The sequence below is a fragment of the Hypanus sabinus genome, unplaced genomic scaffold (genome assembly GCF_030144855.1).
Source record: "Hypanus sabinus isolate sHypSab1 unplaced genomic scaffold, sHypSab1.hap1 scaffold_647, whole genome shotgun sequence".
Taxonomy (NCBI): Eukaryota; Metazoa; Chordata; class Chondrichthyes; order Myliobatiformes; family Dasyatidae; genus Hypanus; species Hypanus sabinus.
The window spans coordinates 138,385-282,563 of record NW_026781503.1 but is presented as its reverse complement, the minus strand read 5'-3'; the positions used below and the strand labels follow the sequence as shown (position 1 = coordinate 282,563).

General features: G+C 43.5%; 5 protein-coding genes across 8 annotated transcripts in view; 3 read left to right on the top strand and 2 right to left on the bottom strand.

Annotated features, from left to right (window-relative positions):
- Positions 1-8,381: 8,381 nt before the first annotated feature.
- LOC132389750 (NACHT, LRR and PYD domains-containing protein 12-like) lies at positions 8,382-16,724 on the top strand. Its single transcript, XM_059962333.1, has 6 exons — positions 8,382-8,535; positions 8,643-8,708; positions 12,556-14,293; positions 15,292-15,378; positions 15,677-15,844; positions 16,009-16,724. The coding sequence occupies exons 1-6, from the start codon at positions 8,430-8,432 to the stop codon at positions 16,094-16,096; spliced, it is 2,253 nt and encodes a 750-aa protein (XP_059818316.1). The 5' UTR covers positions 8,382-8,429; the 3' UTR covers positions 16,097-16,724.
- A 20,162-nt stretch (positions 16,725-36,886) lies between these two features.
- LOC132389751 (oocyte zinc finger protein XlCOF20-like) lies at positions 36,887-57,947 on the bottom strand. 4 transcript variants are annotated; one of them, XM_059962335.1, is made up of 3 exons: positions 57,801-57,947; positions 55,848-55,997; positions 36,887-38,885 (listed from the first exon to the last, which is right to left on the bottom strand). In XM_059962335.1, the coding sequence occupies exon 3, from the start codon at positions 38,351-38,353 to the stop codon at positions 37,889-37,891; it is 465 nt and encodes a 154-aa protein (XP_059818318.1). In that variant the 5' UTR covers positions 38,354-38,885; positions 55,848-55,997; positions 57,801-57,947; the 3' UTR covers positions 36,887-37,888. The 4 variants fall into 4 exon arrangements, with proteins under 4 accessions (XP_059818318.1, XP_059818319.1, XP_059818320.1 ...); XM_059962336.1 differs by having other exon boundaries at positions 55,848-55,993; XM_059962337.1 differs by lacking the exon at positions 57,801-57,947 and adding an exon at positions 57,247-57,491.
- Positions 57,948-68,717: 10,770 nt separating this feature from the next.
- LOC132389747 (gastrula zinc finger protein XlCGF26.1-like) lies at positions 68,718-80,790 on the top strand. Its single transcript, XM_059962330.1, has 2 exons — positions 68,718-68,763; positions 77,662-80,790. Exon 2 carries the CDS (start codon positions 78,069-78,071, stop codon positions 79,707-79,709), a length of 1,641 nt encoding a protein of 546 aa, XP_059818313.1. The 5' UTR covers positions 68,718-68,763; positions 77,662-78,068; the 3' UTR covers positions 79,710-80,790.
- Positions 80,791-95,452: 14,662 nt separating this feature from the next.
- LOC132389752 (zinc finger protein 229-like) lies at positions 95,453-101,847 on the bottom strand. The gene is made up of 2 exons (XM_059962339.1): positions 101,789-101,847; positions 95,453-99,191 (listed from the first exon to the last, which is right to left on the bottom strand). Exon 2 carries the CDS (start codon positions 98,782-98,784, stop codon positions 97,537-97,539), a length of 1,248 nt encoding a protein of 415 aa, XP_059818322.1. The 5' UTR covers positions 98,785-99,191; positions 101,789-101,847; the 3' UTR covers positions 95,453-97,536.
- Positions 101,848-127,860: 26,013 nt separating this feature from the next.
- LOC132389749 (NACHT, LRR and PYD domains-containing protein 12-like) overlaps positions 127,861-144,179 on the top strand; it is a 22,123-nt gene continuing 5,804 nt past the window's right edge. The window contains exons 1-3 of the mRNA XM_059962332.1: positions 127,861-127,962; positions 139,511-139,602; positions 141,221-141,387. Of these exons, the coding sequence (XP_059818315.1) occupies positions 139,593-139,602; positions 141,221-141,387 (177 nt within the window). The 5' untranslated portion in view covers positions 127,861-127,962; positions 139,511-139,592. The remainder of the gene's footprint in view (positions 127,963-139,510; positions 139,603-141,220; positions 141,388-144,179) is intronic.

The following is a 144,179-nucleotide window of genomic DNA, read 5'->3' as shown; positions in this document are numbered from 1 at the left end:
TCAAAATGAACGCTAACATTGTTTTTACCTTTCCTAACACTGACAAACTGCAAGGAATCCTGCACCAGGTCTCCGGAGACTCTTTACAACTCTCAAAAATAGTCTGAGTCTTCATTATTTCTGCCAAAGTGTATAGCCATGTACCTCCCTATACTATATTCCAATTGCCACTGATATGTCCATTTTTTCTTCAGTGGAAATCCCTGCTTCCTCAACGCTTCCTCTCCCTCCCTCTTCATAACATGTGCAATCTGGGCCATAAAGCCATCAAATCATTGACATGATGGAAAAAGAAACTGTCACAAAACCAACTACTGGTCACCAACATCCAACAAGAAAAAGCCCTATTTGATCCCATTCTGTGCTTCCTGACAGTCAGACAAAATCTGTCTGGAGAAAAACATGGATCCTCTAACTATGCTAGTGTCTTTCTTGTCCTACTGTCGGCCCTTGTCTTGTTAAGCAGTGTCACGTGGGGCACCTAGTCAAAGGTCCTTGGGAAATCCAAGTAAACAATTTGCACTGAATCTCCGTTGTCGACCCAGCATGGTATTCTCACAAAAAATTCCGACTGTTCTATCAGGCATCATACCTTCCATGGATTTTGGCCTTTTTTTATCATGTGCGTCCAAATACCCCGAAACCTTATCCTCAATAATCGACTGCCGACATCTTCCCAAACACTGATCAGACTAACGGTCCTATAATTTAAAATGGTCGGTCCTCCGGACCATTCCAAAATCTACTGATTCTTGAGCGATCATCACTAATGTCTCCACAATCTCTTCAGCCTCCTCTTTCAGAAGCAGTCGGGTGCAGTTGATCTGGATTCCTCCATCTTCAGAACTTTCGGCTTGCCAAGTGCCTTCTCCTTAATAAATGCAAATACACTCACTTCTGTCACCTGACATTCTCAAATATCTGGTATGATTTAGTGTTTTTACAGTGAGGACTGACGTAAAATTCTTACTAATACCTTCCGCCATTTCCTTGTCTCCTGACAGTATCTGTCCACTGTCATTTTCCAGCGGCCCAATATCTACTTTCCTCTCTTTCTCTCTTCATATATCAGGTGGACCTTTTGGTAAGCTATTTTATGTTATTCACTAGTCGACCTTCATATTTCATATTTTCTCTACTTACTTTTTAATTTTCTTCAATTGTTTTGTAAAAACATCTCAGTCCTCCAGCTTTCAACTATAATTTGTAATATTCTGTGCCCTCCCCTTTGCTTTTGTGCTGCTTTGATAACCTTGTCAGCAACGGTACATCATCTTCCCTTTAGAATAATTCTGCATCTCTGTGATCATTTGTCCTGACCCTTCTGAATTGCTCCGAGAAACTTCCGCCATTCCTGCACTGCCATTGTCCCTGTTCATGTCACTTTCGAATTATTTTTGCCCAGCTCCTCTTCTATATCTCTGTAATTCTTTTATTCCACTGTAATGCTGATATATCAAACTTTACCTTCGCCCGCTCAAACTGCAGCGTGAGTTCTGCTATTTTCTGATGATTGCCTCTTAAGGGTTTATTTACCTTAAGCTCCCCAATCAAATCTAGTGCAATACACAACATCGAATCCAGATCCGCCTTTCCTAGAGTGGGCTCAACCATAGGCCTCTCTCAACAGGCACCTCATTGGCATTCTATGAATTCCCTCACTTGGGATTCAACACCGACCTGATTTTCCAAAGCTATCTGCATATTGAAATTCCCTAAAACTATTTTCATATTCACCTTTTTACATGCCTCTTCTCTTTGGTATTGAAATTTGTAGCCCCCATCCTGGTTACTGTTAACAGGCCAGTATATAATTTCCATCAGGGTCATTTTACCTATGCAGTCTCTTAACATCTCCATCATCCAATCGGATATCACCTCGTTCTCAGGATGTTTCATTTTTAATGACAACAGAGTCAACCCAACCCTTTCGCCCACTTGCGTATCCTTTCAATTCAGTATTTATCCTTGGATGTAAGTACCCAAATATGATCTTCTTTCATCCACGATTCAGTGATGCTGACCATCCTTTCTTTCTAAATCTTTTAATTAGTATTAGTAATATGGACAGAATACAAATGATATATTGATAAAGAAATTACCAACATACACATTCCAGTACATATGAAAAAAAAACATACATAGTAGTTACAATATATATGGGTTTACCAAGACCTAAGCCATAAGATATATGTGTGGACATAGTAAATCTAAATATTTCATAATGTATAATATAAAGAAAAAAGAAAAAGGAAAGAAAAAAAAAACAAAAATTTATTTTTATAATGCAAAACTAGCTAATCTAATAACTATAACTAATAAGTAATAAAAAAAGAAACAAAAAAAAGAGAAGGAAAAAAAATGGGGGGCTGTTTATAATATCTCACAAAAATATTCATCAATGCCGTCACTTCCGGTCCTCTCAAAATACATAAGCTAAAAGCTGGGAAATCAAATGAACTTGGCACAGGGTCATATTACATCATATGAAAATGTTGAATAAATGGTCTCCATAACTTTTCAAATTTAATAGAAGTCTCAAAAGTACCACTTCTAATTTTTTCTAAATTTAAACATAACATAGTTTGAGAGAACCAATTAAATACAGTGGGAGGATCAATTTCTTTCCAATTCAACAATATAGATTTTCTAGCCATCGAAGTTAGAAATGCAATCATTCGACGGGCTGAAGAAGATAAATGCAGTGAGTCTAACATTGGTAAACCAAAAATTGCGGTAATAGGATGAGGTTATAAATCGATATTCAAAACCGCAGAAATATTATCAAAAATATCCTTCCAATATTTCTCCAAAAATGAACAGGACCAAAACATATGAGTTAAAGACACAATTTCAGAATGACATCTATCACAAATAGGACTTATATGAGAGTAAAAAAGAGCTAATTTATCCTTGGACATATGGGCCCTATGTACGACCTTAAATTGTATTAGTGAATGTTTGGCACATAACGATGATGTATTAACTAATTGAAGAATTCTATCCCAATTCTCACTAGAAATTCTAAAACTAAGATCTTTTTCCCAATCCTTTTTAGTCTTATAAAGTGGCTCTGAATGTATCTTCATAATTATATTATAAAGTTTTGAAATAAGCCCTTTTTGAAAAGGGTCTAATTCAAATAAACTCTCCAAAGTATCTGAAGGCACAAAATTTGGAAACGTATAGAGTACAGAACTTAAAAAATGTCTAGTCTGTAAATATCTAAAAAAATGAAATCTCAGCAAGTTATATTTGTTGGATAATTGCTCAAAAGACATGAAACAATTATCTAAAAATAAATCAGAAAATCTTAGTAATCCCTTAGTTTTCCAAGCCGAATAAGCCTGATCTATAATGGAAGGGTGAAAAAAACAATTAGATACAGTAGGACTATTTAAAACGAATTGAGTCAGCCCAAAAAATCTCCAAGATTGAAACCATATACGCAAAGTATGTTTAACTATCAGGTTGTCAATTTGTTTCGGCAATTTAGAAAGAGCAAAAGGGAGAGAAGTCCCTAAAATAGAACGCAGAGCATAAGCTGATACCGATTTAGTTTCCAAACTCACCCAACAAGGGCCAAAAGATCCACCCCCATCTTTCAACCAACATAACAAATATCTAATATTAACTGCCCAATAGTAAAATCTGAAATTAGGTAATGCTAACCCGCCTTCCTTTTTTGTCTTCTGTAAATATGTTTTACCTAACCTGGGATTTTTATTCTGCCATATATATGAAGAAATTTTAGAGTCAACATTAGTAAAAAAAAGATTTCGGGATAAAAATTGGTATCGCTTGAAAAATATATAAAAACTTAGGTAAAATAACCATCTTAATCCTACCTATTAGGGATAAAGACAGAGGTGACCACCTGGTAAACAAACCTTTAATCTGATCAATTAAGGGTAAAAAATTAAATCTAAATAAATCCTTATGGTTTTTTGTGATTTTGATCCCTAAATAAGTAAAAAAGTCATTAACTAATTTAAAAGGTAAATTTCCATAAATTGGGACCCGTTTATTCAATGGAAACAATTCACTTTTATTAAGATTTAACTTATACCCAGAAAACTCACTAAATTGAGCCAATAATGATAAAACTGCTGGAATGGATTTCTCTGCGTTAGAAATGAATAGTAATAAATCATCTGCATACAAAGATAATTTATGAATATCTGTCCTACGATTAATACCCAAAATATCCAGTGATTGTCTGATGGCAATTGCCAAAGGTTCTAAGGCAATGTTAAATAGTAATGGACTAAGAGGACATCCCTGTCTAGTGCCCCGAAATAGGCGAAAAAAGGGAGATCTTTGATTATTGGTAAACACTGAGGCCACTGGAGTATGATAAATCAATTTAATCCATGATATAAATATCGGATTAAAATTAAGCTTCTCCAACACATTAAATAAGTAAGGCCATTCAACTCTATCAAATGCTTTCTCCGCATCTAATTAAATCACGCATTCTGAAGTATCATGTGAGGGAGTATAAACAATATTCAACAATCTCCTAACGTTAAAAAAAGAATAACGATTTTTAATAAAGCCAGTTGGATCATCTGAAATAATTTTGGGTAATACCTTCTCCAATCTAGATGCCAGTAACTTGGAAAAAATCTTGGAGTCTACGTTCAATAAAGATATAGGTCTATAAGAAGCACAGTTAGTAGGGTCTTTATCTTTCTTCAATATTAAAGAAATGGAAGCTCTATAAAAAGTTTGTGGCAAATTCCCTAATCTACTGGCTTCCTCAAAAACCTTACCTAACCAAGGGGAAAGAGTAGCGGAAAAAAAATTAAAAAATTCAACTGTATAACCATCTGGACCCGGTGCTTTCCCAGAATTCATTGAGGAAATAGCCCCTTTAATTTCTACATCCGTAATAGGAGTATCCAATATCAAAAGATCATCAGATGATAACCTTGGAAAATTTAATTTTCCAAGAAAATCAGACATGGTATTATAATCTTGAGGAAATTCAGATCGATAAAGGGAGTTATAGAAATCTTGAAATGCCTTATTTATCTCATCATGATTAACTGTCAAATTCCCATTCTGCTGACCAATTTTAGTAATTTGACGTTTAACCAAAGCATTCCTCAATTGACTAGCTAACAGTTTACCAGATTTATCACTATCTATATAAAAATCAGATTTAGTTTTCATTAATTGATTTTCAATCGAGGATGTAAGTAATAAACTATGTTCCATTTGAAGTTCAACCCTTTGTTTGTAAAGCTCCTTACTAGGAGCAATCGAATATCTCTTATCAATCTCTTTAATTTTATCAACCAATAAAAGAGTTTCCATCTTGATAGGTTTCCTCAAACCAACAGAATAAGAAATAATCTGTCCACGTATATAAGCTTTAAAAGTGTCCCAAAATGTTCCGCAGGAAATATCATCTGTAGAATTAGTGGAGAAGAAGAAGTCAATCTGCTCCTCCATAAATTTTCTAAACTCAGAGTCTTGCAACAAGGTAGAGTCGAATCGCCATTGTCTAGCATTAGAAGCTGTATCCGTAAATTTCATAGAAAGTAATAACGGAGCATGATCAGAGATAGCTATAATATCATAGTTACAACCAATTACCAATGGAATAAAACAAGAGTCTACAAAAAAATAATCAATTCTTGAATAAGAGTGATAAACATGTGAGAAAAAAGAAAACTCTTTGTCATTAGGATACCGGAATCTCCAAATATCAAAAACTCCATTGTCAGTCAAAAAAGAGTTAATACAAGTGGCTGACTTATTAGGTAAAGTCTGAATAGATAAAGATTTATCCATCAGAGGATTTAAACAACAATTAAAGTCACCACCCATTATTAACTTATATTCGTTTAGATTGGGTAAAGAAGTAAATAAAGACTTAAAAAAGTCAGGACAATCCACATTTGGAGCATAAACATTAACCAAAGCAACCTTTTTATTACAAAGTAAACCCGTAATTAACAAAAAATCTGCCATTCGGATCCGAAAAAATATCATGTTGAACAAATGAAATAGAGGAGTCAATAAAAATTGGAACTCCTTTTACTTTAGCATTCGAATTTGCGTGATACTGTTGACCCCGCCAAAATCTAAAAAAATGAAATTTGTCCTCCCTCCTCACATGAGTTTCTTGTACAAAAATGATATGAGCATTAAGTCTTTGGAATACTTTGAAAATCTTCTTTCGTTTAATTGGATGATTTAAACCATTAGTATTCCAAGACACAAAATTAATGGTCTGAGCCATAATTCTATAATCAACCCTTTGGTATAAAAAGGGTTAACCAACTTATAAACTCATGCACCCGGAAGAGGAACAAAAGTAGTGAGAAGACCCGGAAGTGACGACAACACAGACATATTTGAAGTTCAAAAACAGCCCAAATAAAAAAACTAACACAAACTGGTACAAAAAAAATAGAATTAGAAAACAGACCATCCCCCACCCCCCCCCACGAGAAAAAGAGAAAAATCCAAAATATGACTTAAAAAGAGAAAAAGTAAGACTAATCCTACCCCCATGTCAGCTGAAGAACACTCCATATAAAAAGGATATATATAAAAGAATCACCCCAGCTTTAAAAATTAAAATCGCTATAATAAAAACCATATTTCTAAGTATAGTTAGTTGTAAAAAGAATAAGAATATAATCACTAAAAAAAAACTTATAAATCGTGCTCTGGCCCAGACAAAACAAAAAATATTTAAGCTAAGATAAGCGATGCATTGTACGGAAGAAACGCGAAAAATATAAACATAACGCCATCTTAAGCAAAACCAAAAATCTTTTCCAAAAAACCACCATCTTAGTCAAGGAAAAATTCACCTTCAAAGAATTAAAAATATACCTTCGAAGGAACAAAGTTAATAGACAAATATGTAGTTAAATGATTAAAGTGTATAAGGCAAAACAATTAATATGACGCAAACACACTTTAACTTAAGTATAAGGTGTAGGATGAACCTACACCAATAACCCGATTATAATTCTGGTTTAAGAGATCGAGAACCATCTTATACGATCAGAATCATTCATTTATTAAAGACTGGTGTCTGTAGCAGTAGGGAAGTTCTCCTCCAGATATTTTGTCACTTCTGAAGTTGAAATGAAAACCTGTCGTGGAGCATTCGACGGAGAAATTCGAAGCTTCGCAGGGTATAGAAGCGCAGGTTTCAGATTTTTCTCATAACATTCAGCCATCAACGGTTTAAAAAGAAGCCTTCTTTTTAAAAGGTCAGGACTAAAGTCTTCGACCAGGCGGAAGCAAAATTCTTTGAATTTAATCATTCCTGCTTGACGAGAAGCTCTTATAAGTTGTTCTTTGTCATGTACATAATGGAACCGGACAATTACCACCGAAGGTTTGTCTGTAACACTCAGTGATCGACGCCAAATTCTATGTGCCCGATCCAATAAAGGGGGTTATTCGGGAAAATCATCAGAAACGCTTCTTTTAAAAGTTGAGCAAAATATTTCGAAGGGTCATCTTTTTCTATGCTGTCTGGAAGACCAAGTATACGTAAGTTCTGTCTTCTGGACCGATTCTCAAAATCGTCACTCTTGGCTTTAAGGGGTTCCATCAGCTTAATGGTCGAAATTAAATCCTGTTGCAGTTTTCCAATAGTCAAATCTCGCTTCCGAGCATCTTCTTGCAGAGACGCAATAAGAGCTTGTTGCTGTTTAATTACTAAATCCGTCTTAACCATGTACTCTTGAAAAGCCTTTATATCTTCTTTAAAAAATTGTTGTAGTTCAGCAAATTTTTTATCCAAAACCTCCATAAACAATTCAAAAGTTAATTGAGTTTGTTGTGGCGGAGCCTGCTTTTTTCCGTTACCGTTCGGATTACGTCCGGGATCCCGTCCCTTAGACCTGAGAGACATTTCTGTTTGCATATCTTCAAAAGTTCATAACAAACTCTTGGCAGTAAATCCAAAAAAAAAATGAATAAAGAAATTTTCGGTATAGGTAAAAATAAGCTGAATAAGGGTGATCAAAGGTTAAAAATAGAAAAGGTTATGGAGCGAATCCAAAAGAGTACTCACTCCATGAGCGTCTCCAGCTGAACTCGATTCCCACCATCCATTCTTTTTGCTCTCTCGCTCTCCCCTCTCTTACCATCTTGTTGTCATATCTTGTTGACGTAATGCTGCACATTGACAGATCGAGGAAATTAATGACATTACACCTACTGCAGGTTATCAGTAAATCCTTATTCTCACACAAAATTGATTTAGAAGTTCCTTCAGTTACTGTTTCTCTGTTGATGTCTGAGCCCATGTACAGATGTTTTCCTGCACATTCCACATGTCTGTCTGTTTGTTCCACAATAAATATACTGTTTTCCTTTTATAGAAAGTCACTGAACTGACAGAGAAGGGAAACCGGACGGAGAGTTCCAGACTTTTCCTCAGTTTGGTGATGGGCAAAGGCTCCCGGGCCCGGAGGGCGATGTGGGAATCCTTTCTGATGTGGAGGACAGATTTACCAAAGCTGGACAAAATACTGAGGGAAATACAGGAACACGGTATGATAAAAACACGCACTGAACACAAAGGCACATCGAAATAAATATTTTTGTTATATTAATTATTTTAGCTCTGTTTCCATGGATTATTAAATATATTTAAACAGGCCCTGATCAACAGGAATACATGAACATTGCCCAAGGGTTATCTGAGTTACCCATTCAACTGATAGGTGAGTGATGATATGCACAGTTCAAACTGCATCTAAAATGTTAGTCTGGGACTTGGTAAAACTCGGGAATGAAAACTTGCCATTAGTCACTCTCTGATCTCTGTATTCAAGTAACAATTTAAAGTAACAATCTCTCTTTGCAGCCTGAATATTCTACATTGTATTTTTCTATTAATCCAGCTGTTGGTTCTGGTGAAGCCCTGACTCCAGGTCCTCACGCTCTGGGAATGCCCTCACACCCCAGGCACACTGCTGCTATACTGTATGACCCAGTCCAGGTGACTTTTCCATCTTCAGATCTTTCAGATTCCGAAGCCCCCTTTCCTTCGTAATAGCAGTTACACTCAATTCTTTACCTTTTGTGATTCGGTAGTCTGGGAAAGAGAAAACATAAACTTTGGTATCCTTTCTTATATTTCTGACCATATCCTTGCATTTCCTGCACATTCATGCATATCTAGGAGCATCTATAATATAGTTGCCTCTGACATGACCCAGACAGTAAATTCCAGGCACCCACAGCTCTGTGAAAAAACTACCCACAATTGCTGTAAATTTACCCCTTCTCACCTTAACAAAATGCCCTCTGATATCAGACACCAGTCTAATAAAAAATAACAAACAAAATACAGGCTGTCGACTCAAACTGTCATCTTTCAAACTTGTACACCTCAGTCAGATTCTTATTGTACCACCAGACTAAACAAACGAAGTTTATCAAACCTCTACTTGTAGCACATGTCACTGAATCTAGGCATCATCCTGATGAACCTGTTCTGCACCATCTCTAATCCTTCCAAGAGCTGGACCATCAGAAATGAATACAAATCTCCTGATGCTCCCTAAAACCATAAGACTTAGGAGCCATTTGGCTCAGTGAATTTCCTCCACAATTCCTCTGAACCCCATTATCCTGCCTTGTGTAAATGTTGACGCTCTTCCGAATCAGGAACATATCGACCTGTATTTTAAATATATCCAATGACGTCTTCCTCAGCTGTCTATGCCAATAATTTCACAGATTCACCACCCGCCAGCCAAGAAATTTCTCCCAGTGTGGGTCCCCACCAGCCAGCACAATTCACACAGTTCCCAGGCATGTTAATTTTCTGTATGAGCCTCCCATGTGGGACCTGGTCAAAGACTCTACCAATATTCAAGTAGACAACATCCATGTGTAACTTCATCCATCATCTTTCTCACCTCCTGGAGGAACTCAATCAAGTTGGCAAGACACAAACCCGGCCCAAAGCCTTGCTACTGAACCCCAAACCAGCTCAAACATTCTCTCTTTAATACTCCCATGTGGCAGAAAATATAAAAAGCTGAAGGTATGTACCACCAGCATCAAGGACAACTTTAATTCTGCATTTATAAGACTACTGAATGGTCACCTACTATGTTATTATTGGCTCTTAATAATAAGACAATTTTATTTTTATATAAAATTGTAGCATCATGCATCTCGTAACAAATAACAACTCACTTAGATAACCACAATATACTCACAGGAGAGCAGAAAGAATACCGTTTGGGTGTGAACAACAGATAACAGATTAGGTAATTATATTTCAAAACCTGTGGAGAGCAGAAATCTTTCAGTGATATATTGTTTATCAAACCATTTGATTCTGTCCCTCGCGTGTTAAAGAGAAGTTCCAAATATATATAAAGTCATACAATAATTGTGAAATTTCGGCAACATCTAATGAAGCATTGGCGTAAAATGATCGTCCTATTAACATACACAAAGGAACAACCAGCATTATCAAAATAAATTGAGGGATTTTCCAGAGAGACTCAGTTAGCCTAATATGGTTCTGTCTGGCTTTAAGTCTGCCCATAATTTACTGAAATTGACAAAAATCAGATACAAATCAGAAAAAAATACAAATTATACCTTGACACAGCTATACATTGACAAATGGAAGTTATTTGCTCTTGCATCAGTAAAGCTAAAGCAAATAATTCAAAAAATGGAACCAATTTCCAAAGATATAAGCAGCAACTTTATAATAGAAAAGTACAAAACATGAATCATAAAGAAAGGTGCAATAGAGCCAGTAGAATATCAAACAGAGCATCAGGATACAATGCAACCGATGGATGAAACATATATTTAGGGTATGAAAAAGCAAAGAAAATAGATAATCATGTATTAAAGGAAAACCTTCCAACAATCTTCTCCATGGCTGAAGAAAATCTGAATTTACATCAATAATCCTGCAGTAATTTCACTGAATCTCATGACCTGCACAAGCACAATCAAGTGGTGGACAACATTCACAAAAATCTTGCTTAAACTACAACTGATGAATAACACAATAAATTACTATAAGTACAAGGCTGCTCCACTTTTAGAGTTTTTGAGGCCTGTGTTTGCCTCATTGATTTGCGCCTTGGAAGGTATGGAAGTACCGGCAGTTGCCCATGCTGCAAGTCTCCCCTCTCCACACCACCGGTGTCATCGCAGAGCAATGTGTGTTTAAGTGCCTTGCTCAAGGACACTACAGTGCCTCATTTGAGGCTCAAACTGGTGACCATCAGATCACTAGACCTACGCTTTAACCAGCTGGCCACACATCAACTAGTTAAGAATTAGAGTCCTTCATATCATACTGTGACCGATCATTGTCTCAGATAGGATAATCAATGGTAACCGTTTGGATATAATTTTCCAGAATAAACAAGCAAACACAACTTTTTAAATATATATTGCCATTCCAAACACACATACAGAAATTAGTTAGGAAAAACACCAGAAATATGCTGAATTAAAAGGGAAAAATGAAAGATCTATGGAACATGAACAGGTTATTCATTATCCCAATCGTAATATCGATAACCGGTATCATCCCAAAGGCGTTTACACAAATGTGTTAAACAGTTAGGCTCACACAGCAATACTTGTGTAAAACTTCGAAAACCCACAATACTATACACCACGAGAATAGTCTGACATTTCCTGTCAATTCAGACATAAGTGTGCTTGGCCATGCCAGTACCTCAAGATTTAGGCTAAGAAAATTATAATAATAACAACAACAACAACAACTTTTTTATAAAGTACCTTTCATCCAGACGATGCCGTTCAAAACGCATCACAACGGGATAAAGTGCAAACTAGAAAATAAAAGACAAAATGTTGTCAGTCGTAATATACACCTCAGACTTCTGCACAGTACTGTAGTTTTAGGTGTTGAATTCTACACTTTGTGAGCATAATTTCAAAAACAAAACCCTGACCTCCCAATGATCCTTTTGCCTTCCTCCTTATTGTCTGCCTGAACTGCATTTTCTCGGCAACTGAAACACTGTTTCTCTTAAGTATTCTGTTCCATTTTTCCTTGTACGACCTCATTGCACTGATGTGATGTAATGATCTATTTGGATCACATGCATTTTACTGTGGTGCATGTGACATTAATAAACCAAATTACTGATTTACTGTTGTCAGTACTACATTGCCCCTTGGTTGCTTAAGATTGGGGTGGTAGTGGGGATGAGCTGCCATGACCTATTAAATGATCCCAGTGGTGTGCGACTAAAATAGTCTCTGACAACAAAGTCCCACTCCTGGCCTTCACGTGTGGTTTAGTCACTAAGCCGGATGGAAGTGTTTCTTCCGACAGGAGAAGGGGCAAAGGCTGGTTACGTGGGACATTCATTGCTGTTAATTCGGGTGTCTGGACAGATATGTACAGAATTTTACTTCCTGTCCTAATATCTATGGAAGCATTGAATTAATTCATGTAATCTCAAACACTGAATATTGGAATGCATTTAGAAATTTCTTTGTCCGTTGAACCACATAACATTTTGACTATGTTCTCTGTTCCCATGGAAGATGTTCAACAGAAACACAAGGAGACTCTGCGGGCACAAACTGAAACACTGAGAGTGAACACGATCCTGATGAGGGAGAAGGTGAAGGTTTTCCAGCTGGTTGATCGATACGCTGAGCTCACGATTATTACTACTGTTCGAGATCGGAGACTGGCGGAACATGAGCTGCTGGCAAGAGGCAGAGATCACGAGGAGTGGAGACAGAAACATCTCTGTGGAGAGCTGGAAAAAATCCAGACTGGTCAGTTGTTCCAGAGCAGCTTTTCCCGGAGAAAATACAAATCTGGGAGTTCAGCAGCAGTGGCTGGACTGCCGGGGATCGGGAAAACAACAATGGTACAAAAGATTGTTTATGACTGGGCCACGGGGAAAATATATCATAAATTCCAGTTTGTCTTCAGTTTCAAATTCCGTGCTTTAAACTCCATTAACTGCAGAATAAACCTGAAGGAACTGATTCTGGATCAGTATCCTTACTTTGGGAATATCCTCAGAGAGGTCTGGAAGAACCCAGAGGGACTGCTGTTTATATTCGATGGTCTGGATGAGTTCAATGACACAATTGATTTTGCTGAAAGTTGGAGAGACACAGAACCTCAGTCCACATGCACAGATCCTGAATTCAAATGCAAGGTGTCTGACATTGTGTACAGTTTAATCCAGCACAAGCTGCTCCCAGGGTGTTCAGTGCTGGTGACAACCCGCCCCACTATGTTACATTTATTGGAAAAGGCTAAGATCGGTGTTTGGGCTGAACTCCTGGGATTTGTCGGTGAGGAACGGAAGGAATATTTCTTCAGGCATTTTGAAGATCAGACGGTGGCAGAAGCTGTTTTCAAACACGTGAAGGAGAACGAGATCCTGTACACCATGAGCTACAACCCCTCCTACTGCTGGATCCTCGCTCTGGCACTGGGCCCCTTCTTCACACAAAGAGTCAGGGACCCACAGCGAGTTCCCAAGACCATCACACAACTGTACTCCTACTATATTTACAACATCCTGAAAAACCACGGCCGTGAGAATGAGAACCCCCGTGATGTGTTACTCAGGGTTGGTCAGATGACCTTCAGAGGAGTGTCCGAGAAGAAGATTGTGTTTACAGATGGAGATTTGATCAAGTACAATCTGCAGCCTTCCCAGTTCCTGTCCGGGTTCCTGATGGAGCTTTTGGAGAGAGAGGATTCTGCCCAAAGCGTGGTGTACACATTCCCACACCTCACCATCCAAGAGTTTGTAGCTGCAGTGACACAATTCCTGATCCCAGATGGCAGAGATATTAAGAAACTCCTCACTGAAACCCACAACATGACAGATGGGCGATTTGAGGTATTTCTCCGTTTTGTTGCTGGTCTCTCCTCCCCAATGACAGCTCGGGGCCTGGAGGAGTTTCTGGGTCCATTTCCTCATCAAACAACCTGCCGGGTGATTGACTGGGTGAAGGAGGAGGTTCAACGCCAGAGTGGAAACACAGAGAGTGAAGCTGGTAAAAGGAGCCTCCTGAACACATTGCACTACCTATTTGAGTCTCAGAATGATAGACTGGCTCAGAATGCACTGGGATCTGTGGAAACACTTTCACTCAGTGGAATGACACTGACCCCGATTGACTGCGCGGTCCTGTCTCATGTCATCGGACTCTGTGATACAATAAAACACCTCAAACTGGAGAACTGCCACATTCAGTGTGAAGGAATCCAGCGGCTGGGACCCGGGCTGCACAAGTGCCAGAAGTTGAGGTAACTTGATTTGTCTCTCACTCTGAACTGTGAAACTGTTCCATTGTGTTGTTTCAATGTAAAAGAGTTCGGGTAAAACTGGAGTAAATCAGATTGTGAAGAATTGTGTAAATGCCCAGGGGATTGGTCAGCAATTCCCCAAGGACGGGAGGGTTCTGTGCTTCCTTGTGAAGGGATGTTGGAGACTTCATCAGATCAGTGAACAATGGCCACTAATGGTAGTAAATCACGGGAATGGCCGTGTTCCTCGCTGCCTGTGACAAGTCCATTGACAATGTTCCTTCTCACTGTTACTGACACCCAGACCGACACTGACTGCAGCAGGTGGGTCAGAGATTCACATCACCTTCCCGGTGAGGGACAAGAGACCATCAGCAGACTGTCCCAGTGAGAAGGAATGAAATGCCACTGTGAGTTTGTCCTCCCCTGCCCTTCCCCGTGTGTGACTATCACCTTCAGTCCACATGTGTGACTGTGTTCTCTACCAGATACCCGGACCCCATGGGTGCATCTCCTCTCCCCATTCTACTTCATCCTGTTGGAACTCTCTTCCCAATTCCCATCTTCCTGTGGGATGACTGTTCCCCATCACCTTTCCTCTTGTGGGTTCTCTCTTCTCCATCCTCCTTCCATTCCATTCTTTTCCCCAGGTGTTGTCATTTCCAATCGACATTTCCCCATTCACAAATCCTCCTCAATGTGAAACATTCTCCCCTTCAACACTGCCCCTCCTGAAACTCCCACATCAGGAACATTTCTCTCACCATCGGGGATTGATACAGAATATTTGCAGTTTACAGGGTCACACCGACAGACTAAATTACTGACATTTGGTGAATCCCCTGGAGCTGGTCAGTGAGGTACCTTGACAGCGTTGGGAACTCCGATCAGTGATTTACTGAATGGTTTAATATTTCCTGAAATATCCGAGTGAGAAAAATTCCCTCAGACCCACGGTTTGACTCACTTTGGTCATCAATCTCTCTGTTTGCGTTTAGCCTTGGGTGGAACGAACTGGGAGATTCAGGAGTGAAACTGGTGTCTGCGGCTCTGAGGAACCCGGAGTGTAAAATACAGAAACTGGAGTAAGTATCAGACTGTGGGAGATTGTGTTTCTAGTCACTGGTGTCTGACACTGAACATTAATGTGATCTCTAATTGTGTTACTGATAAACACTGGGGATTTGTACTGTCTCCTGCCTCTCTGTGTCCTTCACCCTCACTCTCTCTCATCTCCAGGCTGTGGGAGATTGTGTTTACAGTCACTGGGTGTCTGACACTGAACATTAATGTGATCTCTAATTGTGTTACTGATAAACACTGGGGATTTGTACTGTCTCCTGTCTCTCTGTGTCCTTCACCCTCACTCTCTCTCGTCTCTAGACTCAGGAAGGTTGGTCTCACAGATTCTGGTGCCGAGGATCTCGTCTCCGCTCTCAGGACAAACCCATCACTGTCGGATCTGAACCTGGCAGTAAACTCGCTGACAGACCAATCTGTCCCCGCTCTCCGCCGTCTCATACTGACCCTCCCGAGTCTGGAGCGGATCCGGTGAGTGTTTGTGTTAATGTTCAATGTGATAAAATATCAGCGCATCCGCGGATTTTCTGGTGATATTTTTCAGTGAGTGTTGTTGAAATATTAACCCCAGTCCCCTGTTACTGACACTGTTGTGTAATCTGTTTATTTCATCTTTATTTTCCCATCTGTTTTAGGCTGGGGGAGAATCAGTTCAGTGAGACCAGGAAGGAGGAACTGAGATCTCTGCAGGAACGCAGACCCGGACTGACAGTGTGGATCTGAACATCTGAGTGTGGGAACATCCCTGCCCGCAGGATGGTGACATTTTGGTCAATTCCCCTGCCCCTTTCGCCTTTAACTCCCACCCGTACCTTTAAACCGGGTGCCAGGGGTAATTCCCAATGGTTTTAACGGAACTTGTTCCAGTCTCGCGCTCTGTGACATCGGAAGCAGTCCTGCAGTGATGTATTTCCAGCTGTTGTCCAGCTGATCAGCTTCCGCCAGGTGTACGTGTCCGAGACACCCACCCCCACGTGAGATCCCGGGGAATTACACAGATAGGAAGAGAACGGGACGAGATCCTTTTGCTCCCTTTGCTGTGGACGGTTCATTCTCCAGTCTGGCCGATATAATGATGTTAAATGGACAAATCCCTCGGCAGTGACCCTGGATCTGCAGCGATCCTGGACACGTCCCTGAAGTGTGATATTATAATCATCGGTTCCCCGATGCAGAGTGACAGTGAGAAACGGGACTGATTATTCAACCGGTCACTCGTTGTCACCGGTCAGTTAATTGTGTGTGACTGTGAGAGAGTCGGGAGCAGCTTATTTATTCCCGCACGTCAGCAGTTCACACATTGTTTAATTTACATTTGTCATGATGAAATCAATAATCCTGTAGCTACCTGTCTTGGTGTCAGACTAGAGATTTTATTAAGGTTTCTGCTGCCCCCCCCCACCCCCCGCACCCTGTGCACTGCAACAGTGGGTTGGAGCTCCTCACACTGACACAGTAGCGTCTCAGCTCCAGGCTGAGGGAGGTCGGACTGACAGAGTCTGGATGCCCAGTATCTCATCTCCACCCAACCTCCATCCTGGCTAACTGACCCCCTCATACCCCGCAGACATTTAAAATCGACGTGTCCACTGAAGTCCTCAGTGCGAGAGTAATGGGGATGGAAAACCGGCGTTAGCATGCAGAAAAGCTGCCTACACCGTCCCATCACACATTCCCGGGGTCAGACACAGAGTGAATCTCCCTCCACACCGTCCCATCACACATTCCCGGGATCAGACACAGAGTGAATCTCTCTCCACACTGTCCCATCACACACTCCCGGGGTCAGCCACAGAGTGAATCTCTCTCCACACTGTCCCATCACACACTCCCGGGGTCAGACACAGAGTGAATCTCCCTCCACACCGAACCATCACACACTCCCGGGGTCAGACACAGAGTGAATCTCTCTCCACACTGTCCCATCACACACTCCCGGGGTCAGACACAGAGTGAATCTCCCTCCACACCGTCCCATCACACACTCCCGGGGTCAGACACAGAGTGAATCTCCCTCCTCACCGTCCCATCACACACTTCCGGGGTCAGACACAGAGTGACTCTCCCTCCGCACTGTCCCATCACACACTCCCGGGGTCAGACACAGTGAATCTCCCTCCACACCGTCCCATCACACACTCCCGGGGTCAGACACAGTGAATCTCCCTCCGCACTGTCCCATCACACACTCCCAGGTTCAGACACAGAGAGAAGCTCCCTCCATACTGTCCCATCACACACTCACGGGGTCAGACACAGTGAATCTCCCTCCATACTGTCCCATCACACACTCCCGGGGTCAGACACAGAGTGAATCTCCCTCCGCACTGTCCCATCACACACTCCTGTGGTCAGACACAGAGTGTATCTCCCTCCATACCTACACATCACCCACTTCTGGTTGAGAATCACATTTGACTTCTACCTTTAAGAAGTAGCCCAGGGTGAAATCGAAGATGAGGATAATTTTGCAAAACCGAGACTGCACCCCTTGCTGTTCTCTCTCACCGTCGGCACTCCTTCCCATCCTTTCACACAGGCCTCGCTCTCAATCAAAGGCCACCTTTTCTCATTCATTCCCACCATCCGCATTCCTAACGGGACATGCCACTACCCATTCACTCCCATCGTCTAAGCACTGTCTGCGCTCCCAATAGACCCCACCCCTTCCCATTCATTGCACCCATCTGCATTCGTAACGGGACACAACCCCATCCATTCGCTTCCTTCTTCCGAACATTCCAACTGGACCCCATGCACTCCATTTCAATCTCATCGCCCGACATCCCAATAGACCTCATCCCTTCCCATACTCCCAATGGGACTCAGCCCTTCCCATTCACTCCCAACGGGCCCCAACACTAATCATTCACTCCCAATGGACTCCAACCATTCCCATTCACTCCCAATGGACTCCAACCATTCCCATTCATTCCCAATGGATCCAGCCCTTCCCATTCACTCCCAATGGACCCATCCATTCCCATTCACTCCCAATGGACCCATCCATTCCCATTCACTCCCAATGGGACCCATCCATTCCCATTCACTCCCAATGGGATCCATCCATTCCCATTCACTCTCAATGGACCCATCCATTCCCATTCACTCCCAATGCGACCCATCCATTCCCATTCACTCCCAATGGGACCCATCCATTCCCATTCACTCCCAATGGGACCCATCCATTCCCATTCACTCCCAATGGGACCCATCCATTCCCATTCACTCTCAATGGACCCATCCATTCCCATTCACTCCCAATGGGACCTATCCATTCCCATTCACCCCCAATGGACCCATCCATTCCCATTCACTCCCAATGGGACCCATCCATTCCCATTCACTCCCAATGGGACCCATCCATTCCCATTCACTCCCAATGGGACCCATCCATTCCCATTCACTCCCAATGGGACCCCATTCCCATTCACTCCCAATGGATCCATCCATTCGCATTCACGCCCAATGGACCCAACCATTCCCATTCACTCCCAATTGAACCATCCATTCCCATTCACTCCCAATGGACCCATCCATTCCCATTCACTTCCAATGGGACCCATCCATTCCGATTCACTCCAATGGGACCCATCCATTCCCATTCACTCCCAATGGACCCATCCATTCCCATTCACTTCCAATGGGACCCATCCATTCCCATTCACTCCCAATGGGACCCCATTCCCATTCACTCCCAATGGATCCATCCACTCGCATTCACTCCCAATGGACCCAACCATTCCCATTCACTCCCAATTGAACCATCCATTCCCATTCACTCCCAATGGACCAATCCATTCCCATTCACTTCCAATGGGACCCATCCATTCCCATTCACTCCCAATGGACCCATCCATTCCCATTCACTTCCAATGGGACCCATCCATTCCCATTCACTCCCAATGGGACCCATCCATTCCCATTCACTCCCAATGGGACCCATCCATTCCCATTCACCCCCAATGGACCCATCCATTCCCATTCACTCCCAATGGACCCATCCATTCCCATTCTCTCCCAATGGGACCCATCCATTCCCATTCCCTCCAATGGGACCCATCCATTCCCATTCACTCCCAATGGGACCCATCCATTCCCAATCACTCCCAATGGGTCCCATCCATTCCCAATCACTCCCAATGGGACCCATCCTTTCCCATTCACTCCCAATGGGACCCATCCATTCCCATGCACTCCCAATGGGACCCATCCTTTCCCATTCACTCGGAAAGGGACCCAGTCCTTTCTGATCTCTCCCAATGTGATTCACCCCTTCCCATTCACCCCCAATGTTCACTTCCAATAGGAATCAACCGTTCCCATTCATTTCCAATCGACCCACCCCTTTCCATTCTCACCCAATGGGCCCCACCCCTTCCCATTCACTACGTCCATCTGCCTCCTAATGGGACGCCTTCATGTTCATTTCCTACCGGTATGTTAACCTGGAAATTGCCGGGGACGCCAGAATTCCGAGCTTGACAAAACACAGTGCTGCGTTTAGGAAATTTGACGAGAACGTCGATGGTTTATTAGTTACAAGAAAAGTGGAGGGTCGTGTGAATGTTGACGAGTTTGTAAAACTGATGAGGTTCTAACTTTTGGCGGAGACTGTGGGTATGATCGGATGGAAGGACCTTCGGCACGCCTTCCTGAAGATGGCGGTGGTGGGAATGCATGTGAGAGAGGTTTATAGTTTCCGTGTCCCCATGCCGGGACATTCATTGAGAGTTATCACTCCGAGTGTCGTAGAGAGAGGAGGATACAGACACCAGGAAACGTGTGCGGTAATATTCCCGGTGTCGACACAGAGACCTGACACCGTGCGCGGTAAATCTCTCGGTGTGGAGACAGAGATCGGGAACCGTGCCGGGCAAAATTCGCAATTTGGGATTTGGAGACCTAGAACCGTGCCCTCGGTCTCCAAATCTCCGGAGATGAGGATGTCAGATCGGTCTCTATTTTTTGCGATATACTTATTATTTGTGATAAACAGTCTGCGCAATCGAGTGGAGGGTGGTCGAGAGAGTGTCATGCGAGGGGCTCCTGATTGAAAATGGTGAATCGGGAGGGAACGACAGAAATGATTTAGAATGGTCACTAGGGAGGGAGTGAAAGGTTGACTGAAAATGGTCTCCAGGGAGACAATGGGCGGAATTAAGATGGCTGTGGTCACCTTGTTTCTCATGGCCGGCAGGGAGGGAGTGATACACTGACAAGAGAGTGGGAGTGACAGGCAGAGTTAAAATGACCGACAGGGTTGTGATTGTGTACTTTCTGAAAATTACCACGGGTGGAGGGGGGAGTTATGTGCTGATTAATTTTGTTGAGAAAAAGGGAGAGATGAATTGACTGAAGGAGACCCCGTTCGGCCGGGTTGAAACGGAACCAAGGAGGGAGCGACGCCTCGATTAAAGTGAGCGGCAGAGAAGGAGTGAAGGACACGTTGACTTCAAGTGGCCGACGCTTCACTTGAAATGGCCGCTGAGGAGGGAGTGACGGCTTTGGTAGAAGTGAGCACAAGAGAGGGAGGGAAGCGCTGATTTAAAATGGACGAATCCTTGGTTAATGTGGCCGCCAGGGATGGAGTGAGACACTGACTTACAATGGCCACTGTCACACACAGAATCTATGGCGAAGGAACATGCGGTGCCCATGGATACAATTGCGGGATCGAGTATGTTATTGACCATTTTACTATGTGTTTTACATAGCCTTGCGTACTATATACAGTTTTAATTTTAATAATGTTGAATAAACTAATGTATATATCTCAGATATTCACACATACATATATACATGAGGGTTTTGGGGAGGAGGGGTGAGGGGTTTGGGAGGAAGAGGAGTGACGGGACGAGGAGTGGACTGATGAGACGGTGAACGTGGCGAAGTCAATCGGGGACGGAAAGAGTAGTGGCGAAAGTCCCTGTCACAAACTGGTGGCCGACGTGGGGAAGACGAAGACGGAGGAGGAGGTGTGAAATGACAGGAAAGGAGCGAGAATAATGGGACGGGGAGGGAGCGGGAATGATGGGACGGGAAGGAGTGGTCTGATTTGACAGGATGGGGAGGTTGGGGGGAGTGACTTTTTCTACAGTGGAGGAAGGATGGGTACTGACAATTCCTTCGCAAATAAAACAAGCTGCAAGAAAGAGGGGTGTGTTCGGGGAAAAGGGGAACAAGGGGTCGGGACGCGGTCAGAGCTGATGGGACGGAGAGTTGAGTGTCACAACGGAGGGAGAGGGGAGCGACTGAGAGTTGAGTGTCACAACGGAGGGAGAGGGGAGCCACTCACTCAACGACGCAGGGAAGGGAAGGGATTGGGTGGGGGAGCGAAATTTCCCATCAGAAAATGCTCACCACGCCACGGTGGATGGCAGTAGAACGGACAAGGAGACAGAGAGGGGATAGCTGTGTCAGGAGTGACGGGGTGAGTAGGGGAGTGATACTGGGAGAGCGGTTGTCAATGGTAAACATCACAAAATGGCCGCCAGCCAGGGTGAGATGGGCGGTTATAGAGGGGAGAGCGAGAGAACAGAGAGCGGAGTGTTTCAGGAATGACAGGATGCCAGGGCTGGGACAAGAAGACTCGTAACAAGGGAGCTGGAACAGTGAGGCGTACCCATGGGGAGGACTGTAGTTCCGGGAGGAGCTCGGCGCCGTTACCACCCATCTCCAAAATACCACCTTCATATTTCTCCCGCCCCTCCTCAGGTCGCTCGGCCCGAATCCGTCAAAGGCAGGAGTGGGCGCGAGCTTGCTGGAGAAGATGAAAGCGATCTGTCGGTGCGGGCTGGTTAGCAGGGGGCGGTGTGAGGGGGAGGGGAGAAAGAAAAGGTGAGGAGACGAGACGCCTCTGCGTCGTCCACTACCCACTCCCTCAGCTCTCTCTCACACCTCTCTTCCCCTTCTGTCCCCTTTGCCCTCTCCATCTCTTTCCCCACCTCTCTCTCCCCCAACCTGTCCTCCAGCCCCTCTCACCACCCTTTATTTCGTTTCTCTCCCTGCCCCCATCTCTCTCTCTCTCTCTCTCTCTCTCTCTACCCCTCACGCGCTCTTGCTCCTTTGCTCTTTTACACTCTCGGCACCCAGTCTCATCTACCCTTCCCCACGTCAGCTCTCCCCGTCTCTATGTCCCCGGTCTCATCCCAAATCTCCCCCTCATCCCGGCTGCTCTCTCATCTACGATTTCTCTCCCTCTCCGCCTGGGCTATTTTCCGGCTTGGTCTCTCCCTCTCTCTCACTGGCCTTTCTCCCCGTCTCACACTCCTGGCTCCCCATTCGCTCTCTCTCCACCCTCCCAGATTCTCTCTCTCCGACAGTCTCTTTCATAGGTAAAAGCAAATTTATTATGAAAGTATATCTCTGTCACCGTATTCAGCTCTGAAATTCAGTTCAGAAACAGAAAACCTAGCGCACTACAGGCCCTTCGGCCCGCAAAGTTGGGCCGAACATGTCATTTTCTTGCAGGCATACACAAGAAACAACATAAAATTATAACCACAATACAATCAATGTAATATAAAAGCTGGTGGTAATAAAGCAGTGTTTTCTTCCTCCAGGGTCCTTCTCCAAACTCTCCTCACCCCTATATGTCTGCCTCAGACTCTCAGTCCCTCTCCAGACTCTCTATCCCAGAGCTCTTTCTCTCCCGTCTCTCTCTCTCTGACATCTTCCTCTCTTCCCTCCATCACCTCAACGGAGACGTTGAGTGTGACAAGTGTGGTGGAAGTAAATGTCTCTCTCTCTCTCTCTCACTCTCTCTTTTCCCCGCCCCCTTTCTCCCTGATGCCACAGTCCCTTTCTCTCAATCCCAAACCACAGATTCTCCCACGGGAGGAAATGCGCGGAGAGTGAGAAGGACTGTTATAGAGAAAGATTTAGAAGCAGTGAGAATTAAAAAAACGAGAAGAACAGTCAGACAGACAGACAAATACAGGAGAGAGACAGAGAAAAAAACAGAAAGCAAACCCAAGTGAGAGAGTAAGTCCGAGAGAGAGAGGGGGGACGGAGAGGGAGAGGGAGAGGGAGAGGGAGAGGGAGAGGGAGAGGGAGAGGGAGAGGGAGAGAGAGAGAGAGAGGGAGAGAGAGGGAGAGAGCGAGGGAGAGAGAGAGAGAGAGAGAATGAATGAGAGTTAAAAAGTGTGATAGTTAAAGAGAGAGCGGGGGAGAGAGACAGCGAATGGAGGGAGAGATAGGAGAGAGAGACAGTGAGTGTCAATCGGAGACGAGATGTGAATGGAATAGCGACGCGTGAAAGGCTCCATTCAGAGCAGCAGAAACTCGCAGCGCAGCTCGGGAACAGGAGGAACTGGCGAACGGAGCGAGAACGTGAAACCTCAGACCCTCCCCTTGTGCTGCCTTGGTTACTGTGTTCGGCTCAGAGAGAATGGAACTTCCCAATTCCCATCTGAGTGTGTGTAGCTCCCTCACCATCTTCTCTCCTCTGTCCTCACGCCTCACCTCCTCCATCTTCCCCTCCTCCTCACCCGTCACCATCCTCACACAGCAGTATGTCAGTAAATCTTCAGAAAAGCTCAATACTGAACACCATTAGGATAGGCGGAAAGTTCTGAACAATTGAGAAATTAGTGTACCCGGACCTCTGGTTTTATCAGCTTGAGCCTAGCAAAGCAAGATAATACATATTGACATGTTTAGCAGATATATCGCATAATATCCGGGTCGGAAACAGATCTGAAAAAAGACTTACAAAGGAAAATATGGACTGAAATGAGGAATTTTTAGAAATCACCATGGACACTGGAACCCAATTGCATTAACTCCACCTGGGAAAGAAGAATGAACAGAATAATTTTAAATACTTTTCACAACAGTCAGATATAACTTCTCTGGATATATTTTCATCAACGGAAACATGATTAACCACTCCAACGAACATATACTATTCTGTTAAGAAGTACACGGAACTGAAATTAAATGAAAGCACAAAGATGAAAAATGAAGGAAGTATCACGATAGTAGAAACTGTTATCCAATGGAAGAGCATAAAACATAGAACATAGAATAGTACAGCACATTACAGGCCATTCGGCCCACAATGTTGTGCCGACCCTCAAACCCTGCCTCCCATATAACCCCACTCCTTAAATTCCTCCATATACCTGTCTAGTGTTCTCTTAAACTTCACTAGTGTAGCTGTCTCCACCACCGACTCATGCAGTGCATTCCACGCACCAACCACTCTCTGAGTGAAAAACCTTCCTCTAATATCCCCCTTGAACTTCCCTCCCCTTACCTTAAACTCGAACTCGAGAAACCATGAACTCGAGACCCGGCAACATCATTGTAAATTTCCTCAAAAATGTATCATACAGCGTGACATCCCATCTCCTTTACTTAACTCTGAGGCATGAAGACCAACGTACCCAAAGCTTTTTTTATAACCCTATCTATCTGTGACGCCCCTTTTAACAAATTATGGACCTGTATTCCCAGCTCCCTTTGTTCTACCGCACTCTTCAGTGCCCTACCTGGTTACTTCTGCCGAAGAGCAACATCTCTTTGTATGTATGAAATTCCATTAGCCATTTTCAGCTCATTTCTCCAGCTGGTGCGGATCCCGATGTAAGTCATTACAGCCTTCCTCGCTGTCCACTACACCTCCAATCAGGTTGTCACCCGCAGATTTCCAGTAAACCACATTATCATTCAGATGGTTGATATAGACGAGAAACAAAAACGTACTAAGCACTGCTCCCTACGGCACTGTCAGAGTCACAGGCCTCCAGTCAGAGATGCGACAATCTCCTTCCACTCTCTGGCTTCCACTACAAAGCCGATGTCTGATCCCATTTACTACCTCATCGTGAATGCCGAGCGACTGAACCTTCCAGACCAACCTCCGGTGCGGGAGCTTCTCATCTGGTTACTGACACGGACACGATCACGTGGCAATCATCATTCACCAAAATGTTGCTTTAAAAGCCAAACTCATAAAAGGTGTCATACATTACTATAAATACAATCCGCGTCCTGCTTTAGATTCAGAGGCCTGCAATAACATGACGAGAGACACGTTATTGCGGGTAGGGTAATCCATAATACCTGGGACCGCACACGAGGACACACAGTCGTGAGCAGGAAGTAGAGGTGAGAGCACAGAGATAGGTAGACGAATAATAATAGTTATGATGATGATTATGATAATAATAACAACAACAGCAACAGCAACAACAACAACAACAACAACAACAACAACAACAATAATAATAATAATAATAATAATAATAATAATAATAATAATAATAATAATAATAATAATAATAATAATAATTACTGATGAATTACTGCAACATATTGCCCAAAACTGTCAAAGTGCCACCGATGAAGATCGGGTCAAATGTGCTTTGTGCCTTCGGCACCGCTTTGAGAAGTGGAATGAAGTTTATACTGAAAGACGGACTGTTGCACTCCATCACTTGTGAGGGAACGAGACGGGTCAAGCGGCTTCTGTTTCAGTGGGGAACTCATTTGGGACGAGTGACCATCATCCTACTCGTTTGCAGGTTGTTAGAGAGAGAACAGACGTTTCAGTCATTAATCTATGAGGGGTGATTGATAGGTTCGTGGCCTAAGGTAAAAGGAGTCAATTTTAGAAAACTTAGCACATTTAATTTTCAACATAGTGCCCTCCTACATTTACACATTTAGTCCACTGGTCGTGGAGCATACGGATCTCTTCTTTGTATAAGTCAGCGTCTTGGACTTCCAGAAACAGTCCACAACATGGGGTGATTGCTAAGTTCGTGGCCTAAGGTAGAAGGAGATGAGCTATTAACTTCAAACTTTCTGCATTTTCACTCAAAGTTAAACTGCACGGGCATGTAACGGGAGCGGTATAACTCATCTCTTTCTACCTTAGGCCACGAATTTATCAATAATACTTGCTGTGTCCCACCTGCAGGTCCAAGACGCTCCGTTACATGCACGGGCAGTTCAACTCTTTGAGTGATAATGCAGAAAGTTTGAAGGGAATGACTCATCTCCTTCTTCATTATGCCACGAACTTATCAATCACCCCTGCTGTGGACCACTACTACAACGAAGAGATCCATATGTTCCACCACCGCTGGACTATGCGTGTACGTGTAGGAGGGAACTATGTTGAAAAATAAATATGCTTGGTTTTCTAAAATTGATTCCTTCTACCTTAGGCAACGAACCTATCAATCTCCAACGTAAATGGTGTGAACCGTACTTTCGGTGGCATAAGGAAGGAATAATGGGGTCATCATGCACGAAACAGCGCCCCCTAACGCATTCACCAGTGGTTTGGGAATTGTCAACCAGGCCAGTCTGAAAAAATCACTAAGCAATTACCATCAACATATCACTTGCAGTACTAGAGGAAACAACACACTGGACCATTGCTACAACACCGCCAAGAATGCCTACTGTCCTATTCCACGCCCTCACTTCGGGAAGTCTGATCACCTGGCTTTACTTCTACCCCCAAGTATAGGCAGAGACCGAAGACTACAACAAGAGGAGTGAGGACCAAGAAGGGTTGGACAAGGGAAGGACAGGAGCGACTACAGAACTGCTTTGAATCTGTAGACTGGACTATATTCAGGGATTCATCTTCGAATCTGGATGAATATGATGCAGTTGTTACGGACTTCATTAAAACTGTGTGGATGAGTGTGTGCCTACAAAGAATTATTGTACGATCCCAAACCAAAGATCGTGGCTGAACCAGCTGGTACGGTGTCTGCTGAAGTCTAGATCTGTGGCATTTACATTTGGCGACCTGGGTCTGTACCAGTAAAACAGATATGATTTGGGGACGGCGAAGTGACAATTTCCAACGAGGTTGGAGGCGACATCGGATGTACAACTCCGTCACGGTCCGCAAGACATTACTTCCTACAAAGCGAAACCCAATGGCATGAATGGCAGTGATGCTTCACGACCAGATATACCAAACACCTTCTCTGCGCGAATGTAACGACAGCTGTGAAGATCCCTGCTGGACGCGGTGACTCGGTGATCTTCGTCTCAGAGGCGGATATCAGGCTGTCTTTAAAGTGAGTGAACCCTCACAAGATGAAAGGTTCGATGGAATTCCTGGTCAGGCTCTGAAAACCTGTCAACCAAATGATGGAGGTATTCAAGGACATTTTCAACCTCTCATTGCTCCGGGCAGACTTTCCCACTGCTTCAAATGCAGCTACAATTATACCAATGCCTAAGAAGATTAATGTGAGCTGCCTTAATGAACATCGCCCGGTAGCACTCACATCCACAGTGATGAAATGCTTTGAGAGGGTGTTCATGACTAGAGTGAACTCCTGTCTCAGCAGGCACCTAGACCCACGGCAATTTGCCTATCGCCACAACATGTCAACGTCAGAAGCAATCGTAATGGCTCTTCATACGGCTTTAGACCACCTGGACAATGCAAACACCTGTGCAGGATGCTGTTTGGTGACAATAGCTCAGCATTCACACCATCTTTCCGCAATTCTGATTAAGAAGTTACAGAACCCGGGCCTCTGTGCCTCCGTCTGCAATTGGATCCTCGACTTCCTAACTGGAAGACGAAAATCTGTGCGGATTGGTTCAAATATCTCCTCCACGCGGACGATCAAATTTGGTGCACCTCAAGGCTGTGTGCTTAGCCCACTGCCCTGCTGTCTGTACACCCATGACTGTGTGGTTAGACATGGCTCATATACCATCTATAAGTTTACTGATGATACAATCATTGTTGGTAGAACATGAGATGGAGACGAGAGGGCGCACGGGAACGGATATACCAACTAGTGGAGTGGTGTCTCAGCAACAACCTGGCACTCAACGTCAGTAAGACGAAAGAGCTGATTGTTGACTTCAGGAACGGCAAGACAACGGATCAGATGCCGATCCTCACAGAGGGATCAGAAGTGGAGAGAGGAGTAGATTCAAGTTCCTGGGTGTCTGTTTATCTGAGGACCTAACCTGGACCCAAAATATCGATGCAGCAATAAAGACGGCAAGACAGCTACTATACTTCATTTTTAGTTTGAAGAGATTTGGTATGTGAACGAAATAAACTCAGAAACTTCAATAGACGGGACAGCATTCTGACAGGCTGTGTCACTGTCTGGTAAGGAGGGTTGTTGGGGGCGGGGTGGTGCGGTGCGACTGCACAGGACCGAAAGAAGCTGCAGAGGGTCGTAAATTTAGGCAGCTCCATCTTGGAAACAAGCCTGTAAAGTTCCCAGGACATCATCCTGGAGCGGTGACAGCGTCCTTTATTCAGTACCCCTATCACCCAGGGCATATCCTTTTCTCATTGCTACCATCAGGAGGGAAGTGCAGGAGCCTGTAGGCACACACTCAGCGATTCAGGAACAGGTTCTCCCGCTCTGCCATCCGATTCCTAAATGGACATTGAACCCGTGCTTACTATGTCATATTTTTATCATATATTATTTCTGCTTTGCACGACTTTTGAAAATTCACTATACACCCAATGTATTTACTTTACTTATTTATCTACTTTTGCTATGTTATATATTGCATTGATCAGTTGCTACTAAGTTAACAAATATCACGGCACATGCCAGTGATAATAAACGTGACTTTGATCATGAGAATATCTGCTTGCGTCCGGTACTGCAACGCTCCGGGGAGAGCGAAGGGCATATCAAGGCACAGATGAACTCATCGTTCTTCATTGGAACCAAAAATAGAGGTCAGTTTGTGCCACTGGGCACGAACCCCTGAGGTCAAAAGAGTGGAACTGTCCCAATGCAAAAGGCTTTGTAATTAAGAAACTCTCCCCCACAAATTTCATGGACAAATATACTGTATTAAGATGATATGAAAATTGTCCATGAAACAATTGAATAGGAACAGAAAGAGAGAGGGCAAGAAATAATAATGCTCTTCTCTCTCTCTCTCTCTCTCTCTCTCTCTCTCTCTCTCTCTCTCTCTCTCTCTCTCTCTCTCTCTCTCTCTGTCTCTGTCTCTCTTTCCTCTCTCTCTGACTCTCTCAGTCTCTCCCCTCTCTCTCCTCTCCCTCTCTCTGTCAGTCTCTCTCTCCTCCCCTTCTCTCTCGCTTCTCTCCCTCTCTCGCTCTCACTCATTCTCTCTTTAAGCTAAATATGCCACCCTGCTTTACAATCGCAATATTCAAAAGTAAGCTTTTGAAACATATATCGCTTTTCTTTAAATGTGCTTAATGATAGAATCTGCACGTTTTATTCTAACATCGAATTTTATTCTCAGTTTTTTTCGCGAAATCTACTGAATATTTTAACAATAAATTATGAACATATAAAACTTAATACGTAGATATTATTTGACAACATCTCCCCACACCTGCTACTCAGCTGCTACGCAAAAAGGGTTTCATTAAATGCCGATACCGTCATTTCCACGGAGGGTTTCAGCGTCACAAGGGAGTTTTCCTCTCCTATTAATAAGCATCTGAATCACTGAGCTCTCACTGAACAGCCGCTCCGGCACTCACAGTGATTCGCCGATCCACACAGCGGGACAGAGAGAGCACGCTGCAGAAGGAAGGTTTGCTGGTTCCGGAATGGATCAGAGTCCGGGAACAGCAGCGTGGAATGCGGCAGAAATTCCGAGGAATATCTTCTGGGCTTCTCAGTTTATCTTTGCTAATTACGAATGGATGAGCTTAGATCTTCGAATTACGTATGCCTTAATAACAATTCAAATGATTTTCTTTCCCGTCCTCGCTATCATTGCCCTTCCCGGTAAGTCTCTCTCCAAAGCTCAACTATGCAAGACTATTAAACTGTTTTCTAATGTTTATCGCCCATTTGAAATCATTGCTGCTGTCTCACACTGCGGATAAGACATTTTGAAAGCTTCAAATTCTGCAGCGATGGTGTTCACTGTGACTCCCGGCACTGCGCAGGTCGGTGATGTAACCGGTAAACTCTGTCCAACCGTTGCACACATCATGTCATGACCGGGGCTTTGATATTTTGCCTCTGAAAACGTTGTTTCTTTTGTGTCCCTTCTTCTCCCTCGAGAACATCAGCTGCCGAATCAAGCTGCTTCCAGACCTTGTGTTTACAATGCAAATTAATTGTCCAAATCCAAATATTTGGAAATATAATCCAAATCCGCAATATTCTCGCAGCCAACTGCCAGCCACAAATCTACACACTAGCCACAAATTGGACAAATTCTTTACAGAGAACACTTCCTGATGTGTATCACTTGACTATTTGTTTGTTCTCCTCCTTGCAGTGAACCTGGTGACGATTTTAATCCTGTCCAGAGGAAAGTGCGGTCTCTCCAGAGTTGTCACACGCTACCTGGTTGCCATGGCAGCGGCGGATCTTATGGTCGTTGTCCTGGACCTGATATTGAGCAAGATTCCGTACACTTACGTGCCAATGAAACTTTTCCACTGGGCTACAGATACACCAGTGTGTAAAATCCACGCCGTCCTGCTTTACGCCGCCACCGATTGTTCTGTCTGGTTCACCGTCATTTTCACCTTTGATCGGTTTGTGGCCATTTGTTGCCAGAAGCTGAAAACAAAATATTGCACCGGGAAAACTGCGGCTGTGATTCTGGGGACAGTGACTGTGATCAGCTGTTTAAAGAACATTTACTGGTATTTTCGGCTCTCAGGACATTATGAAGCGATAATTGCTCCATTTATTTGTCTGAAAACTTGGTATTTTTTGTCTGTATCTGTCACAATGCCAATAGACTTATTTCATTACCTTCTCACCCCTGTAATCCCATTCCTGCTGGTTCTCCTGACGAATGCATTAACCGTCCGGCATGTTTTGGTCACCAGCAGAGGGCGCAGGAGACTCCGGTGTGCTGACAAGGGACAGGGTGCCGGGGACCCGGAGATGGAGAGCCGCAGGAAATCCCTCGTTTTACTGATGATCATCTCTGGCAATTTCGTCCTGCTGTGGGGACCGTTCACTGTGTATTCTTTGTGGAACCGACTGGCTGCTTCCTCTGCGGTGACGCTTCCTCCTGATTCTCTGCGAGAACTGGGCTCGATGCTGCAGCTTCTGAGCTGCTGCACAAACACGGCTCTTTACGCCGTCACCCAGACCAAGTTCAGGGAGCAACTGAAGGACGCGATAAAATATCCCCTGGCTCTCATTGCTGGAAGGATGTCATGAAGTAATGATGTTTCCCTGCCTGGCTCAACTAATTCACCACTCATTGCAGGCAAACTCTGCAGCAAAGGGGTCCCGTGTAAATTCGTGTTCGTCTCATTCGTCACTCGCTTTACTATCGCGCATGATTCCTCACTCCAGCTCAACTGACGACCCTTTGAATCGTTTTATTTTCTGCATTCACCAGTGTATATTCCCCTCTCTTCCCGAGTGGAACGACCTACGTTTGTCAGTGTATATAGCAACGCCCTGGTGACCCACAGTTCTGTCTTGCAGATCCCGCCGTCCACCTCTGTGGATGCACTGCCCCGCTCCAGCGTGCGATTCTGTGTTCCCGAAACCTCTCCTGTTCAGCGGTCCAGTTCCCCCAGTTCGCAGTTCGAGACTGGAGACCGTGTCCCGGGTATCGGTGACCGAGACCAAGGATTCCGGAAACATCTTGCAATCTCAGTGTTAACGGGAGCTTGAAAAGTCGGTGTTAGCTTGGTGGAAATGCGAATGTTAGTCCGCAATGTGGGGTGCAATTGCTGTAGTTTTTTATAAAGCCTCAGTTTGGTCGAGGGGGAAGGCGGGGACAGACGCGTCGCCGGATTCCAATGAGAGAGAAACGCGGGGGAAATACAGCGCACATACTTTGGTGTTTTATCTATAGGGATCGAGAGACTGAAAACTCTGGAACTGCGTGTTCCTTCAGACTTAACGCAGTCCTAATGCTATTGGCGTGTCTTCCAAACTTACCTGACTTCCCCAAATCTATCAAAGTCATTCAGAGTCATTGGACCAGCCGGTAAAATGGGCTGAGAAGTGGTAGATGTAATTTCATTCAGGGAACTGCGAGCTGTTGCGTTAGGAGGATTCACATGTTGAATGTTGGGGCAGCGATGAGTGCGGTGGAACAGGGGGATCTGGGAATGGAGATCCATAATCTCTCGAAAGTGGCATCAAAGTTCGACAGGGCAGTAAAGAGGGTATTTGGTACATTGACCATCATAAGTTAAGGTATTGGGTATCGGTGATGAAATGTTATGTTGAAGTTTCATGACGTTTGTGAGGCCGAATTCAGAGTATTGTATGCAGATCTGGTCACCTTTCTGAAGGGACGATATCAATAAGATTGAATGAGTTCATCGAGATTTTACGAGACTGTTGCGGGGTGTTGAGGACAGAGCTATAAGGATAGCTTGAACAGGTTATCGCTTTATTCCCTGAATCAGAGGAGAAAAACGAGTGATCTGACCCATCACTTTAACATGGAGTAAACAGAACGATCACGACTGCTGGTGGCGCATCACTGACTCTCTGGTATAGTCACTGTATATTCAGACCGGTCACTGAACACACGGACAAGGCTTCTCCCTCAATATCGGCAATCGTGTTAGAAATGTATGTATCAGGTCCATGAATATCCGCACAGATCATCTCATTGGTCATTCCGAACTTCCCTCACAAAACTAAAACTGCCGTTACATTTCCTGTCTCAACTCGGGCACAGCAGTGACTTCCATATTTAAACTCGTCAATAATAATAATACCCCATAAACATCGACCACGGACTGTGCCTGAATATCCGAGCACAATATTACATTTACTTCTAAATACCCAACCCATATTCTCCATATTAAATTGTGAATTTTCCATCAAGAGCCGAAGTGTACAATCACGGGATGAACTATTCAGTTGTGCGTTTGCGCAAAATCAAATTAAGACAAGCTATTAAACGATCTCCAATTAAAACACGAATCCCTATGTTATTCCAATCTCAGGATACGTTAGAAATCACCGGTTCAAAGTGAGTCTATCATCAAAGTCCGTATATGTTGCCATATCCTATCTCAAGATCTTTTTTTCATTTCTGGCTGTTACAGGAGGGGGTGGAAGAGAAGTAAACTATTTTCCCCCAACTGCTACACATAAGCAGATAGCCGCTGCCAAACAACTGAGAAGGTGCGTTTGAAAGATTTGTGAATGTGAGTCTGTAAGCAGCAGGGAATCAAATCGAGGCAGATCGGCAGACGGAGACTGTCGTGAATCAGTTGCTGTTGGATTGGCACAAACTCTCCACTCGGCATACTGACCGCGTGTCTGTGACGTCCTGGAGAGACACCGCCGGGACTGAAGAGGTCAGCAGACCCAAACACAAACTGAATGGTATGCCAACATGTCAGAGCCATCAAAGCCGTAATTTGGACGTTCAAAAAAGACACTTCAGTTCAATAAACAGAACTCTGTGTTTTTATAGACCTTCAGAAAGACACTTCAGTTGAATAAACAGAACTCTCTGTTTCTATAGACACCGCAGCGCTGCTGTGGGGAATAATGGGGACACGATTTTTTTCTTTCATCCCGCCCCTATCCCAACTTATTAGCTTTATGTATCGCCTTCTATCTTTTATCACCTCCATCTTCATATTCCAGCTCGACCCCCGATCTTTCCCAGTGTGATTAGGCAACTAAATACAGGAGCAGGAGTAGTCCACTCGGCCGACCGAGTCTTCTCTCCCATTCTATCATGGCTCATTTGTAACTACTCAACCTCATTCTCCCGCCTTCTCCCCGTGACGTGGCATCTAGACTAACCAGGAACCAACCAATCCACGCTTTAGTATACTCAGTGTTTTGGCGTCTACAGCCGTCGATGGCAATGAATTACACAAGGTCAACACCATCTGGCTGAGCGAATTCCTTCTCGTCTCTGCTCTAAATGGTCGACTTTCTATACTGACGCTGTGTCCCCTGGTCCTGTTTCCACAGTTACTCCATCGAGTCCTTTGAGTATTCGATAGATTTCCATAAATCCACCCTCCATGTTCTGAACTCAGGCGAGTACAGGTTCGGAACCTTCAAACTCTCCTCATCCGCTCAGCCGTGCATTCCCGGAGTCTTTCCCGTGAACCTCCCTGGACGCTTCCCAATACCAGCTCTACCTTTCTTAATGAGGTGTCCCAGACCGATCACAATACTCCGTGTGGTCTGATGAACGCAGTGAAACTCTCCTCATCCGCTCAGCCGTGCATTCCCGGAATCATTCCCGTGAGCCTCCTCTGGACCCTTCCCAATACCAGCACCGCCTTTCTTAATGAGGTGTCCCAGACCGATCACAATACTCCGTGCGGTCTGATGAACGCGGTGAAACACTCGCTGAAACGTTTATCTACATTCGTTAGACCATAGAGCGACCAATTGGTTTCTGCAGTAGAATTAAGTCAAACGCCATGATCTATCCACCTGCCGATATGTGGAATCACGGTTAACAACTGAGCTCTCAGAAATGCGCATGCGTTTAGTGGTGATCTATTTTACTTGCCGTCTATCCTGTAGAGGTGATATATGCCCGTCATCAGATATGTAATATGTAAGGATCAGTTCAGCTGTTCACACGGATGGTCGCTCTGCAGAACATGGGAACTGTCGGTGACGGGTCACTCGTGTCCCGCCCGTTCTTCCTTTTTTTAAATTTTCATTCTCTCCATTCGGTCTCATTCTACTATCTGATTATATTCACGGTGTTTTACACCCGGCTGTTCCAGTCAGAATAGATCAGCTCCCTTTTCTCCATCCTCCTCGCTGTTTCTCTTTCTCCTATTTAGTGATGTTCACGGTGTTTTACTCCGGGCTGGTCCAGTCAGAGTGGATCAGCTCCCTTTTCCCCATCCTCCTCGCTGTTTCTCTTTCTCCTGTTTAGTGATGTTCACGGTGTTTTACTCCGGGCTGTTCCAGTCAGAGTGGATCAGCTCCCATTTCTCCATCCTCCTCGCTGTTTCTCATTTTCCTATTTAGTGATGTTCACGGTGGTTTACTCCGGGCTGTTGCAGTCAGTGTGGATCAGCTCCCTTTTCTCCATCCTCCTCGCTGTTTCTCATTTTCCTATTTAGTGATGTTCACGGTGTTTTACTCCGGACTGGTCCAGTCAGAGTGGATCAGCTCCCATTTCTCCATCCTCCTCGCTGTTTCTCATTTTCCTATTTAGTGATGTTCACGGTGGTTTACTCCGGGCTGTTGCAGTCAGTGTGGATCAGCTCCCTTTTCTCCATCCTCCTCGCTGTTTCCCTTTCTCCTATTTAGTGATGTTCACGGTGTTTTACTCCGGGCTGGTCCAGTCAGAGTGGATCAGCTCCCTTTTCTCCATCCTCCACGCTGTTTCTCATTTTCCTATTTAGTGATGTTCACGGTGTTTTACTCTGGGCTGGTCCAGTCAGAGTGGACCAGCTCCCTTTTCTCCATCCTCCTGGCTGTTTCTCTTTCTCCTATTTAGTGATGTTCACGGTGTTTTACTCCGGGATTGTCCAGTCAGAGTGGATCAGCTCCCTTTTCTCCATCCTCCTCGCTGTTTCTCATTTTCCTATTTAGTGATGTTCACGGTGTTTTACTCCGGGCTGGTCCAGTCAGAGTGGATCAGCTCCTTTTTCTCCATCCTCCTCACTGTTTCTCATTTTCCCATTTAGTGATGTTCACGGTGTTTTTCTCCGGGCTGGTCCAGTCAGAGTGGATCAGCTCCTTTTTCTCCATCCTCCTCACTGTTTCCCATTTTCCCATTTAGTGATGTTCACAGTGTTTTACTCTGGGCTGGTCCGGTCAGAGTGGATCAGCTCCCTTTTCTCCATCCTCCTCACTGTTTCTCATTTTCCCATTTAGTGATGTTCACGGTGTTTTACTCCGGGATTGTCCAGTCAGAGTGGATCAGCTCCCTTTTCTCCATCCTCCTCGCTGTTTCTCATTTTCCTATTTAGTGTGTTCACGGTGTTTTGCTTCCGATTTCACTCCCGATCCCCTCGATTACTCCGGAAACTTCCCCGCTAATGTCTTCAACCTCGCCGGTATACAAATTTAGATTGGTGTGTTGCAGCATGAGGAATCATCATCGGAGCACACAGCAGAGTCGTGTGTTTTGTTTTCTTTCTCAACAATCTCTCCATATCCTGACTGCTCCCTCTTTGTTCTTTCATATCCCAAGGCTCTGTGACAATTTGCTTCTTTGCTTCTCCCTCTGTTCTCTGTTTCTCTCCGACCGCACATCCGGTCCCCTACTGAGCAAACTACATCTCATTGTAGCATTTCGGAACATATATTTACACGGATTATAAATGTACGCTGCACTTTATAGAACTTACAAAGCACACACACACACACACACACACACACACACACACACACACACACACACACTGTTTGGTCCCTTTCTCTCTTGTTAAAGGAACAGTCCAGTCACGCTTCTCTCCTTTTAGGATAAATGTTGATGAAATAACATTTTTTTCTGTTAATTAATGATTATGCAGCTTAAAGCAATACACTTGTAGTTATCAGGTAACATAGCAAAGCATTACAAACTTAAACTTAACATTAAGCTGAACAATCTATAATATTTTCAGTACCATTCACGTGTTTTATTTCCAAGTCAAAATCTTCCAAGATCACAGACTCCAGTTCAGCAACCTTCTATTCTTATCATTCATTTTACCCAGAAACACTGATGGATTATGGTCCGTGTAAACCACAAGTGGCTTCTGCGCAGGACATTTGTAGTCAGCGAAGTATTGCAATGCTGGCAGCTCTTTCTCAACGGTGGCATAATTTTTCTAATGCGCATTAAATTTCTTTGAGAAATAAGCTACTGGATGTTCAATTTCATCATCATGCTTTAACAATATAACATTCAGCGTGAGACTCATTCCACCGAGATGTAACACTGAGTGTTACAGGAAGTCATTCCTGCCTATGGCCATCAAACTTTTCTAATCTTCCCTCGGAGTGTCAGACACACTGAGCCAATAGGCTGCTCCTGGACTTATTTCCACTTGCAAAGATTAAATTATTATTATTTAATTATTGATGGTTTTATATTGCTATATTTCTACACTATTCTTGGTTGGTGTGGCTGTAACAAAACTCGATTTCCCTCAGGATCAGTCTGCCTGTCTGTTCTACAGGTTCCACAGTGTTAAAATGAGAGAACAGTAGCTGTAGATTTTATCCGTCATCTTTACAAATCTACATACGAATTATCACCGAAAGTGACTTGTCATGAGGGGTATCATCTTCAAATGAATAACCACATCACACCCAGGCAAGGGTTAACACATAAGTGGTCTCTGCAGGATACCCCAAATCAGATCCACTCCTATGGGTTAAATGAGGTGACAACCACACATTCGATGTACAGTGAATGGATAATTAACCCACCCTTGTGGGCAAAGGAAAGTTCCAAACAGTGACCCTTGGCCACTAGTTCCCTGGTTTCAATCCTTCCATTTTTCCTCCTTCGCCTCTGTCTGACTCTGAGTGTCTGTGTCCTCAGTTAAAACTAAACAAGCTGCGAGTCAGACTGATTCACCTTCTGAATCTCTCTTAAAATGACAGTCCATATCAAATGAAACCTAGGGATTCATAACAATGGCCACTCCCCACTATGAACTGACTTGTGTTCCAGTATTTGGGATGACTGAGTGAATCCTTTCCCACAGACCGAGCAGGTGAACGGCTTCTCCCCAGTGTGAACTTGCTGATGTCTCTGTAGGTTAGCTAACCGAGTGAATGTCTTCCCACAGACTGAGCAGGTGAACGGCTTCTCCCCAGTGTGAACTCGCTGATGACTATGTAGGTTGGAAGAGTGAGCGAATCTCTTCCCACATTCTGAGCAGGTGAACGGCTTCTTCCCAGTATGAACTCGCTGATGTACCAGTAAGGTGTATGACTCAGTGAATCCTTTCCCACATTCTGAGCAGGTGTACGGCTTCTCCCCAGTGTGAACTCGCTGATGTACCAGTAAGATGGATGACCGAGTGAATCCCTTTCCACACTCAGAGCAGGTTAACAGCCTCTCCCCAGTGTGAACACGCTGGTGTGCCATTAGGTCAGATGACTGAGTGAATCCTTTCCCAGATATTCAGCAGATCACCAGCCTCTGCCCAGTGTGGTGTGAACTGACTGGTGTGTCCACAGGTGGGAAGACTGACTGAATCCCTTCTCACACACAGAACAGGTGAATGGCCTTGCCCAGTGTGAACGTGCTGATGTACATTCAATTGTGATAACTGAGTGAATCCATTCCCACTGTTTGAGCAGGTGAACAGACTTTCTCCTGTGTAAAATGATGGGTTGCCAGTTGGTAAAATGACCGAGCGAATCCCTCCCCACAGTCTGAGCAGGAAGGATGATCGATTGAATCCCCCCCCCACAGTCTGAATGGGAAGGATGATCGAGTGAATCCCTCCCCACAGTCTGAGCAGGAAGGATGATCGAGTGAATCGCTCCCCACAGTCTGAGCAGGAAGGATGATCGAGTGAATCCCTTGCTCCACTTCTTAAATTTCTGGACAGAAACAACCAAACTGGTGTGCCATGTTTGAACTTCCTGAAGACAAATTCCTTCTTGTTTTTAACCTGTAAAAAGATTTACAAAATCCATCAATGGGTGTAGGACAACATTTCAGATGAGATTACTTGAGTTACCAAGGTTTGACCTGGTATCGCACTGTTTCAGTGAGGTTCTACCCAAGTTGGACAGAGAAATCATCTCCTGACTGGGCAGAGTGCTGGTATCTGGAATGACCATCAATTCTTTGATGCTCTTCCTGTTTCTATAAGAATCGGGCATTTCTGGCATCTCCAATTTGTACCTTGGCTGAGTTGGACTCTCTCCATTGGTATTATTCCCTGTTCCTGCTGAGCTGCATGGGTGCCTGACCCCACAGTAACAAAAACTGTATCACACAATTACTCTTTCTTGATGTGCATCTGGGATTTTCTTTTATGTATTATAAACTTAAAGTGCCACCGTTTTAATGCCATATAAAAAATTCCTGTTGAGGTGAATGGTTGGTCCGCACAGCTGATAAAAATACAGAGTGAATTTTTGTAATATTTCACATTCCTGTAGAAAATTACAACACAGAAACATGCCCTTTGGGCCATCTGGTTTGTGCTGAACTATTTAAACTGCCCACTCCCATACCCCTACCATACAGGTACCTACATGAACCTCTGAAATGTTGAAATCGAGCTTGCATGCACCACTTGTGCTGGCTGCTCATTCCACACCCGGATGACTGTCTGTGTGAATAAGTTTCCCCTCAAGTTCCCCTTAACATTTCACCTTTCACCCTTAACTTTCTCTGAACTCATTCAAAGTCCTTACATCTTTCCTGTAGGTTGGTGACCAAAACTGTACTCAGTACTCCAAATTAGGCCTCACCAATGTCTTCTACAAGTTAACATAACATCCATCTATTGTTGTCAGTACTTTTGTTCATGAAGGCTATTGGGCTAAAATCTTCCCTTCCGTCTCTATCTAACTGTGATACCACTTTCAGAGAATTAAGGACTTTCTTCTACAACAGGTCCCTTTCCTGTACAACACTCCTCCGTGCCGGACCAGTCACTGTGAAAGACCTCCATCGGTTGGTCAGACCAAAGTGCAACAACTCACACTGGTCTGCATTAAATTCCTTTTTCCATTTCTCAAACCATTTTGCCAGCTGGTCCAGATCGCACTGCAAGTTTAAATGCTTTTTTGGCATTGACTAGATGGGCCAAAGAGCCTGTTTCTTCACTGAACTTCTCCGTGTTTCTATGGCAGAGAAGCTGGCCAAACTTGTTTGAAAGGGATAGGGAAGGAGTGATAATTGAGCAGCAGTGGCTGGAGTTTCTGGAGCAATTCAGGACCTGAGTGATTCTGCAGAAGTGGAAGCAATAGAAAGACAGGAGGACACAACTGTGGCTAAAATGAGAAGCCAAAGCCAACATAAATGTCAAAGAGAGGGCAAACAAAAGAACAAAAATTATTTGGAAGCTTTGAGAAACCAAAAGAAAACAACAAAGAAATTCAGATGAGCTCAGTGTGTGGAATCATGACTTGTAGTCATTAATGGGTCTCGGTAGCACCCAACAGTCTGAGTCATTTAGAGGAACAAAATATACAAGGCTTCAATTTCTCTTCAAAAGCAAGGTTCCCTGGACCAGTTACCTTTCAACTTTCATTTTGGCGGGCACATACAAACTCTGCATCCTCAAAATTTCACATTTGAAGACCTCCCACTTACAGGTACTCCTTTGCCAGGAGACAACCTGTCCCAAACCACACTTGTCAGATCCTTTCTGATACCATCAAAATTGACCTTTCTCCAATTTAGAATCTCAACCCATGGTCCAGACCTCTCTTTTTCCATATTTACTTTGAATCTCATGGCATTATGATCACTAATTTCTGTCACCAGCCTTGATCATTTCCTAACAGGTTATTGCACACTTCTACATCAGGAATTCTACATATTGATTAAGGGCACATTTGACAAACTCTACCTCATCTACTTCTTTACAGTTTAGGAGTCCCAGTCGATATATGGAAAGTTAAAATCACTTACTGAATCAACCTTTTTGTTTATTGACATGATCTGCAATCTCTCTACAAATTTGTTCCTCTAAATCCCTCAGACTGTTGGCTGCAACCAAGTCCCAATATTGGTTACAATATCATAATTCCCGACCTGAGCTCATCTGGCTTTCCTACGATGCTTCTTGCATGGTGATATACACAGCTCAGCACATTCATTGCACCAGGCTCAACCATCTAACTGCTGAATCTATCTATGATCTGAACATCTGACTGGTGTCAAGGAAACAAACCCTCCATCATTGTCACAAAAACAAAGGAGCTGGTTGTGGACGACAGGAAGAATGGAGACAGGATAACCCCTATTGACATCAATGGATCTGGGTTTAAGAAGGTGAACAGCTTTAAGTTCCTTGGCATAAACATCGCAAAGCACCTTACATTGTCTGTGCATACCGGCTGTGTTGTGAAAAGAGCACAGCAGTACCTCTGTCACCTCAGATAGTTGAAAAAGTTGGAGATGGGGACCAAAATTCTGAGGACTTTCTACAGGGACACAATTGAGAGCATCCTGACTGGCTGCATCTCTGCCTGGTATGGGAACTGTACTTCCCTTAATTGCAGGAAACCTCAGGGAGTGTTGCGGACAGCCCAGCACATCCGTAGTGGTGAACTTTCCACTATTCAGTACATTTACACAGACAGGTGTATAAAAAGGGCCCAAAGGAAATCAGGGACCAAATTCACCACAACCACAAACTGTTCCTGCTGCCACCATCCAGGAAATGGTACCACAGCAAAAGGAGCAACAGGCTCCGGGACATCATCTTCCACCAGGTCATTCAGACTGATTAATTCATGCTGATACAATTGCATTTCGATGTTATATTGACTGTCCTATGTACAAACGATCCATCATAAATTACCATAAATTGCACATTGCACATTTAGATGGAGACATAACATAAAGATTTCTACTCCTCATGTTTATGAAGTATGTATCTAATAAAGTCAATTCAATTCAATTCACCCTCTCCATTATCTGTTTGGTCATTCTGGCTCCCATTCCCCTTACAGCTTATTTTAACCACATCACCCACTTCACCCTCACTAGCACTAGCATGCCTTACCACTTGGATATCAGTCCCCTCTTGTTCTGTTCCCCTAACTAATGAATCCCCTATCACCCCTTTGACTTTTCTCTGTCAGGTAATCCCCTTCACCACCAGTTTCTAAAGTGGTCTACCTTTTGTTGTGTTTGATGGGCACAAGAGTTCTCCGCAATGGCTATTTAACCTCATTCCCCTTCCTGACTCTCTCCCAGTTTCCTGTGTCCTGCACCTTGGGTGTAACTCACCTCTCTTCATGTCATATCTATCACCCCCTCCAACTCCTAGGTGATCCGTAATTCATCCATTTCAGGTTCCATCTGCTTAACGTGCAGGGTGCACATCTTGTAGGTGAGGACATCAGGGACACTGGAGGTCTCACCACCTTCCCACCAATGTCCCCTCTAATTTGTAATGACCAGTGTGCACTCAAATCCTGTACTGTGCACTTTTTTTTTACTCGGTGACATGTGCACAGTAAATTTTATAGAGAGTGGTAATTGTTTTCACAGCTAGCAAATCACTGTTGATAAGTACTTTGATCTCTCCTAGGTTTGATTGAGTTCATCTGCACTCTCACACAACCTATGTGGCAGGCCTTTGATTTTCTCATCAAAGCTTTTGCATATTGTCCATATGTGGTTTGCTTGCTAAATTATGCTTTAAAAAGTCAGATTTGCAAATATTACTCCACTTCTTCCCACTTACAAATTCTCCAGCACCTCTTGCATTGCCACAATACACATAGGTAACACCTGTTTCTATATTGGGCATAAATATTTCCCCTGAACTCTCCTGAGGAATTGAGGCTAAATAAAAAATTCATTTTGAACCTGTGTAACCTCTGGCTAAAAGAATAGTTGGGAGTGAATAGGAATTTTGAACTGAAGTGAAATGAGTCTTCAGCGTTTAGCTAAGACAGACTCATTACCAGTTCTCCGTGGCTTGCAGAGAGACACATTGAGAGCTGATCAGATTATACATTGTATCCTCGTTGTGAGTAAAGGGAGGAGGACTCACTGATAGGGACAGGAATGAACATCTGTTTGTAATTAAGTCAGGGCCTTGCAAAGGGAATAACTGAAAAGGACTGGACATTCCATCCATCTATAATTAAAACCAAACTCTGTTATCTAAGTAATTAAGTTTTGCATCAACACACTTAGGGTGTGTGCCAGTTCAAATAACATCTTGCAATATTAATGTATGGGACGTACTATGTATAAATATATGGCTGTAACCCATGTCATTCGACTTGTCAGAAGGTGGCAGTGCTCCCTTTTGACAACTGGGTCTCAAAACTCCTGCAGGCATTTGAATGCACAATAAACCATGGCGTCGATAAGAAGCTGGTCTCCTGAGTTTTATTCAGATTCAACTTTTAACATTCGGCATCATGAACAGGATCCCAATATAGGGAGTGCCATGCAGACGGGCTGAGTAAGCAGCTGGACCACTCTGGGGACTGCGGAGACCGAACGGGAGCCCAATGGGTACTTGTCTCTCACCGTTAGTTCCTTTGGACGTATGGTGCCTCACCCAAGGCTGATCACATACCTTGACAGGATCAGGAAAGAATTTGTTGGGAGATTTGTATAAGGTAGGCAAAATTTTACTAAGTGGCCAGGAGGCAGACATGCCAGGTAAATTCATCAATTAAGCAGGAGGTGCAGGCCGGGTAAATTTATCTCATTGTTAATTGAGCAGGAAGCTTTGTGCCCAATAAATTACATTGGTCAATTGCAGTCAGTTGATAAAAGTAGGCCAGCAGCAGTCCGATACAATTTGTATGAGAGTTCTTCAGACAAGGAAAAATATTTGTGAATGTTGAGTGCAGCGCTGAATAAGAAATTGGAGAACAAAATGCGGCCATGAATGGGGGAGGGTGCAGGAGCCTGGGTTATTATCTCATGAGAACAAGCAGTAAATTTGATTTTTAAAAAGAACTGAGGAAAGAAGTGGAAATTGTTGAAAAGGGAATGGAAGGAAAAGGCAGATGTAAAGCGGAACTTTGCTGGCTATGCCAATGGTGGCATAGTGGCTTCAGCGTTGGATTTTGAGGCAAGAGGTCCCAAGTTCGAATCCAGCTGATTCCCTTGCACACTTTCATCTGTGCAGGGTTAGAGCTGGTGAACAAAACAACTCACCCAGCAGAAGGCAATGGCAAACTACTGCTGTAACTTGCCTTGTACATGATTTCCCAACACCACACAGTGGCGTAGAAGGAAATCCTTGGCTAACTGGAAAAAATTCCGTATGTGACATACCTTTAAAGTGGAACAGTATATTATCAGCAAGTTGGAGGAATAATGCATGTGATAAAGGGATAGAGCAGTGGTCACCAACCATATTAAGCCCAAGATCCCCTACCTTGGCCTTAGTAAAATGCAAGATCAACCCAGATCAATTAGTTACACACATGCGCACCAGGGCAGAAAAGACCGGAAGTAAAGCCCCACAACCTGGAAGTAGCAATAATGTATAAACAATGGGGCACCCACCCTTTTTTTGCACCACAGAACGGTTTAATATTGACAATATTCTTGCGGACCGGCCGACGGGGGATGGGGTGGGTGGGGGTGTTAAACACGATGGGAATACAGCGATACTCGAAGCTGGTTCCTTATGTCCAGTCTATTCTGTAATTTACTTTTCATGGCTCTCGGCACTTAGCTTCTGTCCCGCGCTGCTCAAGTTTTCTCCGCTGAAAAAGCTCAACACGTTTGCGTTTAAGTGCAGGGTGCTTGGACTTGGGGTACCAAAGCAGTTTTGAGGGCTTCATTGCCTCATTGGACAGCCTCCTGCCGGCCCGCCGCCAGATGCCTTGGCTTGGTTTGGTTGTTCGTGGGTCGGGTGAGAGGACAATGTCAGGACCGGAGGTCCCTGTGCCGGGGCCGCGGCAGTCCGGAGAGAGTGACCGGCCGAGCAAGGAGTGTGACAGGGCACGCGCCCACCCCCCCTTGTAGGACCTATCAGCCGACAAAAGTTTGTTTCATTAGATCACAGCATGGTAGCTGCTCTGATATCTATGAAACGCTGAGCCCGAATTAGGTCGATGGCGAATATTTTAGCACCAGATTCCCCATGAACATTCAGTGTGCTAAACAGGTTTAGAGGCAGCACTCCAGGCCAGTAGTGACGGCACTTCCCACCGGCCGCCCGAGGCCAACTGGTGATCTCTGGCACGAGGGTGTCACTGCGGTTCGGCGACTGATGACCTCGCGTGCACTCAAGTTCAACAGTGGGCTGACAGGGAATGAGGAAAGGTGCAGCTGACTCATGTTGTTTCCTCGCGGCCCAGTGGTTGGGGACCACTGAAGTACACTGTGTAGTGCGGGGGAGTTACACGCATGTAGAAAAAATGGAACTAAAACCCCACAACCCGGGAACAATCTCTCAACAGTTTCTTCCTTTCTTCCCTTTTCCCAGGATCTACTGGGGAAATCTCAAAAGTAGACTAGTCGATCACAATCGACAGGTTGGCGACCACTAGGATAGAGGTAAGTACTGCAGAAGGAACACCAAAGGTTGGGAGAGATTAAAAACAGAGCATGAATGGATGGATGGGCGCCGAAAACAACAGCAGGAAAAACAGCGTAAGCAAACCAAGGCCGGTCTACATAGGAGAGAAGGGCAGGAATGTCAGTCTAAAGTTAGAACTGATAGGGATACACAGGATCTCGAACTCGTGTCTGGCATATCGACCCTGTATGAGCTTTGTGGCCTGCTAAAGCACTTTTGCAGGAGACCAAGCCTTTAATGATGGGAATCTGTCCCCCCAATTTAATGCCCTACTGCTCCAATGCTTACCAACTAAGTTAGCCAACATCATTAACAAATAATATGGATTGGCCTGACAATGACCAAAATCGAATGCAACAAGCTTTGACGTATCATTGGACAGGCCTTTCGAATGCCAATCAACCCTGAAGAGAACTAATATTACAGGTGAATGGAGACTGTCTCTGTCTGTCGATGGAGTAGCACTAATTCTGTGCTGCTCTTAGTTTTCTCTCCCGCTCACAGCTTAAATTTTGATTTTCAAATTTTTAATTGCTGATTCTTGAAGGGGAGTGATATGTCTTTGTCTACGAGAAGTGGGAAGAATCTGCATGAACCTACTGACAAAGGTAATGAAAAAGGAAAGATGCAGAAGGAAAGATCTGATGAAATGCCATCATGGGCTGAAGATATCGTTCGGACACTGAAAACAATTCAAGATCAGAATAAGGCAATTAAAGATCAACTGGAAAAGAATATAATGAAATGAACTTATTTCTGGGAAAACTTAAAGATATGGAAACTCAAGTTACTAATCATGAAGAGGAATTGAAGTTAACTAAGCAAAAACTGTCTGAAACTACCACCTGTTTGGAAAAATATCGTTAATACGATTATTGATTTGCAAACTAAGTCTCGCAGAAACAACATACGAATCATTGGATTGCAGTAAGGAGCTGAAAATGGAGACGTAATGGTTTACTTTGGTAAGCTCTTTCATGACCTATTTCTGACTATTTCATCACAGCTACTTGCTATTGAAAGAGCACACAGGCTGTCCACTTCGAAATTTAAAGACTCAACCAGATCAAGATCTGTTTTGGCTTGTTTTCATCACTTTAAAATAAAAGATCAAATAATGCAACAGGCAAGAAAACAGAGTTTTCAGATTCAATGAGTCTGAGCTCCGTTTTTACGAAGATTATCCAAAAGAAGTAATGGAACAAAGAGCAAGATCTGCTTTGGTAATGAAACAAGCCTATGATAAGAAACGATTTCCCTCTTTGAGTTACCCGACAAGAATGAAAGTTTTTCCTCCTAATTCTTCCCCATGTACTTTCTTTGACCCAAAAGTCGAGCTGGATTTTGTCCAGGCTATACCTGTCACCGCCACTGACGTTACTACCGAATGAACTATCTGAAAAGCTGTTTGTTTATCTGTATATTACTCACACTACAAAAAGAAGATACATGAAGGCTATTTGGATATTTTATTGACAGATTAATAAAAGAAGAAAAGAAAACCTGCTCATCATTACATCCTATTGGATTTTTGTTTGGAAAGAACACTTACCGATCAAGTTTGACTGTTTAAATGGTTAATTACATATTTGACTGAGAAAAGAGGATAATAGGATTTATTCCTTTTATCTAATATTTGGTTTGATTTTTTTTGTTATTTCTTAAATTACTAACTGGTAGTTTTTTTTTCTACCAACAGGGTTTCTTTTTATATATTTATCTGGGAGGGTTAAGTTACTATGATTTTACTAATTAATATTTCCATCAATTTAGATCAGTTAAGTATACTATTAACTTTTTTTAATCTGTTTTATTATAGTGCGCTATAACTGAATTTAAAGTTTTCTTAAGGATTTAAAGCTAAACTTAAGATGGGGCTGGTTTTTCTCTCTAAGAGATTATATTATTTTGGTTCATTTTCTGTTTAACACATGATAGAATGTAAACATTCTCCTTTGTTGAGAATTTACTGTCTTTCTTGCAAGGTCATTTTATTTATTTTATGTACTGGCTGGGGGGAGGCAGAGACGAGAACAACAGAGTGGCCCATGTCATCGCATCTATCTTAGTTCACTTGCCGTTTTTTCAGGCTTTTGGGAGGATGGGTGGGTTTAGAGTTAGGAGTTTTTTCCCATTGGGTGGTTCCAGATCATGCGTGTTTTCTATCTGGCTTTATTCTTCATCACTGCCATCTTTGATAATCCCATATTGGTATGTGTTCTGTGCATGTATAAAGTAAATTACAATAAAATTATAGTATGGCAGTTAAATGGATTAATGTAGTAAGTTGGAATGTACGTGGTTGGAATCATCCTATTAAATGAAACAAAGACTTAACATTATTAATCGATTCCAACCTGATATAATTTTTGTTCAGGAGACACATAGCAAGGCAGGAGATCAAAATAGGTTTTTTTGCTGGTGAAATGGAAAACAACTCCATGCTACTTCTCAGAGCAAAACTAAGGGTGTGTCTCTCTTTATTAAATCTAATATATTTACTCAAGAAGAAATTGAATCAGATTCTAATGGTAGATTTTTAATAGTTAAAGGAGTGTTTGTAATAGACAGGTTGTTTTGGTTAATTTGTATGGTCCTAATTTAGATGATCCTTCTTTTTTAAAAAGAATGTTTGCTTTACTGCCAGATTTAAATGAGTATATGTTGTTAATGGGTGGGGATTTTAACTTTTGATTAAATCCTATGATTGATAAGAGCTCAACTAATCAACGACTTCCAAATCGTTTTGCATCAGTTATTAATTCTTTTTTGACCGATTTTGGGTTGATCGAATTATGGGGACATTTACACCCTGATAACAGAGAATATTCTTTTTCTTTCCATGTTTATAAAATATATTCAAGGACTGATTATATTATAGTTAATCCCCGTCTTTTGCCTAATGTTAAAAACTGTGAATATGACGCTATTGCTATACCTGAACATGCGCCTTTGAGTTTGTCCTTTGAATTTGACGATGACATTTTTGGCCGTCCACCATGGCACATGTCTCAGACTTTATTGCAAAGCTCTGACTTTACCAGTTTTATCGAAAGCCACATAAAATAATTTTTATTTTTGATGATATAGGAGGTATGTCTAAATTAATTATATTGGATACACTTAAAGCATTTTTACGTGGTCAGATTATTTCTTATTCAACTAAACTTAAAAAACAGACTAAAGCAAAATTAAATAAAATTTCAAAACAAATTAAAGATTTAGATAATATCTATGTGACTTCCCCTAATATTGACATTTTAAAAAAGGGTAGAACTTCAATCATAATATAACCTATTATTAACTCATTCAATTGAAGGTTATCTACTTAAGTTAAAGAGCCAATTTTATATGTTTGGAGATAAAAATAATAAACTACTCGCATCTCAATTAAAATCAGCTGGAGCCAAGAGGCAAATTTTGAAAATTCGTAGAAAAGCTGGTACCCTGGCTCAGGATTATGAAGAAATTACTAAGATTTTTCAAGACTTTTATACTGAACTTTATAAATCTCAATGTCCAGTGGACTCTTCTGAAATGAATGTTGTGTTTTTTTACAAATGATTGCTTTCCCTAAAATTTCTGTTGAGGATCAAAAAACTCTGGATGCCTAAATTACTGAATCCAAAATTCATAAAGCTATTTTCTCAATGCAGTCTGGTAAGGCACCGGGACTTGCTGGTTATCCTGTAGAATTTTATAAAAAATTTGGAAAATTGCTTTCTCCAGATATGTTGGAGATGTTTAAAGGATCTTTTGTGAAAAGTGATTTACCCTCTAATTTTTATGAAGCTTCTATTTCTTTAATTCTCAAAAAGGATAAAGATCCTTCTGATTCTGCCGCATACAGACCTATTTCATTGTTGAAAGTTGATGCTAAGATTCACTTAAAGATAATGGTCAATCGGTTGGAGAGTATTTTGAGTAAAATCATTCTTAAAGATCGAACAGGCTTTATTTTACTTTGGAAAAATAAAGGTATTAATTATTTTTTGGATTTTTTACTTTGGAAAAATAAAGGTATTAATTATTTTTTGGATTTATTTAAAGAAGGCAGATTGATGTCTTTTGAACAATTTGTCAATAAGTATTCTCATATTCACATTTTTTACAATATCTTCAAGTTGGACATTTTTTTACAAAAACATTTGTAATTTTCCTTACATATTCGAGGCTGATTTGTTAGATACTATTATGAATATGAACCCCTTGTTGAAAGGTTCTATTGGAAGAATTTATAATTTATTATTACAAAGGGATAAGCGTCCTTTACTTAAGATTAAACAGGATTGGGAGAAGGAACTCAATTTCTCTTTTATATGGAAGGATTGGACATGGATTCTGAAGCTGCTTAACTCTTCTTCGATCTGTACTTGTCATTCACTGATTCAATTTAAAATTGTACATCGTTACCATTTGATGAAGGAGAGACTTCCAAAAATGTTTCCCAATGTTGACAAGTATTGTGATAGATGTAAAAATGAGATAGCCACACTGACACATAAGTTCTGGTCATGTTCAATATTAAATCAGTTTTGGAAGTCAGTCTTTTCGACAATTTCTAAAGCACTCAGTATCAATTTACAACCTAATAAATTGACTATGCTTTTTGGAATAATTCCTCAAAATATCCATTGTATTTCTGTGTCTCACCAACATGTTTGTTACATTGATAGCTAGGAGGGCTATCTTGTTGAAATGGAAGGGTATATCAGATCCTACTTTGTCACAATGGTTCTCTCAGGTGATGCTGTGTCTTGGAGAAAATTAGAAGTCAAACCTTTGTACCTTTAATTGATTTTGAGAAGAGATGGGGCTCATCTGCTCATTATTATCATTTCAGTTAACTCCACGATCTAAATGTAATTTTTTTTTGATATATCTTTTCTTTCTTTTTGGTGGTTTGATTTTTATTTTTGGAAGCTTATTTTATGACGCACGGCTCCGGGGTTGTACCTCCAATGGGTTTCTTTTTAATTCACAAATTTTTCAATCCTTAAGATAATTTTTATGAGGCATTGTAAGTGTTGTTACTTCGATGCACTTGTGCTATTTTTAAATAATAATAGTAAAAAGATATGAAAATAATATTAAAGGTGAATATGTTCAGTGGGAAGAAGGATGTGAGTGGGCTACATCTGCGGATCAGAAATGGGAACAGAAACCGACCAAGGGACAGGTGGGGACAACAACCCGTTTAGAAATTGACAAGCAAGGATGCTTCCTACCATCAGTACCTTCCCTCAGGAAGAGCCCAGTGTAATATTGAGAGTTGCTGCTATTCTAGTTCCGTTCATGATTGATATAGGGGCAACTACAACCACTCTCAATTGGGAAATAGTATCGGAAAAGGCATTGCAGTTATCAGACACAACATTCACTCTGTCTGGGTTCGAAGGCACGGAATGGACGTATTCACATAACCAGCCACTGGAGGTGGAATTCCACGGGAACCAGTGTGAGATTTCATTTACAGTCAGCACCCCGCAGTCGGGGGTGTAATCCAGCAGGGAGAGACTTGCTCTGTCTGTTGGAAGTCGAGATTCTCTGCACAGGCAATAGTGTCACCCTGTGACAGGTAAACAACTGACAGCTTCCCCAATTTCTGACCCCCCCTTGTTGTGGGCACTTAATCTGGACTCCACTGCGTTTGAACCCCTTCTGTCAGTGGTCGACTCTCATGTGATTCTGTGCTATGACCCTACGGGGTGCTCATCTGAGGAAAGCCAATATTATGCACCCCTCGAGGGACAAAAGTTCCCAGTCATGGTGATTGGAGAGGTTAAAGGAAAAGTGGGCAGTGCATTACTGGCCAAATTTCCGGATTTCCTTTGGCGACAGACAGAACTGGTGTTTCCCCATACCACTGTTAGTGTTTGCCCTGGGTTCAAGCCAAAGAGCCCAGGGTTCATTGCCTACACCTTGCTGAAACAAGCCTCCAGCACCGAGAGAGACTGGCAAGACTTGGCTGTGGGCCAACTCCAATACTGGAAGGAGTCTGAGGTGAATGCGGGACATCTGGTGAGACACACTTTTAATATTGACCGATCCCAAGATGCTGTACCCCATCTCTGAGCAAATTCAGGCCATGAAGTCTGTCGCACCAACTGTCCCCCTGTCCAGGTCACCGTGAAGGAAGGACAGACTCTCCCATCCATTCTGCAATATCCTCCTCTAGCCCGAAGCAATTTTATGAGGATGGAAACTCTTTTGTGGATCCAGCAGGGAAACAATATTCTGGCTATGCGATAGTGGCAGACAGTGAAATTGTTCAGCAAGCTTCTTTTGAAGGATCTGACTCCGCCCAGAAGGCTGAGCTGTTTGCTCTGACTCGTGCTCTGTTGCTGGGGCAACAGACGAAAGTGGGAACATTTACACAGATTCCCGTTATGCATTTGGAATTGTACATGACTATGGGGCTCTCTGGGAACATGGGGATTCCAGACTTCCTCTGGCCACCCCATTAGTAATGCCACCTTTGTAAAGAACTTACTCACCGCTCTACAGCTACCTCGAGTTTTGGCTATTATGAAATGTGCGGCCCACACACGCATGTCCGATTGTGTCACTAAACACAATGTTCTAGCAGATCAGACAGTGAAAAGTGCGGGACAATCCTCAGTAGTTGCAGCCTCCTCGGGTTCCCGTCAAGCAACCCTCCATGACTCAAGCAGAACGGGTTTGCCAGACATGCGGGAGGTACATAATTTTCAGGGGGACGCCTCTGGGGAAGAGCGCAAACTGTGGTCACAGATGGGATGCCAGAAAGACCAAGACCTAGCTTTTTGGATTACCCCAGCGGGACAGGTTTGTGTTCCTACACAGTTTCTACCAATATTGGCCGATTATATACATGATTTAACACCCCTGGGAAAGGAGGGAATGGTTGGTAACCTGCACCCTGCACACCGGGTACAACTCCTTTGACAGGTGGACATTTTTCTGTCTACAATTTGGTTTTATTGAATTACCAATGGCCCACACTTTGTGGTGAAAGTATACGAAGGGGTATGTAACGAACTAGCTGTCAAGCAACAATTCACTATGTACACCATCCACGGGCCACTGGCAGAGTGGAAAAAGCCAATGACACTCCGAAGAGTAAACTGGCCAGACTAACGGTGGAGGCTGGACTCACTTGGTTGAAGGTCTACCGTTAGCCCTATTCCACGTGGGTTACCCCATAGGGGAAAGCGGGGTTGTCACCAGTTTAAAACATTTATGGATGGCCCATGAGGATACCCTGGGGACCAAGACCTCGTGCACCATTGCTCCCAGAAAGCCTACCAGCAAAATTAGATATTGGAAGAGATGGGGAAATAAATATGCCAACTAACCAAAATTTTCCAAGCGTTACATTCACAGGTATGACAGGCTTACAAGGAAGAGAACTACCCTGCAGAGAGGAGTGACTATCCCACCATAGAACCTGGGAATTTATCCTGATCAGGAACTGGGATTGAGGGAAAGTTGGACCTCGGTGGAGAGGACCATATGAAGTGTTACTGACAACTCCGACGGCTGTGAAACTGAAGGGGCAATACATTGAACAGACTACAAACGTGTTACTGAAGGAACTGAGTAGAAGGACGCTCTCGGATTAAAGGAAATTGTATTGATTGATAGTGGAGAGTGATGAACCTCTAGGTTTCTTGCCGTGGATTGTCATTTTAAGAGATAGTGCCTGAGTGACGCCAGCCGGCAGCTTTCTGGGGGGGAGAGGGGGAGAGAGGGGGAGGGAGAGGGGGGAGGGAGAGGGGGGAGGGAGAGGGGGGAGGGAGAGGGGGGAGGGGGAGGGGGGAGGGGGAGGGGGGAGGGGGAGGGGGAGGGGGAGGGGGGGAGGGGGAGGGGGAGGGGGAGGGGGAGGGGGGAGGGGGAGGGGGGAGGGGGAGGGAGAGGGGGAGGGAGAGGGGGAGGGGGAGGGGGAGGGAGAGGGAGAGGGAGAGGGAGAGGGAGAGGGAGAGGGAGAGGGAGAGGGAGAGGGAGGAGGGAGAGGGAGAGGGAGAGGGAGAGGGAGAGGGAGAGAGAGAGAGAGAGAGAGAGAGAGAGAGAGAGAGAGAGAGAGAGAGAACACGAACGCGTGCTGGAACTTGACCACACAGCATGTTTACACTTCCCAGTTTGTTTCATTGAAGCAAGGATTATTCATCTATTGTATACCGAATGTGTGAATGTCACTTTGTTTGATCCATAGGAGTGGATCTGTTGGTTTGGGAGTATCCTGTGAGGACCACTTGTGCTAACCCTTGCCTGGATGTGGTAATTCACTTGAAGAGGTACCCTTGTGACCAATCACTGCTGGTGATAATTCGTATAATCCAAATGGCAATTTTGTTGGAGTATCTCGTGGCTACCACTTTTGTTAACCCTTAGCAGGATTCGGGTGTGTTCTGTGGTAAACACTTGTGAGAAGGGATATTCTGTGGAAATCACTGTCAGTAATACTTTGTGTGTTGGATCTGGATTGGGAGTACCTTGTGGAATCTACCTGTGTGTTAACCCTTGCTTGGGTGGTCATTCCCTTTGAAGACTTATCCCTGTGAAAAGCTAATTTTGGTGATATTTTGTATGTGGATTTAGAACAACAATGGATAAGACCTACAGCGACTGTTATCCTGTTTTACCACAGTGGAATTTGTGGAATTCAACGTAATTGCCTTCTCTCGACATTCACCTTGGATTAAAAATATCTCTCTCGTCATTTATTCCATGGCTTAACTGAACTTTTATACTTCACCATCTCAAGACTTTGAGTTTGGTATTCCCTGAGCTCAGTGGTTTGGGAGTTATATTTACACATATGTGTACTCATAACACCTTTAACTTCAGATTATTTTGCTTAAGTTGTTATACAAGTAGATACTAATAAAGACAGTGCTTTTAACATCAAAACTAGACTCCAGGTGTTGTCTATAGCTGCTGGTTCATTTAAACCGTTACGGGTGCGTAACAGTGGTGTTTGTGTTTATGTCTTTGAGAGGGCTCACCCCAGCATCCAGTAAAGATTTTTCTGTCTCTGTCACACTTATGCCAAATGGGTAGAACTAGGGGCCCTGACAGACACAGTGTTTTGACAGATGTATCTCAGGCCCCCACCAAACAGAACTTCCTACACTGGGAAACATGCTTCCTGGCCATAACTGCAGGTGCCCAGCAGCGGAGAGGAATAACTGAGACTGAGCGATCCTTGATGATAGTTTTTCTCTCCTATGGAGTAGCCGGGAATTCGCAAGAGATAATCAATTTGGCTACAGCACTTGAGGAGCTGGCCACAGTACTGCAGGGGCCCTGACAGAAACACAGGCCCAAGTAACAGAAATACCCACTGAAATGATTGCAATCTGGCAATTAGTCGTATAGAATCGTACGGCTTTAGATTTTATCCCAGCTGAGAAGGGGGAGCTTGTGCTATTATTGACACAGAATGCTGCACCTTTATCCCTGATATGTCTAATAACACTACATCCCTCTCCGAGCACACTGCCTAGGAGACTGACAGCATCAAGAGAGTAGGGCAGGATTTACACGGGTTCACGGAAGGGTCGAAAAAGTGATCTTCGAAGGCCTGTTTGTAATATGTTGAGCATGATATTGCATTATGTCCTAATAGTTGTACGTATCATTGTTATAATTACTGATGTATGCTGTTTTTCCCACTGAGAAGTCAAAGCTGTACTTGGTTGCTTTCTCTGTAAAAAATTACTGTTTTGTTGCTCATGTAATGATCAAAAAGGAGGGAATAATGAAGTACAGTTTAACACCGTTAAAAAATAGCAGCCTGTTTTTCTGACAGAAACTGCTGATGATCAACAGATGGACTAAGCCATGCTGAGCCATATTTCTTCTTGAGGGTAGCTAGCCAGGGTTTCAGGACTCTCATCACCTTGTGTGTTCATGCGCAGAGATAGGACAGTTTCAGTCTGTTCTGTGTGTGTAAGCCATTATGACTATTTTGTCATTTGTCTTTAGGGCTCCAGCCTGTCATGTAGTAAATAAATTTGGTTCCAGCCTGTCTAGTTTGGGGAGTATCTGGATGGATATATCTGTGGTGAAGGGGAATTGTTAGTCAGTTAGTGGATTGGGTGGGAACAGTCATTGACTGTTCCTGTTTGAGTGACTAACTGAGTAAGCCCCAGGTACTTGGAATAAAGAGTTTGTACTAATACAGTCTCTGAGAGACTCTCTCCGGATTCAACTTCCACAGAATGGGATTGGTTTCAAAGGGCTGGGCTGCTGGAAGAACAGTACCAGACCTGGACTAATTGCAATTGGGTCTGACAGAGGCATAACTGGTTCTTCAGAGCACATACAGTCTCACTCCTACCTTCCCTTGTACAGGTATGTAATGTCTAAAGGACCAGTGTTTGAGTGAATGAGACTCACCAACTTTCTCCTGACTGAATCCGTGGAATCTCCGAGTCAGATGGGTTCTCTCCAGTCGGTGCTCTCAATCCTCGGGCTGGTTCACTTGTTGCTGTTCCCTCGTCTTCAGTCGTGGTTTTTCTTCCAATAAATCTCTCACTGCAGGTCTAACTTTAACATGAAAGACAATGAAGCACGTTAACAATACAAAGGAGAACCAAACATTTCTGCTTAATGTTACTAAGAACAAAACTCACTGAAATTTAAACGTTGAAGGCAGATATAATGATCTCAGTGAACAATCTTTTATTGTCCCTCACATGACACAAAAGAATATGGGATAAGAAGGAGCCATCATTCGGTCATGGTAAGACATAAGGAACAGAATTAGGTGATTCAATCCATCTGATCTTCTCCACCATTTAAACGTGGCTGGTTTTCATTCCAACACCATATTCCTGCCTTCCTCCTGTAACCCTGAAGCTATTTAGCAATCTTCAATATATTAATCTCTGTCATAAATATACCCAAATCGCAGCCTCAACCAACCACTCTGGCAACAAATTCCACACTTCGGACACCTAATGGCAAAAAAAAAATTGCAACTGAATTTTAACTGGAAGCATCTTTATTCTGAGACTGTGCTGTCAGATCACAGACTCTCCGTCTAATGGAAACATCCTCTCCATGTCCACTGTATCCAGGCTGTTCAGCATTCGGTAGGTTTACTTAACCAAAGCTCGCCTCCACAAACCCCACCGTCCCTCTGAACTCCATCCAGCACAGGTCCAGAACCATCAAATGCTCCTCATACATAAAGCCGATCACTCCTGAGATTATTCATATGAACTTCGTTAGCAACAACTGTACTGAACACATTTCCAGCAATAACAGACAAACTGGTTCCAGGATAATTGACAGGGAAAAGTTGTGCTTTCTTTACTGTTCTACTATCACAGATCGAGTCATTTCCATTTCCAGGTTAAATGTAATAAAAAGAAAGTGGAATTACCAGAAACACTCAGCAGGTAAGGAACAGCTGCGGGGAGGGGAACAAACTTTACAATTCAGGTTAATGACGTTTCGTCAGAATGACTTCAAACATTTCGTTTTTAGTGCAACTTGAGATTCTGCCTGATTTCCACCGAGTGACAGACTGGTGACAGTGAGCGGTCCCCTCACACAGTTTGAACACCAGACTCACGGGTCTATTTCTACTGTTGTAAACACGGAAAAGCCGGTCCGGAGACGTCAGAACACACCACAGCTACTGAATTAATTATACATGTATGAAAGATTCAAAAATGACAAAGTTAGAAGATTCAACTAGAACTGTATGAAAGATACTGTATGAAAGATTCAAAAATGACAAAGTTAGAAGATTCAACTAGAACTTTGTCATATATACTTTGACCCTCACCAAATTTTTATCAACACACCATAGGAAGTTTCCCATCCGGACACTTCACGCTTTGCATGGTAACTGCTCCGCCCGTGACAGAGGAACTGCACAGTCTTTTGGATCCAGATCAGTCCTCGGTAAAGCAGGCAGTGAAATAAAAGATTCCCACAACCTGGGGCGTTCTCCTTTCTCACCCACCCCAGTCCGGGAGAAGACACGACAGCCATAAAGCTCCAGGACAAAAGCGAGGAGCCTCTGGAAGCGAGACGAGTTCGGGAAATTAATGGGACTCAGTGGCCAAAATCACACCACGTGATCTTGTGTCACAACGCGGAGGGCGGGGCGAATCTGCAACACACAGCCTCACGTGACCTGTCGGCCGGACTTCCATTTCAATTCTGCAGAAACAGACAGCCTGGGCTCCTGGTTTGGATCGTTTAATGCAGATTAAGTGGAGTCGACACATTTCTGACGAGCCCAGATAACTGGAAAATAAATGATTAACTGGCCCTCAGTTCGGGGCTCACGGCCAACATCGGATCTCCCCGCTCGGGATCCGGCTCAGTACTTACCGATGGGAAAGTGATATCTTCGGCCCGCAGACAGTGATCCCGACGGAACAGACGAAAATCTTTCCCGATCACACAGCCGACCAACTTCAGCTCTGAGCGGAGAGGATAACACCGTCCACCCGGAGACTGTGAACTTGCGCGGAGAGATTGTTACATCATCGGGAGGCGGGGCCCGGGAACAGACGCGCGGCATCTGCGGTTAAATGGGAGGGGCAAACGAGATCACGTGTCGGGATTGGTGACACCCCCCCGCCAGGCAGAGACTCCAACTACACATTAGTCTGTGGAAAGAAGCAAACTTGCCGCTCACATCTCCTCTCACCTTAAATGTATTAGACATTTCAACCCCCAGGAAAATATATCGTCTGTCCACTCTATCTACTCCTCCCGTAATCTCATAAACGTCCATCCAGTCTCACCCCAGCTTGCGCCGCTCTAGAGAAAACAACAAAAGTTTGTCCAGCCTCTCGTTAGAGCTCATGCCCACTAATCCAGGCAGTGTCCTGGTAAACCTCTTCTGCGCCCTGTCCAAAGCCCCGACATCCTTCCGAGAATGGGGGCGACCAGAACTGTATGAAACACTCCAGATGTGGTCTATCTAGTTTTATAAAACTGTGTTACGAACTGCAACGTTTTAGAAACGAACCAGCAGCAATAGAGTTCACAGCGGAGTCTGGTTTTGATGTTAAAAACATTCTCTTTATTAGTGTATAGTAACTTAACGAAATAAAGGAAAGTTGACAGTGTTCGGTGTATATATGTGTCAATATAAATCCCAAAACTTTCGAGCCTGAGGGAACAAAGCTCAGAGTCTTGAGATGGTAAAGTAGGAAAGTTCAGTAATCTACGGAATAAATGATGGGGGAGAGATATTTGTAATCCAGGGTGAAACGTAAAGAAAAGGCCGTTACTTCAAAATAACCGTCGACGAAGTTCTTATCCGCAGAATCCGTCCACATACGAGTTATCAGCGAAAGTGACCTGTCACAGGAATACCGTCTTCCAGGGGTTACCACACAACATACCCCGGCAAAGGTTAACACAACATATTCCAAACCGCACTCCTATGGATTATACGAAGTGACAGCCACACACATTCGTTGTGTTTCCGTGTACCGATGATCAACCCACTCTTGTGGGCAGAGGAGAGTTCCAAGCCTCAGCTGCGACTAACTGAAGCGATCAGCTTTTCCAGTCTCTCTCTCTCTCTCTCTATAGACTGGCCGACTGCCTGTCTGCAGATCGCTCTCTCTCTCTTATGGTTCAGTCCACAGTCAACGCTGTCAGCCTGACTGACGTCATAGTCCCGCCTCCTCGGAGTCTGATATCCCTCTGATCATCGACACTGTTCAGGGTTTTGCACTTAACGGTGTACTGTCTCATACATTCGACCTACCGAGCTGCCAAGATGATCATCACTAATCAAATCTCACTGAGATTTCTCAGGTCCTGTTGAATTTATTGCCAAGTGCACAATTACGGGAAGGTACAGGTACAGAGAAACACTGACTTGTGGCAGCATCACAGACAAGTACATTCAGATAACACACGGAACACAAGTTATACGATTCTCTGTCAGTAACAATCTGTAAATATGTTTTAAGTTATTAACGATATATAAAATACATTGTGCCATGATCAATAATAAGATGTGCATTTTGTGTCAATAACAGACTGGGAAATGTTGAATTTGCTCCCTGTCTCCATTCCTCCTGTAATCCACAACCAGCTCCTTTGTTTTTGTCACAATGAGGGAGAGGTTGTTTTCTTGACCCCACTCTGTCGGGGTGATGACTTCTTCTCTGTAGGCTGCCTCGTTATTATTTGAGATCAGGCCAGTCAGTGTAGTGTCGTCAGCAAATTTAGTTAGCAGATTGGAGCTGTGGGTGGCGACACAACTCATGGGTGCACAGAGAAAAGGAGGGGGCAAGAAGACAACCCTGTGGGGTATGTGTGCTGAGGGTCAGAGAGAGAGAGAGAGAGAGAGAGAGAGAGAGAGAGAGAGGTGAGCGAGCCCACACTTAACACCTGCCGGCGATCTGACAGGAAGTCCAGGATCCAGCTACACAAGGCAGGGTGAAGGCCGAGGTCTCTGAGCTTCTTGTCGATACTTCACGCCTTCGTCTGGCTACTGCTCAGCCCATGACTGCAAGGAACTGCAGAGTACTTTGGAGAGCAGAGACCATCAGAGAAACAAGCCTCCACTCCATGGACTCTTCCTACACATCCCCTCCCTCGCAAAAGCAGGCCATGTACTCAAAGACCCTCACAACCTGGACATTCTCGCTGCAAACCCGCTCCCTCATCGGGGAAGAGATACAAAAGCCTTAAAGCGCGAACCACCCGGCTCAAGGACGGCTTCCTGTCTGTGGTTCGAAGCCAAATGAATGATGAAATGGACTCGGCCTCACAATGTAACTCGACGTGACCCTGCACCATACCTCTATCTGCACTGCACTATCTCTGCAGCTATAATGCTTTGTTACATTGTTGTTTTGTCATTTTCATTTTTCATTTTTAGAATCTTTTTTACTAGTACATAATCTTCTACAGCTACAGAATGAAACAAGACTTCAATAGATTAATATGTATATAATTAATAAAGTTGAAGGAAAAAACTAATCGTAAAATATAAAAATGGAAAATATATATAGGAAAAGGAAGGAAATAAAGAACCCCATCTAACTAGGGGGGAACCCCCTAACAACAAAAAAGGGAAATACCCATTAGGAATCAACCCCCCGGAGCAAAACGTTTAACCATCATCTAAATATAAATATAGAATCATCAACCGCCATTTCATATTTATACAAAATAAAATTGGAAGGAAACCATATAGCATAATTGAAATTAAATGATAATATTTGGCAAAGAACTCTATCTTCTCTCAAAATCGAATCGGGGATCAAAAGTTCTCCTAATTTTTTTCAAACTAAGACATAAGATTCCTTGAGAAAACCATTCAATTAATGCAAGGGAAGAAGTATCTTTGTATCTTAATAAAATAGCTCTTCTTGTCAATAGTGTAACAAATGCAATTACATGTTGATCTGAAGATGAAATACCCTGAATATGATGTGGAACTATACCAAATAGAACAGTCAACCGATTAGGTTACAAATTCATTTTCAGAGCTTTAGATCTTGATGGAAATAAAGACTTCCAAAACGATTTTAATGATGAACATGCCAGAACATATGTGACAAAGTAGCTACTTCAGTTTTATATATATCACAGCATTTGTCTATACTAGGAAATATTTTAGATAGTCTCTCCTTTGTTAAATAATAACGGTGAACAATTTTAAATTGAATTAAACAATGGTTGGCACATATAGAAGAACAATTTCCGTTTTTCAAAACTCGAAGCCAATCTTCATTAACAAAGATCATATGAAGTTCTCTCTCCCAATCTTGTTTAATCTTTAGTGATATGTTCTCATTTGTAACAAAAATAAGTTATACATTCTGCCAATGGAAACTTTCTCTAAGTGATTCAATTTCAAAATGGTATCTAACAAATCAGATTCTTGGAAATATGGAAACTTAGGTAAGCATTGTTGTAAAAAATGTCGAAACTGAACATATTCCAAAAAATGTGTATGAGCGAGAGAAATTTTGTCAATTAGCCCTTCAAAGGTCATCAATCGACCATCACAAAATAAATCTCTAAAGGAATAGATCCCTTTATTGTTCCATAGGAGAAAAATGGGGTCAGTTGTTGAAGGTTTAAATGAAAAGTTTCGATATAAAACACTAGACAACTAAATTGTTTCAAATTTAAAAAATTACGAAACTGAACCCAAATCCGTAGGAATAGTTTAATAACCGGGTAAAGATTTAAATTTGGAATTTTGGAGAGCTGTAAAGGTAATGGAGCTGCTAATATTGAAGTTAAATGAAATTGTTCAACAGCTTTTAATTCCAAATCAACCCATAATTATTTTTGTTTCTTATCAAGCCAGTATAACCAAAAACATAATTGTCTAATGTTCACAGCCGAATAATACACTTAAATTAGGAAGTGCAAGTCCACCATCTTTTTTAGCTTTGTGTAAATGATACTTATTAATTCTTGGTCTCTTATTGTTCCAAATAAAGGAAGAAATAAGAGAGTCAATTTGATCGAAAGGTTTTTAGTTAAAAAGATAGGTATACCAAACAAGGCAGTAAGGGGATTTGGGTCAAATTGGACCCAAAAAAAGTTGTGAAAAGGTATGGAATACTTCCCGCCAAAACTTTTCAAATGTAGGGCAAAACCAAAACATATGAATTAAAGAGGCATCAGCAGAGTTGCATTTATACAAAGTGGAGAAACAGTCGGGTAAAAACTGGAGAGCTTCTGTTCAGAATCGTAAGCTCTATGAACCACTTTAAATTGTAGAAGAGAATGACGAGCAGAGACAGATGATTTATTAACCCGTTTAAGAATTCTATTCCATCTATCATCAGAAATCTGACAATTTAGGTCATCCACCCAAGCTCTTTTTATTTTATCAAAGAAGTCTTGTCTAGAATCAATCAACAAGTTATAGATACCGGTAATAGAACCACTCACAAAAGTGTCCTGGTAAACCTCTTCTGCGCCCTCTCCAAAGCCCCGACATCCTTCCGAGAATGGGGGCGAGCAGAACTGTATGAAACACTCCAGATGTGGTCTAACTAGTTTTATAAAACTGTGTTGCGAACTGTAACGTTTTAGAAACGAAACAGCAGAAACAGAGTTCACACTGGAGTCTGATTTTGATGTTAAACCCATTCTCTTTATTAGTATCTACTTCTAACATAGTAATTTAAAGAAATAAAGAAAAGTTAGCAGTGTTATGTGTATACATGTGCCAATATAATTCACAGCCTATCGGGCCTGAGGGAACAAAGCCCAGAGTCTTGAGATGGTAAAGTAGGAAAGTTCAGTAATCCACGGAATAAATGATAGGAGAGAGATATTTGTAATCCAGGGTGAAACGTAGAGAAAAGGCCATTACATCAAAATAACCGTCGACGAAGTTCTTATCCGTTGAATCCGTCCACATACGAGTTATCAGCGAAAGTGACCTGTCACAGGAATACCGTGTTCCCGGGGTTACCACACAACATACCCAGGCAAGGATTAACACAAGATATTCCCAAATCCACTGTTATGGATTGTACGAAGCGACAGCCACACACATTCGTTGTGGTTCCGTGTACCGATGATCAACCCACTCTTGTGGGCATAGGAGAGTTCCAATCCTCAGCTGCGACTAACTGAAGCGATCAGCTTTTCCAGTCTCTCTCTCTCTCTTTAGACTGGCCGACTACCTGTCTGCAGATCGCTCTCTCTCTCTCTTACTATTCAGTCCACAATCAGCGCTGTCAGCCTGTGACTGACGTCATAGTCCCGCCTCCTCACGCCGGCGCTCTTAAAGAAACAGTCACAGTACGACCGCAGGCTCGTAACAGCCGCAACACAACTTCCCGACTTTTGAACTCAATGCTTCATCTAATAAAGACAACCATGCCATTTGCCTGCTTAACCACCCGATCAATCTGTGCAGTCTCTTTCAGGGAGCGATGAACTTGGAGTCTAAGATCCCTCTGATCATCAACACTGTTCAGGGTTTTGCATTTAACAGTGTACTGTCTCATATATTCGACCTACCGAGCTGCCAAGATGATCATCACTAATCAAATCTCACTGAGATTTCTTAGGTCCTGTTGAATTTATTGCCAAGTGCACAAGTACGGGAAGGTACAGGTACAGAGAAACACTGACTTGTGGCAGCATCACAGGCAAGTACATTCAGATAACACACGGAACACAAATGATACGATTCTCTGTCAGTAACAATCTGTAAATATCTTTTATGTCATTAACAATGTATAAAATATATTGTGTCATGATCAATATTAAAATCTGCATTTTGTGTCAATAACAGACTTGCAAAGTTTGAATTTGGTCCCTGTCTCCATTCCTCCTCTAATCCACAACCAGCTCCTTTGTTTTTGTCACAATGAGGGAGAGATTGTTTTCTTGACACCACTGTGTCGGGGTGACGAATTCTTCTCTGTACGCTGCCTCGTTATTAATTGGTATTCGGCCGATCAATGGAGTGTCGTCAGCAAATTTAATTAGCAGATTGGAACCCGCCACTGCAGCCCCACCGTGCACTATGTACTGATTGCAAAGCTACGAAATTGCATGTGAATAGACTCCCCTCCACCAACTCAACTCTTTCTGCGTCACCAGCAGACTGGGACATCTCACATCTCGCTGCCTCCGCCAGGACATTAAACTGGGAACAACTGTGGTCAGGGACTGATCTCTGGGGTACTCCAAAAGCTACCTCCTTCCAGCCTGAAACCGACCCACTCATCCAGCCACACACTACCGGCAGTTTATCGATCTCCAACGAAAAAGCCTAATCACCTACTCCCGATGTTCAATACCATTGCTGACTCTGAGTTTACCACCGCCAAATGCCGGGAGGGACATAATAATCAGAAAGTCTCTAGTCACAGCCGTGTAAATAAAATGTGATCTCAGTGGGTGTGTGGCGCATGCTCAGAATGCGAAGGAGACAGACAAACTGAGCCAAGTCACAGACTGATGAAGGGGAGGAATGATCCATTTTGACACAGAGAGGGAAGCGGAGAGTTTGATATTGTGTCTGGTGCCGAAACTGCGGTCAGTTTGAAGATGAGGTATTATTCCTCCAAATTGTTTGGAGCTGTGACAGTGTTTTTATCAGAAGGCACCATGGAGAGTAGATGATCTGAGTTGAAATGCTGTCTGAGAGAAATGATTAAATTAAAGACGGTACTTAAGGAGTCCATTTAGAATGTGCTGACACAGAAAGAACGTGCAAAGCAACTTGCAGGGCAACGTATAAACCAATTTGCAAAATCAGGATGAAACAATAGCTTGCTGATTAAAGAAGCGATACGGGTAACGGGAAGACATGCTTAACGGTTGAACAATAACGGTGTTAATGCGCTGAGGCTGATAAGTGGGCCAAAGGGTTATCACATTTGTAATTTTGTAATGAGATTAAGGAAGAATGTCTGCACCTCACATGGGTGCAACTCAGAAAGTCGTAAACAAGTAGGGTATAAAAAACTGTGCAAAGTGTAATTCGGCACTCAATCTAGCAGGAGCTGGTTGGGTCCGACTCTGCAGACTCGAAAAATAAAGTTTACCGTTCTGCAAATTGCTGAGACTCAGTGTGTTTCTGACACTGTCCTTCCCCTCCTACTGGCATTGCATGGAGTAGACGTGTTTCTCGAACAGCTACGAAATTCGTTTTAAGTTACTGAATCCAATCCGCGTTGATGTCCGTGCTAAAACTACTGGTAAAAAGAAGCGGATCCTTCTGTGACTGGGGAAGCTATTGCGGAGCTAATTCGGAAAGCTCAGAGCGAAACGACTGAACCACATTCGGATGTGTGTTTAAAGGCTACCACAGAGCTTAAACGGATGGAGATTCTGCTGCAGACTATTCAAAACACGTTGCAGGAACCGACTACTCAAATTCAGGAACATGAGGATGCTGTAACGAGAGTCGATACTAAGACGGATGAGTTGGGGAAGTTCGGAGATAAATAATCGAAAATCGTTGAATCTCTAAGACAAAAGATTGTCGCCTTGAGAATAGATCAAGAAGGAACAATATGCGAATTGTGTGTCCAGACTCCGCCTAGAATAGACCGGGCACACCAAGCCCCAGTGTTTAAATCCTCTTCTCAACAGGAACCTCGACCTGTGGTAATTGCGTTTCTTGAAAAGAAAGGTTACTATAATTCGCCATCTCGTCGGTTAGGTATGATTAGCTTTGAAGATTATAAGATAAGGCTGGTCGAATATTATTTGCCCCAGGTATTAAATAAACGTTTTAAGTATTAAAAAGTCGTGGCTGAGTTATATAACAAAGGCTATAAACCTTCACTAAATTACCCCGCTCGCCTCAGGAATATTTTGAAAAATGAAATGTTGTCCTTCATCCACTTACAAGCTTTGTAAACTTATAACAGTGTAGAAAAGTCAAGAGATTTGTGTTTAGGAATCTCAACCACAACAGCTCGTTAGTTCCGCTGTATCTGTCAGTTCACCAGCGCTTGAAAGCCGCCGATCCTTGAATGTGGGGGTGGAGATGCTGGAGAAGACAGCGCCCCACTCGCTCCAAGGAGAGCCCGAATACGTGACCATGTCCGCGATCTGTTTGGATACACCGCCATGACGTTATAGCACCGTGACTTCATTCACTGACTCTCATTTCGGAAGGGGTTCATCCGGCCATCGCAGATACACCAACAGCTTCGCACTGGGAAGCGGCCGTTCACCTGCTCCGTGTGTGAGAAGAGACTCATTCAGTTAACCCACCTTGTGATGCTCCGGTGAGTTCACAATAAATAGAGGCCACATGTCTGTCCGGAGTGAGCAAAGAGTTTTACTCACTCATCCCAGCTGCTGCAACACCAGAAACTTCACATCAGGGAGGAAGTTCAAATCAGCTCCGTGTTAAATGTTTCACCATCACGGTGACTGAAGGCAGCTGCAGGTCCATGAGGGACTGTTACTGTCAGATTCTGCAGTTCTTGCGGCTGCTCATCGTACCCAGGACTGAACCCTGGTCACTGAGCCTTGGAGGAGTCTGTTCTGCTGATGTTAGCCTTAAACTAGACTGGTGTTTAATATTGTGGATCTGTGAAAGTTAAAACAGTTTTGTATAAAATCCCGTGCGTCAGGTACTTACTGTCTCTATCACACTCAAAATGCACACTAGAGAGGCCACTCAACCCATCTGATCCTTACCCATGTTTCTGTTCCATATCAGTTTATGAAAATCTACCCCTGCCGTTTCCCTCTCACTCTCCCTGATATGACAGGTTGCAACTAGTCACCACTCTGTGGGATAGGAGATTTCCCTTGAATTTCATAGAATAATAGAAATCTACAACAAATTACAAATGCTTTGCCCCACAATGTTGTGCCGACCATGTAACTTACTCTAGGAACTGTCTAGAATTACCCTACTGCATAGCCACCCATTTTCCTAAGCTCCATGTACCTATCTAAGAGTCTCTTAAAAGACCCTATTGTATCCGCCTCTACCACCGTCGCTGGCAGTGCATTCCACACACACACCACTCTTTGTTTTAAAAAACTTGGCATTATCATCTCCTCTGTACCTACTTCCAAGCAGCTTAAACCTATTCGCCCTCGTGTTAGCCGTTTCAGCCCTGGGAAAAAGCCTCTGACTATCCACACGACCAATGCCTCTCACATCTTATACACCTGCATGAATTCTCTGCATGATTTTCTCCGGGCTGAACAAGACGATGAGCTCACTGTGGTTCTGACGTTGTTCAGGGCTCCGGACGAAGTTGGTTAAACTCCTTCTTCCCCGCTCTTTTCAATGTTTTGGGTCATTTTCACCAATTTTAAAGGGCTGTGCCTCAGACAGCAGGGTTGTTGCAATAGATCACTAACGGAGTCTAGCTTCGATGTTAAAACCATTATCTTCATTGGCATCTACTCCAAATATAAAAGATTTTAAAAGAAATAAACAGAAGTTAACAGTGTTAAGCGTATATATAGCTCCCAAACTATCAAGCTTGGGAAACAATGCTTAAAGTCTTAAGATGATAAAGTGGAAAAGTTCAGTAATCCACGGAATAAGTGAGTGAGAGGAGAGATTTGTAAATGTAGAGAGAAGGTAATTACGAAGAATTCCACACACATTCCACGCTGGGTAAACGAAATACCAGTCGCCGAAGATCTTATCCGTGGATTAGTTCCGAAATCCACTTCGAAATATAACCAGGTGACAGTCACAGGAATATCGTCTTCAAGTGGTTACCACAGAACACCCGGATTCCAGGTAAGGGCCGACAAAAGTGATACCACAGGATACTCCAACAAATCCACACATATGGATTATACGAAGTGACAGCCAGACATCCGTCGTGCATTGCGTGCCGATGATCAACCCAATCATTTGGGCATAGAAGTGACAAGCTGAATTCTCTCTCACTCTCACTCTCTCTCCTCTCCCTCTCCCTCTCTCCCTCACTCTCTCTCTCCCCTCCCTCTCCTCCCTCTCTCCCCTGCACTCTTGTCTCTGCTGCAGCGCGTGTGTGACGTCACAGCTTCGCCTCACAGGCACTTAAAGCGACACTCACAGTAAACGAACCTGCGGTCTCGCAACACAATACACCTCTGAAGTCTGACAGCAGACCAGCGAGTGAATCTTCGATGGAGCAGAGTCAGAAACCAAGTTGCCAGTCAGGGATTTGGGGCTCCAGAAAGAGATGGGGCCTGGAGTTTACAAGGAGGAGGAAGAAGAGGAATCGAACCTGCAGGATGTGGCTACAAATGAATGATCAGGCACATTTGGAAACTGCTTGATTGAGGTAAAAAAGGTGGTTAATTTCTGCAAAATACTGGAGGAAATCAATAGATCAGGCAGCAAATGTAGAGAGGAATAAATAGACAACGTTTAGGCCGAGCCCCTTTAGCATGCCTAGACTGTGTACTCCTCTGCTTAGTTGCTACCTGAACTGCACAGTTCCTCCAGCATTGTGTGTGTGTGTGTGTGTGTGTGTGTGTGTGTGTGTGTGTGTGTGTCTTTATTTCTGGCAACTGTAGAATCTCTTGTGTTTTATATCTGTCTTTGTAAGAGGGTTGTCCGAGAGGCATTAGATAAATGGAATGCCTGTTGATATTGAGTACATTCTTTTTGGGAGCTGCTTGCTACGTTAAATCAGCTACTGAGTTTTCTACATAGAAAGAAACCCGGCGGTGTGGACATGAAACTGGTGCTAGCAGGAATGTTTAATGGCACCTGGATTACCCATGAACCCCTGGGTTTAAAATTTCACTGCTTCTGAAGCAACGATCATATGCGCAGGCATCAAGGTCGATGACGTCACAGAATAGCACGCATGCGCGCCGTACACAAAGGCGCTCCGGAGGATCGGTAAAGGTAGGAATGATTTTCCGGGCTGCTATTTTAAACACCGACTGCGGGACATTTGCTGGGAACTCCGGATATCGTAGCCGCAATCCTGGGACAGTCCTGCCCTCTTCCCTCTCTCTCAGCCCCTCGATCCGTACACGGGTCCCGGGGAGCTTCCGGCTGATGAGGGAATGGGAACCGATGGATCTCTCAGACAGAGCTGAGCTCCAGCTATCTAAATGCAAGGATTAGGAACTCGGAGAAAGGGAACAAAATCTTTTACATCAGCAGTTGAGAAAATCACCTTGGTTCTATCTCCGATCACAAACAAGAGAAAATCTGCAGATGCTGGAAATCCAAGCAACACACACAAAATGCCGGAGGAACTCAGCATTAGTACTCTTTTCCATAGATGCTGCCTGGCCTGCTGAGCTCCTCCAGCATTTTGTGTGTGTTGCTTGAGCTACCTCCTCTCGTTCTGCCCTTTTCTACCGGTGAGAACATGTTTTGTCCCATTCTCTCTGGGTACGTAATGATATCAAACAACTTTGTCCTGGGCAAAAAGCAGCTTTCACATCACAAATGTGCCAGACTCCAATGAGACAGACTACTGCCCTTCCCTTCATATTCATTGGCATTGCCATCACTGAGTTCAACACCATCAGTCACTTGGGGGAGGGTTCAGGGGAAATATTTATGTAAAATACGGAAACTGGTGTTACAGTATTGTGGTGATGCAAAATTTGCTGGAGAATTTGCAAGTGGGGAGTGATATTTGGAAATCTGACCTTTGAAAGTATCATTTAGCAAGCAAATCACATATGGACGGTTTGCAAAAGTTCTAGTAAGAAAATCCTTCATAACCCACAACAGGCCTGTTACATAGTTTGTGTGAGAGTGCAGATGAACTCGATCAAACCCAGAGGAGATCAAAGGTTCTTATCGACAATGAGTTGCTACCTGTTAAAAGAAGTACCTCCCTATTTAAAATTCAGTGTGCACGTCTTGTTGTCAGTGGGTAAAAATTGCACAGCACAAGGTGTTTCGGCACACCGGTCATTACAAATTAGACGGGACATTGGTGGGAAGGTGGGGAGACCTCCAGTGCCCCTGATACCCTCACCTACAAGATGTGCATCCAGCTGCAGCTTGTAACCCTGCACTTTAAGGAGCTGAAGCTGGAAATGGATGAATTCTGGATCATCTGGGAGTTGGAGGGGGTGATAGTTATAACATCAAGAGAGGTGAGTTACACCCAAGGTGCAGGACACAGTAAACTGGGTGAGAGTCAGAAAGGGGAATGAGGTTAAATAGCCGTCACAGAGTACTCTTGGGGTAATCTCATACAACAACAGGTAGACCACTTTGTAAACTGTTGGGGGGATTACCTGGCAGAGGAAAGTCAAATGTTCATATGTTCTCAACCCCAGATCCATTGATATCAATAGGGGTTAGCCTGTCTCCATTCCTTTTGTAGTCCACAACCAGTTCCCTTGTTTTTGTGACATTGAGGGAGAAGTTGCTTTCTTGACACCCAGACAAATGTTGTTCAAAACTCAGATAAAGTCAGCAGACAAAAGGTTGAGCATGGTGCGATGACTGTGATGAGCTGTGTATATCACAATGCAAGAAGCATTGTAGGAACGCCCGATCAGCTCAGGACAGGGAATTGTGATATTGTAGCCATTATTGGGACTTGGTTGCACCCAACACTCTGAGAGATTTAGAAGAGCAAACTTTGCAGAGATTGCAGGCTATGCTAAGAAACAAAGGTTGATATAGTAAGAGATTTTAACTTTTTATATATATAAGGACCAAATGGAATGTTGGCCTTTGTTACAAGGGGAATTGAATACAAGAACAAGGATGTCCTTTTGCATTTGTACAGGGCCCTGGTGAGACCACACCTAGAATATTGTGTACAGTTTTGGTCTCCAGGTTTAAGGAAGGACATTCTGGCAGTTGAGGAAGTGCAGCGTAGATTCACTAGGTTGATTCCTGGGATGGCAGGGCTGTCTTACGCAGAGAGATTGGAGAGATTGGGCTTGTACACGCTGGAATTGAGGAGATTGAGAGGGGATCTGATTGAACCGTTTAAGATAATTAAAGGATTTGATAGGATTGAGGCAGGAAATATGTTCCAGATGTTGGGAGAGTCCAGTACCAGAGGGCATGGATTGAGAATAAGAGGTCAGTTATTTAAAACAGAGTTGAGGAAGAGCTTCTTCTCCCAGAGAGTTGTGCAGGTGTGGAATGCACTACCTCGGGAGACGGTGGAGGCCAATTCTCTGGATGCTTTCAAGAAGGAGCTAGATAGATATCTGATGGATAGGGGAATCTAGGGATATGGGGACAAGGCAGGGACTTGGTATTGATAGTGAATGATCAGCCATGGTCTCAGAATGGCGGTGCAGACTCAAGGGGCCGAATGGTCTACACCTATTGTCTATTGTCTATAAATGGGGTAGAGTTTGTCAAATGTGCCCTTAATCAGGATGTAGAATTCCCGATGTAGAAGTGTGCAATAAGCTGTTAGGAAAAGATCCATTGTTAGTGACTGAAATTAGTGTATGGAAACACTTCATATCTAGCAATCGTAACAACATAAGAGTCCAAGTAAATATGGAAAATAAAGCGGGCTGGATGATGAGTTGAGATTCTAAATTGGAGAAAGGTCAATTCTGATGGTATCAGAAAGATCTAACAAGTGTGGATTGGGACAGGCTGTTTTTCTCGAAAAGCAGTACTTGCAAGTGGGAGTTCTTCAGAAGTGAGGGTATAGAGTTTGTATATGCCTGCCAAAATAAAAGTTGTCAGGTAACTGGTGCAGGGAACCGTGGTTTTCGAGAGATATTGAGGCCCTGGGTATTTTGTTCTTCTAAATGTCTCAGACTGCTGGGTGCTACCAAGACTCATTAATGGCTACAGTATCATAATGCCACGCCCTGAGCTCATCTGACTTTTTGTTTTTGTTTTTGTTTCTGTTGGCTTTGTCTTCTTATTCCAGCCACGGTTGTGTCCTCCTGCCTTTTCAATGCTTCCACTTCTTTGGAATGTATCGATCACTCAGGTCCCGAATTGCTCCCAGAAACTCCAGCCATTGCTGCTCCATTGTCACTCCTACCTTTTCCCTTCCAAACAAGTTTGGCCAGCTTCTCTGTCATAGAAATGTGGAGATGTTCAGTACAGGAACAGGCTATTTGGCCCATTTTGTCAATGCCAAAAGATCATTAAAGCTGTCTAATGCAACTACCTGCACTGGAACCATACCATCCCCCTACCATCCAGGCTCCCATCCAAACTTCTCTTAAGTGGTAAAATTGAGCTCATGTTCAGCACTTGTGCTGGCATCTTTTCCACACTCTCACGGCCAATTCAGTGAAGAGGTTTTACACATGTTCCCCATAAATTTCACCTCCCCACTTAACCCATCACTTCTGGTTGTCATCACACTTAACATCAGTTGAAAAAGCCTGCTTGAATTTACCCGTTCTATGCCCTTATATTTTTTCTACACAGGAACATAGAAAACCTACAGAACAATACAGGCCTTTTGGCACACAAAGCTGTGCCAAACATATCCTTACCTTCGCCAAGGCCCTCTAATTTTCTAAGCTCCAGGTATCCATCCAGGAGTCCCTTAAAAGACCCTTTCGCTTCTGCGTCCACCAGGGCTGCTGGCAGCCCGTTCCACACACTCACCAATCTCTGTGTAAAAAAAAACTTACTTCTATACTTCTACCAATTCCTCAATGCAATGTATAATTTCCTTGTCTCTGTTTAGTGCATTTTTTAGGTGTATAAGATGAAGAGGGGCATTGATCGTGTGGATAGCCAGAGGTTAATTCTCAGGGTTGAAATGGCTAACATGAAGGGGCATAGTTTTAAGGTGCTTGAAAATAGATACCGAGGGGATGTCAGGGTTATTATTTTTTGCACAGAAAGTGGTGGCTGTGTGTAATGCGCTGCCAGCAGCGGTGGTCAATGCAGATACAATAGGGTCTTTTAACAGCCTCTTAGATAGGAATATGGAGCTTAGAAAAATAGAGGTCTATGCACTACGGAAATTCTACGCAGTTTCTAGAGTAAGTTACATGGTTGGCACAACATTGTGGGCTGAATGGCCTGGAGCAATAGACAATAGATATTAGGTGCAGGAGTAGGCCTTTCAGACCTTCTAGCCAGCACCGCCATTCACTGTGATCATGGCTGATCATACACAATCAGTACCCCATTTCTGCCCTCTCTCCATATCCCTTGACCCCACTGTAAGGAGTCTATCTAACTCTCTCTTAAATGCATTCAGAGACTTGGCCTCCACTGCCTTCCGGGGCAGAGCATTCCACATATCCACCATTCTCTGGGTGAAAAAGTTTAGGCATCTCTGTTCTAAATGGCCTACTGCTTATTCTTAAACTGTGGCCTCAAGCTCTGGACTCACCCATCAGCGGGAACATGCTTCCTGCCTCCAGCGTGTCCAATCCCTTAATGTTCTTATAAGTTTCAATCAGATCCACTCTCATCCTTCTAAATTCCAGTTTATACAAGCCCAGTGGCTCCAATCTTTCAACATCTGACAGTCCCACTATTCCAGGGATTAATCTTGTGAACATATGCTGCACTCCCTCCATAGCAAGAATATCCTTCCGCAAATTTGGAGACCAAAACTGCACACAATACTCCAGAACATGCTGTAGATTTCTATGTTCTACGTTGAACAGCGAAATAACTGTTTTTCTTTAATCTGTGCAGGTTCCATGATTTTAATGCCACTTTTCCACACTCCCATAGAGCCTTTCTCCATCTCCTGAGTAAACATAGATGAAAAAATATTTAAGATCTCCCCCATGTGCTTTCATTCCACATGTGGATTGCCATTCCGGTCTTCCAGAGGATCAGCTTTGTGCCTTGCAATCATTTTGCTCTTGATCTATCTCGAGAAACCCTGTGGATTATGATTCATCATTTCTGCAGGGCAATCTCATGCCTTCTTTTAGCCATCTGGATTTATTTCTTATGTGTTCTCTTGCATTTCTTATCCTGCCTATCCCTGTTATACAACTTCATTTTATGCTTCACCAGGGTCTCAATATCTCTTGAAATCCAAGGTTCCCTACAGTTTTTATCTTCACTTTTTATTCTGAGAAGCAAATTCCCACTTTGTACTTTAAAAATTTGGCTTTGAAGGACTCCCATTTACCAAACACACCTTTGCCATAAAGCAGCCTAGCCCAGTCCACAGTTGCCAGATCCTAGTGTTAATTCCAGGTGTTGATCCATGCCCTGAACACATCCACCTTTCCTACGCTGCTCCTTGTATTGAAATATACAGGGCTCAGCATATTCACTGAACCATGCTCAACTTTTTCATTCCTGACTTTGTCTGAGGACTGAACACCAACTGTCTCCATCACCCCTCCACTATCTGTTCTGTTATTCAGGCTCCCATTCCCCCTGCAAGTTTAGTTTAGCCCCCCTTACCCCCAACTCCCTCCTTGCAGCTCTCTCACATCTTTGGCTTTCCTCTCCCAGATCAATAAAAAGGAGGTGCATACCAGGTACAGGCAGACAGGAACAAATGGGGTTCTTATGAAATACAGGAAATTCAAGTGAACACTTATGAAAGAAATAAAAGAAGGCATGAGCTTGCCTGGGCAGAGAAGGTGAAGGAGAATCCTCAGGGATCCTGCAGATATGTTTAGAGCAAATAGATTGCAAGGGAAAAAATTAATCCTCTGCAAGATCAGAATGGTAATCCATATGAGGAGACAAAGTAGATGATTATTTCTGCATCTGTATTTACACTGGAGATGGACACAGAGTCTATAGAAGTGAGGCAAAGCAGTAACAACTTCATGGACCTTGTGCAGATGACAGAGGTGGAGGTGTTTGCTGTCTTAAGGCAAATTAGCGTGGATAAATCTGCAAGGCCTGACAGGTTGTTTCCTGGGACTCTGCGGAGGACAAGTGCAGAAACTGTCAGGGCACAAGCAGAGACATTTAAATAATCCTCAGTGACAGGTGAGGTACTGGAGGATTGGAGGACAGCCAATGTTGTTCCACTGTTTGAGAAAGGCTCTGAAAATAAACTAGGAAATTGTACATTGATGAGCTTGACATCAGTAGTTACATTATGTGCTGGACCCAGACATATAAGTATTTGGATAGATGTGGACTGATTAAGCATAGACAGCATGGCTTTGTGCATGGTAGGTCATGTTTAACTAATCTTATAGAGTCTCTCGAGGAAGTTATCAGGGAAGTGGATGAAGGCAAGGCAGTAGATGTTGTCTACATGGACCTTAGCAAGACACTTGACAAAGTCTCATATGGGAGGTTGGTCAAGAAATTTCAGTCACTCAGCATTCAAGATGAGATAGTAAATTGAATGAGACACCGACTTTGGCAGAAGCCAGAGTGTGGTAGCAGATGGTTGCCTCTCTGACTGGAGGCCTCTGATTAGTGATGTGCCACAGAGATCAGTGCTGGATTTGTTGTTGTCTGTCATCTATATCGGTATTCTAGAGCATAGTGTGTTTAACTGGATTAGCAGATCTATAGATGAAACGAAGATTGGTGGTGTAGTGGTCAGCGAGGAGGACTATCATAGCTTGCACTGTGATCTGGACCCACTGGGAAAATGGATTGAGAAATGGAAAATGGAATTTAATGCAGACCAGTGTGAGTTGTTGAACTTTGGTTTGACCTACCAAGGGAGGTCTTTCACAGTGACTGGTCGGGCACAGAGGAGTGTTGGAGAAGAAAGGGACCTGGGAATACAAGTCCTTAATTCACTGAAAGTGGTATCACGGTTAGAAAGAGATGGAAAATAAGATTTCAGCCCATTGTCTTTGATGAACCAAATACTGACAATAGATGGATGTTATGTTGACTTGTAGAAGACATTGGTGAGGCCTAATTTGGATTATTGTGTGCAGTTTTGGTCACCTACCTACAGGAAAGATGTAAAAGAGTTTCAGAGAGTTCAGAGAAATTTCACAAGGATGTTGCCAGGTCTGGAGAACTTGGGTTATAAGGAAAGATTGAACAGGTCAGGACTTTATTCTCTGGAATGTAGAAGATTGAGGGGAGATTTGATTGTGGTAGAGGGGGATAGATAGCGTAAATGCAAGCTGGCTTTCTCCACTGAGACAACAGGAGGCCATGGGTTAAGGGTGAAACATGAAACGTTAAGGGAAGCATGAGGGGAACTTCTTCACACAGACGGTCTTCCGGATGTGGAATGAGCAGCTAGCACAAGTGGTGCATGCGAGCTTGATTTTAACATTTAAGAGGTTCGTGTAGGTACCTGGATTGGGAGTGGGCAGTTTAAATAGTTCAGCACAAACTAGATGGCCCAAAGGGCCTGTTTCTGTGTTGAAATTTTCTATGACTGTGACAACAACCTGAAATAATACAAAAATTCACCCTAAGTCCTTTTAACAGCTGTGTGGACCAACCAGTCATTTCAGCAGGAATTTTTATATGGCGTTAAAACTGTGGCACATTAAGTTAATAATACATAAAAGAAAATCCCAGCTGCACGTCAAGAAAAACTATTTGTGTGAGACTGTTTCAGTTACTGTGGGGCCAGGCACCCATGCAGCTCAGCAGGAACAGGGAATAATACCAATGGAGAGAGTCAAACTGAGCCAGGGTATAAACTGGGTATAAACAGGGTATAAAATGCCCCATTCTTATAGAGACAGGAAGAACATCAGAGAATTGATGGTCATTCCAGATACCAGCACTCTGCCCAGTCAGGAGATGATTTCTGACAGACAGACATACTTTATTGATCCCGAGGGAATTTGGATTTTGTTACAGTTGCACCAACCAAGAATAGAGTAGAAATATAGCAAAATAAAACCAAAAATAATTAAATGATAATAAGTTATGCAAAGTGGAAATAAGTCCAGGACCAGCCTATTGGCTCAGAGTGTCTGACATTCTGAAGGAGGAGTTGTAAAGTATGACGGCCACAGGCTGGAATGACTTCCTGTGACACTCAGTGTTGCATCTCAGTGGAATGAGTCTCTGTCTGAATGTACTCCTGTGCCTAACCAGTACATTATAGAATGGATGGGAGACATTTTCCAAGATGGCATGCAACTTGGACAGCATCAACTTTTCAGACACCACTGTCAGAGAGTCGAGTTCCACCCCCACAACATCACTGGCCTTACGAGTGAGTTTGTTGATTCTGTTGCTGTCTGCTTCCCTCAGTCTACTGCCCCAGCACACAACAGCAAACATGATAGCACTGGCCACCGTAGACTCGTAGAACATCCTCAGCATCATCTGGCAGATGTTAAAGGACCTCAGTCTCCTCAGGAAATAGAGACGGCTTTGACCATTCTTGTAGACAGCCTCAGAGTTCTTTGACCAGTCCAGTTTATTGTCAATTCGTATCCCCAGGTACTTGTAATCCTCCACCATGTTCACAGTGACCCTTTGGATGGAAACAGGGGTATCTGGTGCCTTAACCCCCCTCAGGTCCACCACCAGCTCCTTAGTCTTTTTCACATTAAGCTGCAGATGATTCTGCTCACACCATGTGACAGTTTTCCCACTGTAGCCCTGTACTCAGCCTCATCTCCCTTGCTGATGCATCCAACGATGGTAGAGTCATCAGAAAACTTCTGAAGATGGCAAGACTCTGTGGTGTAGTTGAAGTCTGAGGTATAGATGATGAAGACAAAGGGAGACAGGACAGTCCCCTGTGGAGCCCCAGTGTTGCTGACCACTCTGTCTGACGCACAGTATTGCAAGCGCACATACTGTGGTCTGCCAGTATTTATCTGTCTAACTTGGGATTAACCTCACTGTAACAGTGTGATACCAGATCAAAGCTTGGCAACTCAAGTAATCTCATCTGTAATGTTGTCCTAAACCCATTGATGGATTCTGTATATCTTTTTACAGGTTAAAAATGAGAAGAAATTTGTCTCCAGGAAGCTCAAACATGGCACACCAGTTTTGTTGACTCTGTCTAGATATTTAATAAGTGGAGCAAGGGATTCAATCGACCATCCTTCCTACTCACACTGTGGGGAGGGATTAACTTGGTCATTTGACCAACTGGCAAGCCCGTCATTTTACACAGGAAAAAGGCCATTCACTTGCTCAGAAAGTGGGAATGGATTCACTCAGTTATCTCAATTGGAAGGTACAAGTTCACACTGGGCAAGGCCATTCATCTGTTCTGTGTGTGAGAAAGGATTCAGTTGGTCTTCCCATCTGTGGACACACCAGTCAGTTCACACCACACTGGGCAGAGGCTGGTCATCTGCTGAATTTCTGGGAAAGGATTCACTCAGTCATTTGACCTAATGGCTCACCAGCGAGTTCACACCAGGGAGCGGCCGTTCACCTGCTCAGTCTGTGATAAGAGATTCACTCACTCTTCCACCCTATGGAAACACCAGCGAGTTCATACTGGGGAGAAGCCATACATCTGCTCAGTCTGTGGGAAGAGATTCACTGAGTCATCCACCCTACTGGTACATCAGCGAGTTCACACTGGGGAGAAGCCGTTCACCTGCTCTGTCTGTGGAAAGGGATTTACTCGGTTATCCCACCTACAGAGTCACGAGCGAGTTCACACTGGGGAGAGGCCTTTCACCTGCTCAGTCTGTGGGAAGAGATTCACTGATCCATCCAACCTACAGAGACATCATCGAGTTCACACTGGGGAGAAGCCGTTCACCTGCTCAGAATGTGGGAAAGAATTCACTGAGTTATCCAACCTGCAGAGTCACCAGCGAGTTCACACTGGGGAGAAGCCTTTCATCTGCTCAGAGTGTGGGAAAGAATTCACTGAGTTATCCAACCTGCAGAGTCACCAGCGAGTTCACACTGGGGAGAAGCCGTTCACCTGCTCTGAGTGTGGGAAAGGATTCACTGATTCATCCACCCTACAGAGTCATCAGCGAGTTCACACTGGAGAGAAGCCGTTCACCTGCTCAGAATGTGGGAAAGGGTTCACTCATTTATCCAACCTACGGAGACACCAGAGAGTTCACACTGGGGAGAAACCATTTACCTGCTCAGAATGTGGGAAAGGATTCAGTGAGTCATCCACCCTACTGGTACATCAGCGAGTTCACACTGGGGAGAAGCCGTTCACCTGCTCAGAATGTGGGAAAGGATTTACTGCTTCATCCACCCTGCATAGTCACCAGCGCGTTCACACTGGGCAGAAGCCTTTCACCTGCTCAGTCTGTGGGAAAGGATTCACTCGGTCATCCAACCTACAGAGTCATCAGCAAGTTCACACTGGGGAGAGGCCGTTCACCTGCTCAGTCTGTGGGAAGAGATTCACTCAGTCATCCCAAGTACAGAGTCATCTGCGAGTTCACACTGGGGAGAAGCCGTTCACCTGTTCAGAATGTGGGAAGGGATTTACTCAGTTATCCCAACTACTGAGTCATCAGCGAGTTCACACTAGGGAGAAGCCGTTCACCTGCTCAGTCTGTGGGAAGGGATTCACTGATCCATCCAACCTACAGAGTCATCAGCGAGTTCACACTGGGGAGAAGCCGTTCACCTGTTCAGAATGTGGGAAGGGATTTGCACAGTCATCCCAACTACTGAGTCATCAGCGAGTTCATACTGATGAGAGACCATTCCCCTGCTCAGTCTGTGGAAAGAGATTCACACATTCATCCACCCTACAGAGACACCAGCGAGTTCACACTGGGGAGAAGCCATTCACCTGCTCAGTCTGTGGGAAGAGATTCACTCGGTCATCTGACCTACAGAGTCATCATCGAATTCACACTGGGAAGAAGCCGTTCACTTGCTCAGAATGTGGGAAGAGATTCACTCATTCATCCACCCTACAGAATCACCAGCGAGTTCACACTGGGGAGAGGCCATTCCCCTGCTCAGTATGTGGGAAGAGATTCACTCGCTCTTCCACCCTGCAGAGACATCAGCAAGTTCACAATGGGGAGTGGCCATTGTTATGAATCCCTAGGTTTCATTTGCTGTGGACTGTCATTTGAAGAGAGAGACAGAGATTAAGAAGGTGAATCAGTCTGACTTACAGCTTATTTACATCGCTCGCAGCTTGTTTAGTTTTAACCGATGACACAGACACTCTGAGTCAGAAGGAGGAAAAACGGAAGGATCAAAATCCAGGAACCAGCGGCCAAGGGTCTGATGCGCCATCAATAACTCTCGGAGACCTGAGGCGAGATATGGGCTTTTATTAGCTGAAAAATTGAACACTCTCAGCAGCAGAACAGCAAGAGATCAAGGAGCCGTGCCTCCAATCTCCTTTATACAGGGGTCTGTGGGAGGACATAGGAGCAGTCAGCAAGGGGGGGGAACGGGACGTGTCCAGTCAGGTATATGTAGTTCACCACAGGGTCGCTCTTTAGAACTTTCCTATGCCCACAATGGTAGGTTAATTATCAATTCACCATACTTCGAATGTGTGGTTGTGACCCTGTTTGATCCATATCAGTGGATCTGTTTTGAGGTATCCTGTGAAGACCACTGACGTCTTAACCCTTGCCTAGATGTGGTGTGGTAATTCATTTGAAGACAATACCCCTTGTGACAAGTCACTTTCGGTAATAATTCATATGTGGATTTGGAATGATGACAGATAAAGTATACAGCAACTGTCCTCTCATTTTACCACCATGGAACCTGTGGAATTTGACATAATTGCCTTCTCTTGATATTTACCCTGGATTATCATCTATTCTGTGGATGAACTGAACTTTCGCACTTTACCATCTCAAGACTCCAAGCTTTGTTTCCCCTGAGCTCAATAGTTTGGGAGTTATATTTACACACGTCTATACACATAACACTGTTAACTTCTGTTTATCTTGTTTAATTTGCAATTTTTTTAAGTAGATTCTATTAAAGATAGTGGTTTTAACATCAAAACCAGACTCCAGGTGTAGTCTATTGCTGCTGGCTCGTTTCTAAAGCATTAAGGTTCATAACAAATTTGGGGCCTGCGTCTGGGATAGGACCAAATTTGGGGTCTATTGATCGATTTATTATCGATTTGATTGGGGAAATCCCTTTTGATTTATTTGTTTGTGGAAATCAGCAGCAATGGATACTGATAAATTTCTGGAAACGCCAACCCCTGAGGCATTAGTAAAAGCCAAAATGAATGAATTGCTGACTGTTGCTACTGGGCTGAATCTTAAGGTGTAAGGGTGTGTGAAGGACCAGGGTAAGTGTAAAACTGGGAGAGCAGGTAACGTTAAAAAAAAATACATGAGTTTTTTTTTAATATAATCTAGGCATCCACTCCCTTTTGCAGAGACTGGGATCCCTGGTTCAATCGGTAATGATGTTGTGCATTTCAATGTTCACCTCTCAGTCCTCAATTCTCTAAATGAAAGGGTTATCACATTTGATCTTTCTTCATATGATGACCCCACCACTCCAGGGATCAGTCTGGTGAATCTTCATTGCACTCTCTATAACAAACATTCTCTAACCTCTTTGTTAATCCTCTGTGGAATTAATTTCCATTTTCTTCTGCCCCGTGTTGCCTCAACCACTCACCCTGCACCCCGTCACTATTTCCACCTTCCCACCTCCTCCCTCGCATATATCCAACTCTCACTCCACATCTCTTGCCCCATCCGTACCCCTCACCTCTTTTTTCTGACTATTTCTGTCCACTCTCAGTCCAGAAGGAAGGTCTCAGCCTGAAATGTTAACGGTTCATTTCTCTCCACAGATGCTGCCCGACCCACTGAGTTCCTCCGACAGTTCGTTCTTTGGTCTATATAACCCTGTTAGTATGGGGAGTGGGATTCCAAGTACAATCTCAACAAAACACGCATAATTGTCACGTTTCCCGAATCATTGTCCCCACTTGCACGTCAGAAGGCTGCTGGTGTTTGCCCCCATGTGTGAATCCCTCTGCTCGCCACCACCGTGTGCTCAGACGGTTCCACAGATTTCCACCGGGACAAACATCCTGTCCGCCCCTCTCACACCATCTTTTTCCTATCAATAAAATCCCTCCTCTCCCTCCCCGCGGAACCGGCATCAAACCGACGGGCCGAACGGTCTCCTCTTACTTCGAGGCGATACATCAGACTCCGGCCGCAGGAGACGCTTCACAAACGCCCCAACTTCCCTCGGAGGGAAATTAAAATAAATCAGAAAGCGGACATTTACTCTGCTGTGATGGGGAGTTCGAGGTTGGAGTGGGGGTAACACCCTCTCGGCTTGTCCGCCTCTGCGACGGGTGGTAATGAGTGATTGACATCGCTTTTCACGAATGGGAATAGCGCAGTTCCTGAATTCTCTGCTGTCAGCGGTGAGGGAGGGAGTGGTCACGTGATTATTTCCCAGCTGTTAAACTGATAAAGCCCGAGCTCACCAGCAGGTGGACGACACCGCGCACGTGAGGGCAGATCACGGTGTCAGGAGCGGGGGGGGGGTCGTCGTGACGTCACCTGTGGTGGTGCGCTCACATTTAAAAGCACCTTATTGGGCGTTCCTTATGATTTCGGAGGGACAACAACATTAATCACGGGTTTCATCACTCAATCCAGTGTTGTGAGATGTAAAGTCCCCTGTTATGTGTCCGGCTGTGCCGTGTTGTTGGTGGAGTGGGCAGCGTGGTGTTTGTCTCGATTCGGGACACAACACCAGAATTGCCAGCGGGGTCCACACACAGTGTATTAGTCAACAGAAAACCTCTCGTCCTTGCAGTCTTTGTCTCCTGGTGAACTCAACACCCTGACAGTGTGGACCATAGGTATCCTTCTTCACCCACCCCGTTTTTATTCACTTTATGAACATACAATCAATCCGTGCACGGTATATAATCTGTTGTTACTGTTGTGTTGTTGTGTTGCTCTGGAGCCGGAGTAATAATTATTTCGACCTCATTTACACGTGTCAGCTGAAAATGGAATTAAGCAACCCTGAATCTTGAATAAACATTTCAGCAGCTGAGCGTCACATTTCTGTCTCTCAGCGTTATTGCGGCAGAGCGCCACCTGGTGACAATGGAGTCCACAAATCAGTGTGTCCTGTTATTGCGGCAAATCACCACCAAGTGGCAGTGTTGTCCACAAAAGGGGGAGGTTTACAGCGATAAGGAGGGGTGTCGGGGCTGGAAGCCAACTGCAAGTGGATGAAGTGCCAGACCTGCCGATAACCTCTCTCCTCATCACGAGTCAGGGTCCCAAACTGTCCTTCTATATGAGGCAACTTCTCAACATCGGGACTGTTGTGGTCATCTACTGTTTCCAGTTTTCCAGTTGTGGCCTCCTCGACATTAGTGAGACCCGATGTAGTCTCTGCTTTCTGCACTCTGTCCCGATGAGATTCTGCAGATGTTGGAGATGCAGAGTAACAGACACAAAATGTTGGAGGAAGTTAGGAGATCCGGTAGCTTCTATAGAGGGGGATAAAGCAAAACAGAGATTTCCTGCCGAGACCCTTCATCGGGACTGGAAGTGGGGAGAAGCCGGAATAAGATGGTGCGGGGAGCGGAAAGTGTCCAAGCTGGTAGGTGATAGGTGAAGCCTGATAAGAGTGAAGGTGAGTGGGTGGGGGAGGTGGGAGATGAAGTGAGACGCTGTGAGCTGGCAGGTGGAAAATGCAAAGGGTTGAACAAAGAGGAATCTGATAGGATAGGAGAGTGGATAATGGGGGGAAAAAGTAAAAGCGGAACGAGAGAGAGACAATCCGCAGTGGGGAAGAGTGGAGACAGGATGGAGGAGACAGGCGTGTGGGTTGATGAAAAAAAAAGGTAGAGGTAGAAGTTAAAGATATCGATGTTCATGTCATTGAGGAGTAAACTACCCGGATGTAATATGAGGTGTTGCTCCTCCAACCTGAGAGTGCGCTCATCGTGTTAGTTAAACAATGAACCGGAAGGGAGAGTGGATTAATAATTTCCCTCTGCGATCCGTATTAAGTCAATCCTCTCTCAACTTAAACCAGTGCCCTCTGGTTGTTGATTCCACAAAGGTGGGGAAAAGGACTGTGCATATACCCCATTTCTGTACCCTCATGGTTTGGAACGCCTGCATAAGGTCACCTCAATCTCCTGCACTTCAAGGTGTGAAATCCCAACCTGTCCAACCTCTCTCCAGAACTCAATCCCTCGAGTACCGGCACCATTCTCGTAAACCTCCCCTGCACTCATTCCAGCATGACGTCCTCTCTCCTGTAGCAGAATGACCAAACAGGAGGAAATCTGCAGCTGCTGGAAATTCAAACAACACACACAAAATGCTGGTGGCACTGTCAGAAGCACTGTCAGTGACGAAGGGTCTCGGCCCGAAAAGTCGACAGTGCTTCTCCCATTACATGTTGCCTGGCCTGCTGTGATCCACCAGCATTTTGTGCAGAATGACCAAAACTGAATACAATAATCCAGGCGTGAATACCCTAATCCTAATGAAACCTCACTGGCCTCTTCTTCAGACCATGAGCCATGAGATATCGGACAGAGGCCGCTCAGCCAATCAAGTCTGCTCCGCCATTCCTTCGTGTCCAATTGATTATCTCTCTCAACCCCATTCTCCTGCCTTCTCCCCATAATCTTTGAACATCCATTTAAAATACACTCAATGACTTGACCGCTACTCCGTTCACATATATAACCATATAACAATCACAGCACGGAAACAGGCCATCTTGGCCCTCCTAGTCCGTGCCGAACACTTAATCTCACCTAGTCCCACCTACCCACACTCAGCCCATAACCCTCCACTCCTTTCCTGTCCATATACCTATCCAATTTTACCTTAAATGACACAACTACTTCTACAGGAAGCTCATTCAACACAGCTATCACTCTCTGAGTAAGGAAATACCCCCTCGTGTTTCCCTTAAACTTCTGCCACCTAACTCTCAAATCATGTCCTCTAGTTTGAATTTGCCCTACTCTCAATGGAAACAGCCTGTTCACGTCAACTCTATCTATCCCTCTCAAAATTTTAAATACCTCGATCAAATCCCCCCTCAACCTTCTACGCTCCAATGAATAGAGACCTAACTTGTTCAACCTTTCTCTGTAACTTAATTGCTGAAACCCAGGTAACATCCTAGTAAATCGTCTCTGCACTCTCTCTAATTTATTGATATCTTTCCTATAATTCGGTGACCAGAACTGCACACAATATTCCAAATTTGGCCTTACCAATGCCTTGTACAACTTTAGCATTACATCCCAACTTCTGTACTCAATGCTTTGATTTATAAAGGCCAGCGTTCCAAAAGCCCTCTTCACCACCCTATCTACATGGGAATGAATTCTAAAGATTAAAATTCCTCCTCATCTCTGCTGTCAGTGGATGCCCTATACATTGAGGGCTGTCCTCTGGTCCCAGATTCACACAGTACAGGGTGCATCTTCTTCACAGCCACTCTGTCGAGGCCTTTCAATATTTAATAGTCTTCAATGAGATCCCCTCTCTTTCTTCCAGACCAGCGAATAACAGGGTCAAAGACGTCTAATGCTCCTCACACTTAACCATTTCATTCCTGGAATCACCCTCGTGAAACTTCTCCGGACCAGCCCCAATACGAGAGTAGCATTTTCTCAGATAACAGGTCGGAAACAACTCACAATACACCGAGCGATCTGACCAATGCGTTTTAAAGCTAGTGTCACATCCTTGCTCTTATATGCTAACATTACTGTTGCCATCCTTAATCAACACAATCTGCAAGCAAAACAACAGGGACTCCTGCTCAAGGACTCCCAAGTACCTATGCTCTTCTGATTTTTGAATTTCCTCCCATTTTTTTTCTACGCCCCTATTCCTTCTACAAATTGTACATGACCGTTCCCTTGCATACACAGTGTTACATCCGCCACTTCGTTGCCTGTTCTCCAAACCTATCGAAGTCTTTCTGCAGACTCCCACTTCTCTCGAAGCCCCGTACGTATCCTTGTATCAACTCCAAAGTTCGTCACCAAGGTATCAATTCCGTTATCCATATCATTCAGATTTAACACGAAAAGATGCGGTCTCAATACTGACCCCTACAGAACACCATGAGATACCGACAGCAAAACAGAAATGCCCATATTATTCTGACGCTTTCTCCCTTGTCAGTCAGCCAATCTTCGATCCAAACACGTATCTTCCCTGTAACTTCATGAGCTGTCATCTTGTTAGGCAGCCTCACATGCAGCAACTTGGAAACATAGAAACATGAAAATCTTGCAGCACAGTATAGGCCCTTCGTCCCACAAAGCTGTGCCAAACCTTTGAAATACCTAAGCTTACTCATAGCCCTCTATTTTTCTGAGCTCCATATACCTATCCAGGAGTCTTTTAAAAGACCCTCTCATTTCGGCCTCCACCACCACCTCCGGCAGACCATTCCACACACTCACCACTCTCTGCGTAAAAATCTTACCCCTGACATCTCCTCTGTACCTACCTCCAAGCACATTTAAACTGTGCCCTCTCGTGTAGTCATTTCAGCCCTGGGGAAAAGCCTCTGACAAACCCCATGATCGATGCCTCTCATCATCTTGTACACCTCTATCAGGTCATCTCTCATCCACCGTCACTCCAAGGAGAAAGGGCCGAGTTCATTCAACTTCTTCTCATAAGGAATTCTCCTCAATCCAGGCAACATCGTTGTAAATCGCCTCAGCAACATTTCTATGGCTTCCACGTCCTTCCTGTAGTGAGGCGACCAGGACTGCGCACTATATTCCAAAATGCGTCTGATCAGGGTCCTATATAGCTGCAACAGTAAGTCACGACTTTTAAACTCAGTCCAATGGTGGATGAAGGCCAATGCGCCGCACGACTTCTTAACCACGGAGTCAACTTGTGTTGCAGCTTTGAGTGTCCTATGGACTGGAACCCCAAGATCCCTTTGATTCTGCACACTGTCAAGAGTCTTACCATTAATGCTGTATTCTGCCAAAATGAACAACCTCACACTTATCTAGGTTGAACTCCATCTGCCACTTCTCAGCCCAGTTTTGCATCCTGTCAATGTCCCACTGTAACCTCTATCATCCTTCCACACGATCCACAGCACCCACAACATTTGTGTCATTAGCAAAATTAATAAACCATCCCTCCACTTCCTCATTCAGGTCAATTATAAAAATCACAAAGAGTAGGGGTCCCAGAACCGATCCCTGAGGCACCCCACTGGTCACCGACCTCCATGCAGAATATGACCCGTCTACAACCACTCTTTGCATTCTGTGGCAAGCCAGTTCTGGATCCACAAAGCAACGTCCTCTTGGATCCCATGTCTCCTTGCTCTCTGAACCAGCCTTGCATGGGGTACCTTGTTAAAGATCATCTGAAAATCCAAGCAAACAACATCCACTACCTCTGCTTTATCTATCTTGCCTGTTATTTCCTCAAAATATTCCAAGAGATTTGTCAGACACTATTTCCTGTAAAGGAATCCTGCTGACTTTATCCTACTTCATCATCCTCCCCAATTACAGTACCCAAAAAACTCACCCTTAATACACCCGGACATATTCCTGACCACTGAGCTCAGACTAACTGTCCTGTCATCTCACTGGACAACATTTTTTTAAAGTGTTGCTTCCTCAGAATTGTTTTGTTTATGATAGACTGCTTGACGATTAACACAAATATAATTTCAGACTACTTGTATCAGGTAGGAATTTGGAAAAACGACAAATTAACTTTTATTGAATATATTATATTTAATTGCATAATGGTGCTGATGCTTTGCAATAGTGCAACTAAGTTAAAATATTTTGTTAATGGTTTTCATTTGTACTCAGTATCCGAGGCTTTTCGCTTAAGTGACCAACAATAATTCGCAGCGTTGCTGGATTCAGTGGAAACTGCGTGAATAGATGAAGAGTCGGTCATCTTTGGTCCAAATTCCGTTTGGACCGTCGGGGTCACCAATGTAGCGATGTACTACATACAGAGCGAGAGACAACGACACGCATTCGGTAAGTCATTTTGAGACTAGTTTATTCAAACTTCGCGGCGCTGGCATTTAATCCTCAGCGCCCGCCCTCTCCGGGCGGAAATGACGTCAGAGCTGCATTACTAAAGTCTCTTCAGAATGATATCACAAAAAACACACGACAAAACAGACTACACCAGAAAATCTACATAATGTTTGGTAATCCCCAATTCCAGAGTCCAGAGAGGCAGCTGTGTATTAATATCGCGCTACCTTCTTAGCGTGTTTCCCGGAAAGGAGAACCAAATCCACCAGACAAAACAAGACGACCCAGACACACCAAGAGACCAACTCTACCACCCAACAAACCAAAAACTAAAGCTACAAGACCTACACAAAACCACATAGTTACACATAGTTATATCTAATGTATACTTACAACAGTGTAGACAACATCAAATTGATTAAAAAAAAACAGACCATGGGTACAATAAAAATAGTCCAAAGAAGTTAACAGACTATAAGTTGAAAAGAAACCACCACACAGTTTCCGCAAGTCCTCAGGGTCCCGATAGACTCGTCATCCTACGCAGTCGGCAGAAGGCATTCCCGTGAACTGGAAGGCCCGGCATTCCCGTGAACGTTCTCCGGACCCGCTCCAATACGAGCACATCTGTTTTCGCAGGTTGTAAACTGTTCACAATTCACCAAGAGCGATCTGACCAATGCGTTTTAAAGCTACAGTGTCACGCCCTTGTTATTATATGCTAACATTACAGTTGTCATCCTTCATCGATTCAATCTGCAAGCAAACCTTTAAGGACTCCTGCTCAAGGATTCCCAAGTATTTATGCACCTCTGATTTTTGAAATTTCTCACATTTATTTATTTTTTCTCTACGCCCTTATTCCTTCCACAATTGTACATGACCGTACATTTGCATACACTATACAATTCCGTACATCTCATCCACGACTTCGTTGTCCGTTCTCCAAACCTATCGAAGACCTTTTACAGACTGCAGCTTTGCTCTAAACTATCTGTCTGTTATCAGTATCAACTGCAACGTTCTGTGGATGCTGGGAATCCAAGCAACACATACACAAAATGCTGGAGGACCCTAGGAGTCCAGGCAACATATATGGGAAATGGTAAACAGTCGACGTTTCGGGCCGAGACCCTTCATCAGGACTGGGGGGAAAAACGTGAGACGTCAGAGGAAGAAGTGCGGGGGTGAAAAGGGTAGAGTAAGTGGGGGGGGGTGAAAAGGGTAGAGTAAGTGGGGGGGGGTGAAAAGGGTAGAGTAAGTGGGGGGGGTGAAAAGGGTAGAGTAAGTGGGGGGGGGTGAAAAGGGTAGAGTAAGTGGGGGGGTGTGAAAAAGGTAGAGTAAGTGGGGGGGGGTGAAAAGGGTAGAGTAAGTGGGGGGGGTGAAAAGGGTAGAGTAAGTGGGGGGGGTGAAAAGGGTAGAGTAAGTGGGGGGGGGTGAAAAGGGTAGAGTAAGTGGGGGGGGTGAAAAGGGTAGAGTAAGTGGGGGGGGTGAAAAGGGTAGAGTAAGTGGGGGGTGAAAAGGGTAGAGTAAGTGGGGGGGGTGAAAAGGGTAGAGTAAGTGGGGGGGGGTGAAAAGGGTAGAGTAAGTGGTCGGTGATAGGTGAAGCTGCGAGAGGGGGAGTAGTGAAGGTGGAAAAAAACTTCTTAGGATTTTATTTCCTTAACGATCCTCGAAAAATCATTGCTAATGCCTCCACATCTCTTCAGCCACCTCCTTCAGATCTCTGGGGTGTATACTATATGGTACAGGTGACCTGTTTACCTTCAGACCATATCAGTTTCCAAGAACCTTCTCCCGAGTAACGTAACTTTACACATTCTGACCACTGACATCTGGTACTTCCGTATTCCTGCCGGTGTCTTCGAGAGGAGTGATGTACAAGACTTATTCAGTTCATCTGGCATGACCTTGCACTCCGAGCCCATTACTACCTCTCCATCATAATTTTTCAGTGGTTCGTCATCCGCTTCTCCCTTTCTTTTACACTATAATTACCTGAAGAAACATTTGGTATCCTCTTTAATATTACCGGCTAGCTCACTGAAGTGTTACATCTTTTCCTTCTTAATTATTTTAGTTGCATTCTGTTGGTTTTTAAAATCTTCTCAATCCTTCAACATACTAGTGATTTTTGCTCTATGCCCTCTCTTTGGTTTTTCTTAACAGCCACGGTTTTTTCACCTTAGCTTTAAAATTCTACTTCCTCTTTGTGATGCATAGAGATTTGAGGGGCGAAGAACATCTCAGACAGAACTGCAGTCAGCTCGACTTCTTCAGTCTGCAGGAAATTCAAGCGGAACCTTTCACCCACAGAGTGGTGACTGTTTGGAACTCATTCACAGGGACAGTGAGAGGTGAACAACAGGGGAGGATTTGAAAGATCTGCTGTGGAACAGAATCACTGGCAAGGCCCAGCGGCCTGAGTTGACTCTCTGCTCTACACTAGGTGTGTTATAAATTCACTAAGTACCGGAGACAGTGTTTAATATAGAGTTGATTTATTTGTCACAGGTCTAGTCCCATTAAAGGTGACTATGCAGCAGAAGAAACTCCTCCCATGCCTGGTGAGCAGCAGCAATAATTGCAGAGTTCAGCACCGACACTCACTCTCGAATTTGCATTCAGCAACGCTGATGAATAAATATTCAGCATGCAGCTGATTGAAACGTTCTCCCAGTGTGAACCGGTAGTGTGTGGTAAGTGTAACACGCAGTAAGGTTTCACTGCTAAAGTAACGGCCTCTCTGTAATGTTTCGCTGCTGAGGTAATGGTTTCTCTGTAGCAGCAATGTTTAGGGTAAGACTAGAGGAAATAGGGTTTTCGAGTGTGGGGCTATGCAATGACAGAAATATTCTTTCTTGTGAGCCTGGAAGAGAGATTTTCACGGTTTTTTGCTGGCGAGAGATGAGAAGACGTGAATGGAGAGAGCGGGCCCTTTTTCCTTTTTTTCAGTTTCTTTACTAACCCTATAGTCAAAATAAGTATTATAGAGCTCAATCGTTTAATTGCATATTGTGCATCGTTTGTTACTTCGGGGTACTGATCTGCAACATGGGACACATCACACAGCATTCACCCAAATGAGAGTGCCTAAGTTTGCTCGGGCTGGGGGGGGGGGGCTATCACCCCGTATATTAAACTGCCAGCTGAAGCGATCGTTACGTAAGGTTAGATGAATGAGTGAATAGCTTCCCTCATTCACAGCTGATAAACAACCTCTCCACAGTGTGTACTGAATGATGCACTTTTGGTTGATTTGGCTGTGAAAATCTCCTGATAAAGTCTCTACCCAGTGTGAACTCGCTGGTGTCTCTGTAGTTGAAATGACAAAGTGAATCCCTTCCCACACATTGAAGCCAGAATTATTCTTCTCCGTCGAGTCTACGCCGTAGGCTCTACTTGGCCGCGTACCCGACGCTGCACCCTCGGCTGTACTGTATGCCGTAGCCTAACGCGTACATTCCTAAAAATGCAACTACGCATCACAGCGACGCAGACGACAAGAACTGTGATTGGTCCACTTAGTAGCAGCCAGTTTCCTTTTCTTTTTCAATCTTTTTATTAAGTTTCAAATTCAATAAGCATAGCAATTATATAACGATACAAAGAGATCGGGATTACATTAATAACGGTTGACACGTAAAAGCACATATTTCAAATGACAAATTTAGTTTAACCTCCTAATCGCATAGCAACTAACCATGAAAGAGATATTATATAAGGAGAAAAAAATCGTAAACTAGAAAAAACACTAAACTTAAAAAAAAAGACAGAATTGGGCTGTCATATTACAACGGCTGAAATTATTTGGCGTTAACTCCGCTCGTCTATACAAGAACAAAAACTTATTACACAAGATTCGGAAAGGGTCAACTTACAGCATATGAAAATATTGAATAAATGGCCTCAAAGTCTCTTCAGATTCAACCGAAGGATCCACAGTACCACTCCTAATTTTTTCCAAGTTTAGACATGTTATGGTTTGGGAAAACCATTCAAATGTAGTAGGGAGATTGGAATCTTTCCATTTCAGTAAAGTAGATCTGCTGGCCATTAATGTAACAAATGCAATTAGACGACAAGCTGACGAGGATAAATGACTAGAGTCCATCACCGGTCGTCCAAAAATTGCGGTAGTAGGATGTGGTTGTAAATCAATACGCAGAACTACTGAGATAATATCTCAAAATATCCTTCCAATATTTTTTTAGAAGAGGACAAGACCAGAACATATGTGTCAAGGAAGCTACCTCGGAATTACATCCATCAGAAACAGGATTTAATGGCAGTAAAAATGAGCAAACTTATCCTTGGACATATGAGCCCTTTGAACCACCTTAAATTGCATGAAGGCATGTCTGACACACACTGAAGAGGTATTTTCTAGTTCAAGAATTTTCTCCCATTTCTGCATAGGTAAAGGTATCCGAAGTTCTCTTTCCCACTCATTCTTAATTTTATCAGAAGTATCCAAGTGTATTTTCATAATTAAATCATAAATAAATGATAATAAACTCTTCTGATGTGGATTTGAACTTTTCCCCCGTAACTTCAATTTGATGTGATATCGGAACAGAAGGTAAAATAACATTCAAAAAGTTTCTAATCTGTATATATCTGAAAAAGTGTGATCTAGGCGAATTATATATATTAGAAAGCTGTTCAAAAGAAATAAAACAATCATCCATAAATAAGTCACGAAAACATAATTTTCCCTTTGTTTGCAATAAAAGAAAAGCTTGATCAATTTAAATGGTTGAAAGAAAAAAAAATAGATATAATAGAACTTGACAGTATATATTTATTTGGTCCAAAAAAGTACCAAAATTGAAACCATATTCCTATTGTATGCTTAATTATTGTAATTACCATTTGCTTACTAAATTTAGTAAGTGCAAAGGGAACCACAGCCCCTAACATAGAAGCCAATGAAAACTCCTGTCGAGACTCATGCTCAAGGTTCAACTCTTGTGTCCAAAACATTAAATATCGAATATTAATTGCCCGATAATAAAAACTATGATCCGGCAAAACCAAGCCGCCTTCCTTTTTTGATTTCTGTAACTATTTCTAATTTCACCTGGGATTTCTATTCTGCCATCCATATGCAGAAATTTTAGAATCAATAATATTAAAAAAATGTTAGAGATAAAAATTGATACTGCCTGAAATAGGTACTGAAATTTAGGTAAAATAATCATCTTAATAGCATTAATGGAACCAATCAAGGATAAGGACAATGGGGACCATTTAGTAAACAATTGTTTAGCCTGATCAATTAAGGGTAAACATTAACTTTAAATAAATCGTTGTGCTTCTTAGTAATTTTAACACCCAAATAAATAAAATAATCAGCAAGCAATCTAAATGGTAACTGTCTGTAAATTGAGACTTGCATATTTAATGGGGAAAGCAGTTTTATTAAGATTCAGTTTATAAGCAGAAAAACTACTAAACTGTGCAAGATGTGTTATTACTGCAGGAATGGATTACTCTGGATTAGAAATATCTAGCGACAGGTTATCTGCATATTGTGATACTTTACGCGTCCCATTCCCATGAGTAACACCAAATATATTGGGTGAATCACGAATAGCAATTGCCAAGGGCTCCAGGCCAATATCTGATAGTAAGGGACAGCCTTGTCTAGTACCTTGGAAAAGCCTAAAGAAAGGGGATCTCTGATTATTAGTGAAACAGACGCCAAAGGTATATGTTATATCAATTGTATCCAAGATATAAATTTTGGGCTAAAAGTAAATTTCTCTAGTATTTTAAACAAATATTCCCATTCAAATGTATCAAATGCCGTCTCGGCATCGACCGAGATAACACATTCTGGTGTCTTAGATAAAGTCATGTATACAATGTTCATTAACCTCCAAACATTAAAATGTGTATAATGATTTTTAATAAATCCTGCCTGATGCTCGGAGACAATTTGTGGCAATATCTTCACCAATCTAATTGCTAATATTTGACAAAGGATTTTAGATACAACATTCACAAAGATATAGTTCTGTCTGTTGCACATTCAGTAAGATCATTTATCATTTTTGGGAATTAAATAAATTGATGCTTCATAAAATGTTTGCGGTAACTTATGTACAAATAAAGCATCTTTAAAAATTTTACCTAACCAGGGAGAAAGTAAACCGGAAAAAGATTTTAAAAATTCAGCTGTATACTCATCCGGACCAGGTGCTTTACCAGAATTCATTGAATAAATTGCTTTCTTTATTTCCTCTTCAGTAATGGGTGTGTCTAATACTAAATGTTCATCAACTGATAATTTCATAATATTTAATTTCCTGAAAAATTCATGCATTATGATAGAATCCTCAGGAAATTCTGATTGGTATAAATTGGTATAAAATTCTTGAAAAAATTTGTTAATTTCGTCATGGTCAACCGTCAAAGTACCATCCTGTTTAAGAACCCTATTAATCTGAAGTTTCGCTAAAGCAGCTTTTAATTGGTTAGCCAATAATTTACCCAATTTATCAACAAATATATAAAGTAACTGATTTTCAATCGGGGATGTTAATAACAAATGATGTTGCATCTTAAGTTCAACTCTCTCTTTAAAAAGCATCAAATGGGGAGAAATAGAATTATTTCTATCAATTTCTTTAATCTTATCAACCAATGTACGTATTTCATTATTAATTTGAAATTATTTTTTTTTCAATCCAGCAGAGTGTGAAATAATTTACCCTCGGATATATGTTTTAAAGGCATCGCGTGATATCCCACTTAAAATTTCTTCCGTTGAGTTAGTTGAAAAGAAAAAAGCAATCTGTCCTTTAATGAAATTAATAAAATTTAAGCCCTGAAGTAAAATAGAGTTGAACCGCCATTGTTTGGTACCAAAGGTTACATCAGTTAACTTAACTGATCATTTCAAAGGTGCATGATCGGAAATGGCAATGTTATCATATTCACAGGCAGTGACAAATGAAACTAATCGAAAATCAATAAAGGTGTAAAGGAATCTAGAGTAATTATGATATACATGAGAAAAAAGAGAACTCTTTTTCATTAGGATGTAAAAACCTCCTAATTTCTAAAATTCCAGAGTCAACTAAGAAGGAATTAATAAAAATAGCAGATTTGTTTGTAAGTACCTGATTAGGCACAGACTTACGTTTCAGACATCTCTACCCATTATTACCATATATTCATATAAATTGGGAAGAAATGCAAAAAAGTGCTTAAATTCAGTATAGTCAGTATTTAGTGCATAAATATTAACCAAAACTAATTTATTGTCATAAAGTTAACCGGTGTTTAATAGAAGTCTATCATATTGGTCTGAAATTGTATCATAGTGAACAAATGAAATCTAGGAGTCTATAAAAAAAAGAAACACCTTTCACCTTAGTCGATGAGTTAGAGTGAAACTGTTGGCCTTTCCGAAAACTAAGGAAGCGCTGATTACCCTCCTTACTCAGATGAGTCTCCTGCGCAAAAAATAATCTGAACATTCAGTCTATGAAAAACTCAAAAAATATTCTTCCATTTAATTGGATGATTCAAACCGTTCGTATTCCATGAAACAATATTAATAATGACAAAATTAATTAGGAATATCCATTTTCCTTAAATAAACAATGTAGTATGTAAAGGGTTAACCATATTGCATAGGAAACTCACGAATCAGGAAGAGGGAAAATAGTTTAAAGAGGAAACGGAAGTTACGACAATACAGACATTTTTGTAGTTTCAGTTCAGCCCAAAAAAAATACTAGACTAAAAATAGCCCTACCCACCCCCCCCACCCCAAACCACAAAGACCAAAAACCTGGCCAATAGACAGCCAAACAACTATCTAAGAACCTCCCTACCCTTGTCTCCCTTGAGGGCAAATCTCTCAAAATAAAAAAAATAAGAAACAAACCACCCATTGTCAAAACATTACGAGAGGAATGTCAAGCAGATGTTAGAGAAAAAACAGCCAATTGCAGACCATTTTAAAAGGAAAGGTCTTAAAAATGACACAAAATACAATTTTAATAATATTTCAAGAAAAAGGAAATAATCAGCAAATCAACGTCTTAATGATTTTCAAAAGCAAACAACTAAAAATAAAAAAAGTAAAACAATGAAGGAAAAATTAAAGGAACGTTAACGTGGAAACATAATAAACGTCCGTACGTCAAAACACAGTGCGACTGTAATCAACCCAAGGGCAAAGTTCTAAAGTGTCCAAATCTATAAGCTGGTTGTTAATTAATAAACCAGATACACAGACATAAAGGAACCGTAAATTTCATAGACATCCACGCTCAAATATTGATCTTCAAAACATTAGACATCTGCGTTCAAGCTTAGATCTTCGAGAAATTGTTTTGCTTCATTCACGGATTTAAAGCATTTGAATGATTTGTCGGGCAGAGCAACCCTTAGGTGAAATGGTTAGAACAAAGCTGGACAAAGATTCCTCTGATATAATTCTGACATCACCATTTTAAAATGCAATCTTTCTTGCATAACCTCAGGACAAAAAATCTTCAACAAAATGAAACTTAAGATGCTGATGCTCAGTAACTCCTTTCTGATGAGCAATCGGAATGAAGAGCTCCTTAGTATTCCCATTGTGACATCGTAGAATTACATGACGCGGTTTTAACCCTTTCGATCGTTTTGGTTTCAGCGCCCGATGTGCGCGGTCGAGTACAGGAAGAGAAGAAAAACCTCTGAGCCAAAGACCTCCATTCAGAATTGAGAAAAAAATGAGTAAGATCCCAGCTCTCAATGTCCTCACTGTGTCTATTATTCGCAAATTCAGTCTGTGGCTTCGACTGTCCAAATCAATAATCTTGACTTTATTCTGCTCCAATGTATGAGTGGTCAAAGTTAATTTCTTTTCCAAAGAATTCAATTTGTGATCTCTGTTTCAAGCTGTAATAAGCGATTAAATTTCTCGCTGCTGTTTTTTGTTCTTCTTTTCAACTGTTGCCAACCTACCTTCACTCTCCTTTAGCCATACTTCCAAGGTAGTAAATCTTTTATCAAGTTTTTCATCCAAAAGAATCGAGATAGCCTGTAAAGTAAGTTGAAACTTTTTAGGCTGTTCAAAGACACCTTCTTTCTTCCCATTTCCATTGCCAGTTTCCTTGCCTTCAGCTAATGCCTTTCTTCCTCTGTAAGCCATTTTAGTCGATTAAAATTCAAATTCAAATATATAAAAGTGTTATAAACACTTTGATAAAGATATTAAAGGGGTGGTAAGTAAATTTAAAATGAATAGAGCAAAGCCGGAAAGCGACTCCATGTAGCGCCTCCAAGAGAGTCTTTTGCCTAATGTAGCCTAACGTGCACATTCCCAAAACTGTAACTATGCATTGTGGTGACACAGACAGCAAGAACTGTGATTGATCTACTTGGCAGCAGCCAGTTTCCTCCTACGCATATCCTGTTGTTTCAAAGTTGGAAAATGGAACAAATTGAGGAGAGGGTAAGTGAGGAAGTCAGAAAATATGTACATTTGCACGACTCTTCACCGGCACACAATAAAGACTTGAAAATGGCATCAAATTTGTGGAAAGAAATTTCCACAAGACCGGCTTGGACGTCATGGACTGCACAAAGAAATGGAAAAACTTCTCTCTTTCTGCGCTGCAGTAATTTCAATAAAAGTAACTCTTGTTCAACATCCATTAGCTCCAACTCCAACAAGATGAACTCAGCAGTTGCCATCGTGCCCAACTCCACTCGAGTCAATTCAACACAGTGGAATAGCACCCCAACACCAACTAGCGTTTTGGCAGAGCGACGCAGGCACACAAACACACAAGTAGAAATGCTCACAACTGTGCAGACAACATGCATGGGCTACTGCATATGCTACACGATAGTGCCTACTCAGAGGTATAATTCAGGCTTGAGCAGGTGAATGGCTTCTCCCCAGAGTGTACCGACCGGTGTGCTTGTAGGTGGGATGACTGTGTGAATCCCTTCCCACAGTCTGAGCAACTGAACAGCCTCTCTCCAGTGTGAACTCGCTGATGTACCTTCAGTTGAGATGAGCAAGAGAATCCCTTCCCACAGTCTGAGCAGGTGAACGGCCTCTCCCCAGTGTGAACTCGCTGGTGTACCTTCAGATGAAATGACCGAGTGAATCGCTTCCCACAGACTGAGCATGTGAACGGCCTCTCCCCAGTGTGAACTCGCTGATGTAGCTTCAGTTCAGATGAGCGAGTGAATCCCTTCCCACAGTCTGAGCAGATGAACGGCCTCTCTCCAGTGTGAACTCGTTGATGTACCTTCAGTTTAGATGAGCAAGTGAATCCCTTCCCACAGTCTGAGCAGCTGAACGGCCGCTCCCCAGTGTGAACTCTTTGATGTACCTTCAGTTGAGATGACTGAGTGAATCCCTTCCCACAGTCTGAACAGGTGAACGACCACTCCCCAGTGTGTACTGACTGGTGTCTCAGTAGCTGAGATGACAAAGTGAAACCCTCCCCACAGTACGGGCAGGTAAATAGCCGCTCCCCCGTGTGAACTGACCTGTGTGCTTGTAGGTGAGATGACTGAGTGAATCTCTTCCCACAGTCCGAGCAGGTGAACGGCCGCTCACCGGTGTGAACCCGCTGGTGAGCCATTAGGGCGGATGACCGAGTGAATCCCTTCCCACACACTGAGCAGGTGTATGGCTTCTCCCCAGTGTGAGCTGACTGGTGTCTCAGTAGCTGAGTCGACAAAATGAATCCCTTCCCACAGTATGAACAGGTAAACAGCCTCTCCCCAGTGTGAACTGACCTGTGTGCTCGTAGGTGGGCTGACTGAGTGAATCTCTTCCCACAGTCTGAGCAGAGGAATGGCCTCTCCCCAGTGTGCACTTGCTGATGTACCTTCAATTTAGATGACTGAGTGAATCCCTTCCCACAGTCTGAGCAGGTGAACGGCCGCTCCCCAGTGTGAACTCTCTGATGTACCTTCAGTTCAGATGACTGAGTGAATCCCTTCCCACAGTCTGAGCAGGTGAATGGCCGCTCCCCAGTGTGAATTCTCTGATGTACCTTCAGTTTAGATGAGCAGCTGAAGCCTTTCCCACAGTCTGAGCAGGTGAACGGCCTCTCCCCAGTGTGAACTCGTTGGTGAGCCATTAGGGTGGATGACTTAGTGAATCCCTTCACACAGTCTGAGCGGGTGAAAGGCCTCTCCCCAGTGTGAATTGACAGGTTTGTTCACAGGAGGGAAGACCTACTGAATCCCTTCTCACACAGAGATCAGGTGAATGGCATTGTCCCAGTGTGAACTTGCTGATGTCCCTTTAGCTGAAATATCCGACTGAATCCATTCATACCGTCTGAGCAGATGAATCTGAATCACCTGTTTAAAATGACAGGCGTGCCTGTCGGTCAGATGATAGAGTGAAATCCTCCCCACAGTCTGAGCAGGAAGGATGATCGAGTGAATCCCTTGCTCCACTTCTTAAATATCTGGACAGAGACAGCAAAACTGGCGTGGTGCGTTTTAGATTCCCGTAGAGAAATTTCTTGTCATTTGGAACCTGTAAAAAGATTAACAAAATGCATCCGTGGGTCCAGGACACCATTTCAGATGGGATCACTTGAGTTGTGAAGCTGTGAACTGACATCACACTGTTACAGTGAGGTTCAACACATGTTGGAGAGTGAACTCATCATCTAACTGGGCACACTGCTGGTATCTATAAGATGCCTCTCTCTATAAGAATGGAGCATTTCTGGCCTGGCACAGTTTGGAGAGACATTTGTATTATCCCTGTTCCCACTGAGCTGATGGGTTCCTGGCCCCACAGTAACTGAAACACTCTCAGTCAAATAGCCTGCAGTGCATTCCACGCACCCACCACTCTCTGGGTAAAAATCTTATCCCTGACATCCCCTCGGTACCTATTTCCTAGCGTAAAACTCTGCTCCCTCGTGTTAGACATTTCAGCCCTGGGAAAACAAACCTCTGGCTATGAACACGATCAATGTCCCTCATCATCTTATACACCTAGAAAAGGCTCTAAACATAAACAATGAAATTATACATAGCTTTGGGAAATTGTTAGAAGTATACACGATTATGAGGGTATAGATAGGATAAATGCAAGCAGCTTTTTTCCACTGAGGCTGGGTGGGATAATAACCAGAGTTCATGGGTAAGAGGGGAATGTGAAAATTTAATGGAAACATATGGAAAAGGTCTTTACTGAAATGACCGTGAGAGTGTGGAATGAGATGCCTACACAAGTGGTGAATATGAGCTCAGTTTCCCTATTTAAATGAAGTTTGGATGGGAGCCGGGATGGTAGGCGTATGGATTTGTATAAAAAGGGCACAAAGGTGATCGGGAACCAAATTCACCACAGCCACAAACTGTTCCTGCTGCTACCATCCAGCACACAGCACCACAGCAAAAGGACCAACAGGCTGCAGGACATCATCTTCAACCAGGCCATCAGACTGATTAATTGATTCCTATGCTTTCTTGACTGTCCTATATACAAACTAATTATTATACAACAATTTCAATACACATTGCACATTTAGATGGTAACATAATGTAAATATTTATACTCCTCATCTATATGAAGGATGTATATAATAAAGTCAATTTAATTCACCATCTCCACTATCTGTTCTGTCATTCTGGCTCCCATTCCTCCTACAACTTACTTTAACCACATAACCACCGCGCCCCCCCCCCCCCCCCACTACCTCTGGCAAGCCTTACCACTAGGATATTAGTCACCTCTTGATCTGTTCCCCTATTAGCCCTCTGCCAGGGAATTCCCACAACAGCTTCTAAAGTAGTCTTCCTGTTGTTGTGGGGGATGGCCACTAGAGTACTCTGTGATGCCTGTTTAACCTCATTCCCCTTCCTGACTCTCACCCAGTTTCCTGTGCCCTGCACCTTGGGTGTAACTCACCTTTCTGCATGTCATATCTATCAACACCTCCAACTCCTGGATGATCGGGAATTCATCCATTTCAAGTTCCAGCTCATTGAAGTGCAGGGTTACAAGCTGCAGCTGGATGCACATCTTGTATGTGAGGGCATCAGGGACACTGGAGATCTCCCCGCCTTCTCACCAATAGCCCCTCTAACTTGTAATCATCAGTCTGCAGATACTGTGCATTTTTTATCCAGTGATAAGATGTGCACAGTAAATTTTATATAGAGATGTATTCATTTTCATAGCTGGCAAATCACTGTTGACAGGAACTTTGATCTCCTCTGGGTTCGATCAAGTTCATCTGCACTTTCACAAAACCTATGTAGCAGGCCTGGAATGGGTAATGAAGGATTTTCTCACCAAAGCATTTGCATATTGTCCATATGTGGTTTGCTTGATAAATTACACTTTAAAAATTCAGATTTCCAAATATCACTCCACTTCTTCCCACTTGCAAATTCTCCAGCAACTTTTGCATCACCACAATGCACACAGGTATCACCAGTTTCTATATTCTACAAAAATATTCCCCTAAACCCTCCCCCAATGACTGACAGTGGTGAACTCAGTGAATGCAATGCCAATGTATATGAAGGGAAGGGCAGTAGTCTGGCTGGAGTCTGGCATATTTTTGATGTGAAAGCCACTTGTTGCCCAAGCCAAAGGTGTTTGATATCATTATGTACCCAGAGAGAATGGGACAAAACATGTTCTCACCGGTAGAAAAGTCCAGAGCAAGAGGAGAACAAGCAACAAACACAAAATACTGGAGGAACTCAGCAGGCTAGGCAGTATCTGTGGAAAAGAGTACTAATGCTGAGTTCCTCCAGTTTTTTGTGCGTGTTGCTTGGAATTCCAGCATCTGCAGATTTTCTCTTGTTAGAGGTTGGACGTAGAACAAAGGCGATTTTCTCAACTGGTGATGTAAAATATTTTGTTCCCTTTCTCCGAGTTCCTAATCCTTGCATATAGATAGCTGGAGCTCAGCTCTGTCTGAGAGATCCATCGGTTCCCATTCCCTCATCAGCCGGAAGCTCCCCGGGGCCCGTGTACAGATAGTGGGACTGAGAGTGAGGGACGAGAGCAGGACTATCCCGGGATTGCGGGTCACGGTGACCGGATTTCACAGGAATTGTCCTGAAGTCGGTGTTTAAGATAAAAACACAGAGAAACTTTCTTACCTGCACCAGAAATTTTCAAGGCCTTCGGTGTACTACGCGCATGCGTGATACTCGTAGACGTCATCAGCGCTGACGCCTGCGCATTTCATCGGTGCTTCGGCGCCGGGGAAATTTTTAACGCAGCGCCTTATGGGTAATCACGGTGCCATTAAACATTTCTGCAAGCACCGGTTCAACGTCTATACCTCATTTTTTTCGTGTATATAGAAAAATCAGCAGCTGGTTTAACGCGGAAAGCGGCTCCCATAAACAATATACTCAATATCAAAGTGTATCTAATGCCAAAGTAAAACGCAGGTGTAAAACACAGGAGATTCTGTAGTTGCTGGAAATACAGGGACACACACATACAAAATGCTGGAGGAACTCTGCAGTTCAGGCAGCAACTAAGCAGAGGAGTACACACTCGGCATGCGGAGCGGGCTTGGTCTAAACTTTGTCTATTCCTCTCCACATTTACTGCCGGATCGGTTGATTTCCAGCAGTATTTTGCAGAAATTAACCACTTTTTTTTCGGTCAACCAGTTTCCAAATGCTTCTGATCTTTCTTTTGTAGCCAGCTCTGGGAAAAAAGCCTCTGGCTATCCACACGACCAATGCCTCTCATCATCTTTTACATCTGCATCAATGTATTATACGAAGTGACAGTCACACATCCGGTGTGCACTGCGTGCTGATGATCGACCCAAACTTGTGAGTAAAGGGTAATCAAAGCTAGTGGCATGAGTTACAGGACAATAGAGTCGTGGGGCAATTGAAACAGAAAGCAACAAATGCAAGACTGAGAGTATTGTATTTGAATGCACGCAGCATAAGGAATAAAATGGACTATCTTGCAATTCAGCTCCTGATTGGCAAACGTGACGCTGTGACCATCTGTGAAACTTGGCTAAAGAATGGCTGCCATTGGGAGCTGAACGTCCAAGTATTTAAGGTGTATCAGTAAGATAGGTGAGTGGGCACAGCAGGTGGTGTGGCCATGTGTACAAGAAATAATATTAAATCATTGGAAAGAGATGACATAGGATTGGAAGGTGTAGAGTCTCTACAGGCTGAATAAAGAAATTTACGATGCGTGTCGATGCTTTGGACTACGGCATAAATTGATTTGTGGCTAAATTTGCCAATGATACCAAGATAGGTGGAGGAGCGGGTAGTGTTGTGGAAACAGAGAGCCTGCAGAGAGATTTAGGTAGTTTAGGAGAATGGGCAAAGAAGTGGCAAATTGCTGGAAGGAGTAAATGGACAGACTATTGTTTAGATGGAAAGAGAATTCAAAATGCAGAGATGCAAATGGACTTGGGAGTCCTTGTGCGGGATGCCCTAAAGGTTAACTTCCAGGATGGGTCTGTGGTGAAGAAGGCAAATGCAATGTTGGCTTTCATTTCTAGAGGTACAGAATATAAGAGCAGGGATGCGATGGTGAGGCTCTATAGGGCACTCGTGAGATCACACAGACTATTGTGTGCAGTTTTGTGATCCTTATTTTAGAAATGATATACTGACATTCGAGAGGGTTCAGAGAAGATTCACGAGAATGATTCCAGCAATGAAAGATTTACCATATGAGGAACGTCTGGCCGGTCTTGGGCTGTATTCCCTCGAGTTCAGGAGAATAATGGGGATCTCATAGAAACATTCTGAATACTAAAAGGCCTGAACCGATTATATATGGCAAAGCTAATTTCCCATGGTAGGGGATGCTAGGACAAGAAGGCCTGATTTCAGAATTGAAGGACGTCCATTTAGAACAGAAATGCGGAAAAATTACTTTAGTCAGTGGGTGGTAAATCTGTGGAATTTGTTGTCATGAGCGGCTGTGGAAGCCAAGTCATTCGGTGTATTTAAGGCTGAGATAGATAGGTTCTTGATTACAGGGCATCAAAAGATACGGGATGAAGGTAGGGGAGTGGGGATGACTGGAAGAATTGGATCAGCCCATGATTGAACGGCGGAGCAGACGCGATAGGCCGAATGGCCAACTTAGGCTCCAATATTTTATGGTCTTATAGTCTATTCCACTGTTTCGACCTGACAAAGTGCAGCCAATATTTCTGGATATGTGGCCCATTGAAATGAGAATTTAGGATTTTATCTTTTCCTGAGCTCCTCATAAATGTGTACACTATAGTTAAGCTTTGCTCCAGAATTTCCACACAATTAAAAGAGTTTATTAGTTTTTATTTTTATTTTTGCACTACTTATATAATTTAACGATTTAATGTGTATATTTTTGTAATTCATAATTGTTAAAATCACCTGTTATGAATTAGGTTCTACTGCTACCGCAAAGGCAAAGAATTTCATGATATATGCCGGTGCTATTAAACCTGATTCAGATATTGATATGGGAGACCCAGTTACCTGTTCACAGTTACCGCGGATCGTAATGCGAGATTGAAACCTTTTCTATTTATTTGCATTCCTCAGAAATGACAACAGTTCAGTTAAGTTTCCTTTTGATGTTCCAAAGCAGAAGCCCAGTCTGCCTAATATTTCCACACAATTAGAATGGGCAATTTGTTTATTCTCATCATGTACTGAGATACAGTGAAAATCTTGCCTGACATACCATCCACACCGATCGATACGTTGCAACAGTATATTGAGCTGATATACGACAAAATAATAACTGTAACAAAGCATTATGACTGCTGAGAAAGTGCAGTGCAGATGGACATATGGTGCAGGGTCACGTCGAGTTACATTGTGAGGCCGATTCCATTTTATCATTCATTTGGCTTATAACCACAGACAGGAAGCCGTCCTTGAGCTGGGTATTACGCGCTTTAAGGCTTTTTTATCTCTCTCCGATGGGGGAGCAGGTTTTGCAGCAAGAATGTCCAAGTTGTGAGGATCTTTGAGTACATGACCTGCTTTTCCGAGGGAGGGGAAGTGTAGGAAGAGTCCATGGAGTGGAGGCTTGTTTCTCTGATGTTCTCTGCAGTTCCTTGCAGTCATGGGCAGAGGAGTAAACATACGAAGGCGTGCAGTATCGACAAGGATAAGTTCCATGGCCTTCACCCTGCCCTGTGTAGCTGGAATCTGGACTTACTGTGAGATCGCCGGCAGGTTTTAAGTGTGGGCTCTCTCTCTCTGACCCTCAGCACACATACCCTCCAGGGTCTTCTCCTTAGACCCCTCCTTTACTCTCTGGGCACCCATGACTGTGTTGCCACCCACAGCTCCAAACAGCTAATCAGATTTACTGACGATAGTACACTGATTGGCCTAATCTCAGATAACAATAAGACAACCTACAGGGAAGAAGTCATTCACCCTGACACACTGGTGTCAATAAAACAAACTCTCCCTTAATGTAGCAAAAGCAAAGGAGCTGGTTGTGGACTGAAGGAGGAACGGACAGAGGGAAGCCCCAGTTGATATCAATGGATCTGGAGTTGATAGGGTGTATAGATTTAAGTTCCTTCACACATCACCGAGGATCTCACGTCGCCTGTATATACCGGCTGCGTGGAGAAAAAGGCACAGCAGAGCCTATTTCACCTCAAGCCACTGGAGACCAGAGTCACCCCAACCAGAAACTATCCCAGCTACTACCATCCGGGAAATGGTACCGCTGCATAAAAGCCAGGACCAACAGCTTCTTCCACCAGGCCATCGGACTGATTAATTCATGCTGGCAAAATAGTATTTGTATGTTATACTTTTGTACATACTATTTATTATAAATTATGATATTGCACATTGCATATTCAGACGGAAAAGTAAATATTTTTACTCAGGTATATAAAGGATGTAAGTAATAAAGTCAACTTAATTCCCTGCCCATCTAGGATAATCTGTATCCCACCAGCTGAATGATATATATCAACTATCTTATTCTACCTCTGTCCAGCTTGTATCCCACTAACTCAATGATATATATCAACCATCTTGTTCAAACTCTGTCCAGCCTGTACCCCACCACTTCAATGGTATGTATCAACCATCTTGTTCAATCTCTGTCCTGTCTGTATCCCATCATCTCAATGATATTTATCAACCATCTTGTTCAGTCTCTGTCCAGCCTGCATCCCACCATCTCAATGATATATATCAAATATCTTGATCATCCACTGTCCAGCCTGGGTCCCAACTCCTCAATGATATATATCAACCACCTTGTAGATACTCTGTCCACTTGTATCCCACCAATTTATACATCAACAATTTATCTTCTACCGTTGTCTTCATTGTGATGTATTTTGCCTTACTGAGTTATTTCTGAAATCAGTGTTTGTTACCTGGGTCTACCAGAAGATTTATTAAATGAGGCACATGGTAGTGTAAAGACAGCCATTACGATTTTAGCTTCGAATTTACCAAGTGTCCGCCGTGATAATCTTTATCGGAAGGGGGCTTGGAAGCAGAAATAATGGATTGATAGCGGGATGGGGAGGATGTTATGTGTACTAACTGCTCATCCCTGTACTGGATTGAAGAGAAAACTAATGAATATTGGCATTATATTTGTGCAACTTTGTTCAGGCCATCACAAGTATCTTGTAATCTGTTTATAGTTGTGCATCGTATAAAGTGAAAAGTGAAAATGCTATATCCGTTCAGCAGATCGGGCAGCATCTTGGACAGTCCCAGTTCCGACACTGGATCTTCTACAGTTTCTTCTTTCCACAGATCCAATCTGATGTACCGAGTTTCCGGCACTTTAACTTCAATTTGATATTAAACTTGTTTTATTCCTGTTAGCCTACAGGAAATGCGATGGTCAATAGTGCTGTGCATGATCTCAGTTAACAATAGGATAATGATAAATTGTGTTCAGTTTAGCTGGTGGAGACAATGTGAAATGTGAAACATGCCTGCAGTTGCCCCGCCCCAGGTTTTCCAGCCCAACATCTGACTCAGTCAGAATATCATCAGGTTCCCGTTCTGCCACAGGTTGATGTCGGAGTGTTGGTGTTTGAACTCTGAATGGCCGAGACACCTCAGCATATTACTGGCAACAAGGAGTCCTGGGCGAGTTGCTGTTTGAGTTGTAATCCTGGGCAACACTGGGCATATAGACCTGTCAGTATTTGGGATTTGACCCAGGACAGTACTTCCACAGATGGAAGATGAATATTCCTCTTTTCACAATGAATCAAAATTTTTGGGGTGCTGGGCTTTGGTTTTGGGGAAGTCCCTGATTAAACCACGCACTGTGAGATGTAGGGATTGCGTACGAGGATTCCAGGTTCAGAGAGTGACAGATTCAGCTGTGTGACTCTGTGTGGTTGGATCCTGGGATATCGCAGGTTTAGATCCAAGTACAATAGACTCGGGGATCAAACTGCCTGTGGTTATGATGTGTGAGTGAGTATTTCTGTACTGGGTTCAGATGTTTGTTTCTGGAGTCCCTTTGGAAGCAATAACTGCTATACTGAGGAGTGGATGAGTTACCATCCCATCCCTCACAGAGAGAGGCTGTGAGTAAACGGGCTGTTCCGTGTTTGCAACAGAAATAGACCCGTGAGTCTGGTGTTCAAACTGTGGTTGGAAATCGCCCCTCACTGCCACCTGCCTGTCAGTCGGGGAAAATCAGGCAGAATCTCAAGATGCTGGAAATCTTCACAAAAACGGAAAATAGTTGACACCATTCTGAGGAACGGCTTTGAATCCAAATCGCGAACTTTGTCCTCTTGAAATGAACCTGTGCACAGGCGCTTGTTTAGTGATACTTAGTGGAACCGTAAAGAAACCACAGTTTTCCCCTGTGAATTATCCTGGTACCACTTTCCCTGTTGTTCATGGAAATGTGTTCAGTACAACTGTTGCTCTCATGGTTCACAAGAATAATCTCAGGAATGAGAGGGTTTATGTTGGACAAGCATTTGATGACTCTGGGCCTGTACTCCATGGATTTCAGAAGTATAGAGGTGGACGGGATCTTAATTAAACCCACAGAATGCTGAACAGCATGGTGACAGTGGACATGGAGAGGATGTTTGCATCGAAAGGAGAGCCTGTGATCTGAGAGGACAGCCGCAAAATAAAGAAGTTTCCCTTTAAATCTGAGATAAGAGAAACTTCCTCAGCCAAAGAGTGTTCGACATGTGGAGTTTGTTGCAACAGATTGTGGTCGAGGCTGTCATTTGGTATATTTATGGCAATATATTATTGATCACGAGTAGAAATCATGTTTTATTAGCCAGAACTACTATACGATTAAATCAATACAACACAAGGCATGGTTAAAAGCAGCCTTTACAATTTTAGATTCATGATTTCAAAATGGCTGCCGTGTTAACCTTTGTCACAATGTAACTCATAGCGTGTGATGTTGAGTTTGTTATTTCTTTTTCAGTTACTTTTGTTGAGCCACTTCCTCCCTTTCCATGGTAACAAAACACTAGCAGTGCAAGAAATGTTACATAATTTCCTCGCTCTGTGTTCACTTCCATGCAGCGCAGAGACAGTATCCTCGGGAGCAAATGCAACAGAATGATAGTGGGAGTAAAGGGTGCTGTGAGCATTGGCTGTATGGAATGAACTGAGAATATAGAAATATAGAAAATCTGCAGCATAATACACAGGCCCTTCGGCCAACTGTGCTGTGCGAAACATGTACTTACTTCAGAAATTTCCTAGGTAGACCCATAGCCCCCCACTATTCTAAGATCCGTGTACATATCCAAGATGCTCTTAAAAGACCCTTCTCTATTCACCTCCACCAACGTCGGCGGCAGTGCTGTCCACGTACACACCACTGTCTGGGTAAAAGAGAAGACATACCACTGACAGCGCCTGGGTACCTAATTCCAGAGATCTTAAAACTGTGCCCTCTCGTATTAGCCATTTCGGCCCTGGGAAAAAGCGCCTGACGATCCACACGATCAATGTTCATATCATCTTGTACACGTCTATCAGATCACCTCTCATCCTACGTCGCTCCAAGGAGAAAAGGTCAAGTTAACTCAACTTTTCTCAGAAGGCATGCTCCCAAATCCAGGAAACATCCTTGTAAACCTCTTCTGCACAATTTCTATAGTTCCTACATCCTTCGGGTAGTGAGGTAACCAGAACCGAGCACAATACTCCAAGTTGTGTCTGACCTGGGTCGTATATAGCTGCAACATTAGCACTCAGCTCTTGAACACAGTCCCTCTGTTGATGAAGGCCAATGCACCGTATGCTTCTGAACCACACAGTTAACCTACGCATTAGGTTTGAGTGTCCTATGTACTCGGACTCCAAGGTCACTTAGATCCTGCACACTGCCAAGAGTCTGACAATTAATACTATATGCTACCATCATAGATGAACTAGCAAAATGAACCACCTCACACTTTTCTGGATTGAATTCAATCTGCCACTTCTCAGCCCAGTTTTACATCTAATCGATGTCCCGCTGTAACCTCGACAGCCCTCCACACTATCCACAATAGCCCCAACATAAGTGTCACCGGCAAATTTACTAACCCATCCCTCCACTTCCTCATCCAGGTCATCTCTAAAAATTGCTAAGGGAAGGGTGCCAGATCCCTGAGGCACAGTACTGGTCAGCGACCTCAATGCAGACTACAACAACTCTTTGCCTTCTGTGGACAAGCTAGTTCTGGATCCACAAAGCAAGATCTCCTTGGATCCGCTGCGACTTTACTTTCTCAATAAGCCTTGCATGGGGTATCTTATCAAACGCCTTGCTGAAATCCGTATACAATACATGTACTGCTCTAGCTTCATCAATGTATTCAGTCACATCATTAAAAATCAATGAGGCTCGTAAGGCACGACCCGCCTTTGACATACCCATGCCGATTATTCCTAATCATATTATTCATCTCCAAATGTTCAGAAATCCTGCCTCTCAGGATCTTCTCCACAAATTTACCATCACTGATGTAAACTTCATTGGTGTATAATTTCCTGGGCTATCTCTACTCCGTTTCTTGAATAAGGGAACAGCATCCGCAACCTTCCAATCAGTTAATATCTGTGCATTAAGAATCAACAAAAACAGTTGTTACAGTAAATTCAAAGTAAAAATAGAGAATGCTGGAAACATTCAGCAGATCGGCAGGATCTCGGACAGACCCAGTTCTGAAACTGGGTCTTCCACCATTTTCCTTCACGGATGTACCCTGATGTACTGAGTTCCCAGCATTTTCTATTTTATAATTTTACACTGTGTTTCTGCTACCCTGAGGTTACCTTGCATGTTCTCCAGGCTTACATGTTAAAAATCCCCAACTATTATCATAACATTGCCCTTCCTACAGGCGTTTTCTATTTCCTGCTCTAATTTCTAATCCACATTCCGACTGTTGTTTCGAGGCCTTTATAAAACTGCCATTAGGGTCCTTTTATCCTTTCCATTTCTTAACTCAACACATAAAGACCCTACTCCTTGCGATCCTATGTCATACTTTTCACATGATTTAATATTTTTTTCTTATACACAGGCCACACCATCCCCTCTACTGACTAACCTATCTTTCCGACACACCGTATATCCTTATACACAGGCCACACCATCCCCTCTACTGACTAACCTATCTTTCCGACACACCGTATATCCTTATACACAGGCCACTCCATTCCCTCTACTGACTAACCTATCTTTCCGACATACAGTATATCCTTATACACAGGCCACACCATCCCCTCTACTGACTAACCTATCTTTCCGACACACCGTATATACACAGGCCACTCCATCCCCTCTACTGACTAACCTATCTTTCCGACACACCGTATATCCTTATACACAGGCCACACCATCCCCTCTACTGACTAACCTATCTTTCCGACACACCGTATATCCTTATACACAGGCCACACCATCCCCTCTACTGACTAACCTATCTTTCCGACACACCGTATATCCTTATACACAGGCCACACCATCCCCTCTACTGACTAACCTATCTTTCCGACACACCGTATATCCTTATACACAGGCCACTCCATCCCCTCTACTGACTAACCTATCTTTCCGACACACCGTATATACACAGGCCACTCCATCCCCTCTACTGACTAACCTATCTTTCCGACACACCGTATATCCTTATACACAGGCCACTCCATTCCCTCTACTGACTAACCTATCTTTCCGACATACAGTATATCCTTATACACAGGCCACACCATCCCCTCTACTGACTAACCTATCTTTCCGACACACCGTATATACACAGGCCACTCCATCCCCTCTACTGACTAACCTATCTTTCCGACACACCGTATATGCTTATACACAGGCCACACCATCCCCTCTACTGACTAACCTATCTTTCCGACACACCGTATATCCTTATACACAGGCCACACCATCCCCTCTACTGACTAACCTATCTTTCCGACACACCGTATATCCTTATACACAGGCCACACCATCCCCTCTACTGACTAACCTATCTTTCCGACACACCGTATATCCTTATACACAGGCCACTCCATCCCCTCTACTGACTAACCTATCCTTCCGACACACCGTATATCCTTATACACAGTCCACACCATCCCCTCTACTGACTAACCTATCTTTCCGAAACACCGTATATCCTTATACACAGGCCACACCATCCCCTCTACTGACTAACCTATCTTTCCGACACACTGTATATCCTTATACACAGGCCACACCATCCCCTCTACTGACTAACCTATCTTTCCGACACACCGTATATCCTTATACACAGGCCACTCCATCCCCTCTACTGACTAACCTATCTTTCCGACACACCGTATTTCCTTATACACAGGCCACACCATCCCCTCTACTGACTAACCTATCTTTCCGACACACCGTATATGCTTATACACAGGCCACACCATCCCCTCTACTGACTAACCTATCTTTCCGACACACCGTATATCCTTATACACAGGCCACTCCATCCCCTCTACTGACTAACCTATCCTTCCGACACACCGTATATCCTTATACACAGGCCACTCCATCCCCTCTACTGACTAACCTATCTTTCCGACACACCGTATATCCTTATACACAGGCCACTCCATCCCCTCTACTGACTAATCTATCTTTCCGACACACCGTATATCCTTATACACAGGCCACACCATCCCCTCTACTGACTCACCTATCTTTCCGACACACCGTATATCCTTGGAGGGATTGCCTACTGAATCTCTGTGCTTGGACGTTAGGAACAGGAAGGGGTCAAGAACTCTACTCTGTGTATTTATATCGGCCACTTAATAGTAACAGGGATATCGAGGAGCAGACATGGAGGCAGATTCTGGAAAGGTGTAATAATAACAGGGTCGTCGTTGTGGGAGATTTTATTTTCACAAGTATTGATTGGCAACTCCCTAGAGCAAGGGGATTAGATGGGGTGGAGATTGCTAAATGTGTTCAGGAAGGTTTATTGACATAATTTGTAGATAGGCCGACAAGAGGAGAGACTGTACTTGATCTGTTATTGAGAACTGAAACTGGTCAGGTGTCAGAACTCTCAGTGGGAGAGCATTTTGGAGATAGTGATCACAATTCTATCTCCTTTACCATAGTATTGGAGAGGGATAGGAAGAGACAGGTTAGGACAGCATTTATTTTCAGTAAGGGGAAAAATAAGCCTACCAGGTGGAAACATGGAAGCATAAATAGGGAACAGGTGCTCTCAGGGAAATGTACGGACGAAATGTGGCAAACGTTGAGGGGGTAGCTGCATGGGATTCTGCGTAAGTACGTTCCAATGAGACGGGGAAAGAATGTTAGAGTACAGGAACCGTGGTGTACAAATTTTGTTGCGAAACTCGTCAAGAAGAAAGGGAAAGCGTACGAATTGTTCAGAAACTTGGTAAAGATGGAGATCCAGAAGATTATAAGGCTAGCAGGCAAGACCTGAAGAATGAAATTAGGAGAGTCAAAAGGGGCCACGTGAAGGACTGCAGGGCAGGATTAAGGCATTAATAAAGTATGTGAACAGCAAAAGCATAAGACATGAGAGAATAGGCACAATCAAGTGTGACAGTGGAAAAAATGTGTCTGGAACCGGAGGAGATAGCAGAGGTATTTAATGAATACTTTCCTTCAGTATTCACTGCAGAAAAGGATCTGGGCGATTGTAAGGATGACTTACAGCTGACTGAAAAGCTTGAGCATGTATCTATTAAGAAAGAGGATGTGTTGGAGCTTTTGGAACGCATCAAGTTGGATAAGTAACCGGGACCAGACGAGATGTACCGCAGGCTATTGTGGGAGGCGAGGAAGGAGATTGCTGGGCCTTAGGCGAGTATCTTTGCATTATCACTGCGGACGGGAGAAGTTCCCGGGAATGGGAGGGTTGCGGATGTCGTTCCCTTGTTCAAGAAAGGGAGTAGAGATAGCTCAGGAAAGTATAAACCAGTGAGATTTACCTCAGTGGTTGGTAAGTTGATGGAAGACATCTTGACAGGCAGAATTTATGAACAACTGGAGGGGCAGAACATGATTACGAATAGTCAACATTGTTTTGTCAAAGGCGACCTGCATAATTGCATTGTTTGACGATATGACTAAATGCATTGATGAAGGTAGAGCAATAGGTTTAGTGTGTATGGATTTCAACAAGGCATTTGATAAGGTAACCCATGGACGGCTTAATGAGAAAGTAAGATGGCATGGGATCCAAGGGGATATTGCATTGTAGATCCAAAAATTGGCTTGCCTACAGAAGGCAATATGTGGTTATGGGCAGGTCATATTCTGCATGGAGGTCGGTGACCAGTGGGGTGTCTCAAGGATCTGTTCTGGGACCCTTTCTCTTCGTGATTTTTATAAATGACCTGGATGCAGAAGTGGAGGGATGGGTCAATAAATTGGCTGATGACACATCTGTTGGTGTTTTGTGGATATTGTGGAGGGATGTCGAACGTTACAGCGGGACATCGATAGGATGCAAATCTGGGCTGAGAGGTGCCAAATAGAGTTCAACCCAAATAAGTGTAAGGTGGTTCATTTTGGTAGGACAAGTATGATGGGAGAATATGGAATTAATGTTAAGACCCTTGGCAGTGTGGATGATCAGAGGGATCTCGGTGTCCGAGTCCATAGGACACTTAAAGCTGCTACACAGCTGTTCAAAGCTTGACTCTGTGGTTGAGCAGACATATGGTGTATAGGCCTTCAACAACCGTGGGACTGAGTTTCGGAACCAGGAGGTAACGTTGCAGCTATATAGGTCACTGGTCAGACCCCACTTGGAGTACTATGCTCAGTTCTGGTCACCTCACTGCAGGAAGGACGTGGAAACCATAGAAAGGGTGCAGGGGAGACTTACAAGGATGTTGTTTGGATTGGGGAGCATGCCTGATGGGAATTTATTGAGTGAACGCGGCCTTTTCTCCTTGGAGCACCGGAGGATGAGGTGACCTGATAGAGGTGTATATAATAATGAGAGTCACTGATATTCAGAAGCTTTTTGTCAGGGCTGAAATGGCTGACTGTCACTGTCCGATCAGTGAAGACCGCATTCCGCTTCACAGTCCGGTCCGTGGATTCCGTATTCCGGCTATTCCTTTTCTCCCTTGTTCCGTAGGGCGCCTTAATTGAGGCACCCGATTCTCGTTTCGGGCTGGCAGCATAAATTGCTCTGTGGTCCAGTGATTCCTTGCTGCACCGTCCTCGACAGTAACCGTGTCAGAATTCCAGTCAAGTTAACCCGCCGAAGTGAGACTGGAGCCGCTGTCTGTGGTAACTGGGCGGCGTCAGCGACTTGTAGTTATTTTGAACATCTTTTTTGTTTTAAGTTAAAGAAAAGTCTATCTTTGTGTGGTTTTGTCTTTCCGTGTTCTCTCCTCCGCTGGGTAGGTCCGGCCGTTTTCCGCTACCCTGAGTGTTGCGTGTCCTGTGTCTAATAAGAGTCCCGGCTCTATGTCCTGTGTCCAAGGAGGAGCCCCGGATCAGTGTTTCGTGCCCTGTGTCTAAGAGGAGTCCCGGCTCTATGTCCAAGGCGGAGCATCGGCTCAGTGATCTGCGCCCTGTGTCTCAGTCACGTCTCAGCCTAGTCCAAGTCAAAAGTCTAGGTCCAAGTCCAAGTCGAGAATCAAGTTCCAAATCGAAGACGAGAGCTGAGTTCCAAATCCAATTCGACAGCCAAGTCCGAGTCTAATCCGAGTCAATTCCGAGTCAAGTCCAAGCCAAGACCCAGTCAAGATGTGGCAGGCTGAAACAATGAGTCTGCCGCCCTGAGTCCCGAGTTACGACCTGAGTTCCCTGTCAACTTCTAGTCCCAAGTCGAAGTCCATGTTTCCAGTTTCTCACTCTTCGTCTACCTTCGTGCTATCATTTTGTCCACGCTTCTTGGCTTCACTAGCATTCTTAATAAATATAGTTTAGTTCCCGGTATTTCAGTGTCTGTGTCTTCTATTTGGGTCCGCTTCCATTGGCCCCGTATGACACGAACAAGAGAGTTTTAATGTGCTGGGAAGTAGATTGAGAGGAGTAGTCAGGGGTAATATTTTTACGCAGAGAGTGGTGAGTATATGGAATGGGCTGCCGTTGACGGTGGTGGAGGCGGATAATATAGGGCCTTTGTGGATAGACGATGAGCTTAGATAAATAGAGGTCTATGGGTAACCGTCATTAATTTCTAAAGGAAGTAGAGATTCTGCACAGAACTGTTGGCCTGAGATATCACAGAGTCCTGGGATATCACAGTTTTAGATCCAAGTACAATGGACCCGGGGATCAAGCTGCGCAGGTATATGTGTTATTGAGTGAGTATCTATTTTCTAAGCTCAGATGTTTATATCTGGGGTTTCTTTGGGAGCAATGACTGCTATATTGAGGAGAGGATGAGTTTCCATTTCATCTATCACAGAAAGAGTCTGTGAGTAAATGGGCTGTTCTGTGTTCACAACAGTAGAAATAGACCGGTGAGTTTGGTCTTCAAACTGTGTGTGGAAATACCCCCTCACTGTCATCTGTCTCTCGTCGGTGGAAAACAGGCAGAAACTTAAGATGCTGGAAATCATGAAATAGTTGAAGCTATTCTGAAGTACGGTTGTGAACCGAAATCGCTAACTTTGTTCCTCTGGAAAAGCTCCTGTGCACAAGCGCTTGTTTTGTGATACTCAGTGGAACAGTGAAGAAACCACAGTTTTCCCCTGTGAATTTTCATGGTACCACTTTCCCTGTTGTTCATGGAAATGTGTTCAGTACAACTGTTGCTCTCATGGTTCACAAGAATAATCTCAGGAATGAGAGGGTTTATGTCTGACAAACGTTTGATGACTCTGGGCCTGTACTCTATGGATTTCAGAAGTATGGAGGTTGACGGGATCTTATTTAAACCCAGAGAATACTGAACAGCATGGTGACATTGGACAAGGGAAGGATGTTTGCATCAGAAGGAGAGTATATGATCTGAGAGGACAGCCTCAGAATCAAGAAGTTTCCCTTTAAACCTGAGATGAGAGTAACGTCGTCAGCCAAAGAGTGGTCGACGTGTGGAGTTTGTTGCAACAGATGGTGTTTGAGGCTGTCATTTGGTATATTTATGGCAATATATTATTGATCACTAGAGTAGGAATCATGTTTTGTTAGCCAAAACTTCTAGACGATTAATTCAATACAGCACGAGGCATGGTTAAAAGCAGTCTTTTCGATGTTAGATTCATCATTTCAAAATGGCTTCCGTGTTAACCTTTGTCACAATGTAACTCATAGCATGTGATGTTGAGTTTGTTATTTCCTTTTTCAGTTACCTTTGTTGAGCCACTTCCTCCGTTTCCTTTGGAACAAACCAGTATAACTGCAAAATCTGTTGCCCAATTTCATCACTCTGTGTTCACTTCCTCCCAGCGTAGAGACAGTAACCTTGGGAGCAAATGCAACAGTATGATAGTGGGAGGAAATGATGCTGTGAGCATGGGCTGTATGGAATGAACTGAGAATATAGAGATATTGAAAATCTGCAGCATAATACACAGGCCCTTCGGCCAAAAGTGCTGTCCGAAACATGTACTCACTTCAGAAATTTCCTGGGGATACACATAGCCCTCTATTTGCCAAAGATCCATGTACGTATCAAAAAACACTTAAAAGACCCTACCCTATCCGATCACCTCACTGCAGGAAGGATGTGGAAACCATAGAAAGGCTGCATGGGAGACTTGCAAAGATGTTAATAGACAATAGCTGCAGAAGTAGAGCATTCGGCCCTTCGAGCCTGCACCGCCATTTTGAGATCATGGCTTATCATCTACTATCAATACCCGGTTCCTGCCTTGTCCTCATATCCCTTGATTCCCTTATCCATAAGATACCTATCTAGCTCCTTCTTGAAAGCATCTAGAGAATTGGCCTCCACTACCTTCCGAGGCAGTGCATTCTACACCCTCACAACTCTCTGGGAGAAGAAGTTTTTCCTTAACTCTGCCCTAAATGACCTACCCCTCATTCTCAAACCATGCCCTCTCGTACTGGACTCTCCCAGCATCTGGAACATATTTCCTGCCTCTATCTTGTCCAATCCCTTAATAATCTTATATATTTCAATCAGATCTCCTCTCAATCTCCTTAATTCCAGCGTGTACAAGACCAGTCTCTCTAACCTCTCTTCGTAAGACAGTCCAGACGTCCCAGGAATTAACCTCGTGAATCTACGCTGCACTTCCTCTACAGCCAGGATGCCCTTCCTTAACCCTGGAGACCAAAACTGTACACAATACTCCAGGTGTGGTCTAACCAGGGATCTGTACAAATGCAAGAAGATTTCCTTGCTCTTGTAGTCAATTCCCTTTGTAATACAGGCCAACATTCAATTAGCCTTCTACACTGCCTGCTGCACTTGCTCATTCACCTTCAGTGACTGATGAACAAGGACTCCTAGATCTCTTTGTATTTCTCCCTTATCTAACTCTACACCGTTCAGATAATAATCTGCCTTCCTGTTCTTACTCCCAAAGTGGATAACCTCAGACTTATTCACATTAAACTTTATCTGCCAAGTATCTGCCCACTCACCCAGCCTATCCAAGTCACCCTGAATTCTCCTAACGTCCTCATTACATGTCACACTGCCATCCAACTTAGTATCATCAGCAAATCTGCTTATGTTATTCTCAATGCCTTCATCTAAATTGTTGACGTAAATTGTAAACAGCTTGGGTCCCAAAACCGAGCCCTGTGTCACCCCACTATTCACCTCCTGCCATTCCGAGAAACACCCATTCACCGCTACCCTTTGCTTTCTATCTGCCAACCAGTTTTCTATCCATGTCAATGTCTTCCCCCCAATGCCATGAGCTTTGATTTTACCCACCAAACTCCTATGTGGGACCTTATCAAATGCCTTCTGAAAATCGAGGTACACTACATCCACTAGATCTCCCCCGTCTAACTTCGTGGTTACATCCTCGAAAAACTCCAACAGATTAGTCAAGCATGATTTACCCTTGGTAAATCCATGCTGGCTCGGCCCAATCCTATCACTGCTATCTAGATATGCTACTATTCCATCTTTAATAATGGACTCTAGCGTTTTCCCACCACCAATGTCAGGCTGTCAGGTCGATAGTTCTCTGTTTTCTCCCTCCCTCCTTTCTTAAACAGTGGGAAAACATTAGCCATTCTCCAATCCTCAGGAACTGACCCTGAATCTAAGGAACATTGGAAAATGATTGCCAATGCGTCCGTTAATTTCCAGGGCCACCATCTTTAGTACCCTAGGATGCAGATCATCTGGACCTGGGGATTTGTCAGCCTTCAGTCCCATCAGTCTACTCATCAGCGTTTCCTTCCTAATGTCAATCCCTTCCATTTCCTCTGTTACCCTCTGTCCTTGGCCCATCCATACATCTGGGATATTGCTTGTGTCTTCCTTAGTGAAGACAGATCTGAAGTACTTATTAAACACAGACAGCGGCTCCAGTCTCACTCCGGTGGGTTAACTTGACGGGAATTCTGAAGAGGTTACTGACGAGGACGGCCCAGAAAGGAATCACTGGAACACACAGCAATTTAAGTTGCCAGCCCAAAAAGAGAGTTGTTTGGGTTCGGCAGCGTGCCTTATGGGAATTTGTTAAGTGAATTCGTTCTTTTCTCCTTTGAGCACCGGAGGATGAGAGGTGACCTGATAGAGGTGTAAATGATGATGAGAGGCATTAATCATGTGGATAGTCAGAGTCTTTTTCCCAAGGCTGAAATAGCTAGCTAAATCTGACGGTCCGGTCCGTGAAGACCGCATTTCGCTTCACAGTCCGGTCCGTGGATTCCGTATTCCGGCTATTCCTTTTCTCCCTTGTTCCGTTCGGCACCTTAATTGAGGCACCCGATTCTCTTTTCGGGCTGGCAACTTAAATTGCTGTGTGTTCCAGTGATTCCTTGCTGGGCCGTCCTCGTCAGTAACCTCTTCTGAATTCCCGTCAAGTTAACCCACCAGATTGAGACTGGAGCCGCTGTCTGTGTTTCCTGGGCCACGTCGGAGGATTGCCGTTACTTGGAGCCTTTTCGTGTCAAGTTAAAAGGACAGTCTATTGTTGCGTCGTTTTCTTCCCCATGTTCTCTCCTCCGCTGGGTAGGTCCGGCCGTTTGCCGCTACCCTGAATGGGAAACGGTCACAGTGTTTTGTGCCCTGTGTCTACGAAGAGTCACGGCCCTATGTCCTGTGTCCAAGGAGGAGCCCTGGATCAATGTTCTATGTCCTGTGTCGAAGTCAGGTCTAAGTCTGGTCCAAGTGAAGAGTCAAGTTCCAAATCCAAGTCCTGAGCTCAGTTCCAAGCCAATGCGATAGCTAAGTCAAAGTCTAGTCCGAGTCAACTCCGAGTCAAGTCCAGGCCATGTCCGAGCCAAGTTCCTGCCAGGACATGAGAAGCGATTCATGACTTAAGTTCCCTGTCAAGTTCTAGTCCCAACTCCAAGTCCAGGCTTCCGGTTTGTCACTCTTCGTCTACCTTCCTGTTATCATTTTGACCTCGCTGATTGGCATTCCCAGCATTCTCACCAAACATAGTTTAGTTCCTAGTGTTTCAGTGCTTGTGTCTTGCATTTGGGTCCGCTTACATCGCCCCCGTGTGACACTAACATGAGAGGGCATAGTTTTAAGTTGCAGGGAAGTAGATACAGAGGAGATGTCAGGGGTAATACGTTTAATTAAGGGGTGGTGAGTGCATGGAATGGGCTGTCGCCGACAGTGTTGGAGCAGGAAACGATAGGCCTTTTGAAAAGATTCTTGAATAGGGACATAGAGCTTAGAAAAATAGAGAGCTACTGGTTACTCTAAGTAATTTCTTGAAGGAAGTAAAAGTCTGAAGGGCAGCCTCGGAATCAAGAAGTTTCCCTTTAAACCTGAGATGAGAGAAACTTCCTCAGCCAAAGAGTGGTGGAACTGTGGAGTTTGTTGCAACGATGGTGGTTGAGGCTGTCATTTGGTATATTTATGGCAATATATTATTGATCACGAGCGTAGGAATCATGTTTTATTAGCCAGAACTACTGTATGATTAATTCAATACAGCACGAGACATGGTTAAAAGCAGCATTTACAATTTTAGATAAATAATTTCAAAACAGCTGTCGTGTTAACCTTTGTTACAATGTAACTCATAGCATGTGATGTTGTGTTTATTATTTCTTTTTTCAGTTACCGTTGTTGAGCCACTTCCCCCGTTTCCATGGTAACAAACCACTAGAACTGTAAGAGGTGTTGCACAATTTCATCGCTCTGTGTTCACTTCCTCTCAGCGTAGAACAGTAACCTCGGGAGCAAATGCAACAGGTTGATAGTGGGAGGAAAGGGTGCTGACAGCACTGGCTGTATGGAATGAGCTGGGAATATAGAAATATAGAAAACCTGCAACATAATACACAGGCAATTCGGCCAAAAGTGCTGTCCGAAACATTTACTTACTTTATTAATTTCCTGGGGTTACTCGTAGCCCTCTGTTTTCTAAGCTACATGTAGGTGATTGATATGTTCCTTCTGCCTTCGGCCACAAACTTATCAATCACTCGTACTGGCGACCACTCTGGAAGTCCAAGATGCTGACTTCTACAATGAAAGGATCCGTATGCTCCACGACCGCTGGACTAAGTGTTTACATGTAGGATGGGACTATGTTGAAAAGTAAATTTGCACGGTTTTCTAAAAATGACTTCTACTTTAGGCCGCGAACATATCAATTACCCCTCATACGTATCCAAGTTTCTCTTAATAGACCCTACTCTATCCGTCTCCACCACCGTTGCCGGCAGCCCGTGGAACGTACACTCCACTGCCTGCATAAAAGATAACCTTAACCTTGACATCGCCTCTGTACCTACTTCCAAGCTCCTTAAAACTGTACCCTCTCGTATTAGCCATTTCAGCCCTGAGAACAGCCTCTGCCTATCCACAGGGTCATTGCCTCCCAACATCTTATATACCTCTATCAGGTCACCTCTTATCCTCAATCGCTCCAAGGAGAAACGGCCAGGTTAACTCAACCTGTTTTCAGAAGGCATGCTCCCCAATCCAGGAAACATCCTTGTAAATCTCTTCTACACACTTTCTATAGCTTTCACATCCTTCGAATAGTGAGGTAACCAGAGCACAGTACTTCAAGTGGGGTTTGACCAGGGTCCTATATAGCTGGAACATTAACTCTCGGCTCTTGAACTCAGTCTCACGGTTAATGAAGGCCAATGCACCGCATGCATTCTGAACCACTCTTAGCATACGCAGCAGCTTTGAGTGTCCTATAGACTCGGGCCCCATGATCACACATATCCTCCACACTGCCAAGAGTCTGACAATTAATACTATATTCTACTATCATAGATCATCTAGCAAAATGAACCACCTCAGACTCATCTGGGTTGAACTCCATCTGCCAATTCTCAGCCCAGTTTTTCACCCAGTCGATGTTCCACTGTAAACTCGACAGCCCTCCACACTATCCACAGTACCCCCATCCTAGGGGCCGTCAGCAAATTTACTAACCTATCCCTCCACTTCGTCATCCAGGTCATTTCTGAAAATTACGAAAAGAGGTGTTGCCATAACAGATCCCTGAGGCATTCCACTGGTGACAGACATCCTCTTTGCCTTCTGTGGACAAGTCAATTCTGGATCCAGAAAGCAAGGTCTCATTGGGTCCAATGCCTCCTTACTTTCTCAATAAGCTTTGCATAGGGGTACCTTATCAAATCTCTTGCTGAAATCCATACACACTACATCTTCTGCTCTACTTTCATCAATGTGCTCAGTCACATACTCAAACAAATCATTCATGTTCATAAGGCACGACCTGCCTTTGACAGAGGCATGGCGACTATTCCTATTCATATCTTGCCTCTCCAGATGTTCATAAATCCTGCTTCTCAGGATCTTCCCGATCAGCTTCCCAACCACTGAAGTAAGTCTCAATGGTGTATGATTTCCTGGGCTATCCCTACTCACTTTCATGAATAAGGGAAAAATATCCGTAACCCTCCAGTCAGTTAATATCTGCGCATTAAAAATAATCAAAAACTGCTCTTGCAGGAAATTTAAAGTAGATAAGAGAGAATGTTGGAAACATTCAGCAGATCTGCAGCACCTCGGACAGTCTCAGTTCTGGAACTGGGTCTCCCAGCATTTCTCCTTTCCCAGATGTAGTCTGGTGTACTGAGTTCCCAGCATTTTCTATTTTATAATTTTACACTGTGTTTCTGATACCCTGAGGGAACCATCGCAGCAAACTGTGCAGGGCATGACCCCACACAACAAGAAGTCAGTGATCAAAGACAGATACTGGAGCCAAGTTGAAGTGTATCCGTATGCTCTCACAATCTACAGCCTGGTAAACCAGCCTGAGCAACAGCGCAGGCAGAAGATTCTTAATTTCCCGTCCCACCTTAGTTTGTGAATCGAAAATGGCAAATCTCCGGCAACAAATTGTCTGTGTGTCGCTTATAATATAAATGGAGTCTCTCAGAATGCAGAACTGGCAGTATACGGGCTTCAATCCAGGTTGTCAATTTTACAGCTGGGACTGGAATTTCTTTTGTCTGCAGTGAGGCTGAAGTCTCGGGTGGTTATACATGGGTTATGGAGACATCGCAATTCGCTCCACCCAGTGGGACATCACACCTGTCGAGTATTCTGGAGATTTTTGACGAGTTCACTGTGGAGATAGATGAAGTAGGACAGTGATTTTGTCTAAACGGACTTCAATAAAGCGTCAAACAAGATCCTCCATGGCAGCTCATCTGGAAGGTGAGGTCACATGAGGTGGATTCACACCGGGATCGAGGACAGGCAGCAGAGGGTGATTTTGCGAATGGAGGCCAATGACGAGAGGTATGTGCCTGACTTTGTCGAGACCTCGGTAACTCATTGTTCATACTATTGTTACTTATATGAATATACAATGCACGGTTAGCAAGTTTGATGCCAAAGTCGAGACTCTGGTTGATATTGCAACATGTTACAATGAATTTCAAAGGGATCCTGTCCAGTTATGAAGATGGGTTGTGGAATGGCAAATGGTTTCATATTGGACAAATGAGAGATGGTACATTTTGGAGAGTCAAACAAGGCTGGGACTGATATAGTGAATGGGCGGGGACAGAATGTTGTTTAACAATGCGACCAGCGAGTCCAAGTGTACAGTTCACTGCAGGTTAACGGGCAAGAATAAAGGGTCGAATAGTAGTCTTTACTTATTCTGGCCTTATTCATTTAGGGCATTGTGTTCTGGATTATGGACATAATATTCTAGTTAAGTAAATTACTGGTGACGCTACACTCAGTATTATGTACAATTTTGTTCACGCTATCGTAGTACTGACATTATCAAACTCACAGAGCACAGAAGAGTTTGATGACGATGCTGCCTGGTCTAGAGGGCCGAGTTTCGGGGAGAAGTTAACCATATAACCATATAACAATCACAGCACGGAAACAGGCCTCCTAACATGTTAGTGGAGCTGGATCTTTATTCCATGGAGCACAGGGGATTGAGCGTGACGTTGTAGGAGTTTATAAAATGAAGAGTGAGTATAGATTATGTGGTTGGTCGTGGTACTTTCACCAGGTTTCAAGATTCAGGATTCTTTAACATAAAGAATAACACACACACACACACACACACACACACACACACACACACACACACACACACACACACTGATTGTACACACATACATTGATTGTATGTCCAAGAAATAAAGCTAAGCAGAGGAGTGTCTGGACATGCCGTGACTGAAAGGAAATGTTAATCTAGTGCTGATGGGAGTTCTGTAGGGTGGGTTAGAGGGTGGAGGCGTTGATCAGTCTGATTGCTTGCGGAAATTAAATATTTTTTGAGTTTGCTGTTCCTGGTGTGAATGCCATGTAGCCTCTTCACTGATAGGAGTGGAACAAATAGTTCATGGACAGGGTCGGCGGGAGCCTTCATGGTGTTATGTTGTTACTGGCCAATTTTCTGGCACCAGAGTGTATATAATATGTGTGTGTGTGTGTGTGTGTGTGTGTGTGTGTGTGTGTGTGTGTGTGTGTGTGTGTGTGTGTGTGTGTGTGTGTGTGTGTATAGGAGTATGCCCAGGAGTATAAAACTGCTTGCAGTTTCCAGAGCTATGCTGCTGATGTAAAGTTATGTGAGTGGTGCAAGTTCTCCTGAAATGGATAACCATCTCCTTTGTCTCGTTGACGTTGAAGAAGCGGCCAGTCCGTAGTAATTTGCTTCTGAAGGTGTAGATTTGAAGACACATGAGTGAATTGTTGACGATGGCCGTGAAGTCATCAGTGAGCTGGTGTCCACACTGCCCGAATATTTGGCCTGGGATGATTTCTGGCCCGTCAGCCTCACAGTGGTTGAGTCTCGGCAGAGTCCTCCCATCTGCTGCTGTTACAATGTGTGACTGCTCTCCTCGGAGAGGATAGCTTTCGTGACTTGCTCGAGCTGCGAGCCTGGAAACATCCGCCAGGGATGGGGACGTGACTGATGTAGTCAGCGCTATTTTTCCAAACGTAGTCTGCAAAGCCATTGATGTCCAGTCAAAAATACCAAAGATTGTTCCCCAGGGTTGGGGAGTCTAAAGTCAAAGGTCGCAGATACAATGGAGCAGAGAGACCAGAGACACCGCAGAGGTACCTGTTCAGTATTTGCATCGTTGTTCATCTACCTCGGGATCCGCATTCTCATCGTGTTTGGAAATTCCCACTTACTTTCAGCTGTCGGTGACAACTGGAAATGAAAGAAATACTCAAGTTGTTGGACACCTGAATTCAAATCAGAAAATGTTTGAAGCCATTCCGACGCAGCGAGTTGGAGCTGAAGCATTAACTTTGTTTCTCTCTCCACAGATATTCTTTACCTGTTGAGTGTTTCTTGTACTTGCAGCGTTTCTTTAGAACATTACGTTGGAACGAATTATGTCTCCTGGAAAATGGAATTGTGTAGGACACACAATGTAATTCATTCTCTTACAGAAACAGGGATTTTAGCCAATCTAGTCTGTGCCATTCTCTGCTTAGACCCATCCACGTGCACCCAGACCATAGCCCTCAATACCTCCTTTATCCGTGTGCCTCCTTAGATTCCCATTAAATATTTCACTTTTTGCCCTAAACAGATAACCTCACCCAACCTGTGTGGCAAAAGCTTACATGAATTCACCCTATTTATACCCTCATAGTTTGCAGACCTCTAGCCCGGGTATCCTTTGTATACATTTGGCAGGGGTTCGCAGTCTGGGGTCCACGGACACCACGGTTAATGGTAGGGGTCTGTGACATAAAAAAAGTTTGGGAACCTCCGCTAGCATCACAATCTCTTCTGCTGCACGGAATCAATTTCTAACTTGTTCAATGTAGCCCTGTTACTCGGTTCCTTAAACGCCAGCAACATCCGTGTCTTCCAGGGCTCCTGCAGTCTCTACATTAGCCTGCCAAGAGCTATTTAGTGTAATCTGGTCCATCTCTGACACATCCGTACCCTTTCCTGATCTCTTCATCTCTAGAGCCAGGTTGTCAACCAACATCTTTTATAAACTTACTGATTTCCATGGTAATCTCGACCATACCTCTTCCCAGCCTATCGCCTGTAAAATGCTCTACCCTTTTCTCAGTTTCATTGCTTCTGCTGCATCTGTTTCCAGGATGTGGCTGTCCTCCCTCGGGTATTGATATTCTCCTCACTCACATTTACCGTACTCAGTGATCACTCCATCTTCCTATCACCGTAATAGTGATAGAGTTCCACATGTCCTTACCTACCACCCCTTCAGCCTCTGCAACTTCCACCATCTCCAAAGAGATGTTACAACTATACATATTTTTATCTTCCTCGCCCACCCCACCCTCTTCTTTCAACAGGGATCACTCTCTTCATAATTCCCTTGTTCATTTATCCCTTTTCACTAATCTCCCTCCAGCCACTTATCCCTGCAAGTGGCCTAAGTTCTACACCTACTCTACACTCATCTCCATTCAGACACAAAACATTCCTTCCAGCTGAGGCAACACTTCACCTGCGAATCTGCTGGTGTCATCTATTTTGTCGTGTGCTCCCAATGCGGCCTCGTTTACATGGGTGAGACCAGCCATAAATTAGTAAACCATTTTGTCGAGCATCTCTGTATCATCTGGCACAAGGGAGACTTTGCAGTGGCCAAACATTTTATTTCGACGTTTGTATCAATGGCCTCCTCTTGTGCCAAGATGAATCCGCCCACAGGGTGGCGGATCAACATTTTATATTCCATCTTGGTACCCTCCAACCTGATTGTATGAATAATGAATTCTCCTTCCAGTAAACAAATCCCACCGCTCCGCCCCATTCTGAACTTTCATTTCTCCCTGGGTCCCCTCGTTCCCTTTCTCCTGTTGACAACGCTCTGATTCTTTCCTCTCCAGCCCTTGAACAGACCATCACTTGACCTCACCGATCACCTTCCAGCTCCCCACTTTATCCCCACCCCGACCTTTGTATTCAGATCACTTCCCCCTCCTCCTCAGGAATGAAAAAGGCTCGTGGTCCAAAATGTGGACAGTTTACTTTTTTCCATAGTCACTGCCTGCTGTGCCGACTTCCTCCAGCATTTTGTGTGTGTTGCTCTGGATTTCCAGCATTTGCAAGCTTTCTCGTGTTTAAGTGTGGCAATTACCGTAAAAATTATTTGGGCTTTGTTGAGATTGCTCCTGGGAAATGGTGTAAAATCCCGCTCCCCATACTAACACGGATTATACAGACCAAAGAACAAACTGCCGGAGGAACTCAGTGGGTTGGGCAGCATCTGTGGAGGGAAATGGACTGTCAACATTTCGGGCCGAGACCCTCTCTCTGGACTGAGAGTGGACGGGAAATAGTCAGAGAAAAGAGGTGAAGGGTGGGTATGGGGCAAGAGATGGAGAGTGAGAGGTGGATCCAGGTGAGGGGGAGATGGGAAGGTGGAAAGAGTGACAGGGGTGTGTGGTGAGTGGTTGGGGCAACACGGGGCTGCAGAAATGGAATTTAATCCCATGGAGGACTACAAAAAGTTAGAGATTCACCAATCCGATTCCTGGAGGACAAAGAAGACTCAGTCTTCACATAAAACAGAGGCTGGCAGATGTGTGGAGACTGCAGGGAGCGAGGAAATGAGGACCGGGCAGGAACACGTGGATGAGATGGGAGAACAGCCGTCAACTTGTTGATGGTTTGTGGAGCTGAGTGGCCACCTCCTCCTGTTTCTCACTTGATGTTTCAGTGTTCCTGTCCAGTGAGGCTCCAGAGGAATGTGATTAGAAATTAGTGTTTATAAACGGAGAAGTGATTTCAATGAAACCTGCACAATTCTTCTTCGGGTGGGAATTCAGTGTCGGACCGGGATGGGAATTGATCCAGTAACTCTGAGAACCGGGTGGTGGAGCGATGGGGACGGGGAAGATGCAGAGGGAAAGATTAAAAATGTAGTTGGGCTAAATATGAAATAATGTGTAAAATGCGGCAGATAGGTCGGGCAGTGTGTGAAGAGCGAGGAGCTGAATCACCGGTTCAGGTGGAAAACCCTCCACCCGTCACGTGATCCAGGTTCTCACTCCCATTCCAAACGCAGATCTGCTGCAACAACGGGCTTTCGCTTCCGAGGCCCCGCCCCCCGCTCTCACAGTCTCCGGATGGGCGGTGGCTTTCGTTCCGTTCTCTGTTGAAGCGGATTGTCTGCTGGGAGCCGGAGGACTGATCGCTGTCTGCGGGACAAATTGATCAAGTTCTCATGGGTCAGGATTTGCTACCGGTCACTAGGGGTGAACGCGACAGAATATTTTTCATCGGTGAGTATTGAAGCCGATCCCGGGGGAGGGGAATCTGATGTTGGGCAGAGAGTCCCGTTAACATTCTCGTTCTGATGGCGTCGTCCCGCTTCCTGGACTCAACCTGTCTTGGTCGCTCCGGGTTATGGGACCTTCTCACCGAACCGCCTGAGATAAGCCGCCGCTCAGCCCCTGGTATTCTGGTCCCAGGAGCGGGATGAGGTGGTGATGCCGAGACTGAACCCATCCATTAAGATGTACATGGTGAACTTTAGCTCCATCTCAAGGCCCGGTTCCAGATCCAAACTTCACCTGTATTGACGCCTGGCGTCGATAATTTTTGTACATATCTCCAGCATACTGGAAGCGGTCGTTCGGCCTGTTGTGTTCTTGCAATCAGAGGGTTAAACAGAGTTATCGCATTCTCGGGACACTGCTCCACGTGTTTGAGTAGTTTCATCTTTCCCTGTTCAGACAAGACAGTGAGATCCAGATCTCTCACGTTTTCTCGGGGGACTGGGAAGTTTATTTCCATCTTCTTTCCATTGCTGCGACTTGCCGGCATGCTGACAGTGTTTCCCGATATCTGGCCCTATTAATGCGAGAAATAAGTCTTGTTCATTTATCTAGGTTTCTCGGAAATGTGTCCACTCCCTCCGGAATTTCGAAAGAAGCAACACAGGCTGTCTAATATTCCCACACGATTGAAATGGGGAATCTTTATTTTTTTTCCATGTACAGAGTTTGAGTGAAAATCGAGTCTCCGGTATTCTCCACAGAGATCAATACAGTGCAGCAGTACATTGAGGTAAAACAAATTATTCTGGTTACAGAGAAAGTGCAGTGGTGCAGTGCAGGTAGATATGTGGTGCAAGGTCACATCGATTTAGACTGTGAGGTCAGGAGTCCACTCATCACGCTGTTCGCTTCTAACAGCAGAATGGACACCGTCCTTGAGCCCGGTGACATGTTTCTGTTCCATTTAATCCTCAAACCGATGGGAGGGTGAGAAGTGAAAATGTCCAGGATTGTGGGGATCTTTCATTATGTTGTCTGCTTTACTGAGGAATTATAGACAGAGTCCATGGAGGGGAGATCAGTTCCTATGATGTACTCCGCTGTGTCCACAGTTCTCGTTCAGTTAAAGGAAGAGCAGTAGCCGTATGAAGATGTGAAGTATCCGGATGGGATACTTCCTGTGGTGCATTGATAAAGTCTACAGTATAGAAAATAACACAAACCAAAATACTTATTGTTTGTTCTGGCTTTGTTATATTGGTATCCGTTGTCAACTAGTGCGTACTATTATTTCATGGTTTGTGTATTGCTGGAGGACCATGAGATATTGCCCTGGATCCCATTCTCCCATCTCCCAGTGATATATATATATATATCAACCATCTTGTTCAACCTCTGTTCAGTCTGTATCCCTTCACCTCAATGAGATATATCAACCATCGTGTTCAACCTCTGTCCAGTCTGTATCCCACCATCTCAATGATATATATCAACCATCTTGTTCAACCTCTGTCCAGTCTGTATCCCACCAACTCAATGATATATATCAACCATCTTGTTCAACCTCTGTCCAGTCTGTATCCCATCACCTGAATGAGATATATCAACCATCGTGTTCAACCTCTGTTCAGTCTGTATCCCACCAACTCAATGATATATATCAACCATCTTGTTCAGCCTCTGTCCAGTCTGTATCCCACCACCTCAATGATATATATCAGCCATCTTGTTCAACCTCTGTCCAGACTGTATCACACCATCTGAAAGATATATATCAACCATCTTGTTCAATCTCTGTCCAGACTGCATCCCATTGCCGCAGTGATATATATATATATATATATCTTTCAAACTTTGTCTTCATTGTGAAATTTTGGTTTGCATCTTTTCCAGAATTAGTTTTTATGACAGTTAGGACTACCAGAGGTGTAATTGAAAACAGCACGTGGCAGGGTAAAAGCAACTATTTCAATTTTAGTTTCACCGTTACAAAATGGCTGAAGTGTTCATCTTTGCCATAATGGAACTCAAAGCATCTGAAGTTCAGATTGTTGTTTCATGTTTTGTTTATTTTAGGTGAGCCACTTCCTCTGTTTCCATGGTAACAGCCCGTCAGAGCTGCAGCAAGTGTTGCAGTTTTTTATCGCTCTGTGGTCACCACCTCTCAGCGTAGAGACAGTAGCCTCGGGAGCAAATGTAACAGAGTCATAGTGGGAGGAAAGGATGCTGTGAGCAGTGACTGTATGGGATGTACTACAACAGAATGTATTCAGAACTAAGAAATTAGTTGGTGTGGGGTGGCGTTTACAGTTTAGGGTGGCAATCGGTTACTATCTGTGCATTAAAATGAAGAGGGACAAAATGCTACAGTTGCAGGAAATTTAAAGTAAGGAGGTGAAAATACTGGAAACGCTCAGCAGACCGGCAGCATCTTGGACAGTCTCAGGTCTGGAACTGGGTCTTCCACCATTTCTCCTTTCAGAGATGTAGTCTGATGTACTGAGTTCCCAGCATTTTCTACTTCATAATTTTACGTTTTGTTCCTGCTGCACTGCAGGGAACATGGCAGCCAGCTGTGCTGGGCAGGATCCCACACAGCAGAAAGATTGCGATCAAATGTGCTCGGTTTAGCTGCTGGGGACAGTCTGAAGTGTATCGGCATCCTCTATACAGACCGGGGAACCAGCCTGAGCACCGGCCCCGGCAGAGGGTCATTAGTTTCCAATTCCAATTCCACCTTAGTCACGGCAAATTACCGGCACCAAAGCGTCTTTGTATGAGTGATAATATCGGGCCGGTGACTCTGAGGATATGGAACTGACAGTATACGGGCTTCGGTCCAGGTTGGTAACTCGACAACAGGGATCGGAATTTCCTCAGTCCGCAGTGAAGCTGAAATCCCGGGATGTTGGACATTGGTTATAGGGAAATCACCGTCCACACTGCCCAATAGGACATCATACCTGTCAAGTATTTTGGAGATTATTTAAGAGTTAACTGGGGAGTTGGGTGAAATTGGGCAGTGATGTTGCATCTGAACTTTGGTAAAGTCTGTAATAAGATCCCGCATGGCAGCTGATCGGGAAGGTTCGGTCACGTGGGATTCACGGGGTGCTGGGGAGGTGGATTCACACCGGGATCGAGAACAGGAAGCAGAGGGAGATGATCGAAAATGGTTTTAGCGAATGGAGGCCTGTGACGAGTGGGATGTGTGTGTCAGTGTCGACACCTCTGTAATTCATTATTCATGCCATTGATTTGTATCTGAATATACAAGGTACGATTAGTAAGTGTGAATTGAATTGAATTAAATTGAATTGATTTCTTAAATCCTTCACATACATGAGAAGCAAACATCTTTATGTTATGTCTCGGTCTAAATGTGCAATGCGCAATGAAAGTAATTTATAATAATTTATAATGTATTGAGCAGTCCATATAATATAGAGTACACTCAATGCAGCGTGAATTAATCAGTCTGATGGCCTGGTGGAAGAAGTTGTTCCGGAGGCTGTTGGTCGTGGCTTCAAAATTGTTTAATGACATTGCAGTCCACAAGTGTAAAAGAGAACAAAATAATTGTTTCTCTGGATCCAAAGCAAGACAGAAAAAAAAAACAAAAAAACAAAATGACAATCACAACAATAAACAAAACACAATATATAATGTATGATAGTTTAAAAACATTGTTCGTATGTCCCTGAAGTGACGATAGACACAGGAGTTTCTAGACATTTGAGACTGGCATTGATTATACGTCCATAAAGTGACGTTAGGCACAGGAATGTCTAGAACTGTCAGGAAATGTTAAACTACTAGTGGGTGGGATGTGGAGGGTGGGTTAGTGAGTAGAGGTGTTGATCAGGCTTTCTATTTGGGGAAAATAACTGGTTTAAGCCTGATTGTCCTGGCGTGGATGTTACAGATTCACAATTCCTTTAAGGCAACACCAGAGTCTTCAAGCGAGTTTTGGGCATATATTGGCATTTCTATCTCACGCAGCCTATTAAGAAGAAGGGTTAGGATATTAATGCTAAAGTTGTAAACGACACCGTGATTCCAAAGTTTGCAGAATTGTGTGCAGTTATGGTTAGCTACTTGGAGGAAAGATATCGATAAACGTGAAAGAGTGCAAGGAAAATTACACGGACATTGCTGGTATTTAAGGAAATAATTATAGTGGAAGGTTGAACAGGTTAGAACAGGGGAATGATGGGGTATATACAGCTACAAGTAAAGGAAGAAACCATGGACCCTAGGTTGGGAACCCCTGCTAGCGATATAGAAATCTATGATGGTACAAATAGGGTGAATGCAGGTAGGCATTTTCCCCTCAGGTTGGGTAAGATCATGGATTTAGGGGAAACAATGACACATTTAAGGGGAATCTGAGAGGAAACTACTTCACTCAGAGGGCGGTGCGAATGCGGAAGCAGTTCCCAGCAGAAGTGAGAGATGAAGGTTCAATTGTGGTTTTTGAGAGATGGTTGGGTAGAGGGAGGTATAGAGGGCTGTGGTCTGGGTGCAGGGGGATGGGACCACACCGAACATGGCACGGGGTGAATGGGCTAACAGTCCTGTGTCTGTGCTCTAAGGGCTCTGTGAATCTCAATTGAAACTTCTACACATGAACCACATTTGTTGCAGACAGGTGGTATCCAACATTGTGTTTTTATTTTGGACGAGAGTCTGCACTGCTCAGAGCTCTGTAGAGCTGGAACTATCAGGAAATTTACTGAATGCACCTCGACAAGGTAAATACAACAGCTGAAATTTTAGTTTCACCGTTACAAAATGGCAGAATGTTCTGTTCATCTTTGCCATAATGAAACTCAGAACATGTCGCATTGAATGTGTTATTTCCTTTTTCGGTTATCTTTGCGAGCTACTTCCTCCTTTGCCAGGGCAACAGCTCACCAGAGCTGCAAGAAGAGCTGAACATGTTTATCGCTGTCTGGTTTCTGAATCTCAGCGGAGAGAGAGTGGCTTTGAGCATTCACTGTGCGGGATGGATGATGTATGTGCTGGAATGAAGAAACAACTAATGATTGTAGGGATTGCATTTATGCAATTCTATTCTGTGTGTCAAACATCTTGCAGTCAGTCAGTGTTTTGTGCATCAAAAGAACAAAAATAAATCTCCTGTACTGTGCTTCCAGTGCTATATTTTCAATTTGATATTTAAAACATTTAGTTCCTGTTATACGCCGGGAAAAGTGGCTGCTAATTGACCTGGGCTACACCGCCCTCAACAATAAAATAATGAACAAATATGCTCAATCTAACTGTCGAGACAAGTTGAAATGTATCAGTGCCCTCTTTAGGACCCAATATCCATGTTTCTCCGTCCAGACAAAGGATCATCAGGCTCCAGTTCTGTCATGGGTTGGTGTTGGAGTGTAAGTTTTTGAACTGGGATTAGCTGAGACACTGCCGCATATAACCGGCAGCAAACAGCCCTGAGAGAGTTGGTGCCTGAGATACAATCTAGGGATGGGGTCTCCAGGAATATGGAAATTGTGGTGTTTGGGCTTTGGTCCACGTTGGTGCTTTTATAGATGCGGCTGGGTGTTCCTCTTTCCGCAATGAAGCAGACGTCTCCGGGGGCTGGATATTGGTAGCGTGAATCTCTCAGTGTGAGATCTGGAAAAGATGTGCGAGGCTCTCGGTGTGGGCTGTGACCCTCTGAGGTTGGATCCCGGGATACCGCACTTGTTTTGACCCAGATAAATGCATCAGGGATTAAGTTGTCTGGGATTATGAGCTGTTGAGCGAGTATTCCTGTTCTGTGCTCAGATCTTTGGTTCTGAATTTCCATTTGAAGTAAAGCAGAGAATGAGTCCTCATTCTATCCCTCACAGGGAGAGGCTGTGATTAAATACTCTGTTTTGTGTTTACACCAGTAGAAATAGCACAGGGTTTCAGAATTCAATTCACATTTGGAAATCCCCCCTCACTGCCACCTGTCTATCTGCCAGTGAGAATCAAACAGAAACTCGAGATGCTGAAGATGGAACAGAACATGGAACAGTACATCACAGGAACAGGCCCTTCGGGCTCAGTGGTGTGCCAAACCAGCTGAGAAGCAAATCAACCCCCCCATTCCCAAAACTAATTCCTACCTACACAATGTCCATATCCTCTCAATGTTCCTCACACCCACGTGCCTGTCTAAACGACTCTCAAACGCCTCCAATGTATTTGCTTCCACCACCATAACAGACAGAGCATTCCGGGCATCCACACCTCTCTGAGTAAAACAAATTACCCTCACATTTCCTTTGCATCTACTCTTTCACACGTTCATTGCATGTCTTCTGGTATTGGACATTTCAAAACAGCGAAACCATACTCCCTGTCTACTCCCATACTCCCATACTATCTATGTCTTTCATACTCTTATAAACCTCCATCAGATTTTCTCTCAGTCCCCACCGCTCTATGGAGAAGAATCCAAGCTTTTCCGCCAAAAACTGGATGATGTTTGAATTCATTCTGACGAAAGGTCAGGAAACCGAATTGTTAACATTTTTCCTCTCCCCACGGCTGTTCCTTACCTGCAAAGCGTTTCTAGTAATTCCAGTTTCTCTTTACTACATTCACCCTGGAACACTTTAAATCTCCTGCGAATGGATCAGTGCCCCTGCGCTCGTTTAGTAAGAATTGATGGAAGAGTAAAGAAACCACAGTTTTTCCCATTATCCTGATACCAAATGTCCTGTTTTTTCTTTCCCCGGAAATGTATTCAGTACAGTTTTTGCTAACAAGGTTCAAAGAATAATCCGAGGAATGATAAGCATTTTGCATGAGGAGCATTTGATGGCCCTGGGCCTGTGTTCAGTGGAGTTCAGGGGGTTGGTTGGAGGAGTAGGAGAAGTTAGGACGGGCTTGATGATTTACACCGACTGAATGACAAGAAGTCTGGATGCAGTGGGAATAGAGAAGGTGTCTTGATTAGACGGTCTCGGATCTGAGTGTATTGCCTCAGAATAAAGAAGCTTCACTTTGAAACTGAGATGAGAGCCAAAGATTGGTTAATCAGTGGAATTTGTTACTACAAAGCGTGGTGGAGGCTATCGTTGGGTATATATCATCTTCTGGATTGCTAAATAGATTGAGTATTATAGCAGGGAAGCAGGAATACAGTGCTGGAAAAAAAACATGCTCCATGATTGACTATGGATCACCTATTTCTACTCCTATATATTATGACTTGTATCTGATACCATGACTGAACAATGACTTTTTTTTTTATCCCATCTCAATCAAGTGAAAATCTCCAGATGCAGTGTTGGAGGCAATCATTGGATATATTCATGTTCTGGATTGCTAAATAGGTTGCGTATTATATCAGGAAAGCAAGAATACGGTGGTGAGAGAAAATCCTCCAATATTGATTATGGAATAGACTAGAATGACCGAATCACCCAATTCTACTCCTATATATTATGACAAACTTTATACCGTGACTGAACAATGACTTCTTTGTAGCCCATAACAAACAAGAGAAAACATTTAGATGCTGGAATTCCAAGCAACACACACAAAAAGCTGGAGGAACTCAGCAGGCCATAAAACATCAATAGCAGAGAGTAGAGTCGACGTACAGATGCTGCCTGGCCTGATGAGTTCCTCCAATTCCAGATTTCTTCACTCGGATCCTGATATATGCGTTCAAGATTTAAATTTCAGGTTAATGCTTTGATCTCGTTTGTAATAGTTACATACATCATTATCTGTCTGGTTAAAGTTGGACCTGCGGTGAGAGGTTTATTGGAAGAAAAGCCCGTGACCGAAAGCAAACCACAACTGAAGACGAGGGAACAGTAACAAGGAACCAACCGGAGGACTGAAAGCACCAACTCGAGGGAACCCTTCTGACTCGGTTAACACTGGCTCATCATTTACTCAAACACTGGTCCTTTAGACATTACATTTCTGTACCAAAGAAAATAGGAAATAGCTGGAGGGAGGCTGAAAAAACCTAGAAGCGCCATTCCAGATGTACTACTGTGCTGTCAGCATCCCATCTCTCTGAAGCCATGCATATTCCCTCATGCTGTTTGCTCATTTCAAACTTCTCACTTCTCATGTTTCCTTGTTTGTCTGTATTACGTCATAATAATTTCAAAAAGCGTTGAGAATTCCCTCCCAATATAAGACGCCGCAACTGCTACCTGATATAGTGATTGCAGAAATGCGGAATTACCATGAACTACAGCAACATGACATTGACTGCTCTGTCTATTACAAGCTGCAATGATATACTTGCCCTCGTTGTCATGCAAGCCTCTGCTAAGAGCAAACCTTCTTGGAGCCAAATGTCCCAGCACCACATTTCTTTCAGTTCTAACTAGCAAATGCCAACCAATAATTTACATTTACATAGCCTGGAGTCAACAAGCATTTTTCTACCAAGAAATTGTCAGAACTTATGAATCTGCGATTAACAAGAAGTAGGTTTTGCAATGTTCCCATTTGACCCTGTACCAAAGGCACGGGTTATACCTGTTCTTGAGATGAACGAATGTCCTTGAAGCCAGGACTGCTGTCGCTGACGGAGTCGGTTTAAACTCAGTTCTTTTCGGATGGGAAGCAGCGTGTTGGGTCTGGTTATGAAGCAGTTGATATTAAGATAGATGCGATGTTCAGAGAGACTTTGGAAGGATTGCCTGTGGACAGAGCATCATGTAGTGAAAAGAAGCAACAGGTTACCCTCCTCTTCCCACCCCACTCCCACTCACCCTCTCACCCTCCTATTTTTTGCCGGTGTTCATGGCGGGAGTTAGGAACTCTTTCTACTCACTGACCAGTGAAATTATACCCTTTTATTCCATTCAAAGCTCTGTTTGTTTATAAAGAATGGGGTTGAAGTGCGATCGGAATGAACTTGGGAGAATGCGTAAAAAAAGTTTAAATCAGATCAGCAGCAGGTTCGGTAGGCCGAGTGGTCCACTTATGCATTTGGGTTGTGGTCCACAGTCTCCCCATCTACCACGCGCACCAGCTCACCACCCAAGCGCGCCCTCTCGCGGAGCTTCGTCAGTCTCGGGCTGACGTTGAGACGATTTCAGCATGCTGCGCGTGCCCGGTATCTCTCGTGAAGTGACGTAACATTTACTTGGCTCTCCTTGGTGACACCAAATACCAATTTAGCATAACAGCAATGGGGATATGGGCTTCGTCATTAAGGGGTTTCCTTAACAAGGAGTTGGCGGAGCTTAAAGGGCGACAGATTGAAGTGGGAGTTCAGGGGTTTTATCTCCTCTGAATGAGAAAGGATGGAGAAGACTTCAGCATATTTTTAGTGGACACCGATAAAGTGTTGCCTGCAAGTACGGAGTCGGAGTGATTTTGACAGCAAGTCACAATCTTACTATCTGGAGGGACCCGGTGGCTTCATTTTGTTTGAGGAGTCTGGGTTTAAACAACGGAGTAAGCAGATGCACCTTAGGCCAACAGTCTGTCCCAGTGGGTGTTGTGGGGACAGATGCTTGGAGTATGGTTGCTCCTTGTCTACATTAGGGACAAAATGCAACATTTACAAGTATGTTATTGGCTGACAACATTTATATTGATTCAGTATTTTATTTATGATGCAATTATTGTCCAACTTATGTTCGTTTAATTGTCGTTCAAAACATACATGAAAACCCATGAACACAGCCAAATACAACAGCGTTACTGCACACTAAGCCTCCTTGTTGGAAACTGCCTCTCTAAGATACCCCAAGGGCATAGGCATTTCCTGAATAATATTATCTATTCGTCATAGTCTGTCAATTTCTCCTTTACCTTCTGTTTTACCGAACAGAGTGTTCTCCAAGGAATCCTGTCTTCTCATGATGTGGCCAAAATATTTCAGCTTTTCAAGCTTCCTAGTGAGCAGTCTGGCTGTATTTCTCCAAGTATTGATTTTTCGGATCTTCTTGCTGTCCAACGAACTCTTAACACTTTCCTCCAGCATCCAAAGTCAAAGGTGTCGATTTTTTTGTATTCAGCCTGACTAATAATCCAGCTCTCACAGACATACATCTCAACTGGAAATACCATAGACGTCTCTACGGTCCTTCGTAGACAATGTTATGTCTGTGCTGTTCAGTAGTTTCTCTAAATCCCCATTTCTGTCCTCCCCAGAAATAAATGCCGTTTACTTCTGTGGCTGCATGTACCATCTATAGAATTTTTTGTATTGAGGAAGACAAAATTCGTCACTGCTTCCACTTGCTTTCCATTTATCACCACGGAGTTAACAGGACTGGTTGGTTTTGTTAATATTGAGCACGAAGCCAGCTTTCCACTTTCTTCTTTCACGTTCATTAGAAGCTTCCTCAGATCCTCCTCACTTTCAGCCATTAGAATATTATCACCTGCCTATCTGAAATTGTTAAAGTTTTGTCTGGTAAATTTGATTCCAACATCTCGTGTCCTCTAGACCGGCATTCATCATGATGTGTTCAGCATATAGATTAAATAAGCAGGGTGACTGTGTGCAACCTGGTCATACTGCTTTCTCAAACTTGAACCCGTTTGTTGTTCCCTGCTCAGTTCTAACTGTTGCTTCTTGATCATTGTACAAGTTTCTCATAAGGCAGAACAGATGTCCCGGTATTCCCATTTCTTTAAGGATTTGCCATAGTTTATTATGGTCCACACGGCTGAAGGCTTTAGAGTAGTCAATAAAACATTGATAAGTACTTTTCTGGAATTCTTGCGATTTCTCCATTATCCAGCCTAGGTTAGCAATATGGACTCTGGTGCCTCTGCCTCTTCTAAAAGCAGCTTGTACATCTGGCTGTTCGTGTTCCATATATTGTTGGAGTCGTGCCTGCGTGATCTTTAGCATTACCTTTCTCGGATGTGAAAATTGTCAGTAAGTTTTGGTAATTTGAACAATCCTTTACATTTCACTTCTTGGGTATTGAAATAAAAATGGATCTTAATCCAGCCTACAGGTCATTGTTATTTTTTGGATTCCCAGAGCTGATGGAAAATTGCATGCAACACGTTTACAGCACCATCTTTTAGAATTTTAAACAATTCAACTGGACTCCTGGCACATCCTGCAGCCTAATTATTGGCAATGTTTTCTATCGCCCAGTGGACTTCACTTTCCAGAATGTCTGGCTCTACATCGATGAGGGGGCCATTGCAGGTGTCATCGCTGTTGGGTCTTTCTACAATTCTTCTGTGTGTTTCTGCCAACTCCTTTTGATGTCCTTTGCTTCTGTGAGGTCCTTCCCTTCTTTGTCTTTTCCTATGCTCATTTTACATGAAATGTTCCTTTGATTTCTCTAATCTTGTGTAACAGATCTCTTGTTTTGTTTTATTTCCAATTCTGCTGGCTTCTTCAGCTTCAGTGCATCGCTCCTTTAAGTAAGTTTCCTTATTCTTCTTTGCTATCTTCTTGAACTTTGTGTTCAGTTGGAGGTCTTTGTTCCAATCTCCATTTGCTCCCTGTAATGTAGGAGGGTGAGCAGTGACGTTACGAACTTGTTTTAAATTATGAGGGACAGAGGAACTGACTCACTCCTTTATTTGTGTAATTCAGGTCATTGCCAGCAGGTGGGGCTTTCTTCCACTCGGACGGAAGACAAGAAGAAGACAATCAACCAACGTCAGTCAGAGTCAGAATGGACACAGGTATGTTCACTGGGCTCTTTCTCATTAAAATTCGGTCCTTATGGTACATGTGTAGTCAAATCATCAATAGTTCAGAGGGATAAACTTGGGCGATAAAGGAGCAGAGAGAAAGCATTATTCCAAATGGTAAAGCGTCCATGAGCATTGAACAATTCACCAGCTCCAGCACAGGGACCTAACGAGTCGAATCGCTCCCCTCACCACACAAATCTTCACCTGAGAGAAAGGAGAAGGAGCTCCTGAATAAGGTGGGAGTGGGTAACACTCAGACAGGAATACAACAGCGGGCAATGTAACAGTCGAGGGGACAAATAGAATTTATGTCAGCATTTGGTGCGCTCTGATGTGGGAAATGCCTCTGACAGCCAGTGAGAGGAACAGATGTTGTTTTCACTTTGGGAACGGCAATGGTGAATTCTCTCCCGATTTTTGGGTTGTTGAACAATGGAGGTGAGAGGATTTTCCCAGTGTCTTGTTTTCTGTGGCCAATTTAAAGATCATTATATTGTGGGAGAACGGGCTGTGTGCAGAAGACAGTAAACAAGAGAAATTTTACACAGGGTATCTGGTGGTTGGTGGGGTGGGCTGCCGAAACAATGAAATGTCCTTGGCGAATAGGATTAAAGTAAAACAAAATGATAAGTGGAGCGGGCACCGCACAAAATGCTGCAGTTACTCAGCAGGTCAGGGAGCATCTGTAGAGAGAAATTAACTACCGACATTTCGGGTTGAGGAGTCTTACAGAATTTGTAAATTGATTTCAAAGTTGTCTTGGGCACATAAAATGGAGTCTGGATTGGAGGAGCGGTGTTCTGGCTGAAGGTCTGTGACTAGAAGTGTCCACAAGGATCACTGCTTCACCATGTGTCGTGTGTGATGTAAATAAATTAATAATACACTATGTGTTGCTGAAAATGATATACTGGGTGGACTGATTCGTTGACTTACAGACTTGGCGGAGTTGCGTAAATTTGGGACTGTTGTCAGAGTGTTCAGCATCCAATCATAAATATGAACAGAGTCAACAAGTACAGTTAATTCAGGCAAATGTGAGAGGTTGCACTTGTGAGAGGTCAAGGTCGCGAGCGATGTTCACAGTGAGTGCTGGGACCATTAGTAAGATTGATGTATGATCGAGCCTTGTGATGGATATGCATAGCTATCTGAAAGTGGAAACACAATTGGTAGGGTTCTAACGATGAGCTGAGGTGTTTGTTAAAGTTGGGCTGTAACTTGATGAACGTTAGTTAAGAGACGATTTCGATGCTGTGCAAAAATCTGGTAACCACATCACGAGAATGTTGTGAAGAGTCTGGAGAGGGTGCAGATGAGTTTCACCACAAATCCCAGAGGGAATAGGTTTAAGATTAGAGGGTAAAGTTTAAAGGGGATTTAGGATGCATATTTTCCACAGAGAGTGATCGATGTCTGGAATGAGCTGCCGAGGGAGGGACTGGAAACAGATACTCAGCAGCATCTGAGAGGCTTTTGAACTCATGAGTAGGCCGGGAACGGAGGGATATTGATCATGTTCCTGAAGATGGGATTGGTTTAAATTGGCATCGTGTCTGCATCCGCATAGTACATCTACAATTTTATCTTCTATGAATGACTACAGATCTGAACTCCGCAATCTCCGCCTTCCTGTCAAATTGTGAGGATCACCACCTGCTACGGTTGACGCGATTCTACATGGAGCGATTGGAGCAGGCAATTGAGGAGGGTGTGGAGGGAGTCAGCTTCATGTTAATGGGCGAGGATCACCTCACCGGGCTAGAGTATCATGTAAGTGGTTGGAACATAGGCTGAGTGTAGCTTCTACAGAATCTATCACAGACCGACAGAACCGGTGTAACGGCGCCTCTGGGCTGTGAAAATCCTGTAATGCTTGTGGTCAAAATGAAGAAAAGAGTTTTCGTTTGCAGAAACTCTGAAACTTTATTAACCAATATAGGCCTCTGTCCATTTTTCTCAACACATTCACTTTTAGACAGGTTAGGGTACAGACAATGATTGAGAGGTGAATTTAGTGACGTTCAGTTGCCGGACATTGCAAGTGGACAGAGAACCACTTTACACCACTCAGTCTGACATTACATCATGTTCCCAACACTCGAACTTAATGGCCATTCACCCGACTATTTTAATTACCCCCGGGTTTTCCCACTAATCAAATATATAGTGACTATTTCTCAGCTCATTTCTCCAGTCTACCTTCAACCGCATCGTCAATTGCACAGGCAGTACTGAATATCGTCTCACTTTTCAACTACTAACCCTAATTCATTTGATCAAATCTCCCAACATGCCTCACGGTTCAGTTACATTCTGTTCCTTGTGACTGTTCCATTTGGAGTTTGTAATTATCACAGCATATACTGTTAACACTGGGAACTGCAAAATCTTACAATTGAAAGTAGTCCAAGCATCTGCAGTTAACTCGGAATTACCAAGAAACTCCTTTCAAATGGTCCTCGTGTTACTGGGACACATTCACCTATTGCTCACCAGATTGAATTTTAGTGAAGAGCCAAACATGATCCCTAGAACTAACATTCCACACGAGACAGCTGACAATTTTAATCCAAACTTCCTTCTCTGCATTACCACCATTTGACTTTGGTCTCTCTGACACGCAGAAAAGGATTGCAATTGCTGTCTGCTCCTCACTGCCAGTTCTCTGCTGCGGTTCGCCGGGGATTACCACAGGGAATATCAACAGTGACCCTGTCATAGCTTGACTTAGCCATAGTCATTGAACTCTACAGTACAGCAACAGGCTCTTCGGCCCATCAGCTCCACATTATACGCCTGGTCACATTGATCTGCACACCGACTAGAGACATTCATACCCGTCTCATTCATGTACTTAGCCAAATAATTTTAAATGTTCAAATTGAATGCACGTTGAAGTTCCGGTGACAGCTGGTTCCATACTCTCACCAGCCTCTGAGTGAAGATTTTCTCCCTCAAATTTTCTTTCATCTTTCACCCTTAATCCAAGACCTCCAATTCCGGTCTCACCCAACATCACTAATACATGCCTGTTCGCATCTACAGTCATTATACCATTTATGCACTTTTATTCCTCTATCACATCTCTCCTGGTTCTCCTGCACTCTAAGACAGACCTAACCTATTCACACTTCCCCTATATCTCAGGCCCTCAAGTCCTGACAAACCTTTATATAACTTTTTCTGCACTTGTTCAATCTTATTGATATCATTCCGAGCGGTTGGTGCACACATTGCTCCCAATTAGCCCCTGTAACATCAATTCCGACAGACTATCTCAACTTCTGTATATAATATTTTGATTTATGAATGCCCATATCCTGAACGTTTTACCAGGACATCTACGCCTGACACTTTTAAGCAATTTTTGATCTGTATTCCCTGATATCTTGGTTTTACCGCACTGCTCAATGCTCTACCACTCAATGCCTTAGTGCTATCGTGGTTTGTCCTCAAATAGTGCAAAACCACACACTTGTCTTGATTAAATTCTATATGTTGATCTCCATTCTATGTTTTTCCAGCTTTTCCAAGTCCAGCTGCAAGCTCTGTTAAACTTCCTCGCTGTTACTACATTGATGTCATTCACAGATTTACTGACCCATTTTGTCACATGTCATCCAGACCGTTTAGATATGTGACATAAAACACCAGACCCAGTACCGATCCCTGAAGGACACGACCTGTCATAGACCTCCAGTCAGAGAAGCAAACCTCTACTACCTCTCTTAGCTTCTCTCATGAATACAATATCTAAACCAACTTTCTACCGTGTCATGAATGCCATGCGACTTAATCTTATTGACTAGGTTCCCATGAGGGACTTGTCAATCGCCTTGCTAAAGTCCATGTTGACAACATCCAATCACTTGCCTTCATTACTCGCTTGCTAACTTCCTCGAGAAACCATAAGATTGGTTATACAGGATTGACCATGCGAAAATTAGTGTTGAATCCTAGTGAATCCTTCTCCATCCAAGTACTCATATTCAGTTCCTTAGAATACCTGCCAATAAATATACCACCACTTGTGTTAGGCTCACCAGCCTATAATTCCCTGGCTTATTCTTGCATCCTTTTCAAACAGCGGAACAACATTGTTACCCTCCAATACTGCTGCACCTAGCATTTTAAATATCTTTACTAGAACTCCTGCAATCTCTGCACTAGCCTCAGACAAGGTACGAAGGAAAACCCTGGGGATTTATCCACACTATTCTGCATTAGTCAGCAAACACCCCCTCCTCTGTAATCTGTACAGAGTCCACGAACTCACCGCTGTTTCACCTCTATCTAAAGACTCTGAATGTCTCTCAAGTAAATGTAAATGCAAAAACATCTATTTAAAATCTCCCCCACCTTTTCCAGCTTCATGCATAAAGGCCCACTCTGAACTTCAAGAGGACAAATTTAGTCCGTTGGTATATTTTTGTTCAAAACATATTTGATTTTTGAATTTATACCTGGGTATAAATCAGGCCCTCCTGATTTCCTCCTTTAGTAGCTCTTGCATTTCTTGTACTCATCAAGTACCTCATTTGATTCTTCAAGCCTATACTTGC

Excerpts from the sequence above, each read along its gene's own strand:
- LOC132389750 (XM_059962333.1), top strand. The coding sequence starts at position 8,430 with ATGGGCAAAGGCTCCCGGGCCCGGAGGGCGATGTGGGAATCCTTTCTG. Across the intron at positions 8,709-12,555 it reads GTTACCCATTCAACTGATAG|ATGTTCAACAGAAACACAAG; the intron begins GTGAGTGATGAT and ends TTCCCATGGAAG. Across the intron at positions 14,294-15,291 it reads CACAAGTGCCAGAAGTTGAG|CCTTGGGTGGAACGAACTGG; the intron begins GTAACTTGATTT and ends GTTTGCGTTTAG.
- LOC132389751 (XM_059962335.1), bottom strand. The coding sequence starts at position 38,353 with ATGGCACACCAGCGTGTTCACACTGGGGAGAGGCTGTTAACCTGCTCT.
- LOC132389747 (XM_059962330.1), top strand. The coding sequence starts at position 78,069 with ATGGCTCACCAGCGAGTTCACACCAGGGAGCGGCCGTTCACCTGCTCA.
- LOC132389752 (XM_059962339.1), bottom strand. The coding sequence starts at position 98,784 with ATGGCTCACCAACGAGTTCACACTGGGGAGAGGCCGTTCACCTGCTCA.